This window comes from Bos indicus x Bos taurus, chromosome 28, assembly GCF_003369695.1.
Source record: "Bos indicus x Bos taurus breed Angus x Brahman F1 hybrid chromosome 28, Bos_hybrid_MaternalHap_v2.0, whole genome shotgun sequence".
NCBI classification, from domain to species: Eukaryota; Metazoa; Chordata; class Mammalia; order Artiodactyla; family Bovidae; genus Bos; species Bos indicus x Bos taurus.
Window position 1 is genome coordinate 44,567,755 of NC_040103.1, and position 140,659 is coordinate 44,708,413.

General features: G+C 49.8%; 4 protein-coding genes and 1 long non-coding RNA gene across 10 annotated transcripts; 2 read left to right on the forward strand and 3 right to left on the reverse strand.

The window, feature by feature from the left end:
* Window positions 1–11,466: 11,466 nt before the first annotated feature.
* ZNF22 (zinc finger protein 22) lies at window positions 11,467–16,963 on the reverse strand. 2 transcript variants are annotated; one of them, XM_027530963.1, is made up of 2 exons: window positions 16,859–16,963; window positions 11,467–14,456 (listed from the first exon to the last, which is right to left on the reverse strand). In XM_027530963.1, exon 2 carries the CDS (start codon window positions 14,365–14,367, stop codon window positions 13,690–13,692), a length of 678 nt encoding a protein of 225 aa, XP_027386764.1. In that variant the 5' UTR covers window positions 14,368–14,456; window positions 16,859–16,963; the 3' UTR covers window positions 11,467–13,689. The 2 variants fall into 2 exon arrangements, with proteins under 2 accessions (XP_027386764.1, XP_027386765.1); XM_027530964.1 differs by lacking the exon at window positions 16,859–16,963 and adding an exon at window positions 15,584–16,682.
* Window positions 16,964–21,654: 4,691 nt separating this feature from the next.
* LOC113885547 lies at window positions 21,655–25,143 on the forward strand. Its single transcript, XR_003509247.1, has 4 exons — window positions 21,655–22,231; window positions 23,029–23,118; window positions 23,569–23,600; window positions 24,408–25,143. It is a non-coding gene; the product is annotated as an uncharacterized LOC113885547 (long non-coding RNA).
* RASSF4 (Ras association domain family member 4) lies at window positions 24,743–58,621 on the reverse strand. Of its 4 annotated transcripts, none has more exons than XM_027530965.1 (11): window positions 58,514–58,621; window positions 47,990–48,083; window positions 45,588–45,663; window positions 36,221–36,354; window positions 34,771–34,862; window positions 33,723–33,880; window positions 29,454–29,555; window positions 29,134–29,185; window positions 28,428–28,549; window positions 27,507–27,604; window positions 24,743–26,275 (listed from the first exon to the last, which is right to left on the reverse strand). In XM_027530965.1, exons 2-11 carry the CDS (start codon window positions 48,049–48,051, stop codon window positions 26,215–26,217), a joined length of 957 nt encoding a protein of 318 aa, XP_027386766.1. In that variant the 5' UTR covers window positions 48,052–48,083; window positions 58,514–58,621; the 3' UTR covers window positions 24,743–26,214. The 4 variants fall into 4 exon arrangements, with proteins under 4 accessions (XP_027386766.1, XP_027386767.1, XP_027386769.1 ...); XM_027530966.1 differs by having other exon boundaries at window positions 47,990–48,080; window positions 58,514–58,618; XM_027530968.1 differs by lacking the exon at window positions 27,507–27,604.
* DEPP1 (DEPP1, autophagy regulator) lies at window positions 37,226–40,402 on the forward strand. Its single transcript, XM_027530970.1, has 2 exons — window positions 37,226–39,173; window positions 39,717–40,402. Exon 2 carries the CDS (start codon window positions 39,744–39,746, stop codon window positions 40,368–40,370), a length of 627 nt encoding a protein of 208 aa, XP_027386771.1. The 5' UTR covers window positions 37,226–39,173; window positions 39,717–39,743; the 3' UTR covers window positions 40,371–40,402.
* Window positions 58,622–73,030: 14,409 nt separating the features above from the next.
* Window positions 73,031–97,480, reverse strand: TMEM72 (transmembrane protein 72). 2 transcript variants are annotated; one of them, XM_027530753.1, is made up of 5 exons: window positions 97,086–97,480; window positions 82,249–82,315; window positions 80,480–80,551; window positions 78,825–78,964; window positions 73,031–77,483 (listed from the first exon to the last, which is right to left on the reverse strand). In XM_027530753.1, exons 1-5 carry the CDS (start codon window positions 97,153–97,155, stop codon window positions 77,053–77,055), a joined length of 780 nt encoding a protein of 259 aa, XP_027386554.1. In that variant the 5' UTR covers window positions 97,156–97,480; the 3' UTR covers window positions 73,031–77,052. The 2 variants fall into 2 exon arrangements, with proteins under 2 accessions (XP_027386554.1, XP_027386555.1); XM_027530754.1 differs by lacking the exon at window positions 97,086–97,480 and having other exon boundaries at window positions 75,916–77,483; window positions 82,245–82,309.
* Window positions 97,481–140,659: the final 43,179 nt, after the last annotated feature.

Sequence of the window (140,659 nt, forward strand, 5' to 3'; positions counted from 1 at the left end):
TGACTGAACTGAACTGATTGTTTACAAATAAAATTATCATAATTTAATAGAAAAGTAGCCTTCAAACAAACTATAAATATTTAATAAATTAATATGTAGCAAATATAGCTTCACAAGTAAGTGTTGGTGTTTATTTATAAAAATAGGTACTTACTTCACAATGTAACATTAAATCAATTCTATTTGAATTAAAGAGTTAAACATGGAAAATGAAGCCATGGAAAGGTATGCTGTCTATTTAACTAATCTCTTAATGGCAAATGGGCTTCCCTGGTAGCTCAGATGGTACAGAATCTGCCTGCAATTGGGAGACCTGGGTTCAATCCCTGGGTTGGGAAGATTCCCTGGGGAAAGGAATGGCTACCCACTCCAGTACTCTGGCCTGGAGAATTCCATGGACAGAGGGACCTGTTGCAAAGAGTCAGACACAACTGAGTGACTTTCAGGTCACTTCACTTAATGGCAAATAAGCACAAAACTGAAGAAAGGGAAGGAAAATTAGTGAGATAATAGATTTAACTATGTAAAAATTTAAACCTCTGTATTGAAAACTACTGGGACTATATGAGAGACAGAATTAATATTATTAGCATGTAAAAAAGGTCATCCAAGTCAGTAAGTAAAATATAAACACTCTAAAAGATGTGTTAATGCACATCTGGGCCTTTGCCATTGTATAGGCAATATCTGGATCTTGCTCTTTTAAATGATGTACAATGAGATGACTTTTTCACTTGTGTGTTATCACTTGAGTTTCTTTTGTCATTATCTTCTGCTCCTATCCTTTGACCACATTTCCTTTAGAGTGTTTATATTTTATTTACTGGCTTGGATGATCGTTTTTACATATTAATAATATCAATTCTTTCTCTCATATAGCCCCAATAGTTTTCAATATAGAGGGGTTTAAATTTTTACATAGTTAAATCTACTATCTCACTGACTTTCCTTCTCCTTCTTCAGTACCCGTGACAGTGCAGACAAAGGGGGCCTGTGACCCCACATAGGGGAACTGCCCCGGGGAAATAAGGACTGTGGGGCAGCGCGCTTCTAAGAGGAAAGGGAAAGAAAAGGACTGGGACATGCCTGCTCAGTGTTTCCTTCAAAATTCACGAATAACAGGTCACTCCCAACCCATGCCTCTGTGGGAGAAGAGAGAATGAGATTGGAAGAAAGCAAATGTGTTACAATTGCAGGAGCTTTGCATGGATAGAAGCATCCGGGACTGAGAGGAAATTCCTCCTTTCAACAACTAGCAAAGCCTGTTTTTTTCAATTAATTACTCATGTTAATTTTCTATTGCTGAGTAACAAATTATCACAAAGTTAAAAACTTAAAGCAACACACAGTAATTATCTTAAAGTTTTTTTTTTTTTGGTGGGTCAGGAGTCTGGGTATAGCTTAGCCAGATCCTCTGTAAGACTCCAGTCGACGTGTTGCCCGGATTTGGTTCTCATCCAGAAACTCGACTGGTCATGTATCCACTCCCAGACTCAGTCAGGTTGTTGGCAGAATTCACTTCCTTGTCACTGTTAAGACTGAGGCCTGGCTTCTTGCTGGCTTTTAGCTAGAGGCCACTCTGAGCTCCTAAAGGTTATTTGACCAGATAATCACCATGGTGTGATCACTCAGCTAGAGCCAGACATCCTGGAATGTGAAGTCAAGTGGGCCTTAGAAAGCATCACTACAAACAAAGCTAGTGGAGATGATGGAATTCCGGTTGAGCTATTTCAAATCCTGAAAGATGATGCTGTGAAAGTGCTGCACTCAATATGCCAGCAAATTTGGAAAACTCAGCAGTGGCCACAGGACTGGAAAAGGTCAGTTTTCATTCCAATCCCCAAAAAAGGCAATGCCAAAGAATGCTCAAACTACCACACAATTGCACTCATCTCACACTCTAGTAAAGTAATGCTCAAAATTCTCCAAGCCAGGCTTCAGCAATACGTGAACCATGAACTTCCACATGTTCACGCTGGTTTTAGAAAAGGCAGAGGAACCAGAGATCAAATTGCCAACATCCACTGGATCATGGAAAAAGCAAGAGAGTTCCAGAAAAACATCTATTTCTGCTTTATTGACCATGCCAAAGCCTTTGACTGTGTGGATCACAATTGTGGAAAATTCTGAAAGAGATGGGAATACCAGACCACCTGACCTACCTCTTGAGAAACCTATATGCAGGTCAGGAAGCAACAGTTAGAACTGAACATGGACCAAAAGACTGGTTCCAAATAGGAAAAGGAGTACGTCAAGGCTGTATATTGTCACCCTGCTTATTTAACTTCTATGCAGAGTACATCATGAGAAACGCTGGGCTGGAAGAAGCACAAGCTGGAATTAAGATTGCCGGGAGAAATATCAGTAACCTCAGATATGCAGATGACACCATCCTTATGGCAGAAAGTGAAGAGGAACTAAAAAGCCTCTTGATGAAAGTGAAAGAGGAGAGTGAAAAAATTGGCTTAAAGCTCAACATTCAGAAAACAAAGATCATCTGGTCCCATCATTTCATGGAATATAGATGGGGAAACTGTGGAAACAGTGTCAGACTTTATTTTTTGGGGCTCCAAAATCACTGCAGATGGTGACTGCAGCCATGAAATTAAAAGATGCTTACTCCTTGGAAGGAAAGTTATGACCAACCTGGATAGCATATTCAAAAGCAGAGACATTACTTTGCCAACAAAGGTCCATCTAGTCAAGGCTATGGTTTTTCCAGTGGCCATGTATGGATGTGAGAGTTGGACTGTGTAGAAAGCTGAGTGCCGAAGAATTGATGCTTTTGAACTGTGGTGTTGGAGAAGACTCTTAAGAGTCCCTTGGACTGCAAGGAGATCCAACCAGTCCATCCTAAAGGAGATCAGTCCTGGGTGTTCATTGAAAGGACTAATGTTGAAGCTGAAACTCCAGTACTTTGGCCACCTCATGCGAAGAGTTGACTCATTGGAAAAGACCCTGATTCTGGGAGGGATTGGGGGCAGGAGAAGAAGGGGATGACAGAGGATGAGATGGCTGGATGGCATCACCAACTCAATGGACATGAGTTGAGTAAACTCCAGGAGTTGGTGATGGACAGGGAGGCCTGGCGTGCTGCGATTCATGGGGTCACAGAGTTGGACACGACTGAGCGACTGAACTGAACTGAACTCTGAGCTCCTAAAGATTGTTTGCAGTTCTTTGACAGGTGGCTCTCTCTGTAGGTCCTCTCACAATGTGGCAGTTTGCTTCTTAGAAGCCAGTATGAAAAAGGAAGAAGTACTAGTAAGATAAAGCCTTGTACAATGTAATGTAATCACAAGAGTGATAACCATCATCTTTGCCATATTCTGTTGGTCACAAGCAAGTCAGAAGGGTCATCTGCACTCAAAGTTAGATCACGCAGGGCCTGAACACCAGGAGGTGAGGGTCATGTTGGCCATCTTGGAGTATACCCAGCACACTCCTGGAAAACAGGTGCTTCTTTGGAAGACAGTCTGACTAGACACTCTTACCATGTAATCCAGCAATTGTACTTCTGAGTATTTACCCAAAGAGGTTGAAAATGTATGTCTACACAAAAACACAGACATATATTTTCAACTTCGTCGGGAAGATCCCCTGGAGGAGGGCATGGCAATACACTCCAGTATTCTTGCCTGGAGAATCCCCAAGGACAGAGGAGCCTAGCAGGCTACAGTCCATAGGTCACAAAGAGTCAGACATAACTGAAGTGACTTAGCACGCACCCACAGTAGAACTTACATGCAGATATCCGAAGCAGCTTTATTCATAATTGCCCAAACCTGGAAGCAACAAAGATGTCATTTAATAGGTGAATGGAAAATAAATTGTATTATATCCAGGGGAATATTATTCAGCACTAAAAAGGAATGAGCTACCAAGCCACGGAGGAATTTTAAATGCGTATTACTAAGTGAAAAGAAACCAATCTGAATAATAGATTGATAACAGAATCTATTACATGTTGATATGAGCAATCTCAGTACCTTCCCCCTAGTTTTGCTCTGTGAACCCACAGTTGTTCTAAAGTCATAGTCTTAATTTTAAAAATGTAAATAGAAAAACTTAACAAAGCCAAAGTTAACTTTTTTGATAGATGAATAAAACTGACACATTTCTAGGAACACTGATAGATTACTAGAAAGGAAAACAGATGTAAAAATAGATTGCGAAGAAAGACTGATATCAGACTACGGCTCACTGGCAGGCATTCGTTGTTGTTTCCCAGTCTTTAAGTTCTGTCCGGCTCTGCTGCCTCACGGACTGCAGCACGCCAGGCTCCTCTGTTTTTCACTGTCTCCTGGAGTTGGCTCAAATTCATGTCCATTGTGTCTATGATGTCATCCAACCATCTCCTCCTCTGTTGTCCCTGTCTCCCCCTGCCCTCAATCTTTCCCAGCATCTTTCCCAATGAATTGGCTCTTTGAAATCAGGTGGCCAAAGTATTGGAGCTTCAGCTTCAGCATCAGTCCTTGCAATGAATATTCAGGGTTGGTTTCCTTTAGAATTGACTGGTTGGATCTCCTTGCGGTCCAAGACACTCTCAAGAGTCTTCTCCAGCTCCACAGTTTAAAAGCATCAGTTCTTCGGTGTTCAACCTTCTTCATGGTCCAAATCTCACATCCATACATGACCACTAGAAAAACCACAGCTTTGACTGGACTGATTTTGTTTGCAAAGTGTGTCTCTGCTTCTTAATACGCTGCTAGGTTGGTCATAGCTTTCCTTCCAAGGAGCAAATGTCTTTTAATTTCATGGCTGCAGTCACCATCTGCAGTGATTTTCCAGCCCAAGAAAATAAAGTCTCTCACTGTTTCCATTGTTTCCCCACCTATTTGCCTGAAGTGATGGGACCAGATGCCATGATCTTCATTTTTTGAATGTTGAGTGTTAAGCCAGCTTTTTCACTCTCCTCTTTCACCTTCATCAAGAGGCTCTTTAGTTCCTCTTTGCTTTCTGGCATAAGGGTGGTGTCATCTACATATCCGAGATTATTGATATTTCTCCCCGCAATCTTGATTTCAGCTTGAGATTCATCCAGCCTGGCATTTTGCATGATGTACTCTGCATACAAGTTAAATAAGCAGGATGACAATATACAGCCTTGATGTACTCCTTTTCCTCTTTGAAACCAGTCTGTTTTTCCATGTCCAGTTCTGACTGTTGCTTCTTGACCTGCATACAGATTTCTCAGGAAGCAGGTAAGGTGGTCTGGAATTCCCATCTTTTTAAGAATTTTCCACAGTTTGTCGTGATCCACACAGTCAAAGGCTTTAGCACAGTCAATGAAGCAGATGTTTTTTCTGGAATTCCCTTGTTTTTTCTGTGATACAACAGATGCTGGCAACTTGATCTCTGGTCCCTCTGCCTTTTTAAAATCCAGCTTTACATATGGAAGTTCTTGGTTCGTGCACTGTTGAAGCCTAGCTTGAAGGATTTTGAGCGTTACCTTGCTAGCATGTGAAATGTGTGCTGTTGTGCGGTAGTTTGAACATTTTTTGGCATTGCCCTTTTTTGGGATTGGAAGGAAAATGGACATTTTCCAGTCCTGTGGCCACTGCTGGGTTTTCCAAATTTGCTGGCATATTGAGGGCAGAACTTTAACAGCATCATTTTTTAGGATTTGAAATAGTTCGGCTGGAATTTCATCACCTCCACTAGCAGACTGGTTCCAAACAGGAAAAGGAGTTCGTCAAGGCTGTATATTGTCACCCTGTTTATTTAACTTATATGCAGAGTACATCATGAGAAATGCTGGGCTGGAAGAAACACAAACTGGAATCAAGATTGCCGGGAGAAATATCAATAACCTCAGATATGCAGATGACACCACCTTATGGCAGAAAGTGAAGAGGAACTAAAAAGTCTCTTGATGAAAGTGAAAGTGGAAAGTGAAAAAGTTGGCTTAAAGCTCAACATTCAGAAAACGAAGATCATGGCTTCTGGTCCCACCACTCCATGGGAAATAGATGGGGAAACAGTGGAAACAGTGTCAGACTTTATTTTTCTGGGCTCCAAAATCACTGCAGACGGTGACTGCAACCATGAAATTAAAAGACACTCACTCCTTGGAAGGAAAGTTATGATCAACCTAGATAGCATATTCAAAAGCAGAGACATTACTTTGCCAACAAAGGTCCATCTAGTCAAGGCTATGGTTTTTCCTGTGGTCATGTATGGATGTGAGAGTTGGACTGTGAAGAAGGCTGAGCACCGAAGAATTGAAGCTTTTGAACTGTGGTGTTGGAGAAGACTCTTAAGAGTCCCTTGGACTGCAAGGAGATACAACCAGTCCATTCTGAAGGAGATCAGCCCTGGGTGTTCTTTGGAAGGAATGATGCTGAAGCTGAAACTCCAGTACTTTGGCCACCTCATGTGAAGAGTTGACTCATTGGAAAGGACTCTGATGCTGGGAGGGATTGGGGGCAGGAGGAGAAGGGGACGACAGAGGATGAGATGGCTGGATGGCATCACTGACTCGATGGACGTGAGTCTGAGTGAACTCCAGGAGTTGGTGATGGACAGGGAGGCCTGGTGTGCTGCGATTCATGGGGTCGCAAAGAGTTGGACATGAGTGAGCGACTGATCTGATATGATCTGATCTGACTAGCTTTGTTTGTAGTAATGCTCCCGAAGGCCAACTTGACTTCACTGGATTTTTCTTTAGTTGGCTAAAATCAGTTTCAGCAACTTAGAAACATAGACTCATAAATGAAACAACTGGTTTAACTGTCAAACTCATCTTTATTTGATAGATGAGCAGATTTAGGACCAGAGAGGAAAAATGAATTGCCCAAGGGCACATGGGTTTTCCACAGAAATGGATCTAGAACTCAGAACTAATCATTCCAATGCAGAGGTATTTCTCTCTATTACACTGCCTCACTGCCTCTTATATTTAATAGCCCCTTTCTCCCTGCCCCACCCCAGATGTACACCACCTCTGAATAAAAAGTTTCCCACATGTAGGCTCTGTGATATAACTCAGCCTTTTAGAAGTGGGGGGAAATAAAAGTACCAGGAAAAGGATGCGAGGAACAAGTTCTAGATGAGGTGGCAAGGTTATGCAGTGCAGTGCTACTTAGGACTTCGTGATACAGCGCGGGGCACCGCTCTGGGGCCGCACCGCCTATTTCCCAGCCGTTCCCCATCTCCATCTTGCTATGCAATGTAATTGGCTTCACAGTTACACGTAAACAGTAAGTATAATGCATTCACGAGGTAAAAGGTTCAAATAGTTGTGCTGAAACAAAGGTTCACACTGTGGAGAGCAACTGTTCCGCCAACTCTAAAACGTTCCCTAACCTTAGTCCTTCAGCTGCATTCTACCCTGCACGGGTTCCAGCCTTACCTTTGAGCCTTCCTCTTGGTGGCCTCGAGCCACTGTGCTGAATGAATTTTCAGAGAATCCTTGGAAACAGTTTTTCTGAGCAGAGAAGTGTTGAAAGCCTGATGGATTTTAACAAGGAATGGGCTAAGGAAAGAATCCCAGGTGTGTAAAGGGGGAAACATAAACGAACCAAGGAGAAGGCTGTAGAGGAGCGCAAAGAAAGAGGGGAGCACAGAAAATAGCCACGATTTTCTTAAAAGACACTTTACATGGTTTACCTTCCCCAAATAAGAACGGGACTTGCGTATATCCCTGTGCTTTGCATATATTTAATGTCTAAGTTACGGTGGAAACAGAAATGACATCCAGGTAATTTGCCTAAAATATGCTCAATTTAAAAATTAAGTTTGTATCCTCAAAGACATTTTACTAAATCCTAGCTTATTGTAAAGAGTGGCCTCAAATTTGCTGGCATTTTGAGTATGGTATTTTCAAGGGAAAATACAAGTTCAAAGTAGAGGCTCGTTTCCATTTTATTTCCTTTGCTGCCCTCTAGTGACCACTCCAGGTAATGTAAATAAATGAAGGCGTCCCGCGTCCCAGAAGGCGGCTTCAGGAACGCAGTGCATCCCGTGTCCTTTGCCCAGGCAGCGCCCTCATTGCCTGGAGTGTTTCTGATTGAGCCTCGGAATCTGATCTGCTGATTTGCACCAGTGTTGACACTTAACTCCTCAAGAGCACGCACTGAACGTGTTTCTGGGCCCACTATAAAGGCAAGCAGACCCCTGAAAATGACAAGTGGAATTCAACTAAGCGCAAGCAAATAGCTATGAGGCCATCACGAAGAACAAACCCACCGCTGAACGGACGCACATCTGATTACACTGAAGCTAAACGTTCCCCGTGAGAAACGAGCCTCTTCTATAAGAGTTTGCTGCCGTGTATGTACATTGCAGCTCTTGTTACTGTATCTTTGGGACCAGTTCCTCCAAAGCCTAATTTCTAGGTCAAACAGTAAACCCATATATAAATCTGCTAGATATCGCCCAAATCCCCTCTGTAGAGGTTCCAATATTTTGTATCCTCACCAACAAAATATGAGTTTGGCTGGTTCTCCTTAGCTTGGCCAGCAGAGCAGCATTCACACTTTTTGATAACACCAATCTGGTGGATAGAAAATGATAGATTCTTGTACTTTTGGTTTGCTTCTGTTTTGACTATTGTTTCAATCAAAGTCTAGTGAGGAAAACAAAACTACACCAAATATTTTAATATAGAAAACTAAATGCAGGTAAAACGTTAAACAAAAATTGGACTAAAAAGGCAAAAAGAAAGCACGAGGAAATAGAGAAAGACTGCAAACTAAATCAGCTATATTAAAACTCTTCATATTTGGAATATATAGAGTGACTTTGGCCTTCAACTGAACCTTGACTTCTCTCCGTGACTCTTGCCCCCAGATCATCATGCTGACCTCTCTCTGACTTACCTGGTCAAACTCTGACACTTAGCCTTTTAATCTCACTGAATTTAGAGGGGTTTCTTATGTGCCACAAGATTGCCTTGAACATAAAGATATGGCTGGGAGGGTTCTCTGAGATCCGAGAAAGATCCTCATCTCAGAAGCTTTGTTTAAGTCAACAAGCCCACCCCCAATCTCTGAATTTTTAAAAATCTGTGCCTGAGAGGTCTCTTGAAAGACTAGAAGGCAGAATGGCACATTAAACAAGCCACTTCAATCCTGGCCCAGTTTCTCAAAAACTATGACGTGGAGTCATCAATAGCAATGTATTTTACAACAAAGATAAGACGTAAGAAAAACACTTACAACAAAGTTAATTCATGTATGCTGATGCAAAAACTCTGAATAAAACACTATCAGATTATAACGTTAATAATAAAACAGCACTAGTAACAAAATCCTATTACTTAGTAGGTATACTTTCTGGAATTTATTCAATACATTACCAAGTAAATGGGTCAAAGGAGAAAAATATCAATCACTACCTCATAAAATAATCACAAAAGATTTAATCTTGCTTATATTTAAATTTTGGAGAAGGCAACGGCACCCCACTCCAGTCCTCTTGCCTGGAAAATCCCATGGACGGAGGAGCCTGGTAGGCTGCAGACCATGGGGTCTCGAAGAGTTGGACACGACCGAGCAACTTCACTTTCACTTTTCCCTTTCATGCATTGGAGAAGGAAATGGCAACCCACTCCAGTGTTCTTGCCTGGAGAATCCCAGGGATGGGGGAGCCTGGTGGGCTGACATCTATGGGGTTGCACAGAGTTGGACATGACTGAAGCGACTTAGCAGCAGCAGCAGCATATTTAAATTTTAGACAACACTGCTATGCGTACTTGGTTTTTCTCCAAGGAACACGACCAAGAACTGTATCTCTAGTTTACATCTTTTCTCATCTTTCAGTAGCAAAATTTATGTTTCAAACGGGAGTGGATTATTTTGCACTTATAATGAAAAATGAAGCAAAACTGATTATTTTACCAGATAGGCCCCTGTACTTTGTCTAAAACTGACAGAAAGAATTTCTGGGTTATGAGTTTTACTGTAGAACTCTGAATTTAAGAAACAGCTCAATACATTTTTAGCTGAAAAAAAAAAAAAAAAGGAAAGGAAATGGATAGCCCCTTTCATCTCTAGGGTGGTGAAAAATCCAGGCCCAATCCTGTTTTGTAGTCCCCTCAGCACCTCGAGTTGCATCACAACCCAGGGCCTTATGTGGCACCTGGACTTCAGAGGCGCGTCCTCTAGCCTTCACCACGGCTGTGGGCGGGGTGTTCCCTGTCCAGGATGACTCATCTCTTTGGCATCAGGTGAGGTGGCAGGTCCATCCCCCGTGCAATACGGGGTCTTGCTCTTACAGGTGGGTCCTCCGGGTGCCTGTGCACCATGCTGTCACTGGTCGTCACACACACTCTGCATGAAAGAGGGATGCACACCCCTTTCTCCCGTGTCTGAAGAAAGTGTATAGGTCTCAGGACCATTTTCTAATTCCAGGGGTGATGTCAGCAACCCTGGATTTTCGGATCGCTGTGGTGACTGTGGGGATTTAGGACCATCCTCCCTGGATGAGTGTGCTGTCTGGAGGAACAGGGTAAGAAGGGATGCCTCTGGATCACCGCTGCACCAGGCCTGGCCTGTCTCTTCCTGCATGAGTGTGCTGTCTGGAGGAACGGGGTAAGAAGGGATGCCTCTGGATCACTGCTGCACCAGGCCTGGCCTGTCTCTTACTGGCCCAGGGCCCTGTGCGTACAGACACTCGGTCATGTCCGACTCTTTGCGACCCCATGGACTGTAGCCCACCAGGCTCCCCTGTCCATGAGATTTCCCAGGCAAGAATACTGGAGTGGGGTACCGTTTCTTTCTCTGGGGGGGATCTTCCTGACCCAGGGATCGAACCCATGTCTCTTGCGTCTCCTGCATTGGCAGATTCTTTACCACTAGCAAGGTCCAGAGCCCCACCAGCCAAAAGATTCATATCTGCACCCCTGCCCCCACCCCCTCCAAAGCGTGGCTCAGGGACAGAGCACTGCATCACACTGTCCTGACTCTCAGGGACACCAAATGTCAATAAGGCAGTCACTTGCTGTTCTCTGGGCAGATTCTTCTGTGCTGTGCAGCTTCCACTCCGTCGTGTACCCCTACCTCTCACCATGCCAGGCTCTCCACCTCCACCACAGCCAGCCACACACGAGCCTTGAAAAGATGGCTCAGCTGTGGTAAACGGCTAAGTACTGTGAATTTTAAAATCTGGATTTCTGGTTTCTCTTGAAAATATCAAGATGTGGCGTACCTGGGCCTGATTCTCTGCATGGCAACAACTGACTAAGACTGCATCAGGTTATCCTTTCAGACAGGCATGCGCACTTGAGGTTACAGCGCTCTCCTCACCTCACTTGCTTACACTAGCCACCTGACCTCCACAGACTTCTAGGGTTTCTATTCCTTGAGTGTACATGCCATCCAAGAGCCCTTCCTTCTTCCCTGTACCTGATGAAAATCCTCCCAATTTGAATGGCAATCAGATGGTATATTCATTACCTGTTTTTTACTTTCACTTAAAAAATTTTTACCTTTTCTACCAGTTTTTGGTAGAAATACACATGGCCAGTACTCAACAAGTATTTTATTTTCTCAGCAGAACGACAGCACCTTCCTTCCGTCATGGGGCCTAAATACCGTTTGTAGCATGCATCTTTGTTTTGAAGACATACTCCCACTGCTGGTGAAAAGTTCAAACAAATACTTCCGTCTCCCTTAGGAACTTACTAAATGGTTCTTGTCCTTTATAGCTGTACCTTTCTTTCAAGAGTACTGACTCAGTCAAAATAAAATTGAACTCACCTTTAAATCCGTGGGAGTAATACTTTTGCTGCTGACAATTTTAGATCTAATTCAATAGCTTTTCTGCGTCTGAAGACCTGATAAGTCAATCAGTAAAGTCTAAACATGTCTTTCGTAAAAGATAACTGTGATCACTTTTAAGGCATACTTTATTATGCTTTATTGCTTTAAAAAAAAAAATGAAGGCTTGCGGCAGCCCTGCACCGAGCGCTTCTCAGTGCCCTTTCCCGACAGAAGGCGTTCAGTGTTTCTGGGTCATAGTTCGGCAATCCTCGCAACATTTCAAACTTTTCCATTATATCTGTTACATGACAGGTGATGTTTCATGTTACTGCTATGATTCACCAAAAGCTCAGATGATGGTTAGCATTTTCAGCAATAAAGTATTTTTAATTACAGTATTCCATTGTTTTTTAGACATAATGCTATTGCAGTTAATAGACTACAATATAGTGTAAACACAACTTCACTACCCACTGGGAAACCAGATGTCCTGTGGCTCACTTTCCTGTGGTATTTGCTTTACTGTGGTGCTCTAAAGGCATGCCTGCACTCACACGACACTGTGAATGTCCTATCGGATCAAACTGCTGTTGACAAGGCCATCTTCCACGACTTGGCGCTCAAATACAAGGCCGTGAGGGAGGCAAAGTTCAAGTCTGAGGCAATCAAAGACAGGTAAAACAAGCGATTCTTCCCGGGCCATCTTAGATGCTGCCTCCTCATCCAAGCAACATCCCAGGGGAAAACAAACAGAAGGCAGTGATATGCAAAATACTCTTTAAAAATTTTTATGGATAACTGTCATTAATACAGCAGGATCAGATATGATTATGAAAGATACAAAAAAAATCAGAAGAATGTTAGCATTTAATAGAAATTAAAACCTGAGCTGAAGGCTGATCAAAATGTTTGATACTTGGCACTGTTCTCATGAAAGATAAGAAACTTGTTTGGTCTTATAAATAAGACAGGTAACTCAGAAAAAGTTAAACTTAAGATTTCAAAAAAGCTACAATGCAGTAACACTTGGCTTTTTAAAAACTTCACTATGCTACTGGCAAACATTTACGATAACCAGGGTTATATGAAGCTCTTGAAGGGGGAGGCAGGGAAGCATATAAATTGTAGATTTTTAATTTGCAAGTTGAGATTATTTTGAAGAAATAATTTTGGTTTATTCATTCATTTAGCTCTAAAAGGCTGGCTCAGCTTGTCAGAGCACGAGAGAGAGCTGGAAGAAGTCAAAGACGTGAGTATGGACGAACATAAAGCCATCCCAACCTCTAAAGACAGGTGACACAGGGTCACACCATCACAAACGATGCATTCGCAGGGACAGGAGACCTGTGACTGACTCACTGCTCTTTGGCTTCCAGAGTATCACTTACTAAGAATTTGATGAAAAACAGGGAAATTCTCCTCTAATTACTAACTACCTATAAACAGGAGAAACGAACAAAAAAAGCTAACACAAAGTGATGTACTTCACTGACTAAAAATCTGTGAACGTGAATTCATTTTAGTATGCTGAATCTTGAGACATACTTACAAACCAATGGTTAATATACTACAAAACTTTAAAAACATAAAATCTCATCTACGACAGAACTCTAAAACTGATGGAATTAATTTCTCCCTTTTAATTATTCTTTCCAAGGAAAGTCCTGACACTGAGCAGTCACTGGAATTTCTACACTTTTACACGTCATCAAAACATGATTTTTTTTTTTTTGGTCAAAATGATGCAGGAAGCAATTTTGAATGAGATCAAGGAGCTTATGTTCTCTAGAAACACATTTTCTGGTTTTTGTACTGCAGGTTACATAAAAAATAAGGAAGGGTGGACTCATAATTTCTCTGATCCCATTGTCATTAAACTCCCAATGTCCTCATGCTGGGAAAGGATACAGTATTTAAGTACACTATTAAATTTAAAAAATATCTCCAGTTCTAAAAGAAACACTTTTTATGTTTTGCCCTTTCCTCAGCGGAGCCCAGCCGCTGACCTCCTCCCTTTTCCAGCTTTCCAAGACGACAGCGAGTGCGTTTTTGCCCTAAGGCTTCTGCCTCTGGTTTTCCGGGGCTTCTCCTCTTCGTGCACCTTCGTGTGCTGCCTGAGGTGTGAGCTCTGGCTGAAGCACTTGCCGCATTCACTACACTGGTAGGGCTTCTCCCCAGTGTGGGTTCTCTGATGCTGAATGAGGTGGGAACTCTGGCTGAAGCACCGGCCACACTCATCGCACTGATAGGGTTTCTCTCCAGTGTGAATCCTCTGGTGCTGAATGAGGTTCGAGCTCTGTTTAAACCTCTCTCCACACTCATCGCATCTATAGGGCTTCTCCCCAGTGTGGACGCGGCGATGCTGAATGAGGTTAGAACTCTGAAAGAAGCTTTTCCCACAGTCCGCACACTTGTGGGACTTCTTTCCAGTATGGATCTTCTGGTGTTGGAAAAGAGTCGAGCTCTGACTGAAGCTCTTTTCACATTCAACACATTTATAAGGTTTTTCATCCAAGCCTCTTCTCAGTCTCCTCAAGCTTGAGTCAAATCGGACAGTCATCCCCCATCTCTGCCGCTGCCGGCCGGTTTTGCGCTGGTTCTCATAGACTTTTCCTTGGCTTGAGCTCCGAGATATACCTCCTTTAGGTTTTCCTAACCGCATGGTGAAGAGCCAAATGTATTCTTAAGACAGTCTATGTCCTTCTTCTGAACGAGTGTTCCACTTCCTAGAGCTACACAGCTCAGAATTTTCTGTATAAAAGAAAAAAAAATTATAGATGATTTGTTAATCATTCAACTTTAACACCTCTTCAGCCCACCAAAATTCATGTTTTTAAATTATGAATGTATTCAATATATATATGAAACAAAGATAATTCTATGGAAAATAATGTGCAAAATAATTCTAATAATTGCAGTGAAAGTCGCTCAGTCCTGTCCAACTCTTTGCGACCTCATGGACTATACAGTCCACAGAATTCTCCAGGCCAAAATACTGGAGTGGATAGCTGTTCCCTTCTCCAGGGGATCTTCCCAACTCAGGGATTGAACCCAGGTCTCCCACATTGCAGGCAGATTCTTTACCAGCTGAGCCAGAAGGGAAGCACAATAATTTCAGAGTCTAAACTTAATAAATACAACCAAATTTACCTTTGGAGTTCTTGTCTGTTGGGACAGGACACAAAAAAGTGATAATATATAATACAAAATTTTGTTGGGCAACAACAAATGAGTATGTAATTCTGAAAGATTAAAAAGGAGAGGCAACATAATATTTTAATGGGAATAAAAAATAGCTCCAAAAGACAATCAAAATTTGGGTAACAGATCATCATTATGTTTTAATATTTGCTCCCATATTAAGCTGATTGTCATTTATGGGTGGCTAATTAGGGTGCCCAAATTAGAAATGACGAATCATACTACTTTATTAAATATTTGTTTAGCCTTATTTGCTTAGCCATTCTACTTTCACAGCTGTGGAGGACAATTTAGTTCTAACTTTGTAGCATAAATTGTTTTGAATGTTAAGAACTATTCTATAAGGAGTGGAAAGTTTCTGTGAATCTATTCAACAAATACTGGATGAGGAGAATGTCAACAAAGAAATGTTTCATTATTGTTTCTTCTAGATTCCAATGATCCAAGAAAGGACAATTGTTTGAAAGCTTGATACAAGAGGATTTTTTTCTGGGAGGGAAAAATTTCCAAAGAACTTTATTTGACAGTGTAATGAGACAGAATAAAAGGTGGTGGTAAAACACAAGAAGAAGACAAGAAAGTAAGTTTACACGTAAAAATAGTGAGGAATTTTAAAAATAACTAAATGCTGCAAGAATCCAAATTTTCAAATAAATTAATTTCATTTAATTACTTACAAGGTTATTTAAAATTGTGGCCACAAACAAGCACAAACTCCAAATAGGTGACAAATGCGGGAGAACCTAAGACTGCAAAGGTAATACTATTATTGGAACTAATTTCCACCTCCTGTGTCAGCAAGTAGACTTTAAAATGGCAATAATCACCTTGGTCTCTGCATACAAGCTTACAAAGGATATAACTGAAAACAAAAATTATTTCACGGTTACTGCTTTTCCTTCATTATATTGTATAACTGAGACTCCAGCCCTGATAGTGCTGAGATTTTAACTGTGTATTTAACAGTTACATCTGCTGTAATTAAGGTAAGTGCCAGAAAGAGAAAACTGCCCACAACTCAAAATTAGAGAGCACTGCTCATTTCTTAACTTGGTAAATATTTGTGGAACATCTATTTCAAGGAGACATCTGTTAGGTACATGATGTTGGTGTTCAAAAATAGCTATAATGGTAATTATATACTGAAAGAAAAACCCATATTTATTTTTCAATACTATAGAAGGCAGTTCTAGTAAGAAACTCTAATTCAGCTGGAACACTACAGACGAGGAAATCATACAGGTAGCCTGTATGGGTCACTGTGGTATCTATTTCATTCTCAGAGCAGGTTTATGGGATTATCTCCATTCTACTTCCATTTCTAAGGAAAGGGTAGGCATACTTTGGCCAGGTTCCCAGCCCCTAGAAGCCTGACCCCAGAACCTGTACTCGCAGGGGCAGAACTGACTGCAACCCCAACTTGCAATACCAAGTCCAGCGCTCCGACCGATGCTCTGCCAAACTCCATGGCAGTCGCGGGCATTAAGCTAAATTTGAGTGAATGGAACTGTTAGCCACGCGAACCAGCCTGGCTGGAATGTGCTTGCTTTCTCGCCAGTACAAACTGGGACGACAATAAAGCCGCCAGATCATCAGGGGTTAGAAATTTACATGAGTCAACGTCTGTAAATTGCTCAGAACAGCCCTGCGCCACCCAGGCGTTTATTCAATCTGTTTAATCCGGCCACGCGCCTGATGGACGGCGAAAGGAATGCGGCTCAGAAGCCTGGGCCGGTCCTCCTCTGGCCTCAATTCGCCGGGACTCCGGTTAAGGCCTCCGCCCTGCCGAGGCCTCCGACTGCCGGGCCCACCCACCCGCTTCGCCCCCGGCCGCGGGGAGCCCTCGGGGCCTCCCGGGAGCGGAGGCCCGAAGCCGCGCCCCCCACGCCGTTCCCGGGCCGGCGCCGCCCAGCCGCGGCCAGCTCGCGCCCCTGCGGGCTCGGCCCACTCACCGCCGCCGCCCTCGCTCGCTTGCCCCGAGCCCTTCGCGCTGCCGGAAGTGCAGGCCGCGCGGTTAGTCTGCGCCACGCGGTCGCTCTAGGATCTTGGCGGAGTGGCCCTCTATGGTCCCGAGCCCACCGGAAAAAACCGCTCTTCGTTCCTTCCTGTCCTTTTGTTTTCGTCTCGTATCCCTCGAAAGGCGTCGTGTGGCCTCCCAGGAGCGCAAGACCTGTGGCTGTCTCCCTTTGTGGTGGAGGAGCCACCAACAGGCCGGGAGCTGCAGCCAGAGTTTCAGGGCTTTTGGACTCAACACCAGCCCGTTCGACCCCGAGACTTCCTTGTACAAATAGTAATTACTGATTATATGGAGGTACTTCTGGAGAGCCTAAACTATTCCTGATACTTTTGAGTCACCTTATTTAATTATTCCAAAAACCCCCTACAAAATGGGAACGATCATACTCTTTTTAAATTTTTTTTCCTTAAATGTTTTTATTGGAGTATGCTGCTGCTAAGTCGCTTCAGTCATGTCCGACTCTGTGCGACCCCACAGACGGCAGCCCACCAGGCTCCCCCGTCCCTGGGATTCTCCAGGCAAGAACACTGGAGTGGTGTGCCATTGCCTTCTCCAATGCATGAAAGTGAAATCAGTCGTGTCCGGCTCTTAAGAGACCCCTGGACTGCAGCCTACAAGGCTCCTCCCTCCATGGGATTTTCCAGGCAAGAGTACTGGAGTGGGGTGCCATTGTCTTCTCCTTATTGGAGTATAGTTGCTTTTTTGGAGGCTTCCCCGATGGTTCAGCGGGTAAAGAATCCGCCTGCAAAGCAGGAGACATAAGAGATGCGGGTTCAATCCCTGGGTCGGGAAGATCCCCCTGGATGAGAAAATGGCAACCCACTTAAGTATTCTTGCCTGGAAAATCCCATGGACAGAGGAGCCTGGCGGACTACAGTCCCTGGGGAAATGCAGAGTCAGACACGACTGAGGGACTAAGCACACACACGTAGCTGCTTTACAGTGTCGTGTTAATTGATCACTCATTTTACAGTTAAGGAAACTAGGGCTTAGATTAGCAGTTTGCTCAAGTTGAGACAGCATGTAAGTGGATGGCCACATATTGCAATGTGTCTTTTTGGCTCCAAGTCTGGTGATTTTCAACACACCACGTGTTTTTCTTTAGTAATGACCTCTCCTGGTTTTCATCTCTTGCAGCCAATCGCCTTCTTGTCCCACCTAGCCTGTGCTGGGTCACCTGATCCCTCCTCTTCTTCCTGGGCCCTCCTTTGCCTACAGAACACCTCCAATCTAATGGCTTCAGATACTATCTGTATGTGCTGAAGACTCTTGAACTTGTAACTCCAGTCTGAAGTTGGGATGCAGGTATTACTGAGCTCCAGACTTGTATAAAGTTATTCAATGCCCATCTGCATGTGTGGTATACCCCCAGATGAACTTACTGTATTCACCGAACATGTTACTTCAGCAGTCTTCATCCTGACAGTTGATGGCAACTCCAACTTTCCAGTTTCTCGGGTCAAAAATCTTGATGTCACTGTTGTCTTTTTTTTTTTACCCCAAACCCAATTCCAAGCCATCTATAATTCTGTTGGCTCGATCTTCAAACTATATCCCGAATTGAACCACTTTCAACACCTCCACTGCTGTTAATGCCACCAGGCTGCTATTACCTCCTATCTGGATTATTGCATTGGCTTCCTCTCTGGTCTTCCTACATCTAGTCACAGCCCCAGAGTGGTCCCCTGAAAAACAACTCAGATTATGTCATTCATTTTGTTCAAAATCCTCCAAAGGCTTCCTAAATTCTCAAAAGACTGCTCTTATTAGAGCAAAAGCTCCCCATGTTTCCAGAACAAGAGCTCATAACTTCACAGGGGCACCAAAGCTGTCATGATCTATCTCCTGTTCTTTGTCATATCTGTAGTGCTCAGAACAGTGCTCAGAAGGTAGCAGGCACTCAGCAAATATTTGCTGAATGAATGAATTTATAAGATTTCTCATTGCTCACAAAGTGCTTTTACATCTGTTCTCTGGTCATTCATCTTTATGTTTCTTAAAGTTTCTTATAGTCTCATGAAGCGGGATCCTAGTATCTGTCTTAAAGAGCAATAAAATAAGGCTGAGAGGGAAACTTGCCTGGAATACGTAGTGGGTTGATGGCCGAAGCAAGACTAGATCAAAGGTTCAGATGGAGCCTTCTGCTCTGCAGATGGCAAAGCATGAAACTGTCCTGGACAGGGACTATCAACTCAGTAATCTAGATGACAGCCAGACTGTTAAGATTAAATAAGATAATGTAAGGCACTCAGCACAATGCCTAACACATAGGAAATATGAGGCATGGTTTGTTGTTGCTGAGTTGCAAAGTTTGTGACCCCATGGACTGGAGCATGCCAGGCATTGTTATTTTACTGTTAAATTATCACTACAAGTGGTTCTAGTGGCTGGATGGGAGTAGGGTATGGGACAGTGGACAAAGATAGTTTACGTAAAGTTTCAAGAACAAAAGTGACCTGCTAGGACTGTTTGCTTTATGTGCATTAAAATAGTAAAAATTTATTCAAAAAATTTTACTAGTAAGAGAAGCGTTACTCGCTCAGTTGTATCCGACTCTTCTGCGACTCCATGGACTGTATCCTGCCAGGCTGCTCTGTCCATGGAATTCCCCAGGAAAGAATACTAGAGTGAGTTGCCATGTCCTTCTCCAGGGATCTTCTCAACCCAGGGATCGAACCCAGGCCTCCTGCATTGCAGACAGATTCTTTACCGTTTGAGCTACCTGGGAAGCCCAGTTAAAACTACACTTCCCACGTAAAGGTGGATTATCCCTTTTGCCTGTACCTAAAAACAACTGGGCCAGCTACAGAAGGCCCAGAGATGTGTCAATGAGAGGAGTAGAAAAGTGGATGAAGAAAGATGAATCTTAAAAAGGGGAGAACAGAAGTCAGGAAATAAAGGGCTGTGGGTAGCCAAGAGTGAACAGAGTAGGAGGTGAGGATGGAGAGAGGCAAGAGATAGAAAAGGTTATGGGTTGGAGAGGAGGGGGCGGAGTAAAGAAGAAAAGGAAGAAGAGAGAGAAAGCAGGCAAGGTTTTATGCTCTCGATTTGTCAGTATGATAATAGCCAACACCTACTGAGTGCTTACTAGGTTCCAGGTGCTGTTGGAAGCACTGGCAGTACCTCATTCTGTATCCCTGTGGTGTGATTGTTCCTGAGCATTTGCTCCACCCTTCTTGAGTTTTACATCCCTGCTTAAAGCGGTGTGACTTTCATTGTCTCCTAGTGAATGACTGTCCATTCCACTGATACTAACTTTATATGAGTAGCACTGGCCAGCTGCACGTGTGTGGATGCAACGTAGAGCCCGTTCCAGAAGGAGCTTGGGTCACTGTGTCTCTGCCACCACTCTTTTTTCCCTCTGCCTCAAGAATAACATGTCCCAAGTAGTGGCTGCTCCAGGATGAGAAGGCGTGTGGAGCGGAGCCACGCGAGCACACTTGGCAGCCACGTGCAGTCACGTGAACAGGCCAGAGAAATAAACGTTCTTGTTGTAACCACAGTGTTTGTTGTTACTTGTTACTACAGCAAAGCTCATACACCTTCCACAACCTTAAGGGATAAGAGTTGTTATAGCCCTGTAACAGTGGGAAAAGGGGGCGTGTAGCCTGCCTACGGCCACATGTTCACGAGTGCAGACACTTTGGCCTCAGAGCCTATGCTCTTCGCCCCTACCTAGCAGTATCTGTCAAATAGAATTCCAGGTCACTTTTAAACAGAATAAATGATTAAAATTGATCACACTGGATATTACAGATCCAGTGTAAATATTTACAGATCTAGGGGATCTTCCCAACCCAGGGATTGAACCCAGGTCTCCTGCACTGCAGGCAGATTCTTTACCAGCTAAGCCACAAGGAAAGCCCGGATATTTACAAAGCAGAAAGGAAAAAGGCGGGGAAGGGAGAGGGAAGACCGTACAGTCAGGGCCGCAGAGATGGGCTGTGTTCTCCTAACAGCACATCTTTCTGAGAAAACTGGGTCAAGACAGGCCAGCTCTCTGAATGGTTAGGGCTTCTGTGCGAAACTGCTCACAGCAGGGGCCAGAGTGTCCCTGGGCCCAGTTGTATCTGAAGGGCTCATTCCAGGAAGAAGAGGCTTCTGGGCTGAGAACAGTCTTGTTTTTTAGTATAATTGCTATACAGTGTTGTGTCACAGACAGAACCGTCTTGGCAAGGCAGCTTCTTTTTACTCTAGTTCTGTCCCTTGCAGACAGAGACACACCCCAGAAAGCACGGCCTCAACAGGGAGCGCTACTGCCTGGGGTCTGCCTTGGCAACAATGCAAAGGAGGCCGGTCACACGTGTGGCCCAGGGACCAAGTGTGGGAACAGGGGCCGTCTCTCTCCCACGAAGGGCCCCTGAACAATGGTTCTGCCCTCCAAGCCTGAGACTTTGCTTTCTGTTTCCTTTGGGTTCTCTGGGAAAGGAAACTCTGGGAATTCCCATTCCTGAGTTTGCAGAAAACATCTCTGTTAAAAGCCCAGCCAGGAGGGAGCAGAGTCCAAGGGCTGATCAGCAGCTGGCTTTCTCCCAGATAATCACAGCTCCTGGGGCCTGAAGACAGCGTGTGCACTTGCTGTTTTTACATTTGGAAAGGCTAGCGTCTGACCGCCTTTCCTGGGAGGGAGGAGCAGGGCGCCTGACAAACATACCCCACTGCTGCCTGCGGCTCTGGGCACCCGCTGCCCTGCAGCTGTGGGCACCTAATGCCTGTGGCTCTGGGCACCCACTGCCCTGCAGCTCTGGGCACCTGGATCCTGCCCACATGGCACGTTGCGTATTGCGAGCTTCTCCACAATCACCTGATCTGACAGGCTAAGCCTCGTGCTTCGTTTCCCTAGGACTAAGGGGCCAGGTGTGTCCTTGGTGAACCAATGGCTTTGTTTTAACAGTGGGAAGGTCTTTAATCCATCTTCTGGTAAACATTCTAAGCTGGTAGCAAATGGTTATCACCACAGGAAAAACAAGGCTTTTTTTTTTTAATTCCCTCTGCTCATTTGCTCTGGGCAAATTACTCTGTTTTTCCTGAGTTCAGATCTTTTGCAATCATGTTGATTTTATCTTGTGTTTATTATTTTCCCTGGTTCCTGGGGTCTGACCTGGGAAGACCGTCCTGATCTAGGAGAGGACGCTCATCACCGCAATCTTCACCTTACCTTTGGATACATTTTGTACCTGAGATACTAGTGAGTGAAGCAGGGTGTGACAAACTCTCTGAAAGCTCTAGGAGAGAGCACATGGAACTCCCACACAAGCCAGCAGGAAACTGCAGAGCCTAGGAGAAAATCTGGAATTGTGGTGTCCTGGTGAGCTGAATTAGCATCTTTTCAAATTGCCTCTGAAAAGCAAGTATCGTTGATATAAAGCTTTGTAATCCTCAGATGGTCGTAGAAGTATGTATAGGCATACTTCGTTTTATTGTTCTTTGCAGACACTGCATTTTTTTTAAATTGAAGGTTTGTGGCAACCTTGCATTGAATAAGTCTATTGTGCCATTTTTCCAATAGCCTTTGCTCAATTCCCTGGTGGCTCAGACGGTGAAGTGTCTGCCTATAACGCGGGAGACCTGGGTTTGATCCCTGGGTCAGGAAGATGCCCTGGAGAAGGAAATGGCAATCCACTCCAGTACTATTGCCTGGAAAATCCCATGGACAGAGGAGCCTGGTAGGACCCAGTCCATGGGGTCCCAAAGAGACGGACGCGACTGAGCGACTTCACTTTCCTCACTTCATATCTCTGTGTCACATTCTCAGAGTGTGTAATTCTCACTGCGTGGTAATGTGTGGTAATTCTCACTGCGGACAAAAAAATGTTGCATGTTGCCAGCCATTTCTGTAAACAAGAAATGTTGCCAGCTATCAAGCCATCAGTCACTGCAGCTGCTCCAAGGGTGTACCCCAAGGGGAATTCAGGATAGAGAAAAACAGGATACTGGCCCTCCATAGTTCAGATGCGTATCTAAGGAGTAATTTTAACGAAACCAGACTCTTGTATCTTCCATGCACAAAGGGCAGTAAAATCATTAACTTGAGATGTCTGTTTTTTTGTGATTAGCGTTAATCTTTTGATGTCTGATTACATGTTTTTTTGTTCTGTTTTTAAGCAAAAACTTCATATCTTGTTTCCTCCCTTAACTCTTTGGAACAGTCCTTCAGAGCCGTCTAACAGGCTCTCCCATGGGGTTTGGTCCTCGGTAAGTTCCCCAAATAAAACATAACTCAGGAAGGGGGTTCAAGAGAGAGGGGACATATGTAAATCAATGCCAATTCCTGTTGATGTGTGGCAGAAATCATCACAGTATTGTAAAGTAATTATCCTCTAATTTAAAAAGAACTCGCAAATTTTAGCCTTTTTTTTTTTCAGTTGACATCGCAATTTTCAAGCCTGTCATTATTGTGTTTATAACAGTGATCTATGATCAATAATCTTTGATATCACTGTTGCAAAAGATTATGCCAAAGGCTCTGAGAATGGTTAGCAGTTCTTAGCAATAAAGTATTTTAAAATTAAGGTATGTGCATTGTTTTTTAGACACAATGCTATTGTACACTTCATAGGTGATAGTGGGGCTTAAACTCAACTTTGATATGCAGGGAAACCAAGTTGTGTGACTCACTTTATTGTGATCTTTGCTTTATTGCAGTGCTCTGGAACCAAATCTGCAATATCTCTGAGGTATGTCTGTACATTTTCCCCTTGTTAGAGATGTCTTAGCTATGTTATTCAGAAGTTAGCTTTGCTAACTTTTCTATTTCACAAGTGGCCCTTATCAAGACAGGCCTTAAATGAAGTAATATTGTAACAGCTGAAAAGAAAAAACAAAACCAACCAACCAACCAAATCCTCAAAACTGGGGAATGTTTACAGAAGGTTTCTTCATCTGACCGCTTTTCATGTGTCAGGCCCTGTCTGCTCTAAGGTTAGCGGGCGTCTTCAGGCTGGAATGTCTCCCACTCTGTCTTAGGCCAGTTGGGCTCAGCCTTGGGCTCCTTCCAGGGAGCGTCACCATCTCTGCTCTGCAGATCCCCTGGCCCTCCAGGGTGTGTGGCCTGGTCTCCCGGGTAGGAGGCCTCTGAATGCAGGCTACAGCAAGACTGTCTTTGTCCCTTTGGAGCTGAGCTGGTCTGGCACCAGGCAGTGGCCCCTCGATTGCTGCTGAACGATGGTCAGCCGTTGTCCTTGACCTGAGCTTATAATATGGTCTGGGAGGCTGGTGGTGGCTTTATTCACCGTGTCTGACTCTTGTGACCCATGGACTGCAGCCTGCCAGGCTCCTCCGTCCATGGGATTTTCTAGGCAAGAGTACCAGCGTGGGTTGCCATTTCCTTCTCCAGGGGATCTTCCCAACCCAAGGACTGAACCCAGGTCTCCTGCACTGCAGGCAGATTCTTTATCGTCTGAGCCACCAGGGAAGCCCTCTGGGTAGCTATTTCACTATTTTACTGGGAAACCCTGTTTGACCAGCTCTCTACCATCTCCTAGACCCTGTTGCCTCTCCCTGAGCCCCAGAAGATTCCTGAGGTGCTCCTGATGCTGAAACTCTGCAATTCGGGGCGACCCTAATGCTTACTGTCCAGGCTGCCCAGACCTCCTCCTCTGAGCCCTACGGCTGTCACTGTCCTCAGGCTCCACACCAATCCCAAGGATGTGCCTGGAAAAGAAGGAGTCATGTCAGCGTCAAGAGCGGTGGGCTGCGTTCAGCGTTAGCTCCTCTACCAAACTTGGCGACGCGTTCTGTAGGACAAGAGTTTCAGAGGTCAAAGCAGAGGGTCAGGGTGGGCACACGCAAGCGAAAAAAAGAGCTTGGACCTAACTCCTTTGGTTCCACATGGCAACACCTTTATTGAGTACCTCGGAAACTCTGCTGACAAAGGAGACGGGAAACTGCGGCAGACCTCCCCTGGGCACCTCTGCACCTGCCTCTGTGAGCTCGGCGCCAGGTCAGGACAGTCCTGGTGTGGGGCTCACCCTGAACAGTGGGCTCAGCGGCATAGCTGCTCCCACGCTCTGCTCTTCATGGGTGCCGGTGAGGAGCTGCTGACTGAGGCAGAGCTGGAATCTCACTCAGGCTGACTTTCTGGCTTTGGGAGACTTTATAGTTTTCCCCTTTAAATCCACACTCCATGGGCCCCACGGGGAGAATCTGGTCTCGTTTGCTCTGTTTTGGACAAACACCTCACACGACTGCTGTAAACTGTTGCATAATTTTTGCAAAGGCCTTCTTGTTCATTCTAGAATTTTTCCATCAACTGGCAGGCCCAAATTGTTCTGGATTTGGCCCCAGGGGATTCAAAGCCCTTTCTCCTCAAACCGTTTTTCCCGGTGGTGGCCCTTTGATGGGAAGTATTGACGCACACCCAGAGAGGGCGGGAGGCATTCAAGTGTCCGAGGAGAGTGACGGGCGAAGCGCGGCATCCCCAGGCCGCTGCCGGCAGTCCCTAGACAGCTCCTGGCCTCTCACGCGCCCTGGAAGCATCCTTTCAAGGTCATGTGGGTCACCTCCTCAATGTGATACGATTGGCATGTTTCTTTCAGCGAGCTCCCTATAAGAGTCACTTCAGGTGTTGCTGGGAAGTGCAGGGTGAGTGCCGCCGAGAGAAGAGGCGCCGCTGGTGCGCTTATTCTTGGTCTGACCTCTGCCGGCAGGGCACTGAGCTGTGCGAGGCTCATGGAGCAACATGAGAGGCTTGAGGACATCAGAGGCTTTACCTGGCACGCCACGGCACAGTGACAGCTGGGAGGACTGCACATCCCATTCCCGATGGCAGTTCTTGCTCTTCCCAGCAGTTTCTGAGCAGCGGCATGAGGCGAGGGTGGACAGGGTCCAGTGGTCCACGTGTTTCATGAGGATAATGGCTGGTGGTTCTGCAGTAACTCTGGGCCAGGCACTGGGAAAGCAGATGGAGCCCACACCCTAGAAGCAAGACCATGTTCTGCTCCCCTGATTTGGAGAGGTGTGGCATGAACAGGACTGGCCATGCCATCTAGCTCCTTAACTTGGCTCATGTCACAGCTTCAGGGCTGCTCACAGCCCAGGCCCACCTCACATGCAGACCCCACCCAGCAAGTTCCTGGGTCCTCAGGCTTAGGACTGGGCCCCTGAGTGCTCAGCTTGGAGCCAAGGGCCAGGGCCATGGGACTCATGCTAGCTAGGCAGGGGGACAGGCAGAAGCGCAGATGCTAGATTCCTCGGCTGTGTGACCAATCTGGGTGACCCGTCAGGGCCTGGTCACTGGCTCTCAGTGGGCACTGGCTGCTGGGGGCTTCGGAAGGGGCAGGTGCTGGTGGGCTACTTGGCTTCCACCAGCTGCTCCAGGCGCTGTAACATTGTCAGACGCAGGGCTTGGAACCTGGAGGGAGACACAGCCGAGAGGATTCACTGGTACCAGAGGGGACAGGGAGCGAGGAGCACAGCAAAGGAGCCCAGAGATGCTGGGCCTGGAGACCCATGGCTCCTGACCGGCTGATTAGTGGCCAAGAAGGAAGAGCCAGGACCCACATCCTGCGAGGCCACTGGCTTTGGGGAGTAGTCAAACAGGGCTGCAGACTCTGTCAAGCTTCACAGGAGAATGCTCCTTCTATTCCAAAGAGTCTCCAGTACGGACAGGAGTGTGCTGGATTAGACGGGGCGGCAGAGCGGGGTCAGGAAGCCTGCGTCGGAGCCTGGCTCCACAATCACGTGGTGAGACTCCTTCCTCATCCCGGGCTGCTCTGCCCTCTCTGTGCACCGAGCAGACCTAGACCAGGTGACCCCCAGGTCCCTTCTTGCTACAGTGACACGGTTCCCCCCGATGAGGTCTCCGCTTGCTGCCTGAGTGGGGCCTGACTGTACACACAGAAGCCTTTTAAAGAGACATTCAGCCAAAAGCCAGGATTTACACAGTCCCCCGACCGCAGACTCTCACGGTGAGCGGCCTCCCTCCTTCCCTTCCTAAGAGGGACTCTGGGACCGAGTTTCCCTTGCAGAGGGAGACACAGACCATCGGGGTTTGCGACCTGACCTCACACAGCCAGGCCCTGCCAGAGCATCCCCCAGGAGCAGCAGGTGACACCCACTCACCTGCCCATTGAACTGGTCCCCTGTACTTGCCACCATCAGTGGGTACAGGCAGTCCTAACAACCGCTGATTTGGGGCAGGCTCAGCGCTCCTGCTAGCGTGAACGGGCACTTTTCAGACCAGGCTGAATGTGCACAGGCAGGCCCCCTTGGCGGCACTTTCAGGGCAGGGTTGCCAGCAGAACACACAGCCCTGGGCCAGGGCCGGCCCGTGCTGCTGCCCGAGTCTCCTGCCCAGTTTCAGCAGCTCGTGTCCATCCCGTGATGGTGGGGCTGCCGAGGCTCGATGGGCGGCCTGGGCTGCAGGCCCCCATTTTGGCAGGCGGTCACCCCGGTCTGGTGGTACTATGGAGCAAGGGGCCGGGGGAGGTGCTGGGGAGCCAGGGTTAGCAGGCATCCCTGAACTGCGTGAGGACGCCTGGCACAGCTGCAGGGAGAGCTCTCCCAGCCACGGGCCTGGTGCTCTGACCGCAGACTTGCCCTCATGTTCCAGACCCACGACTGGCTACTTAAGTGCTGCTTACTTCATGGTCAGTTTGATTATTTCTCTTTCCTCCTCTTCTTTTAATTTTTCAACAAAACTGTCCAGCACCGGCATTTCAAACTTAATGTACTGAGCGACCTAGAAAATCCAAGAACATTTTAATGTGCTTTAAATTAGAGGCCAAAAATGTTTTCTTTTCCTTGTGGCCGATTCAGCAGGGTTTTGTCTCCAAGGAAGAGGCTGCCCGTCTTCCTCCCACCCCCCGACACAGCTCTGTGTGTACCAGGGAGGATGGAGCCCATTCTGACCCCAAAGGCAACTGTGATCCCTGGGAGGAAAGATTAAACTGAGTTTTAGGAAGACCATTCAATAGTGAGCAGAGTCACTCTGGGAGTTCTCTGGGGTTGGGGTGGAGATGGTGGGAATGCCATTGTTTCTAACAATAGAATGAAACTCACTAGTCTGCAAATGGCCCGAGGGACACAGGGTCACAGGCCTTCTTCTTGAGGTCCACACCCTAAGGCCTATTCTGTGTAGCGGAGTTTGAAAATGTGCTCTTCGCCCAGTCAGGACTCAAGATGTCCTGAGACACTTGGTCCTTTCCATAAGGTGCAGTTAGACCCTAGGTACGGAGCTTTTGTTGTTGTTTTTTTAATGTAAATAACAACAAAACACACTCCAATGAAGGAAAAGACTCTACCTGTCTGGAAAGAATGGAAAAGGCCAGGCCATGGTTTTCTAAGACCCAACTTCTTTTTCCCCTGAGCCAGCTGATGGATCTGGTGGTGGCTGATAGCAACAAGACAGGATGAAACCATCAAGACGGGATGGACTTTGTGATGGCCATGGGGGCCCTGGAAGCATTGCCCAAGGGGGCTCTGCCCAAGGTCACAGGAGTCCGCCACGCTGTCCCCCAGCCCCTCCCTCAGGAGAGGCCTTGAGATGCCGCAGCCCCACTCACATCGTGGGGGACCTCCTCGCCCAAGTCAGCTTCCATCAGGAATATCCTGGCGATCTTCTCACAGGGCCCATGCAGGATTCTGGCAATCAGTGGGTACTCACAGTCTTTTAATTTTGTACGCTCTGAAAGAGAATGTGGTAGACAAAATTCGTGGGGTGGTAGGACTGTGTCTCTTTGTTCTAGGATGGAAATGGGATGGAAGACAGATGTCCAGGGGCCCTGGCACTGCTGCCAGATGTTGTGTGATGGACACTGCCTTGATGTGGGTCGTGTCCTTCAGCGAAGGCCCAGCTCAGAGAGGAACAGTGGCTGGAGGAGCACGGCACGGGAAGTGGACTTGGGGAGGCCAGGCCATGCAGCGCTGGACACAGGGCTGTGTGGTACAAGCTCTGCAACAGCAGGTCCCAGTGGGTGAGGGGCTTCTCATCCATCCTGAAAACCCAGACGCACAGTCCTCCCCACCTCTCACTGAACCTACTGGAGAGAGCGGCTCACCATGTGGTTCTGGTGGGATTCCGAAAGGGATGACAAGTGTGCCTGGATATAAGCCTGGGAGGGGTGCCCGTGGTGGGGGCACAGCGTGTCCCAAGGCCAGGAGGGCACCTGCCCTGTGCCCACTGCACAAGCCAGCTCAGCCCTCAGAGAAGGAGCTCAGTTGGCGAGCTTGCCAAATGGATGGGGACTTGAGTCAAAGGCAGACACTTACCCCCAGACTCATGAACGACGTAGAGTGCAAACTCACTGGGGCCATTTTCCACCTGCACAGGTAGTGACAGGAAGTCAGACCATGGCTTTTCAATGCAGGAGAGAGAGAAAAGGACCCCTGGCAGTAACCACATCCCCAGTGCCACACACACACAAATCCCCAGGACCACCCCCTTAAATTCCCAGAACATTTCTCCTGCTAGCTCAGCAGAGGAAACCTCGTTCAGCCTTCTACCAGGAGCCATGGCTTTCACCAGCCCCCTCCCCAGCAAAACTGCAAACCACCAGCATCTGGGCGAGGCTGCCTAGGGCCAGACTTACTCGGAACTTGTTCAGCAGCAGAGTGAGCACCTGCAGGGTCGTCATGGTGCTGTTGACTCGCACGTTGGTCATGGACCCATAGGCGGGAGTGAACACGGAGGTCTGCACAGGAAGGGGGAGGCGGTTCAGGGGGAGGCCAGAGGAGACACAGGGCTGACGCCAGGCAGGGTATGGGCATCCTGTCAGCCCACTGGCACTGAGCAGCCTGGGACAGCAGGTGAGCCTGGGCTCTGCAATCACCTGTGTCTGTCCATCCACACAGATCCACACACAAGCTGCGCCCAGATCCAGGCATGAGCAGAGAAGCTTTGACAGCTCACATCATACAGAGGCCTCTAAGAAAGATGCCTGCAGATCTATAAGAGCCAGATTCTTTTTTCTAGGAACCAGGACCATAGGAAGCTTGGTGTGCTGCAGTGCATGGGGTCGCAAAGAATTGTGCACAACTGAGCTACTGAGCATTAACCAGGGCCATGAGAGCCATTCACGAGGGGCTGGGGAACGAGTCTCTCTACTCTGTCTAGAACCAAATCACCAGTGTCTGCTGATTCTAAGGCTAAAGCTTCTCAAATCTGTCCACCTTGCTGTATTCTCCCAGCCTGCCTGCGGTGAGGCCCTGTTTATACTGCATCAGCTTCCCAACTTTTCCCCTCTAGTCTCAGCCCTTTCGACCCATTTTCCACCCTATTGCACAAAGGAACAACCTTTCAAACACTTTGCAACTCGAAGTGTGTTCTGGGCCATCTGTGTCGCGTACAGTCTCAGCTGCCTGGTGCAGACTCCTGGATTGGCACCTGCACTTGAGGAGGATGTCCCGGGGTGCAATTGTAGGGTAAACCTCGAGCAGTACTGTATCACAGCGTGCGCCGCAGCCTAGACAGTGGCGTCCGCCGCTCCTCCCACACGCCCCCTCCCAAGCATCCCATGCTCCAGCCACACGGCTTCTGCACAGTTTCAGGGGCCCGTGATATTCTCGCAGGTATCCTGCCTTTGTTCATGAGACACCATACATGAAGTCAACCAGGGAATTTCCAGGGAATAAAGTTAAAGCTTATTAAGTCCTTAATGATCACCAATCAGGTAATAACCCTGCTAAATACTTTATATAGATTCTTTGATTTAATCCTCACAACAGTCCTTAGAAGTACATGGAGCTTGGAGAGGTTAGTAGCTCATTGGAGTCACCCATCTAGAAAGGGCGGAGCTGCCCCAAGCCTCATGCTTCACCAGCGTGGCACAGGGTCCTCCCTTCGTGTCTGACTTCCCTGTGGGCAAGCTCCTTGCTTTCTGAAACTGATTCCAGTTCACACATTCCTCCTGTATGGTCCTAGCTCTGCTTTCCCCAGGACGTACTCGGGCTCAGGGTACACGAGGGCTTCGTTCAGTGTCCCCAGCTGATGTCCAAGTACTGGAGCCAGCCTCAAACCCAGACCTGCTTTCTCCACAGTTGAGATGTAGAATGACTCTGGGTGGTACAGAAAGTCCAACTAGACTTTCGGTTTCTAAGAAATATGAAACAGAGGAGTCAGGCTATCTCTAGGAGAAGAAAGGTCATGTCAACAAGACATCGTGTTTCTTCCGCCTGAACTCTTTTCTCAAGAAGACACCAAGCAGCTCCAAGTAGGAACAAGGGTCCCGTGGCTCCTTTCCTGTCTCTATCCACAGTGGTTTCTCCCGCCCAGGACACGCTTGAGTCCGACAGGCCAAGCACTGAAGACAGTACCAAGTTCACCCACGCTGGAAATCACGCATCACTGCTGTGAGAACTGTTGTAGAAAATAATTAAGTGGAGCAACAGTGTACAGTTCTAAGAAATAAACCCTGGAATAACAACTCCAGGAAGTTAATTCTAGGAATTTATTATTGTTATTTTCAATCGTTGCCTGCGACTCAAGCACTTTGTTACCTGATTTCTAAGGACACATTCTGAATGGATGTGGAGCGAGGAGCAAAAAAGGGAGCCCCTCGCTCCTTCAGCAGATGTGAATCAACTGTCCAACATGGCTAAGACACCAGTTCAAGTCCCAGAAGGTACCCAGTTTGCCTGGAAGGATGGATCCACATGTGGCAGGTAAGTCTGTGGCTGGGGAACAGCCACCCTGACTAGCGTGTCGAGTGTAGGTCTGGCTGGCTAAGAAGGGCAGGATGGCACCAAGGGACGAGAAAGGCTGTGATGAAAGCCGCGACTCTTCACTTCGGTTCATTTCAAAGGCTACAGGCTGTTCAGACTTCTCCATGTCCCCGTGATATTTGCAATGACTAATGTAAGGTTTAAAGTGCCCAACACACCTCTTAGAGGAGAGGTGAATGTACTGAAGATAAAGCCCACGATTCAGTACCTTGAGTCATAAAAACCTTTTTTTTTTTTTTTTAGGAATGTATAGAATGAGTCTACATCCATGCAAAGAATCTTTCTAAATTTTCAAATAGTCCCTTAAAGTAGCATATCAATATTTATTCAAATATTAGCAAATGGTGCTTAATTAACACTTCGCAGACTAAACCCCTTTGGAACAGTATTTAAAGAATACCCAAGTCAGGGACTTTCCTGGCAGTCCAGTGGTTAAGACTTTGCCTTCCAATGCAGGGGGCTGGGTTTGACCCCTGGGCAGGGAGCTAAGATCCCACGTACCTTGTGGCCAAAAAACATCAAACATAAAACAGAAGCAATATGGCAACAAATTCAATAAAGACTAAAAATGGTCTACATTAAAAAAAAAAAAGAATACCCAAGTTAGACGGCCGGTCCTTTGGGTAATCCAGACATTCTTAATCTCTGTTTAACTTCAGCCCTGCCTTCCCCTTCCCCTGTGAGGAAACTACTCTCAAATACTCTGGTTTCCTAGATTTGGGCTTCCCTGGTGGCTCAGATGGTAAAGAACCTGCCTGCAGTGCAGGAGACCCGGGTTCAATCCCTGGACCAGGAAGATCTCTTGGAGAAGGGAATGGCTACCCACTCCAGTATTTTTGCCTGGAAAGTCGCATGGACAGAGAAGCCTGGCAGAGTATAGTCCATGGGGTCACAGAGTTGGACATGACTGAGTGACCGACACACTCAGCCTCCTAGATTTAGTGAAGATAACCTATTGTTCCTCAGTAACACTCCCTGCAAAGCTAGTGTGGAGTGGAGGGAGGTCCTGATGATGGAGCGGGGGCCCTTCAGCCTGCCTTGTTGAATTCTTCATCCCCAAGTGCAGGGTACCGCAAGAGTAGTTTGAATGGCTCCGAGCAGACCTCACCTGTGTGACTGTGCTTCAGATCTGACCCAAGACCTCCCTTCGCCCAGCTCCCCATCCCATGAGTCACCCACCACCTATCAGGAAGGGCAGCTGCTGAGCCTGGAAGCCCTGGCTTCCAGCTTCCCAGCGCTGCAGGATGTGTTCTATGGCAGGACGCCCCATTCCGGGCCTCACCCACACTGCCATGGGTGCCATTTATAGTAACAACCCACTTCTCCTTCTTACAGTTGGATTTGTTTATGGAATGATGTCATCAGGGGAAGGAGATCTCTTTTTCCTGAGGTCAGTACAATACATACTTGGACAAAAGGCTAGGACAAAAGGGTAAGTGCTGGGAATCAGGAGCTGTGCGAGTTCTCTGGGACCCATCACACATGCTCCGGGGCACACCCCGACCCAGGTGGCTTAATCTACCAAGCGACAGTGACAGCAGGGTACATGACACTCCCGTGAAACAACAAACCGACCTTGGGGAGAAACCGTACAGAAAAGTGGCTTGTTGAAGACAAATGTAGCATCATTCTCCAAACATTCATGCAATCTGTGAGAATGAATTGACAGTGAGCGTGTGATGGGAAAAATACAGGCTTTGTGGTCAGGAAGTGAAATGTTATTTGGGGCAAGACAATTGTCCTCCTCAGCCTGTTTCTCCATCAGGACACAGGCACAGCCTCACCTGTATACCAGGGCTGTGCATGCTAAGTCGCTTCAGTTGGGTCTGACCCTTTGCGACCCCTTGGACTGTAGCCCCCCCAGGCTTCTCTGTCCATGGGATTTCCCAGGCAAGAATATTGGGGTGGGCTGCCACACCCTCCTCCAGGGATGCAGGCTGTGTCTCATGTCTTCTGCATCGGCAGGTGGATTCTTCACCACTAGCACCGCCTGGGAAGCCTACCGGGTTTTGCTGAGGGTGAGTTCAGGCGTGACCACCGAGGGCCCCACTACGGAAGGTGCGATGCGTGCATGGCGCTTGGGGCTGGTTCCCCAAGCCTGGCTTTGGGGCCCAGGGAGAGGCCGGGCGGGCCATCACCTTGTGGTTGTAAAAGTGCCCGTTGATGGAGAAGCGGTGCCTCCGGGTCCTCTGGGCCTCGCCGGGCGCCCGGCTCCTGGGCCGCCTCTGGATCACACAGGCCGCATCGCTCTTGGTGCGCAGCAGCTGTGGGGTCTCCTCGTCCTCCTCCACTGGCTCTGTGGCAAGAAATGGGCAAGGGGTCAGGCTCAGGACAGGGGCTGTGACAGAAGAGCCTCTGTGGCGGTGCTGCGTGAAGTGTGGCTCCCCGGCGCCCTGGGCTGCGGGAGACGGCAGTGTGAGCACTGTCCCTGTGATGGAGGCTGGGGTCCAGCCAGTGTGATACCCACTTTGCAGACAGAAAAGGTGACCCCCAGACAAGATAACCTGTGTCCCCATGCCACACGGCCATAGCCTCTGGACCTCCAACTCCAGGGACCCAGAGCAGGACTTTGACAGCCCCAGCCCTGTCCTCTGGGACAAGCCCTTCACTGAGTCAAGAGGAGGTGCAGAGAGGACAGACCCAGGCACGGATCCTGGCAGGTGGGGGAGAGATCCCAGAGGCCTGCAGGGCCAGGTGAGAGCCGTGTTCTCTGCAGATGTTCTCCTTTTCAGAAGGCAGCACGTTGCAGGGATTCAGACAACCATATCACCTCTGGAAGCCTCCGCTTCCCTGTCCTTGGGTGAGGAGTCAATAAGAATACCTTGGGCTGAAGAGAGATTTAGCAGGGGCTGGGCTTCCCTGGTGGCTCATTGGTAAAGAATCTGCCTGCAGTGCAGGAATTGCAGGAGATGTGGGTTTCAGCCCTGGGTCAGGAAGATCCCCTGGAGAAGGGAATGGCAACCCACTCCAGTATTCTTGCTTGGAGAATTCTATGGACAGAGGAGCCCGGTGGGGTCGCAAAGAGTTGAACACGGCCAAAACAGCTCAGCGCACACACTCGTGAAGGCAAACAAGGCCACTCTTTGCTACTCCACAAAGCTCATCTCCAGAGATGGCGGTCATGAGCCAGCACCCCCACCCCAGATGAGTGGGACTGGGTCGCGGGCTTCTTGAGGCCCCACCAACCTGATCTGTCTCTGGAACTCTCCTCCTGGGGCCCAGCCTGAGAACTGGGTTCCTGGGCAGTGACTCTGCCATCTTGAACAGGTGGCTCCTTCCTGAAAAGAGACAGTCATGGTGCTGAGAGGGCTGCTGGCAGAGAAGGGTAGTTCAGATCAAAGAAAAGGAAGCTGGCTGCCTCTGTGGGCCAGACACAGGCCAGAAGCAGGACAGGCCGAGTTGAGGCCAGGATTTCACACATTGTCAACGTAAAAGATAAAAACAAGAGCAAAAGGTTGCCAGTGTCTGCTGGAAGGAGAGGGAGTCTGCCCTGCAGACCTGCGTGGCCTGTTCTAAGCCCTGGGGTACGGACAGAGGGACACACACAGACCCATGCTGGGCACCAGGCCGAGGCGGTTGGCTTCTGTGGCTGTGTGCCAAGTGGGCTCTCTGGGCTGCCTTCTGGCCCGGGGGAGGAGGGCAGCAGCACCCTCGAGGGGGCTAACCTCCAGGCCCCTGCGAAAGGTGGACTCCAAGCCAGGGCAGCCAGCGCTGGACTGGAGGAGGGATGGGTGTAATGGGAAGTAGCCATACCGGGAAAGGAGCCTGGGAGGAGGAGACAGAGGAGCCAGGCCGGCACCGAGGGGCCTCCGAGGGGCCTTGTCTGAGGCGGCTCGTGTGACCACTTTTACCCTCCTTTCTAAGGAGCCCGTCCAAACTCGAAGCTCTAAGGCCCAAATCCAGTATGAGTGACTAGGGACAGCTGGAGATGAGCCAGGGGCATCGGCGTGCAGAGGGCCACGAGAGCAGCAACTTTACTTGCATTTTTGAAGGGGAAAACGTTTTGAATTTCCGACTCTTAGAAGGATTTATTATGTGTGAAAGCAAGCAAAACTCAGCAGCTTGCTGCCCGTCTTTTGGTGTGAAGTGGAAACAGGCAAACGTCTGTTAAGACAGGTAGAAAACCATTTTATCCCTATCAAAACATTCTTAATATATTCAAATAAATCTGATATAAATAAATTCTGATAAACTTGTAAAAATAAATTCTGATATTGAAATAAAAGCAGAACCGTTGGAGGCTAAACCTGTGTGTTTCAGGACAGAACAGACTGAGAGGCTTGGCTTGCAGACAGAGGCCTCTTTCTCTTACAGACGAGGAACGTCTGAGAAGCACAAGTGGAGGTGAGGGCAGCCTGGATCGCTCTCCAGGAGGGGGTCGGGGGTGACTTGGTTGTCATGGAGAAGAACCACTTGGGGGTGAGGCTTCAGGTTGGCAGCTGAGGTCCTGGGCTGAGGCAGTCAAGGGGTGACTGACCAGGTTGAGGGTGGGTTACCCTCCCACCTCCTGCCCCAAACAGAAATGGGGCTTTCACTCAGAGACAGAGATCAACCTCCTGGCCCCGCACACTCCAAGCAGTAGCTTTAGGTTGTCGTGGAGACCACTGGGCCCTGCCCCACCCAGCGGGACACTCACGAATGGCAGCTGGACTGTCCGGGTGTCCAGGAGAGGTGCACGCGCTCCCTGTCATCCTGTATCTGGAGCCGGATGGGCCGCTTCAGTCCCCAGGAAATGTTGAGGAGCCCCTCGATGATCAGAGCCCCTTCTTCCTGTGGGGACCCACACGCTCAGCCTCTCCTCTCAGAGCAGCCGCACTCAGGGGTCACTGACCACCCTCACACCCACCTCAGAAGTCAGCCCCCGCCCACGGGACCCCCCTGTGCACTCAGGCCCCCAGGTGCAGCCTCTCATCCCTAGGGTCCCGTCTTCCTCCAGGGGAAGGCCCACGAATTTCTCTGTGCTCTAAGGCACGAGGCCCGGGCTGGAGAGGAAGCCTGAGGCGTGCCCTTCCACCACTCGGGAGCAGGGGCTGGGGCAGGGCGCTGAGTCAGGTGTCCCACAGGAACGCAGCTGCCGTCCGGCAGGCACGTCCACACAGTGGCAAGGAAACACGTTCCAGGGAAGCACAGCTGTGCAGACACCGGTGCGACACGGGACAGCTCTCCGTGCGGCGCTGCGCCTGCTCAGGGGGCCCATAGTCACCTGCTCCTACTGGGAATGTGCCAAGGGCACTGGATCCCATGCCCACTAGGGCTGAGCAGGACCAGCATGGTCCCCACCCCCAATTTCCAAGCTGGCCTCTTTCCTGAAGGCCAGTCTTGCCTTCCTCACCACCTGGGGTATGGCCAGTCCTGTGCCCCACTACTGGCACACACACTCAGAGTATCTGCAACAGCTCCCAGCCGGCGATCCTGACCAGCCCTAATTCTCCAAGGTCTGCAGATGGCATGGCCACTCATCTGCTGCCAAACCCTGAGGTCCTAATCAACAGAGTCCTCCAGAAGCACTCTCAGCCAGCTCCCACTTGCTCCCCGTGGGTCCTTGATTCTGTTTCTTGACCTATTTCAGGCTTCTGTCTGCACACAACCACCTCCAACTTCCCTGTGCCAAGCTAATCAAGCCCACACGTGCTCCTGGCCAGGCTGCTTTGTCTGTACCCTCAGAGCACCTGCCAGGAACCTTCTCAGCCTCACCCTTCAGCCGAGTCAGGTCTCCCCAGCTACATGCTCCTAGTCTGCTCTGATACTGGTCTTTTGGCAATGAACTTAAAACATCATTCTCCCAGTGCTCTCTCAAGCACCATTCTATTATAGATTCATCAACACCATTTCTTTCTCCTTGTTGGCACTGAAAACTGTAAGAACAGAGACCCTGTGGGAGTCTCACATCCCTGGCAACACTTATAGGGCTGTCCTGCAGTACTGATCTCATGGTAGTTAGTAACATTTTAAAAACACCCTGCCATCCACAAAGAAAATAGTTCTCTTCTGTTCAAGGTTATCAAAAATACACATAACTTTCTGGAACGGCCTTGCACCATTTGCTAAAAACAAGTGACAGCAACAGAAACAGCCAGAGCCGCTGATAACCACTGACGCTGCACAGAGAGGCGACTCGTGTCCCTGGAAGCAAAGACTATGGATTCAGGGAGTTAGAGGTCCCGTGAGGACAGTGAGAAAACCCAAAGTGGGAGGTGAAGGAGGTCCCCTCCTCTGCTGTGGGTTTCCTCTGATAAGATCAGAGAAAGCTGCAGGCCAGGAGGGTGTTCCCTCCATCCAGGGAAGGGGAGCTCAGGCTGGGGGCACCCCTGCTGTCTGCGCAGGGACATCAGACATGAGCCACACGAGGCAGCTGGTCCCCAGCACGGCTCAGCCCTGACCTCAGAGGCAGCAGCTCTCCCCAGCCCCTCGCTTCCCCAGACTAAGCCCCTGCATCTTTCTTCACAGTGGGGTCCCCAGAACTGTCTTTGAAGGCCTGGCCTCAGCATGTCCAGCTTCACAGACTCCACCCCAGCCTTGCCCCAGAGCATCAGCTGGTCTGTGGCTATGGTTTTTTCCATGTTCCTCCACCCAGAGTCCGCCGTGGGGCGGGTATCTATGGATAAACATGTCTGCAGGTGGACATGAGCTGTTCCTGGTGAGCGGAGGCTCTCTCCAGCAATGTGTCAACATCTGACAGTGGTGTCTGAAGCTGAGTCTGAAAGCCAAGACCTGAACCGCATTTTGGGTGAAGGACATAATGCCTCGCTCATTGCCACGTTCTCTACCTAGAATAGCCACTGCTGCAGAGGTGTGCTGGTTAGATAGCCAGGAACAAATACACAAGCCCGTTCTCATCCGACAGCTCCTCATCTGTGAAGCAGCAAGACCAGGACCCCGCAGGCTGCCCCCGGTCCCAGAGGAAGGTGGGCATAGCCCAAGGCTCAGCAAGCCCAGGGAAGCCCGGCCTCGGCCATCTCCAGGCTGAGTTCCACATTGCTGTGTCTGACGGGGTCCCTGTGGGTGCAGGCCTGGAGCTCAGCCAGAGCCAGCAGTGGGCCAGAGTGACGTGGGGTGTCGGGGTGCTGGTGTAAGGTGTACCAAAGAACGCTTCCAGGTGGAGATGGCGGAGACTGGGGCCGCTGTGGAGGTCCAGTGGAGGCCCTGGCCCTCCCAGTGCCCTGAGATGGCCAGGAGCTGAGGCTACCCCACCCCTGCCCTGTGGAGTAAACATTCCCAGAACCTCCCACGGGCGCAAACACTTGCTCCGAGCTGGCAGCTGGGCCAGACCCCGCCCGCCAAGCTGTTTTCCTCTGAGAGCCTTCCTGAGCGCTGCTATTTTTGGCCCCGTGTGACAGTAATTGATTGCCGGTGGAAAGGTTTATAAAAGCAGCGGCCAGGCCCCAGGCTTGCCAGACAGCTCAGGGAGGCTTTCGCTCTGGACAGAGGCCCGGAGCGTCGTCCTCCTTGTCCCTCTCGCAGAATCTGGCTCCGGACACCGGCTCCAACTCCTCGACCCTGGGCCCTTGGCCCTGAGTTTCCTGGGCGCTTCCTGAGGACTTCCCTGCTCATCCATCTCCCCTGCTACCCCCAGACTTCCTCAGCTACAGGTAAGGGAGGGCTACTGCTCTCTGGCTTGAGGTAAAACAAAAACGCGTTGGGTATGTCTGAGGGCAGTTCTCAGCCTGGGACGTGCCCTGCTCACTGCGGGCTAGCGACCAGGGTGCGGCTAACAGCGGAGGCGACAGCTGCGGAGGCTTTATATTCAGAGGCGTTTCCCCGAGGGGAACGTGCCATATGTTTTCCCAGCACCCTGGAGAGGTGTATTTATAACCCTATTTTACGGAGAAGTGGAGGCTTGGAGAGGTGACTTTGCCAAAGAACCCTGGGTCGGGAACGGCTGTCTGGTTTTGAACCCAGGTTTCCTCGGACTCCAGTCCCACGAGGCTGGGCTCTTGACCCACAGTAATGATAGGGCCTTAAGGGATGTTAGCAGAAAGAGCCCAGGAGTTCAAGCCTGGTCTTGGATCTGCAGACTTTAAACTGCTCTCAGGCTTCTGATTCAGCCAGGCGACCTCAGACAGGGGAGGGGACAGGGGAGGGGTGTCAGGATGGCCAGCAGTCTCTCACCCAAGCCCTCTGTCAACCAACAGGCTGCTGCCTCCCTGTCACCGGCAGCCATGAGGTCCCGGCTTTTGCTTTCTGTGGCCCTCCTGCCCACAATTCGGGAGACCTCGGAGGAGATGCTACCCGGAGGGGCTGGAGAGGAACCGCCCACCTCCCCCAGCCTGGATGACTACGTGAGGTCCATTTGTCAGTTGGCACAGCCCACCTCAGTGCTGGATGAGGCCGCAGCCAGGGTGCGAACCAGCAGACCCCACCGGCTAGCCCGTTCCTGTGCAAAGAGCTGCCCCACTGGGTCTCTACAGGACATGACCACTCGCTTCACTGGCCAGCAGCCCTCCCTGCCCAGGACTGGCACTGTGGACCCCCTGGACTGGCTCTTTGGGGAGTCTCAGGAGAAGCAGCCAAGTACAAGGGATGTGCCAAGGAGGACTGGACCCTCCGCTGATCCCTGGGCTTCTTGCAGACAGACGGACAGTGGCAAGGCGCCAGGGACCCCCAGAGGGAGGCTGAGTGATGCCGAGGCTCCAGGACACTCTCTGCAGAGAACGTCAAGGGACTGGCACCAGTGCTCCCAGGCTTCTGGGCAACCTGGACAGGATGTGGGCTCCCCCACAAGCCCTCGCCACAGCAGTATCCTCAGAACTCTCTCTCTGCACCTCCCGGTGATCCATGAACTCTGACGCCTCCCCAATAAAGCCCTCTGTAAATAGCACACAGGTCTGCATTTCCTCCACACCTCCTCTTCCTATCCAACCGCCCCACTCCCGCCCGCAACCCAGCTGGGCACTGCCCCTGGCAGGTCTCTGGGAGGGAACCACCTCTCTGCAGGGGCTCTCTGCTTTGGCAAGTCGTAGTGAGGCCCCTAGGAGAAGGCGATGGCGCCCCACTCCAGTCCTCTTGCCTGGAGAATCCCATGGACAGAGGAGCCTGGAAGGCTGCAGTCCGTGGGGTCTCGAAGAGTCGGACACGACGGAGCGACTTCACTTTCACTTTTCACTTTCATGCATTGGAGAAGGAAATGGCAACCCACTCCAGTGTTCTTGCCTGGAGAATCCCAGGGACAGGGGAGCCTGGTGGGCTGCTGTCTATGGGGTCGCACAGAGTCGGACACGACTGAAGCGACTTAGCAGCAGCAGCAGCAGCAGTGAGACCCCTTCTTTGAAAAACAGCCTATCCCACTTGTGGCTCTCCTAACTGGCTTATCACCTTCGGCAAGTTATTTAACATGTCTGTTCCTCAGTTTTCTCCTGGGTAAGCTGTGATTAATGAGACCTGCCTCCTAGGTTGTGCTAAAACCCGCACGCATTCAGGGGCGCAGGTTACGAGCCCACACGTGGAGCAGCTGCTGCCTCTCTGGTGGTCTCACAGGTGGGGAAACAAAGAAGGTTGGGGGAGAGGAGAAATCAAAGTCTTGGCCCTCAATGGTTTCACAGCCTAGCCCTGGACACTCCCAAGTCCCCCCACAGGGACCATGAGCAAACAGAGGGGCTCAACCAACGCAGCTGCTGTGCTTCAGGGGTCTGTCCCTGGGGCTTCCCAGGGAACCTCAGGGGTCCCTCCGTGCAAGTCCTGCTGTGGCCCCAGGAGCATTCCCCCACGCTGATGGCCAAGACAGAAGCTGCCCCGGCCAGCCTGCAGGGCACCGCACGCCAGACCACACGGTTCTGTCCCCACTCGTTCCCACCCCCCACCGCCTCACCCAGGGCCTCTCATCCGTGGGGTGAACGGCAGGGTCCAGGGACCACAGCCTCATTCCACATGTCCATGGGTGCCCCCCCCAGCCCTGGGTCCCCACAGCCTGGCAAACCTCAGTTCCCAGAGGCGTCTGGCAAGCAAGGGGGTGAGCATGAGGAACAGGGAGGGGGCAGACTGCCTTCCTCGGGGAGGAGGTCGGGCATCAGAGCAATCAGAAGACTCAGGCCCGAGGCCTGCTGCTGGGTTCTCCTGGGCCAGGCCAGGGCTGGCTGCCCTCGTCAGGGTGGGAAGGACGGACAGGCAAATGACAGAGCTGGGGCCACGGGCGGGCTGGAGGCCCGCTTCAGTTCCCCTACCTCCTTGCTCTGCGGACGAGCAAATTACTCTCCCTCCCTGCCTCTCTTTCGCCCTTTCTTTCCTTCAACTTTAAAATATTTACAGAAATCGCTTTGGACGTTTACGGCGCTCATCAGTCCTCTTTATTGTATGTTCTCTGAGGAGGCAGAATGTAAACCATACATTAAGAAAAAATTATTAGAATGATAATTTAAAATTTTAAAAGAAAACGTTTCAGACAAGTGGTTAGTTTCCTGATCTGTAAAGTGGGGACAGCAAGGCCCATCCTTCACATTCTACAGTGACTGGGAAACAGTACGAGTGAACTCAGAGATGGAATTATGAACACTATATACGAATTCCCAGCGGTCACGACCTGCCGTGCTTCTGGCTGGCTCACACCTCTGGGTCCCTGACCTTCTGCAGCAAATATGTGTGGAAGAGGCATTGGTTGGAACTTCCTTAGGAGGTGATGAGTAGGGCTGACCTACTGGGGGGGTGTGTGACTGGTGATGGGATGTGCTGGGCTCACTGGGCCAGCCTTACAGCGAAGCGGCAGAAATGAGGATGACGCTGCTAATCCCACCAGCTCAGAAATCACACTGCTGCATTTCGGGAGATCACACAGGGCCCCGGAGAGCCCTGGGCTCTGGACTTCTCTATTTCCTGGATGTAAAAGAAGCTAACGGCACCTTCAGGAGGTACCCCCTAAAAAGAAAACAGAAAAGTTCTGGGGGAAGTGGTCTCCAGCAGCGTCCCAAGCTCCTGAGGACAGGAGCTCCAAGCCTAACAGAAAGTGCTCCTGGTGAGGCCCTAGTGAGCAGTCTCATTCTTCTCCCACCCAGCACTGAAGCCAGGGAAGGTACCCGAGTGCCCCTCCCACCTGGAGAGGCAGCCTGGAGCACTCAGAAACTCCCAGGGAACACGGGCCTAGTACTCACCAGGGGCCGGTGGTCTGTCAACCCCTGTCATTCCGGCCTTCAGGCCGTAGAGGAAGGGGGATCATTGTAAGGGGGAAGGGGATCCCTGGTGGAGGAAGGTCCTTCCCTTAAGCAGAATGCAGTGGCTCAGGGGCTGAGGTCCCACACTGGGTGTGATATGTGCTCAGGCCACCAGGGGGAGCTCTGCGTCCATTTAGAGCTGAGCGCTGGGCAAGGTGGGAGGCTGGCTTTGGAAGTTGGCTGCACACCACACCCAGTGACCCCAGGGACCTAAGGCCTCTAGCTCATAATGTCAGCAGTGATGTAGCTGCCCACTGGCATTTCCTGATGGTCCATTATTCTCTACAGGAACCAACCAGCCTGGTTAAAATGCTTTGCTATTTTTCCAAAAGGCTCAGATTGCTCCTGGTTATTCCCACTTTTCATTGTAAAACAAGCAGAATTATCCTATCCTAAAGGCAAGGTTTTCAAAGAAGGAAGCTAGTGCTTCAGCCTACTGCACTGGGAATCCTTTGCTCCTAGCCCTTTAGAAGCTGGGGGAAAGTTCATGGGGAAACGCTTGTTCCAGGTGCAGCCCCTGCCCATTGACAACTTTCATCTCTCTAAGTTCAAGGGACTGCGGGTGAGACAGTGGAAGAGAAGGTGCCCCAACTGCAGCAGCCAGGCTGAGGTTGCTGCATGGCAGGCCTGGTGACCATAGGGGTGGGGAGGTACCTGATGCTGAGCACCCTGTGCTTAGCTTGGGGGTCGAGCCTGGGGATCACAGGTAATGAACAACCCTCTGAGTCTCTAAGCTCTGGTGAGCCATCCCCAACAGAGACCTCCAAAGGTCTCCAGAGCTTAATGCTGACCCTGCTCTCACTGTATCATACACTTCTCTGCTCAGGTCTTGGAGCCACACCAGCATCTCTGACTTACTTCAATGTCATCATGGACCAGAGACTCATTTAAGAGTCTCGGTTTCTTTGTTGGAAAATGCCCCTCCTCCCTCATCAAGTTCTAGGACTACAATGAACAGAGTTGAGGCCAAGCTCCTCCTGTCTGTCCTGCCCTTGGGGCCTGCAGGGCCAGGAGAGGCCAATCTCAGGTGGCCCTGTAGCAAGTTATGAGGACAGCGAGTCCCTGAGGCCCAGAAGGTCCCAGGTGAGCGATCTGGGGAACTGCAGAGGCCCCGACACTGGGTGTGGGTGAGTCACTCTGAGACGTGGTGCTCCAGGAACCAGTCATGCATTTCAGTATTAGAACTCCCTGCCTCCCAAGCCAGTGACCTGTCTCGATGGTGGCGGTCACCTCCAAAGACATACACTCCCTCAGGCTGGCATACCTGGATGGTTAAAGCTTCAGAAGTTTCAGGAAAAGTACTTTCCAGCTCCAAGGAGATCAAGGCAGACCCCCCCACCTGCTTTAGGGTTAGAAAAATGAAAATCCCTGCCTGTGGGATGTTAACTTCCTGCCTCTGGGAACCCCAGGGGCTTCTCTTCCTGATGCAAGGTCCTCTACTCCTCCACGGGGACTGTCCCATCACACAAACAGGGCTGGGGCTTCCCAGTCCCTCTTCCCACTCAGCTGTTCCTAAAGAGGGGAGTGTCCTGGGGAATCCCAAGTGCCAAGATCAAGCTCTTAAATTAGCTGTTTTCAAACTTGGCCATCACCAGAATTCCCTGGAGGAGTTGTCAAAACAGCTGGGAGGGTGAAAGAGTTTCTGATTCAGCAGGCCTGAGAAAAGGAGGGTGGGAAGCGTCTGCTGGCCCTTCTCAGACACTGATGGGCTGCAGAAAGTCCAAGAGCCAACACGATCTCAACCCTGTATTCAGTCTGTCTGTCATGTCCAGCTCTTTGTGACTGTATGGACTTCCACCCGCCATGTAGCTCCTCTGTCCATGGCATTTTTCAGGCATGAATACTGGAATGGGTTGCCATTTCCTTGTCTAGAGGATCTCAGCCGTGGTAACCCCCAAAATAAAGCTTAACCATGATCACGATAAGACTTCCCATTTGGCTTTTTCAAATGTCCCACTATCCCGACCAGGGCTCCCCTGTGAAAGATCTGGAAGTTCTGGATGGTGGTTAAGACCACCTCTACTTAATCTGCCTGGTGAGCGGCTCCCTGAGCCTTGGGATGCTGGTCACTCCCTGGAGTTCAGCTGGTGCCCATGGGCTATGTTCGGCTTACAGACGTGCTTCGTTTAGCTCACATAGTGTTTTGAGGTTTGGAAATTCCACATGAAATTCCGGATATCTAGCTTCTTTTGAAAAATCAGGAAGAGTTTGGGTGTCCCAATCCCAGAACTCCACGCGGCTACCCTGGGCTGGATCTGACAGGCAGCGGGGCCTGCCAGTGGGCTGATGATGTCCTCTGTCACCACGCCCACCCTGCTCTGCACGTTTGGACCTGCCTGGCCCTGTGAGCATCGTTTGGGGAGCCCTCCTCTGCTGCAAGGCTCTCCTCTTGGTTGAAAAGCAGAGAGGCTCTGCCTTTACTCCTGGATTGCTGTGAACTTGGGCAAAGCAGGGCCCTGTGATGAAGGACGGGCAGAGGAAGGACTGGGCTGGGTGAAATCTCAAAGATTTCAAACCCCAGAATCCTGACCTTCACTGAGACAAAAGTCCCAGGAGGAAGGAGAAGACCCACATTTTGAAACCCATCGGCTCTGCATTCTCTTGGGGATGGCCCGACCCTCAGGACCCCTTGCAGGGACCTCAAAGGAGATAATTTTGTCCCCAACTCAGAGAATGGGAGACCTGACAGTTCATTATCCTTACTGGACACTTAAAGTGAAGGAAACATCCCTTCACTTGGTTAACAGGTATAAAGAATGGCCCTTGGTTAACAGGTATATGGCAGTTCCAAAAAAGACTGGCCGAAGTCTTTTTGGCCAGCCAGGATGAATGGTGACCTGTGGAAAAGGAGAGAAGCGGCCTCACCTCCCTGCGCCTCAGCTGGGAGCTCTTGCCCTCGTGGTAGCAGTTGTAGGTTTTCAGCAGGCTTAAGAGCTCTGACCTGAAAAGGAAAAGACACACATGTGATCTTGGGATGTGGCCGGGCCTTAGATAAAGCATTTGGCTTTGGTGGCCTCAGTTTCCTCATTTATAAAATGGGGAACATGCTTTGCCAACAATATATATTCCATTGAGAGGCTAGACTTTGCCATCAGACACATGTCTTTTAATCTTCTAGGGAATTTCACATGCCAGCACTCCTGGAAAGCCTGAGGTGGGGCCGAGAAGGAAGCAAAACTCACAGAGGGGCCCAGGTCACACTGCTGTACTTTGAGGGTGTTTGCACAATTTCACTGTTATAGATAAGAGTTCCTGACAATCTCTCTACACTTTACTTCTGAGTCACCTCCTCAGAATAAATCACTTGGGCTTGGATAATTGGCTTTTTAAAAGCTCGCTTTTTCCCCCCATATGACTTCCTGTAAGGGTCTGGGGTGGCTGCTGTGGGAGTACCAGCACAGATGTCTGTCTCTTCTTCCTCCTGACTTTCTGGACGTGGTCAAGGGATGAGAGTGACAGCTGCGAGGGTCAGATCCTGAAGGCCCCAGGAAGGCTACTGTATCCAAACGCTTTCTCCCCAGAATAAAGGGAAAGCCACGGCTTGTGCCTTGGCCGAGGTGTGGCAGAGAGAAAGTGACTCCAGTTTGCGGCCCCCAAGCTGGGCTCTGCAGGCAGTGCGGTCCCATAGACAAGACATGAAGGCCACACACATGATTTTAAATGGCCCAGTAGCCCAGTATCGGGCTTCCCTGGTGGTCAGGTGGTAAAGAATCTGCCTGCCTGCCTGCACGCAGGAGATGCGCAGGAGACCCGGGTTCAATTCCTGGCTGGGGGAGACCCGTTAGAGAAGGAAATGGCACCCCACTCCAATATTCTTGCCTGGGAAATCCCATGGACAGAGGAGTCTGGTGGGCTACAGTCCATGGGGTTGCAAAAGAGCTGGACATGACTCAGGGACTAAATCACCACAGAAGTCATGTTACCAAGGAAAATAAAATAGGGGAAATTATTATCAAAAATATTATCATGTAATCTATTAAATAACGAGACTTTGTTCATTGTTTTATTTTGTAAGAAATGTTTGCCACTTGGAGCTCCTTGTATATTCAGTACACCCTTTCAGCCACAGGCTACGTGCTTAGCAGCCACTGTGGCTGGTGGCTCCCTGCTGGAAAGAGAGGCTCTAGAACCTCTCGGGCTGTGCTTTCACGCAAGCAATCTAGGGCCTGGATGAGCAAAACACGCTCTGCTGCTCTGGTGTGCAGCCCTGTGTGACCTGGGATGATGGGAACTGGCGAGGTTTTACAACGTAATGGTATTAACAATGCAGGATTCAATACTGCATGCCCAGTGTGCTTCTAAGTGTGTGAACACGGAATACAATTTTGTTAGAATATATTTATAGCACATAATTAATAGGATATATGTGTATATATATGCATTACACATAATAGGGCTTCCCAGGTGGCGTGAGTGGTGAAGAACCCGCCTGTCAATGCAGGAGACGTAAGAGATGGGGGTTTGATCTCTAACTGAAGCGACTTAGAATTCATCACATTAGGGTTACTATTATGACTTTTTCAAAATATTTAGTATTGTTCATTGTTCTTATTATCAAATATAAATCAGGAAACGATCTTGTAGGCAGCACTGCTTTTTTCAGGGTCTCCGGAAGGAGGATCCTAGGAGCCAGGTCCTCAGTAAAAGCTAATGCATTTTAAGGAGACTTGGTTTGCCTTCAGGACAACAGACAGGAGCTGACTAAATTTAGAAAATATTTGGACTCAGGACTCGAAATAAGAAATAAGATAAAATGAAAAGAAAAAAAAAAGATTTTTTCTTTAGTTCAGCAGTGAACTTGGGAAAGTTTCCCAGTTTTTCTTTTTTTTATCATGAGACAGACGGGGAGTAAATAAAATAAAAAGAAGCAGAATTAAATCATAATGTCAATAAAATATACTTTTTCAATAAAAACTCAACACCAGTTTTGAGGGTTCTTTCCATGAACTGTTTAACACAATATGAGTTTAGGGTTGCTCTAGTTTTTAAATAAATTAAATGCCATCTCTGCAGAATCACAGTAGGCAGCCACACTTTCCTGCCTTCCTGGGCCCTAGGGAGGTGGGGGTCAAATGCATACCTTGATCCTTGATCTCCAAAGAGAAAGACTTCAGGAAGAAGCACCCCCATCAGTGTCCCTGGGGCAGGCCCACCATCATACTTATTAAAAGTGCCCAGAATCCTTTCCCACCAAGGCCGCCCCCGGCAGGGGCGTGGCCGTGGGGAGGGCGGGCATGGAGGCCCCTCTCTGCACACAAGTGACTTACTTCAGAATGGACTTGCTGTCGCTGATGGGCACGTGAGAGCTGGGGGGGCAATCTTCCTTCATCTTCTCTTGTCTGCAGACTTGGAAGTTACCTGCTAGGTAGACAAGGAAGGGCCCACAGACGGGTAAGCCAGGAGGAGCAACAGCCAGTGTGGGGCCAGAGCTTTGGTGTAGAGGCCTGAGACCACTTACTCCTACTGCACCGCATCCCGCACGCCCAGGCACGGAGTGGCTGAAGTGTCAGACCCCGAGGACTTAATGGGACTCTGCGCCCACATGCGCCAGCCCGGGCAGGGCAAGGTCGGAACTACCGCTCAGCCCCTGTCCCAAACCTCTTCACAACCCCTAGGAATCAGATCGCTCTCCTAAGTGTTTCAGGCTACATCCTCTTCCTTTTAAGGGCACCTTGGATGATGTCTTCCACCTCCGCTGCTCCCTCAGACCTCTAAGTCGCCCTGAGCCTTTCTTGTCCATGCCCAAGGGTCCCGGGGTTCTAAGTCGCCCTGAGCCTTTCTTGCCCAAGGGTCCCGGGGTGGTTGCCCCATTGCTGCCTTTGGGGTCAGCACCCCTGGGCCAGCCCTCTTAGTGACAGGCTAATTGGTACCGTGGTCACTACATGCCGGAGGCCGTTGAGAGTATTCTATGAATTATTTATTCCTGACAGTACTATTACGAGGTAAGGACCGTCGAATACTCATTTCACGGATGGGGAAACAGGGACAGAAGTTACGTGCTTCACCTAAGATTCCCAGCGAGTCGACGGCAAAGTCACTGATCACAAGCATCTAGCCCTCGACTCTGGTCTTTCAGCCCTTCTCTATACTGATCTTGACAGTGACTAAAACCCTCAGACCCTTCATTTTCTCTTTGGCGCGTGAAGTAACATCTGCCCTACAGGGCTGTTCATAGACTCATCCATGAAACTGTCTCTTCTCATTCACAACCTGGAAATGTTTGTGGAGCTTCCCAAACCCTCTGGGGTTCCTTTCATGGAGGGTAAATCTAGAGCTTTCTCTATCCTGTTGGCATCCTGTGCATAGATTCCCACTCTTTTCTGTCTCTGCATTATTCTGGCCAAGTGCTCTGTTATCAACGGCCCCTGCGCTTTGGGCTCTAAGCCAGCATCTCTCTCTCTCTCACACACACACACACACACACACACTCTCACCTCGATCCTGCTTCTGCCCCCCTTCTCCCAAGGTGCAGCTAGGAATGAGGAGTTTAGCGACCCTGGGAGGTGGCACAGACCTGGGAGGGCACACAGCATGTCTTTCACATCATGGAGTGCCTTTGGCTTCTTCTCAAAAAAAAAACCAGAACACTCCACATCTGTTCACACAAACCTGGTTCAGCCACATCTTCCTGATCTGTGTGCGTGCCAGTGCTACTGTGGGGCTCAGGGCCTGCTCCACTGCTGTTGCGTGGAGGACCTCGCCGCACTGTGCCCCGGGTGTTGATCCCAACTAGCCCAGCACACTGTCTCCCTGCTGGCTTGATCCTCCCACACACAGGAAGAGCCAGCCTTCTTGCGGCCACATCAGCCCTGAGCGCCGATGCTGGCGGCAGGGGACACACGGTGGGCATGGAGAAGGGGAATGATCTGGGGGTGGTGAGTTTCCCAGTGACATCAGAGTCATCCCCGAAACGCCTCCCCTCTGCCTTGGTCTGCAGTGTGGCAAACTGGCCCGCAGATGGGGCAGACTCCCAGCTGCGGCCGCAGCCGCCCCGCCTCCATAGGGCATGGGGCATTCGCACCGTGGGGCCCTGGAGCTGGGGGCCTTCAGCAGCCTTCTCCTTGGCCTATTTCAAAATAGGGTTTCAGTTCCTCAGCACTTCAGCTCTCCTGTGGAAAAACTGACCTGCCAGCTTCTCTTTCCGGGTACTTCCGTAAATGCTACGAACACAGAAGCTGGCTTCAGCCCGGGGCAAGGCTGAGTCTCTCAGCCAACACTGTTCCTGTTCCTATTGGGTCAGTGACCGACTGTCTTGTTTTAAGCAAGCTAATAATGGGAAGGGCTGGATTTACCCAGAAATAACCCGAGGGGCTTTTTTTCCCTCATGCCTTGCTCTGCAGCCAGCTTCTCTCTCACTCCTCCCCACTTCCTGCTCTGGAGCACAGCTGCCTGAGCTGCTCTCAGGTCCCCTAGTGGGTTTGAGGCTTTGTCCTCCCTTTGGGCTTTTATGGCCATTCTCTCTCAGAATCCAGCATCGTCCTCATCCCAGACTCTGCCCTTAGCTGTCCAGGAAGCCCTTCCCAGATCAGGCCCCTCCTCCAGCCATCAGCTCCTCTCTGGGCCAGCACCTGTGCCCCGCTCTCCGTCACAGAACCTGCCTCTCGCTTTGATTCTCCCAGAAGAGCAGGAGCCTAGCATGGCAGAGATGTTATGTTTATGCCTCACCGCTTGTTTCCAGCACAGATCACAAGACTGCATGCTGCAGGAGATTCATAAATGGCTGTTAAATTATTGAATGAGTACAGAAAGCCTCATGAAGTCCAACAAAGTCAACTTTCCCAGAGTTGTGTATACACAGCCGGAATAAATCATGGAAAAGTCTGTAGGGGCCAGGGACGTGACTTGGCTGAGGGACACTGGTCAGTGGAGTCTATGGGGCTTGGGGACACATTCTTCTTCCGGCGGGGCAGCTTTTCTGGTGTTTCATGAGAAGCCAGAAATCTGGATTTTTACAGGGTATAGTTCATTTTAAAGTTGGGTGACTGTGGTGGACACAATCACTGCCCCTGGACTGACCGTGTGATAGTTCCCTTGCAGCTCCTTGCAGCCACAGGGCCATGTGACTAGCTCTGCAAATGGAAGTGCTGAGTGTCACTCCCAGGCCAGCGCATCTGGGCCAGCGTGTGGCCCCGCAGCTCTCCTGTTTCCCGCCATGGTGACCTGGAAAGCCATATAACCCAGTTAGTATAGCTTCTTGATGGTCAGCCTGGGTCCTAGAGTATCTCTGGGGACCAGAGGCCTCTGCCAATCCACAACAGATGTGGATGGGGGAAGAGAAATAAACCTCTCTGTTTCAGGGATTTGTTACTGCAGGATAATCTAGTTTATTCTAACACAATAAATAATTCAATTAAAATGAATATACATGTCAATGTATGGCAAAAACCACTACAATATTGTAAAGTAATTAGCCTCCAATTAAAATAAATTAATTAATTAAAAAATGAATGTGTATATATATTTTTAACTTCCCAGGTCGTGTTAGTGGTAAAGAACCAGGCTGCCGATGCAGGAGACACAAGAGATGCCCAGTTTGATCCCTGGGTTTGGAAGACCCCCTGGAGGAGGGCACGGCAACCCACTCCAGTACTCTTGCCTGGAGAATCCCATGGACAGAGGAGCCTGGTGGGCTACAGTCCATAGGGTTGCAAAGACTTGGACATGACTGAGCGACTTAGCACTCATGCATATGCATATATATGTAAAGCTTGCAGATACATGACAGTTTATAACACTTCATGCTTTCACTCTCCACAGCCTGCGAGGAATATGCCCATTTTGCTCTATTTAGTAGGGACACTTCTAAGTGGAATTCTCTTCTAAGAGAATTCTCTTCTAAACAGTGATTAGTTATTAATAGAAGATGCTTCTTAAAGTGTTCTGGGCTGGGAGCTGCTAAAAACCCATATAGCTTAAGTTGCATGCTTTTTCCTCTCTGGGTCTTGATTTTTCCATCTGTACAATGAGAATATTGATTTCCATTGAGTTAGAAATTTTCTTAGCTGTGGAACTCTTCATTCAAATGGAATATTTATGCAGATTAGATTAAAGGGGGTGTTCTGGCTGAAGGTGAGGTGGGTGGCGGGGAGGCCCCATCCATGGCTTTGTCCACGTGTGTGCTCATTGCTAAGTCATGTCCGACTCTTCGGGACCTTCACGGACTGTAGTCCACAGGGCTCCTCTGTCCATGAGATTCTCCAGGCATGAATACTGGAGTGGGTTGCCTTGCCCTCCTCCAGGGGATCTTCCATCTCTGGATAATATTGTGCTGCATGACAGAGGAGATGTTCTCCGCACTGGGCTTCTGGAATACACTTTACCCTAGACAGCCTGCTTATTTAAAGGACACGATTAACAAGCTGAGGGACACCAGCTGGGGTTGGCAGCTCAGAGGGAATCAGGAGCAAAGTGCAGAAGGATCCTAGATGACACAGAACGAAGTGAAAGGAGAAGGTGGCTTGTTGAGTAAACAGCTTCTGTGTCAGGGAAAGAGAATGGAGGACACCATCCCAAGTAAGGGAAGGAGGGATGTAAGGAAGGCTGGCGGAAGCAACAAAGCTGCTTCCAAATTGCCGGGCGAGGCCTGAGCCTTACAGGGCTGGAGCCTCCACGCCAGGGAAAAACCATCTTCTCTTCTTTGAGAGAACCATAAACTGCTGTGTCCTCTGACATCCATCATGCGTATGGCCTGAAGCCACTCTCATGGTCTCTGATTCTTACATGTCTCATCCCGTGACTCCCAAGTTGGCCACTCCGTCATCTCCTTGCATTCCAGACCTGAGCACTGGGGTCACTTTAGAATTCCACTCCAAATGTCGATACTGTGTTTGTGCCTCATTTACCCGACTGGAGGTTGAGACAGTTTTCATTCCCAGGGTCTTGTCCAGTTCTCAAGTGAGCTGCACGGGTACCTACGAGGCACCCTATAGATAACTTAAATGAGAGCTTGAGAGAGAGCGGGGACACAGGCCCAGGAAGAAAGCCAATGGAGATGTCTCTCTGTTTGGAACATGTTCCTGAAACCTCCCCTTAAACACTCGCTGTCCTCATGCATTGGGCAGGACTTAATGAATCTCCAATAGAATGTTTTTCTACCTTTTATAAAAAGCATGATCTTATCTTTCAATAAAACCCCAGGAGAAGCCTAATGCACAAACGGGCCGCTCTGGTCGAGGGTGGGGTCAGGGAGAGGGTGGGCTGGCCCGCCGCCCTGGCGCAGTCTGCAAAGTACAGAGTGAGATGCAGCTGGGCAGGCCAAGCCCTGTGGCTCTGCGGAGCCCAGCTTTCTTTGTCCTGGCTGGCTCCCCTCCCCCAGGCCCCAGGGCACACAGATCAGGCTCCACTCTTGCTTCCCTGGCTGGAGGAGACTCTGTCCCCAATCCAAGGACTCAGGCTGCAGCCCAGGTTCCCTGTCCCCAGAGGAGGGGCCCCAGGGCAGCAAGCCAGCCATGGTTACCTGTCCCAGTGAACAGGCAGGGAATTGTTTTCGCTTTCCACTTCAGTAGCTGCTCTGCCAGCCGTGAGGAGGGGCCGTGAGGACAGTGGGCCGGCTGCCTGCCCTCCCCATTGTCCCTGGTCTTTCGTTTGGAACAAAGGCCACTGGAGGTTTTCAGCTGCCTGGTTTGGACCATCTTTCCTCTTTGGGGTTGTGGAGCCGGTTATCATGGGAGAAGGCAGATGGCTCTTCAGGCCATCACTATAGCCCACTTCCTATGGGCCAAGGTCTGAAGCAGAAAAAGAAGGCTAATGCAGTGGTGTTTTCCTGAGGCTAAATCCACTGCATCGGAAAGCCTTTGATTTCAAGATGATGTGCTTCCCACAATGCCCCCTCTTTCATAAACTTGTGGCAACAATAGATGGTCATTGTCCTCACTTGGCAGAAGGAAAATGTTATCAGTGTGCAAATTAAAATGTGCTGAGGATGTGTGTGAAATCTGAATGCTTGGTAACCTCTGCTCTTACGTCTTATAAAATCACTACTCTGATGTTCCTCCTTGCGTGGGTGCTCAGCTGTGACTGACTCTTTGCGACCCCACGGACTGTAGCCTACCAGGTTTCTCTGTCCATGGAGTTTTCCAGCCAAGAATACAGGAGCGGGCAAGCAGGATGAAATTTAAATATGTTAAGGAGCATGACACGATGAGCCAAAGAAAAGGGACAGGGCGTGAGGGGCACGGCTGGGAGCCTCTGAGCCCAGGCTACTCAGACCAGAAGGAGGAAGGCGGTTCTCAAGAAAAGAGCAGGTGCTGGGACACTGCCATGCATTCCTGGGAAGCCCAAGGCCCCTGTTCTGCAGCCCAAGGCTACAACTTTCGATCACCAGCCAGGGCCAGCAGGAAGGTGGCAGGGAAAACAATGAACCTTTAAAAGGGCCCTCGAGAGCACCTGTTAGCCAGCAAATGGCAGGAAGTTGGCCAAGGAAGAAATTGTAGTGCCTGCTGGTACCAGCTGCCCCTGATAGGGGGTCTGGCCAGACACAGGCCACTCCCAAGCAACAGATTTTTTCCAAGAGAGCCAGCTGTTGGGATGCGGGTGGTGAGCAGGAACACAGCAGCTGCAGCTCCCGTCCCCTTCCACACTTCTATCTTGGCTCTTCCTCTCTCCTCCATCTTCACCCCACCCTGGACTTGACCACACCCTCCCCGCCCCAGCCCTGGTGGCCGGGAAGCCCACGGGGACATTGTGCAGTCCAGCTGGAGTCGGGCAGAGCAGGAGAGGCCACTGCAGAGCCACTGGCACCTCTGCTCACCACCCTCTCCTGGGTCCATCCTCTGACCCTGGCTCACCTTTACTGTATCCTCTCCTCCCCCAAGTCTTGGCCTTCCACCAGCTCTCTCGCTCAGACCATCCCAACACCCAGTCCTCCATGACACCATTGACCTTCCTCTGAAGAGCCGAGCCCTCTGCACTTAGGCAGCCTGGTCCTTCTCGTAAGCTTTCTGACAGCTCCCACTTAGAGGTGGTGCTACACCCAGACTCCTGCAGCCAGATCTCCGGTTTCTGTCCTTGATTTCAAAACATGGCAACCTGGGGCAAGAAAGCACTTCCAATCCTCCTGCTCCCTCTCACATATACGTACTCCCTGGCCAAAGTCCTTACATACACCTCTTCCTCCTCAAACTGGACCCGCCCCTTGCCTATGGAAGAAGAAATCTAAGGAAACAGGAGGGCTTCCCAGTGGCATTAGTGGTTAAGAACCTGCCTGCCAATGCAGGAGACATGAGAATTCAATCCTAGGTAGGGAAGATCCCCTGAAGGAAGAAGCAGGAAATGGCAGCCCACTCTAGTATTCTAGCCTGGAGAATCCCATGGACAGAGGAGCCTGGTGGGCTACAGTCCATATCATCACAAAGGGTCAGACACGACTGAGCACACACTCATAGAAACAGGAATCCTTGCAGCCGTGCTTTTTGGGCCAAATAGCTACTCAGAATGATCACTGACCAATATCCCTCTGACCTGGGGTTAGAGGGGCAGGCCCTCCTATTATTAAGTGCCAAGTGCTGTGGGGCAGCACTGACGCTCTCTATTGCTGCCCCCACCCCCTGCTCCCTGACGCGCCCTCCCGCCCCAGCCAGCGCTACCCACTGCACCACACCTGCGTACCGCATGCAGCTGCTGAAGGCGGCTTCCTGCAAGACTCGGTTCAGCTCAGAACCATGGGTCATGGATCCCTTTGGAGTCTCTTGAAAGCTTAACACACTCTCTCCAGAAAAATGCCTGTGTGCGCGTGAGTGTGCACACATGCACACATGAGATCTGCATACCATTGCAGGGGATCGGTAAACCCTTATCCATGTGCCCCGGGATCCCTAGGTCCCAGGTTAAGAACTTCTGCTGAATGCGTCGCAATAAGAAAGAGGAGGCAAGGGGGCGTCCCAGAGAGAAGGCAGGTGTGAGCTTTGCTCGGGCATTGGCTGATGATTTCAGCATGCTGCTGCATCTCTTGGGCCTCAGCTTAGCCAGGATTGTAGCCAGGCAGCTGGACAAGAGTGTCTTTAGGTCTCTTTCCAGCTCTGCAGCTATGGGGCTGTATGACACCTTCACTTCTACCCTCCAAGGTCAGGCAAGGCTGTTGTTGTTCTTGTTGGGTCACTAAATTTGTGTTCAACTCTTTTGTGAACTCATAGATTATAGCCCACCATGCTCCTCTGTCCATGGGATTTCCCAGGCAAGAACACTGGACTGGGTTGCCATTTCCTCCTCCAGGGATTTTCCCAACCTAGGGATCGAACCTGCGTCTCTAACACCACAGGCATATTCTTTACCACTGAGCCACCTGGGAAGCCCAAGGAAAGGGGAAGGGGCTCCAAATCTCTTTCAGCAGTGCATCCTGGGGAAGGAGGTCAGAAGCCAAAAACAGGAGGGAGCCGAATGCAAGTTCCCCTTTAACAGGAGTGAGAAATCTGCCGAAGCTTCGGAAAGTGCAGCCGCTTCCCATTTGATTTTGATTTACTTTAAAACAACTTGAAAATGTTTTCTTCAGTGTACTCTGTGGCAGGGTAACCACCAGCCTTTGCAAGAATCTGGATTTAGAGCTCTGCTCTGGGATTCTGATGCTGAAGCTGAAACTCCAATACTTTGGCCACCTGATGCGAAGAACTGACTCATTTGAAAAGACCCTGATGCTGGGAATGACTGAAGGCGGGAGGAGAAGGGGACGACAGAGGATGAGATGGTTGGATGTCATCACTGACTCAATGGACATGAGTTTGAGTAAGCTCTGGGAGTTGGTGATGGACAGGGAGGCCTGGCATGCTGCGGTCCATGGGGTCACAAAGAGTCGAACATGACTGAATGACTGAACTGAACTGAACTGGGATTCTGTAGCTGTGTGACCTTAGGCAAATCCCTTTCCTTCTCTGACCTTCAGATTCCTCAGTTGAATCACTGACTGCTGTGAAGGTGAATGAGGGAACAGGTAAGATGGGCTTCACCCATGATAAACAAAAGTTCCCAGCAGAAGTCTGAATGGAGTCCAGGGCTCCAGAGGGACAGTGAGGCTCTGATACAGGAATATGGTACTCAGAGAGGATGACGGTCCTCAGCAGGAGCGTCTATGAGCCATGGTATTTGGCTGAACTCACTCGCAAAACCAGGGCCCAGTCCAGAGTGTGTTCTGTAGCTCCCATAGTCAGAGCCTCCCCTTTGAGCCTCTGCATTTATAGAACCTGAACTATAACACATGCCTGAGTTCTGTTCATATTCTGTTGTTACGGGTCATTGTCCAGCTGACCCTGACCCAGGGGGACTCTGGACCTTTGCTCCATTCTCCAGGCCACCTGCTGGAGTCTCCTGGTGGAAATACGGCTCCACCCATCTTACTCCCTAATCCCCCACCCCCTCCCCTCCCCTCATCCCCCCCCACCCCCACCCTTGTTTTCACACTGACACTTTAATCTGTGGTCTCAATCTCACTTTCCCTGCAAAGTCTTGAACCACCAGCACTACGCACAGAGGGGATAATGACAAAAACTAATGAAAATGTACTGACAGCAGTGAAACACGACCCGTAACAGCTTCCAGCCAGCAATTTTTTGACCTAGGGCTAAGGCATTCATATTCTCTTTCTTCCTTCCCCTTCCTCCCCTCTCCCTCCCATCCGTCACCCCCTCCTTAGCACCTCCCACCCTGCTGGCAGCAGCTCAGGAATTACTCCAGGGAGTTGGAGGCAGGCAGATCGATCGGCATTTTAGTTGTTGTTATTGTTTACTCATGGCTTCTGCCAACAAATCTTGATTGTGCCGTGAGCAGTTAAAGAACAGAGAAGCCTGTGAGGGTCCTTCTTGCAAGTGTAAGTGCACGGCTTTGGAGTCCAACTTGCTGTTCAGTCACTAAGTCATGTCCCACTCTGCAGCCCATGGACTGCAGCGTGCCAGGCTGCCCTGTCCTTCCCCATTTCTGGGCACAAATTCCAGACTCCCAGCCCTCACCTGTTATGACCGTACTTAATTCCTCTGTGAAGTGGGTTATTAAAGCTTTTTCAGTGTTTTAAGCAAACACTGTCACTGGCCTAGGACTAACCCTGGTGCGAGAGGTCACACACAGCCCTCCCCCAGGGCTGCGACAGATTAATAAAAAAAAGGCATCTGTCCAGAGTGGGAAGTGCAGGACAGTCAGGAGCACGGTGCAAACAGGGTGCTGAAGTCATTGGGGGAAATGAAAGAAATCTGGCATAATAAGCCCTGGCTAAAAATTCTGACCCTATCCCTGACTCATCCGGGTAAAACCAGACAACTCTGTAACTTTTCAAGCTTCAGTTTTCTCATCTGAAGATGAGGACACTGAAAGTATCAAGGCTGTGGGAAGTGTGAGAGACATATTGTGCTAAAACTCTTAGCACAGGTCTGACAACAAGGCAAATCCTCTGTAAATAGCGATTGTGAGGCCCTACTGCTGCTATTATCTCGGTGTTCGTGGTCTTCCATTCATGAAATCTGAGGGTTGTGGCTGAGGCACTTCCAGCCTCTCCCCCCGGTTCTAAGATCAATGCTGCCAGGATATTGGCCAAGATGAAACAAGGTGGGCAAAGGTGTAGCCGGCGGCCGCGCGCACCTGCTTCGCTCAGGTTCTTGCTCCTTAAGTGTCCTCTCATTGGAGCAGGTGCCTGGCGCAGTGCCCACTCTCAGCGTTGGGCCCGAGGCCCAGAAAGTGCCAGGCTGGCAGAGGGAGGGGACTTAGCACGAAGCAGCCACAAGTGCCTAGACTCCAGAGCCCCTGGCTGGGGAAGGTCCTGGGCTCGCGCGGTGGAGGGAGGTCGGAGCTCCGCGGACGCCCCATGCATCACTCACCGACCACTCATCGCGTAGTGCAGAACCCGCTGCCGGTGCCTTGCCCTCGCAGTCACCCGAGATGCCTCCGCAGCGCCTACTGCCCGTCTTCCAGGACTTGGAGCGTCAGGCCCGCCCCTCCCCGCCCCTCGCCTCGCTCCGGCCAATGGCACAGCCCCGTTACTCCCTTTCCGCCCCGCCCCCAGGCTCTTCCCGCCCCTCCCCGCCTCTCGCCCAGCTCTGGCCAATGGCATCACGTCACCTTGACGGACCCGCCTAGCCTCTGGCACACCCGGGAAGGTAGGGGAGGTGCCGAGGGGACTCGGGGAAGGTTTGGGCATCGGCTGTGTGGGCTGTCCCGGGACCACCCCGAGGGCGCCTTAGGGAGACTCAAGAAGGAAGCAGCCCCGACTGGGTCGGCAGGATCAAGCATGCGGGCCAAGCTCAGGAACCCTGCTGGAATAGACACTCGGGTTTCCAACAAAGGTCGCTGTGCAAGCCCCGCAATTCCTAGTGTGCCTGTCATGAGAGAGGAGGTTATCAGTAGAACCCGAACGATGTTAGCTTTTGCTCAAGGGCCACCCGTCTGTAGTTCGGCTGCAGGGTTGGCGTTGCCTCTCAGAGCTTCACCGCCTTTAAGAAATCAGATCCTCAGATGATGAAGAGGAGACAACTTCCCTGCCAGTTACCCCGCCTGCTGCAGGAGAATTTATCTGCGCGGGGGCAGAGTGACCACGGCCTTTTGGGCAACTCGAATAGTTCAGTAATTCTGGGGTGTGGGGGTGGAAGGGATGGAGAAGGGGTTGACAAAAACAATTCCGATTTCTGTTTCATACCTCCATCCCAACCCTGACCTTGGGACTTCCCCTTCCCTCCCCCCAGCATGAATCATTTTACTTTCTTCTCAATCTGTGGTTCCTAATATTTTTAGAGTCATATGGCCAGTTTAGAATGTGATATGGACCTTTTAGAAAAATGCAGGTTCCCACATAGGCAAAAATCAGCCTGGGATTTGAGTCTATGAGCCTCTGGACCCCATTTGAGGGAGGCTGTACTAATCCTTGTTGTTAGGGCTGCTGGATATGGGGTAAAGAGATTGGGCTCTACCATCGACTTCCTGCATAACCTCGCCCTGTTGCAATGGCTCTGGGCTTCAGTTCCCCCATCTGTAAAAATCAGGGAGCTAAAGATGACCAGGCCAAGGATCTTTCAGCTCTGTCTTTGCACGATTTCATGAAGAGTAGCCCATCCTCTGCCAATTCAGGACACCCCTGTGGTCAGGGACCTCTGTTCCTGCAGAGCCCAAAGGTCTGATCACCAAAGCTGAGGACAATAATTGGGCGCTTCAGAAGTAGTTTTTTTTTTAAAAAAATCTTTTCAAACAGTAAGTAAAATTCAACGTAGCCCTCAACCTCTGAGCATTCATTCATGCCCAATAGGATAAGTGGACAGAGCACCTAGGTAAAATACAATTTCCCTGGGGCTTTCCAGCACTCGCGAGTGCTGATCAAGCTGACGCTATCTTCAGGGCCAGGACTGGAGTGATGACTGGTTTTAAGGAACAGCTTGATGTGTCCTTCACTCCCACTGTGTGCCAGGCACTCTCTAGGGGCCTTACCGTGGGGATCCCACCCAACTCCTGCAACCTCCCTGGGAGTGGTTGTTGCTAACCACGTTTTACATAGAACACAAGGGTCCATCCTCAAGGAGCTTCAGAAGGACAGTCACCTTTTCCCTCAGTGCTCACCAGTGCCGTCTGTATCTGGCCCCCAGATCACTCATGGTGGGTGTTGTGTAGACTCTTAGGTGCCAACCCAGTACCCACTCTCTGCTTTGGAAAAAAGAAAGAGGAGAAGAAAGGAAAAGAAAGGAAAATTCATGCAGCCACTATGGAGAACGGTAAGGAGGTTTGTCAAAAAACTAAAAATAGAGTTGCCATATGATCCAGCAATCCCACTCCTTGGCATATCAAAAAGATACACGGACCCCAGTGTTCATAGCAGCACCATTTACAATAGCCAAGACTTGGAAACAGCCTAAACATCATTGACGGATGGATAGACAAAGAAGATGTGGTAAATACATACAATGGAATATTGGTCATAAAAAAGAATGAAATAATGCCATTTGCAGTTACATGGGTGGACCTAGAGATTATCATACTAAGAGATATAAATCAGAAAGAGAAAGGCAGATGTCCTATGATATCACTTATATGTAGAATCCAAACGGTGACGCAAATGAACTTATCTGCTAAACAGAAACAGACCCACAGACGTAGAGAACAGGCTTGTGCTTGCCAAAGGGGAAGGGGGACAGGGGAGGGATAAACTGGGAGTCTGGGATTAGCAGCTACACAACTACTCTATCCTGCATAACATCAAGGTCCTGCTGTGGAGCACAGAGAACTACATCCAATATCCGGTGACAAGCCCTAGTGGAGAAGGACAAGAAAAAGGAATATGACCGAATCACGTTGCTGTAAGCCAGAAACTAACATCGTGAATCAACAGTGCTTCAAAAAGAGTCGAGAGGTAGACAGAGCGAGAGGGGAGAGAGCAGGAGTGAGCGACGTGTTTGGGGCAGCAGAGTCCCGCTCCCTAGTATTGGGTCATGACCATTTGTGTTTTTCATGCTGTACTTACAGCTGAACAGTGTGCCATGAAATTAAGTTAGTACGCGATTTGACTAGTGTTTAAAAATAGAAAGTATCAATGCATAGCACACAGTCAATGAAAGCTGTGTCTTACAAAGTTTGTTCACCTTGTGATTCATTTCGGTGTATTAGGCTGTTCTATAAAATACATTTCTCACTGTGGGCCTCAGTAAAAAAGGTTGAAAGTTACTAAGTCAGTCTCGACAACCTTTTACGTAGTTTCCTCAGCTCCCTTTGAAGCTATAAGTGGTCATGTGACCCACTTTTGGGCTAAGAGATAGGGAAAACTGCTGGAGGGTGAAGACAACTTTTGCTTCCGTGACAGAAGGAGCAGATAGATTCCTCTTTTCCCTGCCCTTCTGTCTCAAATGTGGATAATGTGTAATGTCTGGAACATTAGCAACCATTTTGAGGTTATGATACAACATGCCCACATACTAAAGCTGGAGCAGCACAAAGAGAAAAGGAGTCTGGGCCTTTAGCAACATTACGGAGTTGCTGTGCAATGCCTTCACTGCTGCCTCTAGACTTCCAGGAGGATTCTTTTCTTTCTGAGCCACCAGGAAAGGCCCCCAGATAAACTACTATTTGTTTAAGCCCCAGGTTGGCAAGTCTTTTCTGTAAAGGGCCAGATATTCAATATTTTAGGCTTTGTGGGCTAAGTGATCTCTGTCACAACTACTTAATTCTGCTGTCGTGGTTTGGAAGTATCCATAGATAGCAGGCAAATCCAAGGACATTGGTGAAGTTCCAGTAAAACTGTTAACAAAACAGAAGGCAGGCCACATGTGGCCCCTGGGCTGTGGTTTGCTCGCTTTCCCTGGATGACCGTGCCCTTTTTATTGCCTCTCTGACCTCATCTCCTCCCACTTCCCCTCCCTGTCTCTGTTCTCCTTCCCACATACCAGGCCCACTCCCACCTCGTGGAGTTGCCCTTGCTGTTCCCGCAGCCTGGCAGGCTCTTCTCCCACGTATCTGCAGGACTCGCTCCTTCGCCTCCTTCAGGTTTTACACACAGCTGCTCCTCTCTGCAGCCTTCCCTTGCCCACTGTCCAGAAGGCCAGTCCCTGGCCTGCACACACTACTCTCTGGCATGCTGTGCATTTCATGTCTTTATCAGGAGATCCTTGAGAGGGAGATCTTATCTGTTTCCTTAGATGCTAACTCTGCCTGTAATGTGAAGGTGTTTAATCAACATTTGGTATAGGATTGATTTTTTTTTTCCTGACTGTCAAATTCAGGTAAGAAAACACACATAAGGAGGCTCATTACCCCATCCAAGGGGACAGAGTGAGTAAAGTCGTAGAATCTGAGTCTGCCTCCTAATTGCCCTGATGGTCGTATTTGTGCCCCCAGAGAACGAGAGTAGAACAATATCTGCCTCTGTAGGGGGCTTCCCTGATGACTCAGTGGGTGAAGAAACTGAGCGAATAAGCATGTACCTCTATTGGAAGATTGGGCTCAGGGAAGCAGGGGCCACAGAATTTTCTGGAAGACTTCTTCCCCCAGGGAATTGTCCCAATAAAGGGGGCCTTTGGGAGTCAATAAGGAAATAGGGCATTATCCTGTTATCTTGGGCAGTCTCATTTTTTATAGCATTCCTGCTTCAGAAAATCGTTAGGGAAAAAAATCTTTATTTTGTGAACAGTCCAGACTGACTTGTAAGATCCATAAAGTGTTGGAGGGAAGCACTCACAACCCAACATTTTTAGCCAAGAAGGAGCCACAGAGAATAAACTTACGTTTGACTTGTAAGTGTGGAAACATAAAGGAGCCCAAGTCTGATCAAACACATGTGATTTCTTGCATCAGATAAGGCTGCTCCTGGGGCAGTGCACTCTGCTTGGCTTTCCTTGAAGCTTCTTGGCACCATTCCAAGAAGGTGGAGCAATTACCTTCTTCCCTCTGGTGTTTTTAGAGGCAAGTCATGAAAATGCCTGGGTATAATCACATGCTGTTAAGATTCAGTTTAGATTTCTTTGAGTCTTGAAAGAAAATAGACTTTATTTTGGCATATCAAAAAAGAAAATATTTAACATAAATATTAACAATGAAGATGATTGTCAAGGCCATTCTTTTAAAACAGTAAAGTGGAGTTTGAATTAAAATTACTGGGTAATTTCCTAAGGCTTTTTGTGGGTGACTTTGTATGATTTTTCCCTTTTACGTTCTCTGACAGAAGATTCTGGACAAGTGAGTTTTTAAAGCAAGTTTTCAAAAATTCTGCAGATTTTGAATGCATATCTTTGGAAAACAACTGGATGATTGTACTTGATTGAGATCAGTAATATCTAGTTTCAGGTAGATTTTCTTTACTTTAGTGGGTTCTGTTTCATTGAACCCATTAGCAGGATGATTCCACTTACTGGATACTTCTTGTACTATTCCGTTGGTCGAATCCTTGAGTAGCAACGTCATCCCATTAATGTGCAGCAGGATTTGCCAGTTTTCAGACAATGTCTCAGATAATTTGTATACCATCTACATTTCTTTCCTATATGAAATAGTTTTCATTAACTCCATTTGTTAGCATATGAGTAATAACTTCAGGTTAATATATGGAACTCTGCAACCCATTCCAGAGGCAGGCTGAGAATGAGAATTTATTCTACAGATGGACAGGAATTTCAATGATTTTGCCATGTGAGAGCCTTCTTTCTCCTTAAATGGGCACACACACTTAACATATTATTTGTCCTTTAAGTTAGGCTTTGGAAAAACATCCCATGCTACAGATCTAGTAAGTGTTAGACACTGGGTTTCTTAGAAGGATGAGAGTTTGCTTTAAAAGGTGATATATTAATTGCTCAAGATTGCTGCTGAAATTTCCTTTGGGGAAAAATAACTGCTTAGCTCAAGCCCTTTCTCCACTTGGCCCCAAGAAGAGGATGTAAATGTACCCAGAACCGCTCGAAAACATATGTGAGGACAAGGATGGCATGAACATCTCTAGGCAGAGAGCATACTCAGGTCTGGTTGGCTGATCAGTTACGACCTTTCTCTTCACACTCTCCTCCCTCTCTTCCTGACACTGGACATGCAGACTTTTTTTTTTTTTGGTTCATCCAACAGTACAAATCAGAAAGTTAGGGAAGGGACATCTCTCCACGTGTCCTTGGATTCTCCCTGCCTCCCCATGCCTCCCCCAGACCTGTGTCACCTCCCCACTCACCCACATCTCATACGTTCTTCCACCGTCTACGTGCCTCTGGAGGATGCTGACAATATGGGGTTGCTAGAAAGCTGATTATTATGAATGGATATTGTAATGATCAGGAGTTAATAAGATCTTAACAATAGGATGAAAATAACTTGCAAAGCAAAACTCCTAGACAAACTGCATTTTCATTGTAACTATAATTTTAATAATAGAAAATGACTTGAAGTTGTTTAATATTTTGATTCATTTAACAAAAAGCAAGACTGTTTACTGAACACAATGGCTGGACATGACAGAGTATAAGGGCAGGAGGATTTACCAGACAATGCGTTTCAAAGGAGAACGTCTTAATTAAGGATTTCCCTCCACAGAGAGTCTGTGTTGCTTGGGAGCCAGCATCTCTATGAATAACAAAATACTGACTGATACTCAAGGCTGAGAACTAAGGAGTGTCAGGACCTTCCGTCAAGCCAGGATATTAAGCAGCCAAAGGAAGCCGAGATCTTCCAGATGAAAAATAGAGCATTTGACAAACAAGGGCCGTTTGTCCAGCTCCTGGGCTGTGAATTTCAAAGTGATCCTCCTCAGGCACTTTGGGGAGACTCCCCGGCAGAGAGAATGTGGCTGCTTCTGTGTCTGGAGGGAAGAGTGGCCTCGACTACCTTGTCTTCTAAGCACGCAGCTTCCTGAGGAATGGAAAACATCCCCAGCGGGGAAGGGGCAAGTTGGCCAGACTTGACCTGTTAACCCTGGGTTTAAAAAGATGTTTCAGCTGAATTGACCTTACCTCTGAACCTGCTATCAAAGCCACCTCTGTTTCGCCTCTGGTGTGACAGAGCTGCCCATTCCCAAGCTTCCTTCTCAAACTTTGTAAACTAAGGAGCTGACTGTTTAAGAAAGGATGTGTGTGTGTGTTAGTTGCTCACTCGTGTCGACTCTTTGCGACCCTATGGACGGTAGCCCCCAGATACTAGAGTGGATTGCCATTCCCTTCTCCAGAGGATCTTCCCGACCCAGGGATTGAACCCATGTCTCCGGCACTGCAAGCAGATTCTTTACCATCTGAGCCACCAGGGAAGCCCTTAAGAAAAGACAGCACTGCATAATTACTAAACTTCTTAAATTGTGTGTCCATTGGAAATTGTTTCTTTTTTTTTTTTTCACTTTGAAAACGCTCCCTCATTGTAATAATTAAGATGTCAACCTTACACCTGGGACAGAATTAGAATGATTGTGTAATAGAGTTCTCAGGAGAAACACAGATAGGAAATTATCTTATCTTATCTTATCTTATATTATATTATGTATCCTATTGTGATAGGTGGATAGAGATTTATTTATTATTGAAATTAGCTCATCTGACAGTTCCAATAAGTAATTCCTGGGGGCTGACAGGTCCAAAATCTTTTGTGCAGGCCAACTGGCTAGAGATTCATGTAAGAGTTGATGTAGCAGTCTCGAGTCTAAAATCTGCAACCAGTAGTCTGGAAACTCAGGATTTTCGTGCTACAGTCGAAGCAGAATCGTCTCTTCCTCAGGAAACTTCAGTCATTGCTCTTAAGGCATCCTTAAGGCCTTAAGATTGGCTGTGTGTGCTTGTGTGTGAGTGTGTGTTGCTCAGTCGTGTCCGACTCTTTGCAACCCCATGGACTGTAGCCCTCCAAGCTCCTCTGTCCATGGAATTCTCTAGGTCAGAATACTGGAGTGGGTAGCCATTCCCTTCTCCAGGGGATCTTCCTGACCCAGGGATGGAACCCTAGTCTCCTGCATTGCAGGCAGATTCTTTATCGCCTGAGCTACCAGGGAAGCCTCAAGATTGAATGAGACCCTACTCAGAGTCTACTGATGTAAATGTTAATCACATCTTAAAAAAAATACCTTCACAGCAGCATCTAGACTGGTGTTTGATCAGACAGCTGGCACCATGGCTTAGCCAAGTGGACACAGAAAATGAATCATGCCCCTCTCAGAACAGGCTCCGTGGCCAGGTGCGGCCTGGTGCTCGGAATTTCAAGACACTCTGAAATATGGCAGTGCCTCTTTTCCCAGCGATTCCCCGTTTTACTGTGCCTCTATAATCTGGGGCAATTTTTGAAGAACTTCTGCCTCTCCATTGGCCTACGAAGTCTAACTGAGGGGTTGGCTGCTACTGCTAAGTCACTTCAGTCGTGTCTGACTCTGTGTGACCCCATAGACGGCAGCCCACCAGGCTTCCCCGTCCCTGGGATTCTCCAGGCAAGAACACTGCAGAGGGTTACCATTTCCCTCTCCAATGCATGAAAGTGAAAAGTGAATGTGAAGTCGTTCAGTTGTGTCCGACTCTTCTCGACCCCATGGACTGCAGCCCACCAGGCTCCTCCGTCCATGGGAGGAGTTGGCTAGATAGTAAGTATTTTCTCATTTGTGGCCTGTGCCCTCTCTCTTGCCACTTCTCAAGCAGAAGCAGTCACAGATGACCTGTAAATGGATGGTATGGCTGTGTTCTGATAAAACTTTATTTACCAAAACAGGACGAGGGCCCAGTTTGGTCCGTGAGTAAAGAGAGAGGTGGGGTTGAGATAGGACACTCTCCTTATGCAAAACCTAGCAAAGGGTGTGGGCAAGTTACACTCTAGCATGGGAAGCTTTCATCTGTAAGGAACAAAAACCCTAAACAAAGAGGATTTCATCATCTTACACCGGAAAAAGCCCCAGGGATGGGGGTTGCACTGTTGTTTAAGTCGGGGTCTCAGAGACCTTTTCAAGGACCCGGGTTCTTTCCATCTCTGCACCCACCCTCACACTTTTTGTTCCCCCTTACACTCGGAAACGGTTCTTATATTTCTCAGCAGTCATGACCACATTGAATGGAAGGAGAGGAAAGGAGTGATCGCTTGAGGCTCATGAGAGTAGCAAGGAAACCTTTCTGAGAAGGTATTGGGACACCCCTGCCACCTCTCACCTCTCGTTGTCCAGGAGTGGGATATGGGCGCCCTGCAGAGGACGGATCCAGGTGACGGGACCCAAGTGACCCAGCATGTGACTGGCAGAGGGGAGGAGGGTAGATCAGCTATGAAAACTCAGGCTCTACCAGCAAGCGAGGGATCAACAGTGCCCCTGGAAAGAAGTCCGTCCATGCCTGCGGTGACTGCAGAGTCACGGCAGACAAGGAGAGCCCATTGTGGGGGCAAAGTCACTGCACTGGGGTGAGTGAACTGGGTCTGAAGCGAGAAGGGAGGACAACAGCTGGAGAGAAGTTGAGGAGAGCAGGGTCCACTGTGGAGCACCCGGGAGGTGGGGAGGAAGCTCTCATAATGGGGAAAGGACCCCGGCTAGAGAAAAGTGGCCTGGCTGTGAGCACAGGCAGCTGCCCAAACCTGAGAAATGGGAAGAGCGGCCCTGGGGTCCTGAGGCTTCAAAGACTCCCACCAGCAACTGGGGGTCTTTGGCCATGGGCTCAGGGCTCAAGGGAATAAAGAGGCCTTTGGGAGGCGGTGCTGGTTGGCCTCGCTCTGCTACCTGTTTTTATAAACCCTAGAGACTGGAACACAGCAAGTTCAGGTCAGTCACTCAGTCATGTCTGACCCTCTGCAACCCCGTGGACTGAAGCACGCCAGGCCTCCCTGTCCATCACCAACTCTTGGAGCTTACTCAAGCTCATGTCCATAGAGTCAGTGATGCCATCCAACCATTTCATCCTCTGTCGTCCCCTTCTCCTCCCGGCTTCAATCTTTTCCATCATCAAGGTCTTTTCCAATGAGTCAGTTCTTCACATCAGGTGGCCAAAGTATTGGAGCTTCAGCTTCAGTCCTTCCAATGAATATTGAGGACTGATTTCCTTTAGGATGGACTGGTTGGATCTCCTTGCAGTCCAAGGGACTCTTAAGAGTCTTCTCCAACACTACAGTTCAAAGCATCAATTCTTTGGTGCTCAGCTTTCTTTATAGTCCAACTCTCACATCCATACATGACTACTGGAAAAACTATAGCTTTGACTAGATGGAACTTTGTTGGCAAAGTAATGTCTCTGCTTTTTAATATGCTGTCTAGGTTGGTCATAACTTTCCTTCCAAGGAGCAATTGTCTTTTAATTTCATGGCTGCAGTCACCATCTGCAGTGATTTTGGAGCCCAAGAAAATAAAATCTCTCACTATTTCCATTGTTTCCCCATCTATTTGCCATGAAGTGATGGGACCAGATGCCATGATCTTCGTTTTCTGAATGTTGAGTTTTAAGCCAACTTTTTCACTCTCCTCTTTCACTTTCATCAAGAGGCTCTTTAGTTCTTCTTCACTTTCTGCCATAAGGGTGGTGTCATCTGTGTATCTGAGGTTATTGATATTTCTCCTGGCAATCTTGATTCCAGCTTGTGCTTCATCCAGCCCAGCATTTCTCATGATGTACTCTGCTGCTGCTAAGTCATGTCAGTCATGTCCGACTCTGTGTGACCCCATAGACGGCAGTCCACCAGGCTCTCGTCCCTTGGATTTTCCAGTCAAGAATACTCTAGTGGGTTGCCATTTCCTTCGTCAGTGCATTAAAGTGAAAAGTGAAAGTGAAGTTGCTCAGTCGTGTCCGACTCTTTGCGACCCCATGGACTGTAGCCTACCAGGCTCCTCTGTCCATGGGATTTCGAAGTCAAGAATACTGGAGTGGGTTGCCATTGCCTTCTCTGAATGTACTCTGCATATAAGTTAAATAAGCAGGGTGGTAATGTACAGCCTTGATGTACTCTTTTTCAAGTTTGGAACCAGTCTGTTGTTCCATGTCCAGTTCTAACTGTTGCTTCTTGACCTGCATACAGATTTCTCAGGAGGCAGGTCAGGTGGTCTGTTATTCCCATCTCTTTAAGAATTTTCCACAGTTTGTTGTGATCCACACAAAGGCTTTGACATAGTCAATAAAACAGAAGTAGATGTTTTTCTGGAACTCTCTTGCTTTTTGGGTGATCCAGTGGATGTTGGCAATTTGATCTCTGGTTCCTCTACCTTTTCTAAATCCAGCTTGAACATCTGGAAGTTCATGGTTCACGTACTGTTGAAGCCTGGCTTAGAGAATTTTGAGCATTACTTTGCTAGCGTGCGAGATGAGTGCAATTGTGTGGTAGTTTGAGCATCCTTTGGGAACACAGCAAGCAGGAGCAGAAGGAGACCTGAGCCTCTGGAAGGAAACCAGAGCGTAGCCTGGGGATTGATGAATCTCTCTAAGTGTCAGAGAGCTGTTTACTTAGCTACTGCTTACTTACTTACCTACTGCATGGAGCGGGGAAGACCCTGCTGAGGCTGCGATTCTGTCCTGAGCTTGAAGGCAGGCCATGTGGGAGGGCTTGGCACAGCTCCAGGCTCTGCTCAGGCCAATCAGCCACCAGGGAAAATCTCAAACGTGCCAGGCCTCTGGCAGGGTGAGTAACTCAGCACTGCTTGTGCCTCGAGCAGGAGTCAGGCTTTGCTCAGGCTGTGCGTTGAGGTGGGAGGGTTTAGTGCTCGGTATAGAAACTGTTCCCGGGCATGCAAACACAGGTGGAAAATGCTGTAAACACAGGCAAGGCCTCAGTGGGGAGCTGGTCTTCTGCCTCTCCCCACCCAAACTCCCTAAACTGCCCTTATCCCTCCCTGTTCCTTTCCTCCTCTCAATCCACCCCTCAGAAAAATGAGTCTCAGAGGACTTAGATGGAAAGGACCTTAGAGTTTTCTGGATAACACCCTTCTCATTCAAACCACGGGAGAGACAGGTCCAGAGGATGGGCCAAGGTCAAGGTCATGGGCTGACGAGGTCTGTGGCCAGTCTAAGACTTTGTTCTCCTGAGGCTTGAAGAACCTCAGCTCTGGAGCCTACGATGAATACTGGCTCGACTGCTTTTTAGCTGTGAGCCAGTGTTTGTGTTCAGTCACTCAGTTGTGCCTGACTCTTTGTGACCGTATGGACTGAAGCACACCAGGCTTCCCTGTCCTTCAGCACCTCCTGAGCCAGTGTGCAAGTTACTAAATTCTCCGTGCTATGATTTCCCATTTGTAATGTGTAATTGTAAAGATCCTGCCTCATAGGCTTCAAGAATTAGAGAAGACGGACTTGCAGAACGTTGACTGCCCCGCACACACTCAGGCCTCACTTCTACCCATTGTTGTTGCCTTGAGCTCCTTCTACTGCACAAGAACCTTCTTTGTTGTGTATGGAGAACGTATCTTCTGGCTTCCGATTCTGATGGACTTTGCCCTGCTTCTCCTGTCCCAGAAGAGACAATGATGTACCTGGTAATACCCTGGTAATATGCTTCTGAAGCTCAACATGAATCTCCCTTCCTAGGTCTCCCTCTGAGTTCATCTCATGGAATATTGTCTGCAGTTTCATTATAATGCTTATATCCGCCTCATGTCAGCCACATATCCACCTATGGGATGAGACAGTAAGCCGGACTCATCCCTTTAGCCCAGCACTTCGCATGGTGGAGCTTAATGGATATTTGTTCCTTAAATGGCCTCTTATCCCTAGCAACCTGATCTCTAAGTTTATACTGGTGCTGCTGGCCAAAAAGAAAGATGTAGTTCACATTGAGAAGGGGAACCCGAGACCTGGGACCTGTTAACGTCTCACTGGGTCTCCTGGAAACTGAAGCGATCGTGGGCTTGTGGCAGCCTCAGCCCCACTCTGGACGGCATGCAGCCTCAGTCAGAGGCAGTTGTTTAGGGACAAATGAATCATCACAGGCATTGCCTATTTACTTTACTTGTCATCTTCTCTTTAAAGGGGAATTTGATTTGAGACTCACAAAGGCTTTCAATATCCATTAGTTAGTAAGCATTTCATTGGATGGGCTCTTGCACCTGCCTCAGTACATGTCAGAGCATGTCCACACTTCTGACACTCCCACTGCCCCAGATCTCCATTCTCTATCTTCAGAGACTCTACGAATTTCCCAGAAGATCCAGCTTTTTAAAAAAACAAACAAACCACACAGCCTATCTTTAAACTCAGTATTGGATTTTCCCTGGACTCACTTTGAAGTCTGGGCAAATCCTCCCTGTTAATGTGCCCAGCTGGGCATTGCTGAAGCTTGGAGCTGGGAGAAACTTTACAGATGACCTCATTTCTCAGCAGAGCCCAGTGGGACCATACTCCTGGCTTCCTGGAAGCTTCCTTTTATAAAGGCTGTTTTCACTTTTGTCATAATATGAAACTCACAGCATAATGTTCCCCTTAAATGAAACTTGGCTTCTCAGAAATCCACTTCCCTCTTGTGCAAAGGTCTTTACTAATCAATTCTTTCTTCTTCTCCAGACAATGAGAAAATAACCAGCCAGACAAATCCCACAGGAGCAGCCCTCATCCAGCCAATGGGGACACTACTTCTTTGTCTCCCAGGAATGTTAGTTTTTCCTCCCCTCTCCACGTGGCCAAACAGCTGGGTCTCCATTGACAGGGCAGCAGCTCAAATCTCCAGCTGACCCCAGGGCTTTGAGGGGAAGAGGCAGGCTGGATGACTGGCCAGTTTCAGAGAGAGGCTGACGTTCTGTGCAGGTGGTGGATGGCGCGACGTGCTCTCCCATTTGAACACACCAAATAGCACATTTCCTTTGAGAGAGCAGTAAGGTGTGGATGGGGTAGGCCTCCAGAAAAAGAGGTTCAAGCCTATTCCTGGGACATACATGTTGTTGGCAGGGTTTGGACTGCACGCTGAGCTGAAAGGGGCAGGTGGGGCTTTGAGACAGTAACACGACGCCTGCAGAAAGACAGCTACATTTCAGCGAAGCTGACCGGGGAGCCAGCAAAAGGTTCCAGAATGGTCATAGGCACTCATGGCCTAAAAGAGGAGCGTTCAGAGGCTGGAGGTCCCTGCCAGCAACCAGGCGCTTTACCTCATTTAAATCCTTATATTAACTCTCAAGCAGTTCTTAGAGGTAGGTACTCTTATTATTTCCTTTTTCCAAATGGGGAAATGGAGGTTCAGAGGGACTCCATGAACTCTGCCCACATGGCGGGCGAGGAGCGGAGGTAGGGCTCCAGACTACACCTCGTGCGCCCGATGGCCAGCGTCCTCCGCACACACGCCATGTCTTCATGGCTGTGCCACAAGCAGTTAGGAACAGGACTCAGGGACTGGCAGCATAAGGATCTCGGGGGACACTCTCCCTGCAAACCAACTATTTAGCTGGGGGAAATTAAAAGTATCCATTATTTAAGATCTCTGGAAATTGTCCTAAGGGCATATAGCAAATGGAGACATGTTCACTCAAGAAAATCTATTAAATCCTGGTGAGAACAGAGAGGGTGTGTGGCATTTGAGTCATGACCCACTGGCTCACTCCCTCTCAGCTCTCTGTCTTGGATATTACTCCAGGTACCTGTAGTCCACTCTGGGCAAGGATGGCTAAATGGCTGATAACACAGGGGGGCCCTCTCCCTCCAATTCTCACTTTACATTACAGTTTTCCCTCAAGCATTTGATAAATCCACTAACCTTTCATGATAAAATCATTCAACAACTTGGAAATAGAAAGAAACTTCTTCAACCTTGTAAAGACATCTACAAAAAACTGAATTAACATCATACTTGATGGTGAAAGATTGCTTTCTCTACAACTCAGGAACAAGATAAAGATGTCTGCTTTTACTCTAGTCAATGTTGTACTGGTGGTGGTAGCTAGGAAAATCAGGCAAGAAAGAGAAAAGGCTTCAAAAGACACTTCAAGAAAGAGAAAAGGCAATCCACAGAGTAGGAGAAAATATTTGACATTTCATACCTGATAAAATTCTAGTATCCATAATATATTAAAAGTTCGTTTCTTACAATCAAAATAAAAAGACAAATAGTCCAGTTAAAAAACGGGCAAACCATTTGGGTGGGTGTTTCTCAAAGAAGGTACAGAAATGGTCAATAATTACATGGAAACTTGCCCCAAGCCACTAGGAATTAAGTAAATGCATATCAAAACCATAATTAATGAATGACTATAATAAAAGAAATCAGACAATAACAAGTGTAGGTGAGAATATGGAGGAATCAGAACCCTCACACACTGTTGATGGGAGGGTAAAGTGATGCAGCCCCTTTGCAAGAGAGTTTGGCAGTTTCTCAAGATGTTAAACATAGATTTACCACTTAACCAAGCAATTCCACAGCTGGGTATGTATCAGGGAAATGAAAATACATGCTCACCCTAAAACTTGTACCTGAGGATGTTCACAGCAGCATTATTCATAACAGGCACAAAATGGAAACAATGAAAAGCCCATCAGGAGATGAGTGCAAGCTGAACCTCCATATAAGAGCGTTCAGCCACGGAAGGAATAGAGTGAAACACGTGGTACGACATGGACGAACCTTGCGAACACTATGCTAAGTGACTAAAGCTAGTCACAAAAGACCACATAGCATATGATTCCGTTTGCATGGAATGTCCAAAATAGGAAAACCTAAAAAGACAGAAAGTAGATTGTGGTTGCTTAGGGTAGGAGTGGAGTAGGGTGGGGAATAATTGCTAACGAGTAACAGACGTTTTGTAGGGGTGATGAATATGCATTATCTTAGTTTGTAGTAAACCCGATTATGAATATAACAAAGAACATTCAATTATACACTTTGGTGAATTGTGTGGTACTTGAACTATATCTCAATAAACATATTTTAAAAATTAAAAAATAATCCTTTAGTACTGATGGGAGAGAGACTAGAATACTAGGTCACCCCCACCCCCACCGACCCCAGAGCATGACTCCTCATTACTGGGGGTCTGCTTTGACTCTCTGCTGAAGCTGGAGTGTGGTGTCTGCACCCTCTCCAGGCTCAAGCCCTGGAATCTGCAGCTGCGACCTGCATTGGCCTTGCCCTGGAGACAAGCCTTGTTGATGTTCTCTCACTGCGAGGCCCCACAGCAACAAGCACTCACACTGACTTGGGTGATATGTAATCTGAAAAAGCACTTTCCCCATCTTTCTTGGAAGACTCTGCACCTATTCTGAGAGAAGTGCTGTTATTCCTACTTAATAGGGGAACCTGGAACCAGAGAGGTGAAGAGCTTGGCGGAAGTCAGTCAATGTGTTAAGGGCAGATTTAAGAACCACCCCCATCCCACTCCCCACCTCAGCCCAGTGCTCCACTTCCAACAGTTCCTAGACATCTACGCTACATCTGCTCTGCCTTCTGCTGAGAAAGTGGGGCAGGCTGCTGCAAGGTCAGCCCTTCTCGTCTTTGTCTCTCAGTGAGATGGAAGTCAGGACATCTTTGTAAGGACGGCAGTAGATAAGGATGCGGGTTAGTGTTTTGGACTGAGAATCAAATGGGGACGTGGTGATTGCCTGCTTTTGAGGAAGGTGCTGCTTTCTTGCCTGGTCTGTGGACAGAGATGAGGGCTCTGGGCTATTGAATGACCTCACCAAGCCTGTTTTGGAGGGGGGGTGGGGTCAGCAAGAAGAGTGTTGAAGAACTTTGCCTTATTAACCTGGGTGAGCTCATGGTCACCTGAGCCCCCAATGCTCCATTCCCAGCAGATTCCCTTTCTGACTGCAGGCACCAGGAAGCCTTAGTGTGCTAGTGTTTAGTCGCTCAGTCATGTCTGACTCTTTGCAACCCCATGGACTGTAGCCTGCTAGGCTCCTCTGTTCGTGGAATTCTCCAGGCAAGAATACTGGAGTGGGTAGCCATTCCCTTCTCCAGGGGATCTTCCTGACCCAGAGATCAAATCCAGGTGTCCTGCATTGCACACAGATTCTTTACTGTCTGAATCACCAGGGAACCCCACCAGGAGACCTAGAGGTTTCAGAATATCACCCGGACCCCCCAGTGCCCACCTCGCGGACAGTGCCATAGCAGACATCTCTTATTAAACATCTTATTAAACATCTTATTAAACATCTCTTAATAAACTGAGGGGTCTGAAGGCTCTGAGATGTGCTTCCCAGCTGCTTACTGAGACCGAGTCATGGATCTAGCTCAGCTGACTTGGGCTGGGAATGGGGCAGGAGCGTTGTGTTCCCTAGAGGCCTGTGCAGTGAGGGTGTCTCTGCCTATCACCTCTGCCCCAGCCCCCCAAGACAGGTGGGGACCTTAACTCCTTCCCACTTGGGCACCCTGGGTGCACAGCAGGCCAGCCTGAGAACCCTGGCCCATTACAAATCCAGCACAATCCCTGCCTACACATCCCCACGATCCATATTACTCATTCTCCCCAGACAGTGACTCCTGAAGTTCCTCCTTAGTGGCGGCTAAAGAAACAACTCTGCAGCCTCCACCTTTGAGGGCTCATGAGAGTATCCTTTCTCACTTGGTTTTACAGAAGAACTATTCCCCTCCCCGCCCCGGAAGGAGTCTACTTGTTTGGGACACTTGCTGCGTTTAGGCACCACACTGATGCCAGCTTCTGGTTGGCTATTTCCGTACATTTGTGAAATAACCTGTAGGAAATGTGGAAAAGTGTACAAGAATAAGCACATGTTTCTTACCTAAACCTCAAAGCAGGTGCTCTAAGGTTTATTCTGCAGAAGCCTAGTGTTTGCTCACACACACGAATGGGGAAGCATTATAAGGTAACTGCTCATTAATTAAGATTGCTTATGAAGAATAACACGTCTGTTCTGCCTTGCAACCACCCGAAGGAGCAGAACACTTTTTAGAAATATATATTGCAGTTTCCTTAACTGAATATTTGATTCAACTTTATTTGTGCATTCTGGGTTGACTGTCATTTCCGTGGCCCTGAGGTGCAGAGCTGGGCTGTTGCCTGCCCACTCCCCTATCCTCCCTCTTTCTCCTGCTCTTCCTTCCTTCTCTCCCATTTTGAACAAGCATACATTTCTCACCTCTTCTGCTACCAGTCAGCAAGCAGGCCAGAGCCGTGTCTCCAAGCTGTGTGAGTCTGCAAGACACCACCTGTGTGGCCCCTGCACACAGCAGGCTTTTTGTCCTGTATGTTGGCATTCATGACTGAAGACTGTCGGCTCACAGTCTCTTTTAGTTTACATCATCTGCTTGGAATCTTGAGAACCCATGTGGTGGGGATACGGGGAGCCCTCAGTGATGCTTCTGGAATGAGCATCGCTCTCCCAGCCCAGCTCTCCCTGCAGTGAGCACAGAGCTGCATTGTCTCCCTGAGTGGCTCTGTGACTTCTGCTGCCGGGCGCCAGCACTGGAGCACGCAGAGAATGCGGCCTACTGCTCGGTGCTGCTCCCACCCTGGGGGTTTGCCAGCTTGCCTTCCTTCCCCGCTTCCCGTCCTGAATACTCTCAGTTGGAGTTTGGGACCACAGAAGTCGTCAGCACCTGCCTTTGAGATGTATGAGCTGCCAGAGCACTGCTGGGCCTGCAGAGCTGAGGTGTGCCATCAGAGAGGAGCTGGGCCATGCCAGTGTAGAGTGTAGGATCCGGTGTCAGGAGCCAAAGAAGCCCCAGGACGTCTGGGCTGATGCCTTGTGTGAGGTGGGAGTGATACTGTCCTTCAGGGAAGCACCAGGACTTCTCCGGCTTGGGTCCAGGAGGGAGGAACCCGTGAGGGCTCGAGGCAGCGTGAGCATCATCTGTGCTGCCCCCACGGTCTCCACAGGACCTGTCCTGCTGCCCAGTGGCCCCAGAGGCCCAGCCACCATGAGGATGTCTGGTAACCCCTGAAGAGCTGACCGGTGAAGACTCTGAGCTCCCCCGAGGGGCCCTGGACACCAGGAAATTCCTGGAAGGACCATCTATCTATGCAGACTCCTTGCTGAGCATCCCCTAGCCTGGAAAAAGCAGCTCAGAAGAGGCCGGGGCTCGCAAGGGCAGAGAGGAAGAGTGGGGTCTAGGGGGGCGGGATGATGGGGGTGGTGTCAGAGGTGGTCTCCTCCGGCTCGCTGTCCCCATCATCCGGGCCTTCTGCCAGGGCCGGGCTGATTCTCACCACGCTGTCCTCAAACTGCACCTGCTTCTTGGCCAGCGAGCCAGCTGGCTCCAGAGGCAGCTCCGTCGGTGTGTCTGGGTGCTGGAGCGCACTGGGCTTCCTCGTCCCCTTCAGGATGCTCTTCATGTGGATGAAGAGGGAGCCAGGTCCCTCCTTGAGGGCTCCGTGGAAGGTGTAGGTCTGCTCGGTGTCCCCAGAACCGGTGGTGCTCACCACGCTGCTGGAGGGGTCTGTGTACTGCTCAGGAGGGGCCAGCACTTCTGCTGCAGGTTTGCTCTTTTTCCGCTTGCTCAGCAGGAAGTAGGCCAGACCGGTGATGATGAGCATAGAGCCTGGAAGAGATCTGGGAGGTCAGGATGCTGGACACATCCTCGAGAAAAGCCAGATGCCCACCGTCCCTGCGCAGGTGGCCTGCGCAGCCACACTTAGGCCCCCAGAGCTCCAGCCCACACACCTAACTTGTCCTCACACACCCACATCAGACCCTGTGGCAGGCTGCTGCCTGGCCAGCGGGGGATGTCAGCGGGGCCAGCCTGTGCTGGGGTCTTCACCGTGACCATTAGCCAGGAGGCCCTGTGCCTGAGGCCCTCTTGGTGCAGGAAGTGGATCCTTGTGCTGTTCCTGCCTGTCCTCCCTGCACTGTGCTCGGCCTCCCTCTCAGGGATGGCTTGCTGTGTCTGGACCTGCAATGCCTTCAGCAACCTGGACTCTAGGTTGGATCAGAGCTGCCTTCTATTCCTGGGAGTGGGGACAACCTCCTTTACTACCACCTGCCTCCAGTAAACACAGGGAGTTGCAAAGCCCTTTGGGTGCAGCCGCCACAGTGTTCCCTGGCCCCTCACGCAGCCTCCAGGCCAGAGGCCCCCTGTCTCCTGCTGGGAGCCCCTCTATGTCCAGAGGAAGGCGTGAAGGTGGCTCTCCTGCCTGCCAGGGCCGGAGCCGCCTGTGTATCTCACCCTCTGTAAAGGTAGGAGGTTGTGGCTCACTCTGACCGTGGCAGTGCTGAGTCTGACTCTACTGAAGGCTGCCTGGAGTGGCCCTGAGAGGAGGCTCTGCCTTTGAACCTCGTTTCCAAAGGGGTTCAAATGCCAGGAATTTTAGATGGCATTTTAGATGGGTATTGAGGAGGGGTGCAATTTTCACAGCTAGGGAGGAGAGAGAAGTGTCCCAGCAGAAAAAGTCATCACTGAAACCCAGGAGGTAGAAGCATCCATTTCTGGCTTCTGAGGTCAGAAAACTGGGCTGGCTAGCAGGGTGAGTAGAGGGATAAGAAGAGGGGTTTGAGGGCCTTTGGGGGTCCCATTTAGTGTGCCTTTCAAACCAGGCTGAGGAGTTTGGACCTGAATGGGTAGGGGCTAAGGAGACACAAGGGTTTGGATGGAGAAGTGATCATCTCGCTCCCTCTGAAAGCTCAGATCACACACAGGAATTGGAGAAAAGGTCAGTTCGCTTTTGTGGGTATAACCTCTGGACATTTGCAGGAAAAATGCGTTTCCTGGGATGTTCCTGCCTCTTGATCAATTCCTGATCCTTGCGATCTATGCCAGAAAGAGGCCAGTGGGGGCCTAGAGCCGGCATCACTGGAGGCCCATGAGAGGGGGTTCAGACCCTCCTGCTCAGAGCCTCCCCTCGGCCGGAGTCTGCCTGCCTCCACTACCTCCTGGAGCTCCTACCTGGGATGGTCACATGCCAGACCAGGACAGGGTGGAGGAAGCAGGCCACCGAGAGCAGCATGTAGGCCAGGAACCTCTGGAAGCAGCCCAGCCAGCGGGCCTTCTCTCTTGCTCTGTAGGCCAGGGACCCTGGTTGGCACCTGCGGGGAGGAAGTCCAGGATTGGCAGGAAGTAGGGAGGCGCCCGGAAAAGTCCCCGCAGTGTAAAAAGCCCTGAGTCTGGGGTTGGGTTCCGTTATGGCAGTGTTCTCTGCAGCGGCCCCTGGTTGAGTTCCTCCCAGGACGTGAACTCCTCACTGTGGGTTTCAGTTAGGGGACCTTGCCTGAGCCTCCAGAGGGTCTCCAACAGTTTTTCTGAAAGGCCGTGCAGCCACAGCTGTCTGGTCTAGCGGGAGGAAGCTAATGCTCTCAGGAGGCTGCAAAGGCGGTGGGAAGAGAGGAGGAGTCTCAGGGGCTCCCTGAAGTCCCCAGTGTGGTGGGGACGGCGTGCAGCCCAGCGGACCCCTGGCTGGGACGGTTGGAGGGCTGTGCGCTGTCCTCGACACATGGGCGACCGGGCTGGAATCCAGCTGCTCCCCGCTCAAAGGGCCTTGCCTAGACCTGAGGTGGCATCGGCCTGGAGGGGCTTCTCTGTTAACCGGCAGCAGGGACCCCACGGGCCTGGCGGTCTGATGCTGCGCAGGTTTCCTTGAGGATGCTCCCGCCAAGTTGCAGAGGAAGTCAGTGTTTGCGTTTAGCTCCACCTCCTTCACCTCTGACGCGGCCTGAAGCCGGCGTCGCACACAGCCCAGGCTTGCACGGGGTGGCGGGTTACGTGGGACCAGAGCCTTCTGCCGTGGTCCATTGGCGCCCCCTGGTGGTCATCATTTTGCTACAAACCCAGGGTGGGGATGGAGGAAGTCCAGAGAGGGTAACGCGCCCCTTAGGGTGAGGGCAGCACCCTCCCCTGCCCCCAGAAGCTGCAAGGGTCCCTTAGCAGTGGTGTTCCGCAGGAATGGGGGAAGGCTTCTGCCTCAGGGCTAGTGCCCCTGGGGGCAGCCAGTGGCCTTGCAAGATGCCAGGACAGCTGGATTGAAGCCTGGCTCCTCACGCTGACCACCTAGGGAGCCAGCCCTGTAGGTCCTGGGGACGCGACCCAGCACTGCTCCTCGGCCACACTGGCGACGGCCTCCGTGAGCTGAGCGCAGGTGCGGCCGGCGGCCTCCCCGCCCCTGCCAGCTCGGCCGTCCTCCCCACAAGTGGGCCTGGAGGCCAAGGCCTGGCCTCGTCCCTGCGTCCTGGCAGGAGGCAGAGTCAGTTCTCAAACCCAGCTCTGCGTGCTCCAAGCTGGCCTTCTGTGGGGTTCTGCCCCCTGGTTGCTGGCAGGTATGGTGACCGGCTGTTTCCGGAGGATGAGGATGACTCTGCAAGGGGACTCTGGGTGGGGTCAGCCCGTGATGGGTGTGTCAGTCCACTCCCTGGCTGGGGGAAGGGTAAAGGGGGCCACTGAGCCCCATGAGCCTGAGCCCAAGTCTGGGCTGGGGCTCACTGCAGGGTCGGCAGGGAACCATCCCCCGCTGCTCCAGGAGCGGAACACTTCGCAGATGTGTGCTCGCAGGTGGAGGCCTCTGGGGTGTTTGGGAAGGAGGTGTTGGGGGAGCTCCAGCGGCTACTTACTGGAAGCAGACAGACAGCAGCTGAGCCACAAAGTAGGCCCCTTCGCTCACGGAGACGGCGGCTCCTGTAAAGCTGTGTGGAGACAGGTGAGGGAGGCCAGACACGCTCTTCACATTCCTTGGGAGCGTCCTCACAGCGCCCTGGCCTCCTGGGCTTCTGTGCATAGCTGAACAACTGACCGGGAGTTTCTTGACTGAATCCTGCCATCCAGCCAACAGCCACTAGGAGCTGCCTGGATGCCAGGCCCTGTGCTGGGCTGCGCTGGGCCTTAGCTGTGGGCGTGGGGTGGAGGCCGGGGCCCAGAGGGCGGTGAGGGACCCACAGGCCGGCGGGACCACCTTGACCCCACACTGCTGCTGGGACGCTGGCAGGCACATCCATCCACCCAGGGTCACCAGGACTGTGGGTGAGCGAGGCAGCCATGTGGACAGGAGGAAGGCCTGCTCTGCTTCTGGGCTCCGGGAGGACTGTGCACAGTGGCTGGGGACAGGCTCAGTGAGCCAGGGAGGGCCTTCGGAGCCAGGGAAAGCCACTCTGTCTGGTGGGGGCTCCAGGCTCGGGAGGCATGCAGGGAAAAATGCCATGCTCTGGGAATGCTGGAGTGACTGGGAAGGTGCTCTTGTGCTCTACAGAATGGAGTAACGGCTTAGAGGGGTGGTGACATGGGTGAGTTTGAGAAAGACTCAGAAGTTCCTGGGGTATAAACTGAGGGATAAGAAATAAGGAAGAGGCCAGAGGATGACAAAGGAGTGTGGGCTGGAGGCTGTGGGATCCACTGAAGATTGTCAGAGGGACCTAGTCTTAAGTGGCTGGAGTGGTAGAGTGGAGACGGACCGGAAGGGTAGGATGGGATTGGGAGCTGATGGGTGTGATCCATGTATTAACTGCAAACCAAGGAGGGTGCCCTGAGGAGCAGCCCTGGGGAGGGCTCCTTAGGACACAGACCAGGGCACAGTGATGCGGGCAGGTGTGGCTGCGAGCAGGTGGGGCGGGGGATGCAGCCTGGTGATGCTGCAGGCAGATGGTGGTCCCTCAAGGTGGCCTGCTGAGAAGCTGGGCTGTCAGGACCGGCGGGGAAGGGACCCCAGGCTCTCCTCACCCCGCACAGGTTTTTTTTTCCCACTAGGGGGCGTTTGCAGAGGCATCTGGCAGAAGAGAAAGGCTGAGGTTGAGAAACTAAGGGGCCCCGGGTGGATCAATCTGGGCCCTGCTGGTCTTGGGCTTGGTGATGTGGGCTGAGCTGCTTACTCCTCTGAATTCTTTTAATTTGCAAAGCAGACTGTATAATGTGCACTTCCTCTATAACTCTGTCAAAGGTAAAGGACATAACATAAATAAAACATTTAACTGTGCCTGGCATATAGAGGAGCTCAAATGGAGAGTCCTTTGAACTGATTCCCATCTCTCTAAAAAAAGAGCTTGCTTAATGTTTGCTGAATAAGGAAATGATTGATGAGATGGACAGATGGATGTATGGATGAGTAGGTGGAGGAGTGGGTGGGTGGAGAGATGGACGGGTAGGTGGAAGGGTGGGTGGATGGGGGGGTGGATGGATGGAATGCTGACTGGTTGGTTTATGGGATGATCTGTCTAAAGTCCTTTCCAAACACGAGGATATTCCAGAAGCCCCTGATACTCCTCTCGCCTTTGGTACAGAGTGGAGCTCGTGTGGGATGCGGGGAGGTGCTGCAGGTGAATCTCTGCAGAAGGATTGGGGTAAGCTGGACTAGAACATACTGGCAGGGAGGGGCCCATGCACACATACTCACAGCAGGTAGAAAGCCAGGCTCTTGAACTCTCCCCGGAGGAAGGTCTCAGTGCCCACGCCGATCAGCACTAAGGGAGGAGGAAGAGGAGGGAAGTGTGGGCCTGGGGGCTCCAGCCATGGCACTGCCTTGCGGAGGCTCCTTGGCCATGGAGTGAGCCATCTCCTGGGCACAGGGAGTCAGGGGATCTCTTCTCCATGTGGCACAGGGAGCTATGGCTGGGAAGGAGGGCAAGGAAACTTCCGGATTGGTCTCTGGGAATGGGAGGGCATTTATGCATAAGCCCAGAGGCTTTTTAATCCAGCCTCCCCAGAGAAGATGCCCGTCCTCTTCCACACTGGTCACGCTGCCACCCCGAGTGCCCCCTGAAACAGCCCACAGACAGGCCCCGAGCCCCAGGCTCCTCAGCTGCCCTCCATGTGGAGTGGCTTCAAGGGCCTTCACCATCCTGTAGACCCATGGGTGCTGTGTGTCTGGGCCTCGGCGCTTGGCCGTGGGACCCGCCCCCACCTCGTTCCCTTGCCCAGATCACTGTTCTTGCTGTGTTCATGGCCTCGTTCTCACTTGCTGGCTTGGCCGCTGTATTGAACGCTCTTGGCTCATCGTTTTGGACCCAGTGCTGATGAAGTCCCTGGAGTTTTGCTCAGACACAAGATGCGGCTCAGCCTCGTCTCGCCTCCTCCCTTTTCTTGGCAGTTGGTGTTTGTGCTCAAATACTTGAACTCCCATTTGTCCGGGATGAATCCATCTCAGACCCAGCTCTGTGGACTTGCTGGGTCCTGGCTGTCTCCTCACTCTCATGGCTTCACTCAACCAGCCGTGGCGCCAACCCATTTGCCCGAGGAAGGACACACGCCACAGACAGCATACAGGTTGTCTGGAGACGTTCTTCCCACCGTAGTGACCCATGGATCAGATCTCTTTCTGGCCCTACCTGAGTACAGTCCATGCACCCTATTACAGTCCCTGCATCCCATGTTACAGCCCATGCACCCTACATTTCTCTCTGTAGGCTCTGATGACCCACACTGGTATTTGCAAAGTTGTGGCTTCACCTCGCTGCCCCCCAGAGAGTGAGGGCCGGGCTGCTGCTCTTAGCTGCTGGCGTGTGGCCCTTTGTCTCTGCTGCACTGGGGGCGGCTTCCCTGGGCACTGGTGCGTCTTCCCTCCGCTGGTGGATTCCCTGTGTAAGCTCCCATGCTTGGGCCACCTGAGCTCTCGATCCACTGCAGGAATTCTGACTTTTGACACGCAGGGTTCAGTCTCTCAGCCGCTAGCCCTCCACCCCTCACTTCGCGGTGGGATGCAGAAGTACTTTAGGGAGAAGGGGACAGAGCTCGTCCATCTAGGAAGGGGATACCAGTGTATCCTTAGGGATTGGGTTCTGGTGCGCCCTGTGCTTGAGGGCCAGGGCGGTGGAGAACACCACACCTGTGTCCTCGTCAAGTGTAACTGACTTCTGGCTTGTCCCAGGTTAAGGGTCAGGGATGCCCTGAAGCGTCATGACCCTCTGCAGTGTCAACATGACCTGTGGAGCACTCAGTGGATTACTTACAATGCGTGTACACGCTCTGCTTCCCCCCAGGGCCCCATGACTCAGGGAGCTCCACGTGCCCCCTTCTACAGAGGTGGAGATGAGGCTCAGTGACCTGTGTGGTTCTCCCAAGGACGCATCTAGAAAGTGAAGGACCTACAAACCAAAACTGAGAATTCTAGCTCCAGGCAATGGACCATTTCCTGGTTTCCACTGCGGACCTGTGTGTGTGTGTGTGTGTGAGGCAGTGTGTGTGTGTGTGTGTGTGTGAGGCAGTGTGTGTGTGTGATGCAACAAATATTCATGTATTTAGTTTTCACTATGTTTTCTGTCCTGTTTCCAGCATTTGCATTTATTAACTTATTTAAGGGGCTTCCCAAGTGCCTCTAGGTCAGGAAGATCCCCTGGAGAAGAGAATGGCAAACCCACTCCAGGATTCTTGCCTGGAGAATCCCATGGACGGAGGAGCCTGGTGGAGTACAGTCCATCGGGTCACAGAGAGTCGGACACGACTGAAGCGACTTAGCGTACCACACAACTTATTTAGTCCTCACAACAGTTTTATGTGAGAGTACTCTGTTACCCTCATTTCATGTAAGAGGTGATGGAGGTGTAGAGAGTGTAAGTAAAGCCAACCAATCAGCCAGCCAGTCATGGATGTCTAAGTCAGATCCCGCATTTCAGTTTCACACTTGCCAGCTAATAGTTCTGCTGATCTCTCTGAGGACTCAGTGAGTTAATTAAAGCCAAGCACATCACAGGTGCTCAATTTCTGGCACAAGAACACAGCCCAGCCCAGGTAAGGATCTTCCCACCCAGGGCCTGGGGGAAGGGACCGTCTGCCCAGGGCGATTCTTACGGTTGTTCACCTCTGGGGTGAGGCAGGGCCTTCATTCACCTCTGTGGTCTTTGTACGTTTGCACGGGGTCCTGGTGGATGACCAGCAGATGGCAGGAGAAGGTCTTGGGAACTCAGCCCCTTTCCCTAACTTGCACCCCTTTGGCACATGGAGAGCTATTTTGATGTCTTTAAACAGAGCATCAGTAGTCAAAGGGGCATTTCAGGAACACTCTAGAGGCAGTGCTTGTTTGTAGCTTGAAAAATGAGAGTAACAGGGACTTCCCTCACGCCCTAGTGGTTAAGATTCTGCACTTCCAGTGCAGGGGGTGTGGGTTTGAGAACTGGTTGGAGAACTAAGGTCTGCCATGCTGCACGGTGAGGCCAAAAAAGAAAAAGAAAATTTAAAAAATGAGAATAACAATAGGAAAAAGAGTTGGGTTGGGTTCCTGGTTCTGAGTGGGTAATTGTGGATAGTTAACCCACGGGGCTTCCCAGGTGGCGCTAGCGATAAAGAACCCACCTGCTAATGCAGGAGACATAAGAGAGGCAGGTTCCATCCCTGGGTCAGGAAGATCCCCTGGAGGAGGCACGGCAACCCACTCCAGTATTCTTGCCTGGAGAATCCCATGGACAGAGGAGCCTGGTGGGCTAGATCCATAGGGCCACAGAGAGTCAGACATGACTGAAGAGATTTAGTGCACAGGCCCTCCCTAGCCCATCTGGTCTGGGTTTGCCGTGTGTGGAATGTGTAGAATTAGTTATATCTCCCAGAGTCGTTGCTTGGATTGGGGAAAATAATGCGTTTTGTGCTGAGAGACGTCAGGTGGTCCAGACACATGAGTTCCTTCCTCCTCTGACTCTGGCCTGTTCAGCTCTCCCAGCCTTCAGGTAGCCCATTTTGGAGCAAGGGAAGTGAGGTCACCCTTCTAAGAGCTCTCAACCAAGAATAAACATGCTAGCTTTGCAAGCCCAGGGACCGAGGAATGGCCTTTGGTTGGAGGAGGAGAGCGGGGGCCGGCGTTGGGAGCATGACCCCTCAGGCCAAGAGATCCACAGGGGATTCTCACGGGAGGCCTATAAGGCCCTTCGACACTGGGGCCAAGGTTCCCCCGCTTGGTCCTCCTAGTTTTGGGGCTCATGCTCTCAGAGGCTGACCACTGACACTGCGGCAGTACTGACACATGCGAAGTCTTTCCCCCGCTTGGTCCTCCTAGTTTTGGGGCTCCTGCTCTCAGAGGCAGACCACTGACATGGCGGCAGTACTGACACATGCGAAGTCTTTCCCCCGCTTGGTCCTCCTAGTTTTGGGGCTCCTGCTCTCAGAGGCAGACCACTGACACTGCGGCAATACTGACACATGGAAGTCTTTCCTTTTCTCTGTGCCCATCTGTCTGCTTGTGGCCTTGACCCTGCTTCTGCCTGGCTGCTGCCTGCCCAGGCTGCATGGTGTCTCCCAGCAGCTATTCCTAGACTGTGCTTCCATCTCATCTTCTGTGGTTTTGCAGGGCTCTGAGTAAATGGGCCAACCTACGTCAGCCACTCAGCCCAACAAATGACGCTGCGGCTCTCGCCATGAGCTGGGGATGGGGACAGAAGAGCTGAGGATGCAGATGGGGGACGAGTGCCATCATGCCTCCCGAATCAAGGCTTCATTACGACGACGTCTCCATAAGAAGACTTGCCCCAGGCCAGACTTGGTCCTGAGTTGCATCGTTCTTCGTGCTGCAGGTGGTAGGGGTACTGGGTGGAGTGGTATGTGGGCTTTCACGTTCCCACTGAGGGGCCTTAGACTCCTTCCGTCCCTCCTGGTCACCCATCCTGTAGGGTCCTCTTGCCCTGGTCCCAGCCCAACAGAACCACTTTCCAAGCCCACCCCAACACAGCCCGTCCCACCGCTCCATCTCACGTTCCCTCACAGTCCCTGGGGAGGCATCTTTCCTGGAGTCTTGTTATAATCAGCATCTGTGGACAAGCCTGGCCTCTTCATCTCATCCCCTGGCCTCTGATTTCTCTCCGTCTTGTCTGGTCTGTGTCCAACCTCAGTACAGTATTTTCTTCTCCCAGAGGCCAGGGCTTTCTTCTGAGTTGCCATCCTGAGCTGTTTGTTCTAATTAGCCTTAGCAGGGATCAGAGATTCTACACCTGTGGTGCAGGCCTGGGCCAGGCACACAGCAGAGCGTATTTCCAGGCATCTCAAAGCTCTGGTCCCAGAATGTGGTTGGACAGAAGTGTGGGTGGATGTGCTGGGCTGCGGCAAAGAGAATGGGAGGCTTGATCAGAAAAGCAGCATCCGGTTCCTCACACAAATGGTAACTCCCTTGTCTGCTTCCTATTCCAGAAAATGGGGATCATAAAACATGATAACTGGCTATGAGCCTCAGTAAATTATAGAGTGTTGTGCAAATGTAGTTGATGGTTAATAGCATTATTAGGAGAGGTGGGGCATTCCTATCTGTAGCCATGAGGGAAGGGGAGGGTTTATTCTTATCCTTTCCTTCCATTAATACATGTTTTTATTGTGGCTCAAGAGCTCTTCTCAGTATACAAATGTTGCTCATTGATTTTCCTGTCTTGCAGATCCCTTCTGCAGTCTCACCTGATATAAATGGTCCAAAGCCCCATCTACCTTTACATCTCGCGTGTAAGCCTCTCTGTGCATCCTGCTAAGTGCCATGTGCTCCTGAGGCTGGGGCCTGTCTGGGTTGGGTTAAGGTTAACGGCCAAGAGGCTGTCTCCACAAATTCTGACCTCTGCTTCCTTTGCTTCAGGGCCAGCGTCATGGCTGGTTGGAGCTTATCTGTTTGGACTCGGCCACTGGGTTGGGTTTTGACGCCTGTCTCACATTCAGTGCAGGCTTCCCTGGAGGCTCGGACAGTAAAGGATCTGCCTGCAATGAGGAGACTTGGGTTTGATCCCTGGGTTGGGAAGATCCTCTGGAGAAGGGAGAGGCAACCCACTCCAGTAATCTTGCCTGGAGAATCCCGTGGACAGAGGAGCCTGGTGAGCTACAGTCTGTGGGGTCACAAAGATTTGGACACGACTGAGTGACTTCACTGCACTCAGTGCAGTGTCCTGGCGAGAACGCAGGACACTCCTCAGAGGTCACTAGAGGCTGTGCTAACTGACTTTCCACGCCAGGCCTTGGCCCTGGATGCCTGGGGAGTTGGGGGAGAAGGTCGTACTCACTGCTGCTGAAGGTGCCTCTTAACACCCCGCGTTGTGTTTATTGATTTTCTTCGTCCACAGCAATGGCATATCTCCTACTGGTCTTAATGTCTGTAGGGACATCTCTGTAGGGAAACACTGGTCTGACGGCAACGGCTGGGGATGGTTCAGAAGGGGTCGCAGCTGACTGTAGACCTGAAAGCTATATCTGCACCATTTCTAAGAACCCAGAGATGCAGGAACTAGCTGCTAAGAATCCAATGAGACAATAAGGGAGTAGTTGCAAGCTTCTTAACTCAGAAGGAATTGTGGCAGATTCTAAGTATGGCGGGGAAGTTTGCTCGGGTGTTGAGAGACATTCAACGGACACCTAGGAACCAGGGTTCAGAGACCTATGAGAAGAGGCCAAGATTTTATAGAAGAACATTTTAGATATTCAGTAGAAGAGATTAGAGTGCAGGGTGGTCCTTCGTGCCCTCCATCACACTCACATGCCTGCTTAGGCAGAATGTCCTGAAGGCAACAGGATCCTCTTTCTCTACCAGATTCTCTGTCTTAGACTACAGTGGACCACCCAAGAAGCCATTTTGTCTGGCCTTGTAGGTTGGCCAAAGCACCTTGGCAGGTTGCAGTGATGCCTCCCCAGTCTTCATCCCCTTGGGATCCACACCCTTTGTTATATGCCAATGCAGTCCCTTGCACTAAAGAGAAGTCTGTTTCCTCACCCCTTGATTCTGGGCTCAGCACTGTGTCTTGCTTTGGACAGCAGGATTGTCAGGTAACAGGGAAGCACAGATGTGAAACGGACTTGGGAACCGGACCTACCCTCTCGTGCCCCTGCCGTTATCATAGGCTGTCTCTGCCAGCCTGCTGGAGCATGAGCGGCCTTATCAACCCAGCCAAGGTGAGTGTAGATGGACCAACAGCTGTCTGATCCTCACAGAGGTGAGCACACTCAGTCTGCATGAGCAGAGCCTCCTAGCCTCCTCGCCCAGATGTGCAAACAATAAAAGCTTATTTCTGGGGACTTCTCTTGCCATCCAGTGGTCAAGACTGCTTCCACTTGGGGATGTGGGTTTGATCCTGGGTCCAAGGACCAAGATTCCGCATGCCTTGCAGACACACACAGCTTATGGCTGCATGTCTAAGGTTTACAGCATTATTGTGGCAATAGATAGCTGACACATCTACTAAAAACAGCTTTATCATGGCATAGTTAACATGCAGTGAACCGCATGTGCTTAAATGTGCAACTTGCTAAGTATTATTATATGTATACACCAGGGAGACCATCACTCCACTCAAGATAATGAGCGTGTGTATCACCCAGAGGCTTCCTCGTGTCTTGTAACCCTACCCTCCCACTTTTGTATCCACTCCCTTGCGTACGTTCTTGCCAAGTCACTTCAGTTGTGTCTGACTCTTAGGGACCCTGTGGAACGTAGCCTACCCCTGTCTCCTCTGTCCATGGCATTTTCCAGGCAAGAATACTGGAGTGGGTTCTGTGCCCTCCTTCAGGGGATCTTCCAAGCCCAGGGATCAAACTTGCGTCTCTTAAGTCTCCTGCGTTGGCAAGTGGGTTTTTAATCTCTAGTGCCACTTGGGCACCCTCGCATCCACTCCCAGGGAGACACTCATCTGTTTTCTGTCACTCGCGATTAGTTTGCATTTTACGGAAGTTTATACAAATGGGATCGTACAAGATGTACTCCTTTTTTGCTATCTACTTTCATTCATCATAATTATTCTGAGATTTATTCATATTATAGTATCAGTTGCTCATGCCTTTCTATGGCTGAGTACTGTGGATATATACTTTGGTTTAAAACTTATCTGTTGATTGTCACTTGGGTTGTTTCTAGTTTGGGCTATTACAAATAAAGATACTATGAGCCTTTATGTACAATCTTTGTATGAACATAGACTTTCTTTTCTCTTGGATAAATACCTGGAAGCAGAACGCCTGGATCACGCAGTAGGTGTATGTTTAATTTTTAAAGAAACTGCCAAACCATTTCCATAGTGAGTGTACCATCTTAAATTCCCATCAGTGGTGCATGAGAGTTCCACATCCTTGCCAACACTTCAGCATGTGGTATAGTGAGTCTTTTTAATTTTAGCCTTGCCGATAGGTATGTGGTAGTATCTCACTGTGGTTTTGATTTGCGTTTTCCTAATGACTACTGATGTGGAATATTTTTTCATGTACTTATTTATCATCATGTCTATGTTGATTTATTTTTCATTCTTTTAACATTATATTTTCAAGAGTGCTGTTTTTAAGTTTGAAGTTATGCAGTTTATCAATTTGTTCTTCTATGAATTGGACTTTTGATATTGTACCTAAAAACATCTCTGCCTAACACATCACTAAGGCTTTATCCTATTGTCTAGAAGTTTTATAGTCTTGGGTTTTACATTTAAGTCTAACCTTTTTGAATCATTTTCTTTGTGTGTATCCTTAAAAAAATTTTTTTTTTTTTGGCTACACCATGTGGCATGTGCCCAGTCAGGGACTGAACACGTGCCCCCTGCCCTGGAAGTAGCGTCTTAACCACTGGGTCACCAGTGGTCTTGTGATTTCTTTATCTAGTTTTGACAACACAATAATGCCAGTTCATAGAATAGCTTGCGAACCATCTTCCCCTTTTCAAATTTCTGGAAGGGCTGTGTAGCAGAGTATTAACTCTTCCTTCAGGGCTATAAGAGTCAAGGTTAAGACACCACCTGGGACAATATACTGCCTTTTGCCGGTGACATCGTTTACACGGAGGGACATACGGACTTTCACTGACACTGCTGACGATATTAACCTGGATGCAGAATGACATCCTTCTTGTAGAAACCCACAAAAGAAATTTCTTCTAGGTTTTGATTTCAAATCAAAGTGTTTGGCTCAAGTATTTGATTCTTATGCTTTCTTGTATTCCAAGAGAATGTATCTGCTCACTCACCTTCCATATGGCAGCTTTCCTGGCATTAGGAAACAATGACCATGCCTCCAATTATTCTCTGTTCTTGCTGCATATACCATGTTTTGTTTTTTTTTTTAATCGGATCTTTACCAAGGCCTGTGGCAAGCTAGAAAGGCTTGGGGACAGCCCCAGTGTCAGCTGTTAGTTTCTGGCTACCTTCCTTCTTGATGACAATTCTCTTCAGTTGGTTGCACAGACTAAAGAATAATCTTAAAAGAACGGTTAGTCCTTGAAAAGTATAATGAGACTACCATCTTTCCTCTGGTTTCATCACTACACATCGTGTAGGAATAACCAGCGTCCTGTGGGGTGACCTCAATGGCCCAAGCTCAAAATGTGAAGAAAAATATGACTCAGGGTGAGAGCTTTCACAGTATAGCCCCCTTTTCCTTTCTAGCCTCAAGGATCATATGTTAGCTTATTCCTTTCCTCTATCTTTCTTTTCCATCCTGCAAGGAGATCCCACAGCTCACACTGTGCAGTCCATACATCCTATACATCCCTCTAAAATTAGACGGTGCTGAGTGAGACTCTACATGCCGTGAAGGTTGCTGCTCTAGTCATTGTTTCTTTGGATGCTCATGACCCCAGAAGGCAGATGAACTTGTTATCCTTATTTCATAGATGAGAAAACTGACATTTAAAATGACTAGGTGACATGGCTAAGGTCATATGTCTAGTAAGTGGTAGAGAGGGACACAGATTCACCCTCCCAAATACTATGCTTCGGAGTTAGGCACTGGGATATGTATTTACTAGCTTGTCCCCCTGGTCAGATCACACACGTCTCTAGGTTAGAGGTCACACCATTCTCATCTGTGTGTCCACACTGTGCAAAGCGGGAACTCAGCCAATGGTTTCCAGATAAATGAGTCTTAGGTGGACTTCTGGATTTTTTGTTCTAACTCCAAGGAGGAGGAAAGTGAAGTGAAAGTGTCTGTGGCTCAGTTGTGTCTGATTCTTTGTGACCCCATGGACTGTAGCTCACCAGGCTCCTCTCTGTCCATGGAATTCTCCAGGCAAGAATACTGCAGTGGGTAACCATTCCCCTCTCCAGGGAACCTTCCCAACTCAGGGATCGAGCCTGGGTCTCCCGCTTTGCAGGAGGATTCTTTACTGTCTGAGCCACCAGGGAAGCCCCTAATAAGGAGGTCATAGGCATAAAGAAGTAAAGAGAGAAATGCTTGGACCAAATTTATTATCTCCCAATGGTAGGAGCATCTTCCCTGGTGGCTCAGACGGTAAAGCGTCTGCCTCCAATGCAGGAGACCTGGGTTCAATCCTTGGGTCAGGAAGATCTCCTGGAGAAGGAAATGGCAACTACTCCAGTATTCTTGCCTGGAAAATCCCATGGATGGAGGAGCCTGGAGACACCACTGAGCTACTTCACTTTCACTTAATGGTAGGAGGGTGGAGCAAAGATGGGGATATTTCATTTGCTCATTGGGACGATCAGAGTGGAAAACAGTCTATATCCACCTATAAGATCTGAAAACAGTAAGGTCTTGCTTGGGTAATAAATCCACCTGCAGACTGTTGGAGTGCGTGAAGCTTCCCGAGGTGGCAGAAGGAAGGCCACAGGGACATCCATTTAAGAAGGGTGGACATTAGAATGAAGGGCCCAAGATGATTGTCTCAGAAGCATCAGTTGTTTTTCTTCCAAAGGCTTTAAATAGGACTAAAGTCAGACTATGCATTTGCTGTACTCTTTAAAAAATAATGAGAACATCTAGGTTTAAATGCTTCCTTTATCCTCTATATTAATAAGCCAAGTCTCCATTTGAATGGGCTGTGCAAGGCATGGGGCTGTCAGGAATGCAGCTCCGTAGCTTATGTAGAGAAGAGGTTAACGGGTCAAGAACCTGGAACAGAACAAAATTCCCAAGCGACCCCAGGTTGATCCCACATTGATTTGTGATCAGCAGGATTTGCTTAAAATGGCTTTGTCTCAAGCCAGCTCATTTTCTTGTTGGCCGTGTGGTGTCTTTTTGGGAGATGTGTGCGGACAGCCCCCAGACACACTTCTCCAGGCTAGAGGTCATGCCATCTTAATCCACGTGCCTACCTTGCACAAAGTGGGGACTCAGTCAACGTTTGCCAGTTGAATGAACCCTAGGTGGACTCCGGACTTCTTGTCCTGCTGCATCACTGCGGGGTGATGGGCAGACTGGGGCTCCAACACCAGACCCGCTCTGTGCAAGTGTGCTCAGTCGTGAAGTCATGTCCGACTCTTTGCAACCCTGTGGACTGCAGCCCGCCAGGCTCCTCTGTTCATAGGATTTTCCTGGCAAGAATACTGGAGTGGCTTGTCATGCCCTCCTCCAGGGGATCTTCCTGAGCCAGGGATCAAACCCATGTTTCCTGAATTACAGGCGGATTCTTTACCACTGCGCCACCCGGAAGACCAGACCTGCTGTTCACTGGCTGTTTAACCTCTCCCAAATTACCTGAACATTCTAATCCTTCACTTCCTCATTTGTCAAATGAGATTTAGCTCAGCGCTGGGTCCTCATGGACACTGGTAGGTCTGCGACAGTGACTTTAATTAATAATTGACTTTTGAGTCTGTTGTCAGTCAGGTATCTTTGCACACATACATGGAAGTTCCTACTGTGATAATTCCCTCTGGAAAGGTGTGCAGATTTGTCTGTCCCCAGATGAGGTCCAGGAGGGAGTTTGGCTGGAGATAGTCATGGTGGTGCTGGTCAAACATGCTTGGTAATCATTCAAAGACAGAGCGTGAGTAGCTGGATTCCATATCAGTGACTTTACAAACATAGAGAACGAATGGATGGCCACCAGGGGGGAGACAGAAGGGCGATAGGGGAGTAGGCAAAAGAAACACAAAGGGTTACTGTGGAATTGTACGAAATCATGTGTGTGAAACTTTTGAAAGTTGTAAAGTGCTATAGAATTTAACAAATCTTTCATTCCATAAAATCGATCATGTAATATTGCAGAGAAAAAGAAGGCCAGTCTTTAGAGTTAGGAAGTGTTTGGTCGACCTCCCTTTGTTCAGTGTAACTCTATCCACTCTCACCGTGACCGCACCTGCCTGAGGCTGTGCCTAGTCAGGATGGACCGGTGGTGGGGGCACTAGGCTGGTAGGGTGGCCTCAACCAGTCACATGTGCTGAGTGCCTGGTGCCACATCTCAGCAAAGGAGGGACTCCCCGTGCCTCCCATGGCCAGGGAAGGGGCACCGATGAATGATGCTAGCCAAGCGCATGGTAAACGGGGAGAAGTGGGTCTGCGATGATCTGGGAAACTTACGACTGATCCACAGGCAAGAACAGTCTCATTTTCTGATTTTAAAAGTGCTTCTGTCTGGGGTGAAATCTGCGAAGCCTGGGTGCCCTCGTTTGGCAGTGGCAATACTCTGTGCACTCGTGGGGCTGGCCGGGGGTGGGGCAGCAGTGGCCTGTGGGACCCCTGGACAGCCTAGTGGAGCTTCATTTAGAGGGGCTGAGTGGGGAATAAGAGGCGAGCTTAGCCAAGAAGCCCTGCACAAGACATGCGTTGGCCACAGCTGCTGGGCTTGCCACCCTGGTGTGTGTCCCCAGGGCCGGGGACCTTCCGAGCTGCTGACAGCCTCAGATCCTTCTGCAGAGGGAAAGGGAAACCCAGGAGGGGCTGCTGGATCAGGAGCTGCCTGGGCCCTGCAGGTGACACTCCGGGTGACCTGGGTCACACGCTTTTCCTAGTTTCCAGGAAACTCAGGCTCCTCGCACAGGGGGCCCAGGGCTACTTAGGTTTCCCAGGGTTTCTGCAAAGTGACAGCCTCTGTCTCAAGTCTGATCTCCCCTCTGGCAGCAATGGTCCTATTCACAAGGCCTGGACCTCTCAGCAGAGGATTTCAAGAAAAAAAAAAAGGCTTAAGGGAATAAGGAATTTGCAGATCTTACACATTGGAAATAGGTCAGCAGTTCAGGCATGCTGAAAGAAACTTGAGATTTTCCTAAGATAACTAACATCCCTCTTTCTAGCTTCCCACCTGCTCCTAGCACTCTAGAAAGCCCCAAAACACCATTTCTGGAAAGCCTGGACATTAGAAAGCAATATGGTGGCCTATATTTAACCTGGACCCTATATCAAAACCAAGCGGGAGGCCCATCCTCTGCATTAACAGTGGCTTTCTGCAAGAGATAAGGGTTGTGGTTCAGAGGTGCAGTTTGTGTGTGTGTGTGGGGGTGTATGTGTGTGTGTGTTGGTGTGTGTGTGTGGTGTGTGTGTGTGTGTGTGTGTGCTATATGTGTGTAGCTGCAGACCCTTCCACTGGCTGAGATAAATCAGACTTTTAAACTGTCTGCAGCTAATCCATTAGAAGTTAATAAACCTCTTAAAACAGCTTCCCAACAGGAGCCAGGCCTCCCCTCCAGGCAAAGACAGGGAGAAGTGTCACTGTGATTTCTGACAGATGAAAGGGGTGCATTTCACATATTTGGAAACCCAGGCTTAGAGGACAGCAGGGTCTCCACCAGACCAGCAGTGGTAGAGGGTCGAGCCCCAGACACAGAAACCCTTCAGGTTAACCTCCCTCCCCGAGGCTGGGTGGGAAGGCGGCCTGGGGCTCTTTCCTCCAGGTCCAGGCCATCCCTCCCCCAGGCTGGGTGGGAAGGTGGCCTGGGGCTCTTTCCTCCAGGTCCAGGCCATCCCTCCCCCAGGCTGGGTGGGAAGGTGGCCTGGGGCTCCTTCCTCCAGGTCCAGGCCTCATGGCGGTTCCAGCCTCCCTCCCCTAGGCTGGGTGGGAAGGTGGCCTGGGGCTCTTTCCTCCAGGTCCAGGCCATCCCTCCCCCAGGCTGGGTGGGACGGTGGCCTGGGGCTCTTTCCTCCAGGTCCAGGCCTCATGATGGTTCCAGCAGAGGTTGGAGCTGAGGCCTCCGTTTGTGCATTTACCCAGAACCCTCAGCAGAGCAATTCTGGACCCTCTAGTGCCCCTGGGGCACAGGGCTTCTTACCCTGGGAAGAAGGAGCTCTTTGGCCAGAGTCCTGGCCTTTTAAAAAGTCGAGGCATCAGGGTTCCAGGTCTGCTGTCCCCCTGGCTTATAGCATGACCTTGAGCAAGGTCACTACCCCTATTTGAACTTTAGTGCTCTGTTTTGTAACAGGATGGGTGGGATTAGACCATTGACGACAGCCCTCCCTGTGCTAACTCAGGGTTACATGCGAGAAAAGTCTGTTTGCTAGCATATTACCTTGGGAATGACACAGATCCCCTTGGAGCTCTGAAGTATGTCCTAGGGCTTCTCTCAAGAGGCTTATATCCTCAGTTCCACTTAGCTATGCTCAGTTCATGCATCCTTGCTCTTCCAAAACACCTGGCCAGCAGGTCCAGTTATCTTTATCATAAAGACCAGAAAGCACGACCCAGAGCACCCAGGTGGCTTTCCCCAGGTCATGCATCGGTGAATGACAGGGACTAGCGCTGTTTGAGCTCAGCTGGGGGCCGCTTCCCATTTGCCAAGATGCATGCATAAGACTGTGAGTCGTAGTGGGAAGGCAAGGACTTGATCAGCAGTGAGATTGTGAGCAGCAGTGGGAAAACAAGGACTTGATCAGCAGTGGGTGTCTCTTCCTGGTCTTTAAAGTTCAGTGGGGCGCAGAGCTAGGGGTTCAGAGTGCTGCTTGCTCACTTTCCCAGCAAAGGTCCTGACCATGCAGGGGGCACCGGGTTCAGGACCAGGTTTGAGTTGGGGAAGTGAGCAGGCAGAGCTCAGAGTCACAGCTACTTAGGTTCTTCTGTAACCATCTGTCCTCCCAGCAAGCCAAGCAGCCCCCAGATCGGGTTGGGTGGGGAACAGCAGCCCTGCAAGGGGAACTGTTTCTTCCCCAAACCCATGGTGCTTTAAGGGAAGCCTGGGATCTCCGAGTGTAGCTTCCCTCTGTGAAGTGGGTTGTGGTTAGAATAAAACAAGGTGCACTCCGTTGACCATTTCCATGCCCATACAGTGAGGAGTCCGGTTCTTACCTTTGCCTGGCCCTTTACACTTTCACCTTCAGGTCTCCCCCATCCACCTCGCAACAGCCCCCAGGAAGGGGGGGCGGCCCTCAACTCATTTCACAGATGACAATGCTGAGGGTTCCCAAAGTCACATGGATGGCGGGTGGCCAAGCCGAGACTCTGTACCATGCCCCCTGGACCCCAGCCCCAGGCTCACCCCACTGCATCTGCCACTGCCCTGAAGAGCCGTTTCTGGGGTTTGGGGGAAGAAGGTGAAGATGTGGCCAGGTGTTTCTGCCCACCCCCCATGGCCGGCGCCCGCCCCTTGGGCAGCCCTGTGTGCTGTGCCCCATGCGCGGGGGCCGGAGGGGGAGGCAGGGTCTTACCTGCAGCGGTGGTGATGCCCAGGAGCCGGCAGGTGTACTCCAGCCCCGTCCAGAACACCTGCTGCTTCATGGTGCCCGGGCGAGGCAGGGTCCCAGCAGGGCGGGTGGTGGAAGCTCCGGCCCGAGAGGCTGCAGGTTGCCCGTGACCAGCGGGAGGCTGTGGCTGCCAGCTCTGGGCTTGTGCACCCTGGGCCTGCCTTCCCAAACCAGTCCAGGCCACCTCAGCCTGGCCGAGGTGTGAATAGCGCTCACCTTCCCAGCTTGCCAGGTGCTCGGCTTAATCATTACCTTGGAAGAATGCCCTCACCACTCAGCACAGCCAGGGCCTGGTCTGGAGCTGCCGCGGCCCCAGCGTGGCCGCTGGAGATCAGGCCGATTAGGGCTGGGCTGGAGGCAGCCTGAAGCTGGCAATTAGCTGTTTCTGGCTGGGAGGAGGGAGTCAGCGGAGGAGCCAGCCCAGGCTGTTCCTTACTGGGCAGCAGAAAGGCCCAGAGAGAGTCACACCTGGGCCTCAAGCCTGAGGGTCTGAGAGTCAGTGTCTGGTGGGGACGATGTGCAGGCAGCTTCGTGTTTGTGTGTGTGTATGGGAGAGAGGCATGTGTCTTTAAATCCCAGAAACAACTTTTGAAAGGAGTCCCAAGCTTCTGTTCTTCTGTGCATAGGTGGATTAGAAAGCTTTCAAGTCTGTGGCACGTTCGGACTCTGACCAGACATGCTTAGCTCAGGCCCATGCCACACACAGAATTTTCTTCATCCCTGATACGTACCCCTGACAGGTGATGTGGGAAATTACTATGATTCTTTGGGAGGTGAGTTTCTATGTCAATAATTAACTGAGTGACCTTGGGGAAGCCCAGAGATATGCGTGTGCCTTGGTAACTTTTGCAGGAAACAAATGAGAGTGTTTGCTGGATTGATGGTCCTCAAAACATGTTCAGAGGGAGGCTTGGAGGAGACTGTCTTCTAAAACTGGACAATGGTGGGCTTTTACTAATTTTTAATTTACTAACTGACATAGATCAATTCTATCAAGTCTTCATCTTCCTTCCAGACATTTTCCTGAAATATTTTATGCCTCTGCCCCTGTGGGATAGACAACAAAAACAACCACTAAATTAGGAGGAAAAAACCCCTCAAACCAGTGGTCTGTGGTGACCTAAATTGGAAGGAAATCAAAAAAAAAAAAAAAAGGAGATATATGTGTTTGTAGAGCTGACTCACTTTACTGTACAGCAGAAACTAACACAACATTATAAAGCAACTATACGCCAAAAAACAACAACAAAAAGCCAAAACCCAGACCAAATTCTAGTAACAATAGAAAATCAGGCTTAGTCTGCTTTGCTTTTCTCTTTGTTGAAAATGTATGTACCCTCATATAAGGAATATTCTTTCTATTAAATTATTTTAATTTAATTAACTTGACTAAGATTTCATAAAGAACTTGTATTTTTCACACTCTTTTCCCACTTTGAATGAGTTTAAGAAGCTCTGTGTTCATGTGATCTTTAAGACTGAGGTTAAAAAAAAGTATGATTTAACATATATATCAATTTTTTTGTTGCTTGACTGTGTTTTACTAGCAGACAACTCCAAACTTCCCAATTTAAAGAGGCCTTGGCACTTGCATGGCTCTCTGCTGCCATACCTGGATCTCTGTGGCACGTGCTGAATTGCACAGGTGGGGCTGCTGGGGGCTGGGGTCAGCGCTCTGTGCCTCGTGTCCTTGAGGAACCTGTTTTCCCTGAGCATCTTGGGAAGCTCTGGCTGGCCCCACAGCACATCTTGCTTCTTCTTTGATAATAGCAGTGATGGTGTAAAGCTGGTGCCTCCATGCTCAGAAGACATGGAGTCCTTCCAGGCCTTGGTGGGGTCTGTTCAGCCCAGTGGTCCCGGTTACAGCTTCCTCTTCATAGAGGCCGAGGAACGAATATGGAAGCCACGTCTGGTCAAATAGCCTGGAAGGGGCATGTACTGAGGAGCTGCTGGGAAAGTGCCCCTCACTGTAACCCAGGGCTGGATGGGCTTCATTCTCTCCCTTTGGATATGCCTGTGTTGGCTGGGCAGCTAGCTGGTGATGAGGGGATGAGGCAAAGGGCAGACCCAGCAGAACAGGGCGTCGAACGTCCTTATGGAGCTGCTGAATTTACCTGTCCCTTGTTGGTAGCCGGTTGATTTAGGTTTCATGGCTCTCCAAGCCTTTTTTTGGGGAAGCTCTTTGTTTGTGAGCTGGGCTTAGATTGGGAGAGACTGGAAATTAATGGCACTGAGCATTAGGAATGTTCTTCCATCCCTGAAGGTTCCCTTCTTCACTGGGTCTTGCCCCTTTAGAGGGATGGAGGAGAGGGTTATGGTTTAGGGAGAAATCTGGTTGGGCCAGATTAGAATTCTGAATTTAGAGAAAAGATTGCCAGGAGCCAGGGGTCAGAGGCGCTAAAATAGAAGTTGGCTGAGAAGGCAGAGACATCTGAGTCTGACCTGGTAGTCACAAATGGACCCGGAGGACAAGGAGAAGGGGCAGTTCCTGGGGAAATAGTGGGACCGCCCAGGGAGCCTGTGAAAAGCCAAGAAGGGCGGGACAGAAACCAGGACTGCTGAGGAACTAGCATAGAGAGTGTGGAAAAGTACTGGGAGCAAGAAAAAGGGAGTCTCAGATTACAGAGGCCTGAGGAGCATCGTGCTGGGGCCCCCACTGCTCCTGACGATGGTGTGACCCGGACCTCGCACCGCTGCTCCTGACGATGGTGTGACCCGGATCTCGCACCGCTGCTCCTGACGATGGTGTGACCCGGATCTCGCACCGCTGCTCCATCGTGCTGGGGACCCCGCTGCTCCTGACAATGGTGTGACCCGGATCTCGCACACAGAAAGCATTGTTTTGCCCGTTATTGCATCCTGGAGAGTCCAAGCTCGCACTAGCAGATGGAAATTACGTGGGGAAGCTTTTAGCTCCAAGTAGGGGAAGGTGTTCTCACTATCCTTCCCCCATTGGTAGGATGAATCGCTGCAGGAGATAATGGGCTCCTTGGAGCCACGTGACTACTTGGTGGGGGGAGGTGACATACTGGGAAGTTCTCAAGCACTGACTGGAGGATTCAGACCCAGGGGCTGATGGCTGTGATGCCTGAAAGAATCAAGACAGGGACTGTCAGAAGTGACTGGGACATCACCTAGGATTCAAAGGAAGAGAGCTGGGGTTTCCTGCCTCGCCTAGTTCCTCTTCTGCCCACCTACCTGTGGGCTCTGAATGCCTGGCCAGGGAAGAGCATCAGTGTGGGGACTAGCCAGTATAGTTTCCAAACTCTTTTCTGCCCTTAATAGCTGTGTGGCCTGGAACATTCCTTACTCTCTTGACTTCCTTATCTGTAAAATGGGTCTTACTAGGGGATCAGAAGTGCCGTGTCAGAAGGGCCTGTCCAGAGCAGATGCCAGGAAATGGAGGCTAATGCATAAGTGAACAAAGTGACTGCAGCAGGGCCCACCCCGTGTAGGCTCATTAACATGGGGTCCTACCCACTGAACCAACGATACCCCAGACTGGGGCACAGCCTGGCCCTGCCATCATGGAGAACCAGGGTGAAAGGAGAGGCTGCTGTCTGAGACGACAGGGCTTAGCCAGGGCTTTGCTTACCATATTGTTTCATTTCATGCTGCACCAACCAGAGCCCCTGTATGTTGCAGCCGTAGGAAGGCTAGTTTACTCCAGAAAGTTACCGTGGGGTTTCCCTGGGGGTCTGGGGGTTAAGACTGTGTGCAGTTTTGATCCCTGTTTGGGGAATTAAGATCCCACGTGCCATATGGCATGGCCAAAAAAAAAAAAAAGGAATTTACCATAATCCAAGTCCTGACTCCAGGGCTGTGAAAACCAGTGATGATGTCATTGATGATTATTATAATGAGCATTTGCTTAGTATTAACAGTATTTCAGGGACTGTGCTAAATGCTATATCCCTGCTGTCACTTTAGTCATGTCCGACTCTGTGCGACACCATAGACAGCAGCCCACCAGGCTCCCCCATCCCTGGGATTTTCCAGGCAAGAACACTGGAGTGGGTTGCCATCTCTTTCTCCAATGCATGAAAGTGAAAAGTGAAAGGGAAGTCGTTCAGTCATGTCCGACTCTTTGCGACCCCATGGGCTGCAGCCCACCAGGCTCCTCCGTCCATGGGATTTTCCAGGCAAGAGTATTGGAGTGGGGTGCCATCGCCTTCTCCAAAATGCTATATACACAATCTTATTATTATTATTCACATTTTGCAGACAAGGAAGCGGAGTCATGTTGGGTTAAGTGCATTTGCTCAAGCCTACAGAGAACAGAAGTGAGGGGAATTTGAGTCCACTTGTCTCAGCTTGGACCCCTTCTGTCGCCCTGGCGGTTTTACAGTTGCCGCCGATGAGAGGAGACCATCCCAGTACCCTCGGGCAGAGCATTCAGGAGGGCTTCGGGTGGAAGCTGGGTGTTAATTTCCTCGCTGCTCCTGGATCCCAGGCAGCAGTGGTGGGTGTGGTGAAGCTGTCCACACTGTCCTCCCAGTGGCATGCACACTGTCCTCCCAGTGGCATGCATGGGAATGAACGTCTCTGGTGCTGGACTGCAGCTCACCCTGGGTCTCGTCAAGAGCTTCTGTGTGTTGCTATAAATGGATGCTTCTCAGGACTCCCCATCGTGCAGGGTAGCCATAAATTGTGCACCATTAATAGCAGCACACAAATTCCAGATGCTCGGGATGGCCCTGGGGAGCATGAGAAGTCAGGGAAAGATGAAATGCGGGTGTACACGGATCTTCATCTGTCAAGACTGCAGAAGCCTCAGCAAAGCACTAGGAGGCTCAGGGCATAACTCACGAGAGCGCCTGGCCCTGGAGACAACTCTCTGGAGCTGATCTAAGCCTTTGACCTCGTCAGTTGCCCTGTCACCTCGCCCCTCATTTCAGCGTCTGCAGAAGAAAACAGGCCCTCAGACTTGCACCGCGAAGCCTTGCATTCCTCTTAACGGCATCCTCCCCCTCACCTGTTCTTTCCTTCCAGTGGAGGCACAGGGTTAGTCCTCACACCTGTGCTGTCACTCACGAGTCCCCTGGGACCTCGGGCCTGCGTTTCCTCTTTGCCTCCACCTTTCCCACCTACTCGTCTACAGCCAAGAACAAAGCTATCCTGTGAGGCACGATTTCCCCCTGCAAACCACATGCAGTCCTTCCTCCCTGCACCACCTAGGCTTTTGAGAGTGGCCTCAAATGACCACTCCCTCTCACTGCTTCTTTGCATTTTGTTTCCTTGTCTACCTACTAAAATGTGGCTCCCGGCTGGGTGCATGTCACTGCCACGGTGCCGGCCTGGCAGCGGGCCACCAGATCCAGCGGCCTAATGGCTGTGTTCTATCAGCTCCACCTCTTGGATTTTTTCAGCTTTTGAAGCTATTAACATCCTTCCTACTGGAAATGCTCCCTGTGACGTCAGCCTTTGGCAATCCTCCTTCCTGCATTAGGGCTTGTGCACTTTCTTTTTCTTATGTGTCCTTGGCTGAGTCCTCTTTTCTATTTCCCTGGGGTGATCTGTGGTTGGTAGCCTCCGAACGGTTCCAGCGATCTCCCCTCCCGGTAGTCATGCCTTGGAGTGTGTCCTTCTGCATCGGGAGGGTCGGTCTGTGTGACTGGATACGGCAGAAGTGGCAGTACGTCAGCCTGAGGTTAGGTGATAAGGGACACTACCTTGGCCACTTTCTCTATCTCAGGGAAGACAGTTGCTGTGTCTTGAGGAGATCCACTGAGAGGCCACATGTTGGGGAACTGGCACCTTTTCCACAGCAGCCACATGAGTGAGCCTAGAAGCAAATCCCCTGCCCCAGCTGAACCTTCAGATGGATGACTGCGGCCCCAGCTGGCAGCTTGACCATAATCTTAAGAGGTTCCAGCTAGACTCACCCAGCTGAGTGTGTTGTTTCAAGTTGCTAAGTTTTAGGGTAATCTTCTACTCACCAAGAATTAACTAATACATTCTTTGGAACCCCCTTGTCTCTCACTCACTCTCCATTCTCTCTAATTTCATAGCTTGAGTGTTACCAGTATGAGATTAATCCCGGGGTGGGCCTCTGGCCCAAGCCTCCTTTCCTTAGGTAAACTTCCGCCTGTATATTGGTCACCTGTGTGTCAAACTTGCTATGTCCCAAGTTGAACTTAGTATTTCCACCCCATTATTTTCCTGTGCCTTGATTTTTACATCCTGGCTACTAGCCTCATTATCACGCTAGTCACCAAAGCTAGCACATCTGTTTTGAGAACCCCCCTCCCTCTGTCTCCAGTTCTTCCAGTTTTACACCACGATTGCTTCTCATCTCATCCTCGTGTCTGCTGCTCCCAGCCCTGTTTGAGCTCAGCTTTCACTCTTTCTTGCTCAGATAATTGTCACTGTCTGGTCTTCCAGCCTCCATCCTGCGCCTGAGTTTTTGGTGGAGATTGCAGATCTTACAAGCTATGACTTTGCTTAATACCCTCAAAGATTTTCTACTGCTTAATGAATAAAGTCTAAACTCCTCAGGCCAGCATTTCGGGCCTTCTGTAAGCTGCCTCATGCCATCTCTCGAGCCTTTGGCCCCTTCCTTCTTTTCTTTCTCCGGACAGTCTGGGCTCTTAGCCTCAGCCCCACCAGACACACACTTCCACGTTGCCTTTCCTTGTGCTGTTCTCTCTGTATGTTTGCTTTTGCAACAGTCTCTCCTCCTCATCACCATCATACTCATCCTTGAAAGTCCATGTGACTAGAGCCTGGCTGATGAATGAATTATTTTTGATCTCTGCAGCCCCTGCTCCCATCAAAGTACAGTGTGAGAATTTCAGAAGTGTTCATTCTGGGATTTCCCTGGTGGTTAAGTGGCTAAGACTCTATGCTCCCAATGCAGCGGACCCAGATTCCATCCCTGGTCAGGGAACTAGATCCCATTAGCCACAACTAAAACATCCTTCAAGGCTCAGCCAAATAAATAAATGTTTAAAAAAAGGTGTTCACTCCAAGAACACAAGTTAAGAGAAGAGAAGGGGATTCAAGTGAAGGATGGAGGCATGGTGGCTGATTTTTCGAACATGGAAAGGTTCGAGCTACTTGCCTGCAGTGGGTTTTTCCTGTCAACAGTGTATCTTTCATCCTTCAAATCCCTGAGGGGCTCAACATGCAGAGACACCAAGAACCAAAGAACAGGCCTCAGGAGTGGGCCTAAAGATGGGTGGGTAGTTGAAATTCTGTAAACTGAGCAGTTGGACTCGTGGGTCCTTCCCCTATCATCTGGGGACCCCCTTCCCTCCATTCTGCCCTGCCTGTCTCCTGTTTCTCCGTCCAACAAAAACCAGAGGCCTCTTCTCCAGATGAACTGGATGGTGGCGATGGAAGGCTCTGGAAGGCTAGGCAAAGCCGAGGACAGAAGACAGGGATTAGTCAGACTTGTGCTGAGCTGCGGGCTCTTCAGCCCTTTTCTCCTCCCTGACTCTAGAACAGCAGCAGGCAGACCTATACCCCGAGACAGGCAGCTGGAGGGCTCCTTCTGGAGAGTACAAACAGCCTCAGAGAAGGCCTGGGCACTAACTTTCAGGGGACCAAAAATCTAATGGTCTGCTGGTGGAACCCGCAAGCCCCTGAAATCTCCACAGAAAACTCCCAGTCAGGGTTGCAGGACCTTGTCCCAGATATAAGGACGACACAGGGCCATGGGTTATTTGGGGAAGGCTCCAATGTGACAGAGAGGGAAGGCGCAGAGAGTGCAGGAGGCCGAAACCAATAAGCCCGATGATTACCGTCTTAAAAGATGTGTGGGAAGGCGACACATCCGTGAAACAAGGACAGAGCACAGTGGAAAATGGCCAGAGCACAGAATTCTGAAAAGAAAAGAAAACAGAATCAAATGAAATAACGGAACGAAATGATAGAACAGTTGGAATCTAAAATCAATAGAACAAAAGAGAGAGACAGAGAAATAAAGGAGAAAGGCTAAGGTTTATCTACTTCTCTATAGAAGTTCCAGAAATACAGACCAAGGGGAAAGAGTACTGAAGAAACAGCACAGGAGAATTTCTCAGAAATGAATAAAACAAGTGTCCAGAATGATCATATTTTAGGAAGCTGGGAGGAGAGGCAGTGATGAGGATGTCAGAAGTTCATGTCTACAGCTGACTAATGAGAAGCTGCAACAAGAATATTCCTCAAAATTCAAAAGCGGCTATCAGAAGAATTTTCTAGAAGAGTTGACAGCATTTGTCTCTGGGCAGTGGAATCGGGGAGAGGAATCAGAGAAACAAATCGCTGTTTGTTGCTATCGCTTTTATCTGCAGCTCTAAGGCTCTGATCATTTCGTGCCCTTTCTAAGCTGGGTGCTTTACAGCATTGGGCTTTACTTTCATCACCAGTCACATCCACAGCCGGGAGCTGTTTCCACTTTGGCTCTGTCTTTTCATCTTTATGGAGCTATTTCTACACTCTTCTCTGATGGCACACTGGGCACCTACCAGCCTGGGGAGTTCATGTTTCAGTGTCGTACCTTAGGCCTTTTCATACTGTTCATGAGGTTCTCAAGGCAAGAACACTGAAGGGCTTTGCCATTGCCCTTTGCAGTGGGCCACGTTCCGTCAGAACTTTCTATGACCCATCCGTCTTGAGTGGCCCTACCCGGCACGGTTCATACTTTCTATGACCCGTCCGTCTTGAGTGGCCCTACCCGGCACGGTTCATACTTTCTATGACCCGTCCGTCTTGAGTGGCCCTACCCGGCACGGTTCATACTTTCTATGACCCGTCCGTCTTGAGTGGCCCTACCCGGCACGGTTCATACTTTCTATGACCCGTCCGTCTTGAGTGGCCCTACCCGGCACGGTTCATACTTTCTATGACCCGTCCGTCTTGAGTGGCCCTACCCGGCACGGTTCATACTTTCTATGACCCGTCCGTCTTGAGTGGCCCTACCCGGCACGGTTCATACTTTCTATGACCCGTCCGTCTTGAGTGGCCCTACCCGGCACGGTTCATACTTTCTATGACCCGTCCGTCTTGAGTGGCCCTACCCGGCACGGTTCATACTTTCTATGACCCGTCCGTCTTGAGTGGCCCTACCCGGCACGGTTCATACTTTCTATGACCCGTCCGTCTTGAGTGGCCCTACCCGGCACGGTTCATACTTTCTATGACCCGTCCGTCTTGAGTGGCCCTACCCGGCACGGTTCATACTTTCTATGACCCGTCCGTCTTGAGTGGCCCTACCCGGCACGGTTCATACTTTCTATGACCCGTCCGTCTTGAGTGGCCCTACCCGGCACGGTTCATACTTTCTATGACCCGTCCGTCTTGAGTGGCCCTACCCGGCACGGTTCATACTTTCTATGACCCGTCCGTCTTGAGTGGCCCTACCCGGCACGGTTCATACTTTCTATGACCCGTCCGTCTTGAGTGGCCCTACCCGGCACGGTTCATACTTTCTATGACCCGTCCGTCTTGAGTGGCCCTACCCGGCATGGTTCATAGTTTCATTGTATTAGACAAGGCTGTGGTCCATGTGATCAGTTTGATTAGTTTTCTGTGATTGTGGTTTTCATTCTGTCTGTCCTCTGATGGGTAAGGATAAGAGGCTTATGGAAGCTTCCTGATGGGGAGAGACTGACTTGGGGGGAAACTGGGTCTTGTTCTGATAGGCAGGGCTGTGCTCAGTAAATCTTTTTTAAAATTGGTGCTTTCAAACTGTGTATTGGAGAAGACTCTTGAGAGTTCCTTGGACTGCAAGGAGATCCGACCAGTCCATCCTAAAGGAAATCACTCCTGAATATTCATTGGAAAGACTGATGCTGAAGTTGAAACTCCAGTCCTCTGGCCACCTGATGCAAAGAACTGACTCATTGGAAAAGACCCTGGTACTGGGAAAGATAGAAGGCAGGAGGAGAAGGGGACGACAGAGGATGAGATGGTTGGATGGCATCACCAACTCGATGGACGTGAGTCTGAGCAAGTTCCAGGAGTTGGTGATGGACAGGGAAGCCTGGTGTGCTGCAATCCATGGGGTCACAAAGAATCAGACATGACTGAACAACTGAACTGAACTGAATTGAATTAAGCCTGGTTACTTTTTTTTTACTTGGACAAAAATGAAAATGCATTTTGAAAAAAGAAATAGGGATAAAAATTAAGAAAGTACCTCCTTCCAGATTGTTTAATCTAACATACTAGAGTAAATCCTTCAAGTTATATAGTTAAGCATGTACAGAAAAACATTTTTTCACCACAGTATGCATGTTGCTAAATAATTGATTCTGTAACCTAAAAGTATACTGGAATTATGTACCAGTCAATATAATATATAGAAAGCCTATATATGGAAGGCCCACTGCCAGGTGGTACAGAAGAGAATGAAGTTGTATACAGTTAACGATTAGAAGAGCTGCATGATCTGAGTGCCCTGGGAGAGAAATGAGAGGGCTGGTCTTATCCAGGGAGACTCCTTAGGAGAAGTGGTTTCCAGGAAGCACTTGAAGTTACAGATGTGCAGGCCTTGGTGAGAGGGGACACTGCCCTGAACGGGCCCAGCCCCACATCATCCACAGCCACTGATGTGCGTGTCTGAGACTTGCTGGGCCATGTCAGCCATGGTTGGCCAGGGGACAGGAAACTCCTTGCTGGCTTCGGGGGGCTCTGTCCCTGGCTGGGAAGGAGGCTGGGTGGGGCCAGACCCCTTCCTCCTCTTGATGATGACATTCACCACATGCCTCAGCACTCTAGATCCTCAAGCCTCTTTCCAGGCTGGCTTAATAAGCCCTGCGGGTGGCTCTGCTGAGACCTGGGCTCTGGCTCAGCCGTCCTCCCAGCCTTGCTGTGCACCTGGGCTGGACTCTCCCTGCCTTGTGCATGATGACCAGTGAGGGCTTCTTAGGATGCCAGTGCTTCTCAGTCACTCTGGGGACTCCTTGGAGGACTGCGCTTCATTTCCTCAGCAGTCAGGCTGCTGATGCCTTGAATAAGTAACACAACCCAGAAAATTGGCTAGGAGGAACTGAAAAGCCTTTGGCAGGGTCTCTGGGATGCCATCTGGGCTCACAACACGGGGATGTGGGAACTGAGATGCAGGGGAAGAGCCTCAGACGGGGCTCCGGGCAAGGACACAGGCTGGCTGAAGCTCTGCAGTGCTGGCTGCAGGGTTCTCTGTGTGAAAGGGTGTCTGAGGAACAGGTGAAACCAGAGACTTTGATCCTGGAGAATAGGGTTAAGCACCCAGATAATGGGATCCTTGGACTTTTTGAGAAACCCAGACTCTTTTCCCCTAAGTATCACCTAAGACATTGGATCTTATACTTGACTGCACAGAGGAATCATCCTGAGGAGCTGTTACACATCCTGATGCCCAGGTCACCTCATGTCAATTCAAGCAGATCATAGGGAGGTTGGGGGTGGGAGGGACTCAGGCTCAGCACCTTTTTTTTTAAGCTTCTTGGGTAACGTTAATGTGCAGGCAATATCGAGAACTGCTGGTCTGACAGTGGCTGTCTATCTTAACGCTAGAGTGTTAGCTGCTGAGGCATGTCTGACTCTTTGCAACCCCGTAGACTGTAGAATTCTCCAGGCAAGAATACTGGAGTGGGTAGCCATTCCCTTCTCTAGGGGATCTCCCCGACTCAAGGATCAAACCTTGGTCTCTCGCATTGCAGGCAGGTTCTTTACCATCTGAGCCACCAGGAAAGCCCAATCCTGACTGCACATTAGAATCAATTGGGAAAGAAAAGAACAACAGCAACAACAAAATGAGCAGCCTGCCTCAGTGCCCTAAAGCCCAGGAGATCAGCCTGGGCTTTTTGGCATTAGAAACCAGCCAGGGTTGGAGGCCGGGTCTAATGGGCACAGAGCTGTTTCTGCCCGCTGTGTGTGGTCTCAAGATTCAGCTCCAACCTCCATCTGTAGGGAGGGAGGCCCTCACCTTTTAATTTCGAGACATGAAGCCCCCAGCCCAGCCCTGGCATGGAGCAGTACTTGGCGAATATTTATTTGTCCTCTGTTAAACTGGCTGTTATTCTTGTCCAAACCAAGGAAACCTGTAGCAGAAGAAAGGCTCTGGGACACCCCAGTATGAGAGTTGGGAGGGAACCCTGAGCACAGGTCACTCAGGAGCAGAGGAGCAGCTGCCACTCAGGACAGCTGTGGGTCTCCCCATGGACTGGCTCCGTCTCTCTGGTCCCGGAGCTTTTGGGTGTGTGTGTACCTCTAGGGAGCTGGCTTTCCTTATTCCGAGAAAGTTTCTCCTATCTCACAGTGGGAGTTTCAATTTCCAGTTGCTTTATGATCAGCATTTGGCTTTTCTCCTTTGGGACCCGCCATGCCGTGATGATGTATTCCATGCTTCCAGTGAAGCGGTCTCATGTTCGAGCCCACCCCTTGGCATGTCAGTGTTTTTCTCTTGATAAAAGAATCAGCTGGGTCTCAAATGTCAGTTTGAAAGAAAAACAAAACAGATTTGTCAACAATGATCTCAGAATTGCCCATTTGAGCAAGGAGGGGTGCTGCCCTTAAGAGATGTTGGAGGATGTATTGAAGCCGAGAGGCTGGCCTGTGAGCGACAGGCTTGGGGCTGCTTACCTCATAGAAAGCTGGGCCTCAATGATCTCATCCGTGTGATGAGGTGAGAGGGTCTGAGGGTCGTCAGCGTCCCCCAGCTTTGTTACCCTGAGACTGTGAGATGAGATGGAAACCTGCTGAATGTGAAGACGATCTGTAGCCAAGGGCATGGACATTTCCCCCCAGTCACTGCCTAGTTCTCGACAAAGCCCCTGGAAGCGCTCCTCCCTGGGAGTTCAAGACCTGGCCGTGTGTGCTCTTACCCAGGAAAGCACCTTCTTGCTCATTGTATTTTTTCAGACCATGGAATGTCAGCTTATGAATGAGTTGGGATTTATATCTGTAGGCTTGGCTGCTGTTTGGAACTTGCTTGGATTTTGAGATATAAATTACACTTGTGTGTTCTGCTCCAGGACACATGTTATTTATTGTTTGAGCTTGAGGATCACGGAGGATCAGATCTGGGGGACCTGGAGAGTCTGTCTGTTTCAAGGCTCTATATTTGGCCTGTTCCTTACCCTCTCACATCAGTTCCAGTTGTTTTGAAATAGAGCGCCATAAATACGAGTGTGAAGCCTGGGTGAACTGCCCTTGTCCTTGCCTTCCTCCCGGGCACTGGGTTTACTGTGCGCAGGAGTGGTGGGGCGAGGGCGGAGGAGAGAGCTGGAACTGGCTCTTACACACCCTCGGCCTGACAGTGACACAATAGCAGGCTTCCTACACGGGCTGCCAGTCTTCTGTTACCTCTTTTTCAGTGGAAGGAAACGTAGAGACAGTTATGCATTTGGGATTGCCTTTGGCAATGCCTTAAATTAGCCGTAGGGTGCAGAGTGTAGAGACTGGTGCACACAGCCCTGGACAAACTATAAATGACGCACAGAGCAGGCATGCCGCGAGCATGTGTGCAGGGAACATTCTGACAGTATTCATTGTGATAATGTAACAGAGAGCAAAAGACCACTTCACGCCCACTTGAATGGCTATTACTGAAAAAAAAAAAAAAAAAAAACAAAGGAAAATAATAGGCATAGGCTGTATGTAGAGAAACTGGAACTCTTGTGCACTGATGATAGGAATGGAAAACGGTGCTGTCACTTTGGAAAAGAGAGAGCTCCTTCCAAAAGCCAAACACAGAATTACTGTATGATCCAACGATTCCTCTTCTAGGTGAAGCTAAGGGAAATGTTAGACATGAAAGGGCAAACTTTCATGTGAGTGATTCCACTCTCATGAGGTCCTAAAACAAACAAATTCATAGAGACAGTAAAACAGAGATTGCCAGGGGCTGGGTGCAGGAGGAGTGTGGAGTCATTTAATGGTTTCGGTTTCTGTGGGATGATGAAAAAACTGGGGGTGGATGGTGCTGATGTGTGTACAACACTGTGAATGTACCTGATGCCACGTGAAAGTGCTTACAGTGGTGAGTTTTGTGCATACTGATCACAACAAAAAGCCAGAGCAACAGGGGTTGAATCGCCTCACTTGACCCGCCTCCCTCGGGGGGCGTGGACCCCAGCACACCCCACCTGTGTTCCATCATGGCCCTATCGGGGAGACGTCAGTCCCACTTCACAGGTGAGTGAACAGAGCGCAGGGAATCCGCCAGGTCTGTTATTCTCCTCTTGTTTCTTCCTAACACAGACATACGTCTTCTCATTTGTATGCCTGCTTACCGTCTCGCCTCCACTGGGATATGCATTCTCTCAGGGCAGGGACTTTGTGGGGTCACTCGCCCCGGTATTCCCTGTGCCTGCAGTGATGCCTAGCACCCATGGACGCTGAGACCAAGTGAAGATACAAGCAACAGTCGTCTGAGAGGGCAGGGAGCGGACACAGAACAAGTGCCTCTCATCCTTCTGATTCTGCTCCCTGTGGTCTGTCTGGGCGGGCGAGTAGGGACGTGCTGAATGTGAAATCTTTCATGCTCCAAACCAGGATAAGCTTCCTCTGGAGAGCTGCCCTCTGAGCAACAGTGCCCTCCTGATGGCTGCAGGGCCTCCCTCTTGGAGTTGCTCACTTCCAGAGCTGGAATTCTTCCTAGCCTCCTGCTTCTCCTCTCCTAACCCTGCCCCAGGTCCTCTCGATACCTACACAGGTGAGCCTTCTTCTTTTGCTTTGCTCCTGCTGGCTTCAGGCTCTTCTGCCTCCCAGTTCTGGGCCAGAGTGGAAGCTCTCCCTGTCCTTCTCAGGGTGGCTGAGAGTCAGGGCCTGGGATTCTCTGGGCAGGAGGTGAAAGCTGGCTCCGCCTTCAGCCCCTGCCCTGGCTTTCTTCTCCCTTCTGCGCTTCTTCTCATCCTTGTAGCTCCCTGGGGCTGAGGTTTTATCTTTACTTTCACTCCTGTCTCCAACACAGGGGTCTGTCCTGTCAAAGTTGATGGCAAATCACATTGTCCCCTGCTGAAGAGGAAAAGGCTGCGCCTCACAGACCCCATCCAACCCCCGGTTTTGGGGTGTTTTGGGGTGGTAGGGCTGGCCTGGGAGGGACAGGTTTGGGATCTGCTTACCTCCTAATGATCTCATCTGTTCAATGAGGTGAGAGGGTCTGAGGGTCACAAGCATTCTTCCAGCTCTGACACTCAGGTCGTAAAACAAGGTGAAAACATGCTGAGCAAGGGGAAATGATCTGTTAGCAAAGGACTCGAGCACCTTTCCTCCAAGCTCTACTTGGCGGACACCCAGGTTCAGGGTCATGGGTGCCACCTGTTTCTGTTGCTGCTGCTCTTTAGTTTCTTAGCCGTGTCCGACTCTTCGCGACTCCATAGATTGTGGTCTGCCAGGCTCCCCTGTCCATGGGATTCTCCAGGCAAGAATACCAGAGTGAGTTGTCATTAGTTCTGTTTTAAAACAGCTCAAAGGTGATTTTGGATGCACGCAGTAGTAAGCAGGAAGTTTACAGCGAGAAGCAGCAAGCAGAAGCCGGAAGCAAGACCTTAGTCTTCTGATGCGGGAGTTCTATCTCCTGGGCCATTAGTCTTCTGATGCGGGAGTTCTATCTCCTGGGCCATTAGTCTTCTGATGCGGGGGTTCTATCTCCTGGGCCACATTGCCAAGGCCAGCCAACAGTTAGTGTCTGAGTTCCTAGTCCTTGCCTGCTGAGTCAAGAATGAATTCAGGCGAGGAGGCAGAAGGTGAGGAGGCAGAAGGTGAAGGGTAAAGCAAAAGTTTATTGAAAAGCACATGTGGAAAGGGCCTTGGGTGAACTCAGAGCCGTGGCTTTGTGAGCTCCAGTCCTTTATAAGGGCTCAGCTCTCCTGGCCTTTGTCTTCCCTCAGGCTAATCACCTTGCTCTGTAACCGCCTGCTATTTGTCGCAGTGCCCTCCCCTGAGGTGGCTCACACCCCACAGCCAAAACAGATCTCGAAGTGAAGGCTTCCGGGAGGAGCAAGACTCATCAGGGCCTGGCTTTATCCCCTGACTTTTGACCCCAAGGAGTTTTTCTGCACATGTGTCTTCCTTGTCCCAAAAGTGTGTGTGGGGGGGGGGGGGTGGGGGGGGGTGGGGAGACTTAATGCTTTACTCAAACAGGGTTTTGCCCGTCTTTGTCCTTGCCATGACTATTATCCTAAGATGTTTACAAGACACGAAGACTAGCTATTTACCCTGTTTCTGCTGTTACTTCCATTTTGGAGACTGTAAATGCCTGGACTGGAGCCCACCTATCTCTTGTCTCAGGAAGTGCAAACAGGAGGCCAGTTGTAAATGTCTAACCTGGAGCCCATCCATCTCCTACCTCAAAGGGACTCCTCTTTTCTCAGTCCTGGTCCCCAGTTTAATCTCCTTCTACGACAACAGTTCATCAAAACCTTGGAGCGGACGGGGCTCTAGTTTCCCTTCAGTCCTTCCTGGGTCAGCATGAGCCCTGCTGTGCCCGCTTCCCAGCACTGCCCTCATCTGCCCACTTCCCACCACCCCCGTGGCTGCGGCTGACCCCGGGGCTGCCTTATTGCCCTCTGATGCGTGCCACTGACTGCCAGCCGAACGCCCTGCCTCAGGTACCTCTTCCTGACACTGCAGATGTTGCACTACAGCCACAGGGCCGCTCAGAGACACAGAAGGGACCACACCACTCTGCAACATAAAGATCAACAGTTCCTGCAGGGACACAGGGCTCTGGGGCCATGGTGTGGCCAGCAGGTAAATGATTAAAAACAGCTTTTCAGTAGGACTGCACTTATTTGTAAGCATTTGCCAATTTCTGTAGTGTAAATACTCCCACAGCGGATGATTTCAATCTACCGACAAGACGTTACTGACTGCAGTGCTAGGAAGAGACGCGCAACAGCCACTATTATCTGTGCACTAAATGATTTCAAGAGCAGAGGCGAGAGTAAGATGTAGTATGTTAATTAGGCTATGAGAAGCTTTGAATATTTATTACATTTGACTATATAATTTATTTCCTTGATGGTTTTGTTTAATGACGAGCTCTTAAACTACCTGAAAATTGAATAACCGGCTCTCACAAGACTACATGCATTGATTCCAGCACATAACGGGAAACTGTATTAAAAGTAAAAATGAAAACTAGCCAAAGAAAAGAAGCCTGAGCACAGCAAGGTGATTGATGTACACGCTGGGTACACTGTTTCCTGGGAGTGCAGGGTGTTAGAAGAGGCCAGGGAGACTGATGAGCAGAAGAAGAGGAAGAGAGAGGGAGTGGCCTGTCCCTCTGCCACCCATCTTCTTCTGAAGTCTATCCAGGGTTGCTGTGCTGTTCACACAGTCAGAACAGGCTGGTGACCTTCATACCCACTCAGAGAGCTCAAGCAAGATTGTTGTTCAGTTGTCACGTCATGTCCGACTGTTTGTGGACACGGACATGGAGTTTGTGCAAGCTCATGTCCGTTGACTCAGTGGTGCTTTCCAACCGTCTCATCCTCTGTCGCCCCTTCTCCTCTTGCCTTCCATCTTTCCCAGCATCAGGCTCTTTTCCAGTGAGTAAGCTCTTCGAATCAGGTAAGCAAGCATTGGAGCTCCAGCTTCAGCATCAGTCCTTACAATGAATATTCAGAGTTCATTTCCTTTAGGATTGACTGGTTTGATCTCTTCACTGTCCAAGGGAAAAGAGTCTTCTCTAGTACCAAAATTCTTCAGTGCTCAGCCTCCGTTATGGTCCAACTCACATCCATACATGACTACTAGAAAAACCATAGCTTTGACTAGACCGACCTTTTTGGCAAAGTGATGTTTCTGCTTTTTAATATGCTGTCTAGGTTTACCATAGCTTTCCTTCCAAGGAGCAAGCGTCTTTTAATTTTCTGGCTGCAGTCACCACCTGCAGTGATTTTGGAGCCCAAGGAAACAAAATCTCTGAATGGAAACCACTTCCTTATCTCACAAGGAGGGGCTTGTGCACACTTGGTAGAGCTGTACTGGATTTGGATGCAGATGGAGGTAAGCGCTGGAGGCACCAGAGGTGTCCTATCCAGAGCCTGCATGGGAACACACCCTTAGCAAGTCTCTGGCAAAGAATTCACCTCTGGGACTGAGGCTGGAGATACAGGGTTAGACATGGGCCCGCCTTGTAGTTTACAGCCCAGCCCCCCTTCCTAGGCTTCCCAGGTGGCGCTACTGGTAAAGAGCCCGCTTGCCAGTGCGGGAGGTCAAGAGATGGGACTTTGATCCCTGGGTTGGGATGATCCCCTGGAGAAGGAAATGGTACCCCACTCTAGTATTCTTGTCTGGAGAATCCCCATGGACAGAGGAGCCTGGTGGGCTCTAGTCCTTGAGGCCACAAAGAGTCAGACATGACTTATTGATTAAGCACACCCTCTTCCCACCCAGAGAAAGAACTCCATTCAGTTCCTAGGTCCATGATCCTCATAGACAGAGCTGTAAAAGACTTCTTTAAATTGAGGCACAGCCAATATACAGTAAAATGGAAGATTTTAAGCTTTCAGTTTGGAGAATTTTGATCGTCAAATGTATTTATGTAACCATCACCTAAGACAAAGGATAGAACATTTTCAGTTCTCAGCAGAGCTCCCTTCACCTCCTCCACTCAACCACCCACCACTGTGTTTGTAGAGATTGTCCCTAGAGATCAGCTTGCCTGTAGAGATCAGTTTTGATTTTTCTGGACTCATAAGGTATGTATCTTTTTGTGTCTGACTTCTTAAAAATTTAAGATTCATCTATTTGGATTTTTATATCCATTTTTATTATACCAGAACTCATTTATTCAACTACCTGTTACTTTCAGATTTTTTTTTTCTATTAGGAAGAAAACTACAGTTCAGTTCAGTCGCTCAGTTGTGTCTGACTCTTTGCGACCCCATGAATCACAGCACACCAGGCCTCCCTGTCCATCACCAACTCCCAGAGTTCACTCAGACTCACATCCATCGAGTCGGTGATGCCATCCAGCCATCTCACCCTCTGTTGTCCCCTTCTCCTCTTGCCCCCAATCCCTCCCAGCATCAGAGTCTTTTCCAATGAGTCAACTCTTCGCATGAGGTGGCCAAAGTACTGGAGTTTCAGCTTTAGCATCATTCCTTCCAAAGAAATCCCAGTGCTGATCTCCTTCAGAATGCACTGGTTGGATCTCCTTGCAGTCCAAGGGACTCTCAATTGTCTTCTCCAACACCACAGTTCAAAAGCATCAATTCTTTGGTGCTCAGCTTTCTTCACAGTCCAACTCTCACATCCATACATGACCACTGGAAAAACCATAGCCTTGACTAGATGGACCTTTGTTGGCAAAGTAATGTCTCTGCTTTTCAATATGCTATCTAGGTTGGTCATAACTTTTCTTCCAAGGAGTAAGTGTCTTTTAATTTCATGGCTGAAATCACCATCTGCAGTGATTTTGGAGCCCAGAAAAATAAAGTCTGACACTGTTTCCACTGTTTCCCCATCTCTTTGCCATGAAGTGATGGGACCAGATGCCATGATCTTCATTTTCTGAATGTTGAGTTTTAAGCCAACTTTTTCACTCTCCTCTTTCACCTTCATCAAGAGGCTTTTTAGTTCCTCTTCACTTTCTGCCATAAGGGTGGTGTCATCTGCATATCTGAGGTTATTGATATTTCTCCTGGCAATCTTGATTCCAGCTTGTGCTTCTTCCAGTCCAGGGTTTCTCATGATGTACTCTGCATATAAGTTAAATAAACAGGGTGACAATATACAGCCTTGACGTACTCCTTTTCCTGTTTGGAACCAGTCTGTTGTTCCATGTCCAGTTCTAACTGTTGCTTCCTGACCTGCATGCAGGTTTCTCAAGAGGCAGGTCAGGTGGTCTGGTATTTCCATCTCTTTCAGAATTTTCCACAGTTTATTGTGATCCACACAGTCAAAGGCTTTGTCATAGTCAATAAAGCAGAAATAGATGTTTTTCTGGAACTCTCATTGTAGAAAGCTACAATGAACATTTAAGTACAGTTCTCTTTGGAAGATAACAGGTATTTATTTCTTGTGGTAAATACCTGTGAATGGAATTGCTGAGTCATGGGGTAGATGTATCTTTAACTTTACAGAAACTAACAAACAATTCTTTTTAGTGGGTGTGGTAATCTACACTTACAGCTTTGGAGGAGAAATCTGGATGGGTCCGATTTTAGTCACATGATGGGGAGTGGGGTTCCCTGGTGGCTCAGACAGTAAAGAATCTGCCTGCAATGTGGGAGACCTGGGTTTGATCCCTGGGTTGGGAGAAGGGCATGGCGACCCACTCCCGTATTCTTGCCTGGAGAATCTCCATGGATACAGGAGTCTGGAGGACTGCAAACAGTTGGTCATGACTGAGTGACTAAGCACAGCACATCGCAGCACGGGGTGTGAAACAGAATGCCATCGTGGAGAGTTTGAACTTGTACTTGTTGGGCATTTTCACATTTTCTTCCTGAAGCTCACGACCTACCCTGCCTTTCAGTTTGAGTGTCTTGGGGTGTTTGGGCTTCTGTGGGCTCAGATGGTCAAGTGTCTGCAAAGCAATAGGCCCGGGTTTGGCGTCTGATCAGGAAGACACTGTGGAGAAGGGAATGGCTGCCCGCTCAAGTACTCTTGCCTGGGGAATTCCATGGACGGAGGACCTTGGCGGGCTACAGTCCATGGGGTCGGAGCTATTCACATCTGAGTGACTAACACTTTTCTTCTTTTTGGGAGTGTTTACAGACCAGGAACCCGATGGTCATAGAGAGTACTTTGCTCAGGTGGTACCTGACTGTAGGTATTCAAGCCCGGCTCTGACTGTGTTTACAATAAAAAATAGACTTGATCTTTGTCCCTGGTTCCTGGCACAGGGCTCCTAAAACCTTAGAAATTTCCTTAGTGGTAGGAGTGCTTAGTCACTCTGTTGTGTCCAAGTCTTTGCAACCTCATGGACTGTAGCCCGCCAGGCTCCTCTGTCCATGGGGATTCTCCAGGCCAGAATACTGGAGTGGGTTGCCATGCCCTCCTCCAGGGGATATTCCCAACCCAGGGATTGAACCCAGGTCTCCCACATCGCAGGCAGATTCTTTACCATCTAAGCTACCAGGGAAGCCCCTTAGTGGTAGGAGTATCTTATTATTCATAACAAGCCCCTTTTGGCCACCCCTGAGTTTATGCTAATTAATTGATTCTTGGCTCCAGAGAGCTTCAGGATGGTGACTGGTTGCCAGAGGAATCAACCACGTGATTACACGAGTAAATTCCTAACCTCACTTTCTGACCTTAGAGTAGGGGAGAGGGTCTGGGGGTTAATTTCAATCAGCGATGACAACAATTTAATCAATCATACCCACATTAAAAAAATAAGTTGGATTAAAAACTCTGAAGAAATGAGGTTGCAAGAGCTTCTGGGTTGGTGAACACATCCAGGCACAGGGAAGGCAGCACACCCAGAGAAGGTGCGGGAGCTCAGCACAGCCTCCACCCCACACCTTGCCTATGCCTCTCTTCTGATCAGCTATCCATTTGTATCTTTTAAAATAAAATTGTATTTGAGGGTGTCAGGGGGACCCCGATCTGTAGTTAGCCAGGTAGAAGGGTGGGTCTGTGGACGTCATTTGCAGCTGGCGTCTAACGCGGGGAGTCTTGGGGGGTGTCCCTCGACGTCCCTTCATGTGGGATCAGCATCAGTTTGGGGGTTCGTGTCAGAACTGAACTGGGTTGTTGGACCCCCAGTTGGTGTCAGCCAATCAGAGACCTGGTGCTGGAAGGATGTACGTGACGTCAGGAAAAACCCCATGCAGGCTGACTCTTGTCTGCCCTGCCGCTGCCGCTCCAGTTTTGGTGGCATGTTGCACTAGATTGCCCTGTAAACGGTGGGACCTGCTGGTATTAGAGCCGAAGAGTCACGAGACTGCCCTCCTCTGAGCCATGTGAATGCGCTGCTGCTTGTGTTAAAACAGCAGAATCGTGACATCTCTGGGGATTCGCCAGACGCTATTTATCAGGCTTCTCAGGACAGACTCTAACCAAGACTGAATTCCAGAATGTGTCACGGAGCTCAGAGGGGAGGCAGACAGCATGAATTGTCAGCTTAGGGAGCTCAGAGCGGGGCAGACAGCAGGAATTGTCAGCTGTGAGTTGAGGGGGATGACATGGAGAAGTCTTGGAAGAGTACTTTAATGGAGACAGAAACATCAGTGAACAAGACTCATGGCAATGGAGTCATGATTAGGGACATTTTATGAATTTTATTATGTTTTGTACATTTAAAAATACTAAGAACAGGAAAAGAGGGATACAATTTTTGTCTCTCATTGTTAGTTGTACATAATAAAAATATCCATTGATGTTGTCGGGACTCTCTGCTAGCTTCATCTTCATCAGAAGTGATGTTTTCCCCAAATGTCTAAGACTTTTTCTTCCATACTGTGTGGTCGAACCTGGAGTGCATTGCAGTTTGGGCTCTGCAGCTAACTTTATCACGAGGATATCTGGGTAATAACACTCACCTGTGAAGACAGTCCTTGCCATTGTTCATGAAAACCTCTGGGGAGCTCCTGAGGCCTTGAGACCACCCGGCTGCGTGAGCACAGACTGTGTGGAGCCAAGCGGCAGAGAACGCTCAGTTCCGTGTGGTTTTATAAGAAGTGGCCCCACACAGCCTCTCTTTTCACCACAAGTTAGGTGAGGGGCTCAGTCCTGCAGAGGCGCAACAGCTGCATGAGTCCAGCTGGCCACAGGCAGGAGGATAATGCCACCTCCTTGGACTTTTGCTACTGTGTGTGGGGAGGCATGTTGCGGGGCAGTGCCTCACTTCTGGAGAAGAAGGAAAGAGAGAGAGAGAGAGAGATGGGAAACAGAAGCTCCAATCCCCGAGCCTTGACCATTCGTCAGTGTTCTGTTAATATTTTGTGCATCCACAGCCCGAAGGAGAGAAGGCGGAGCCTGCGAAAGCTGAAGCAAGCGCCCCGATGTCAAAGGTCAGGCGAGTGGGCATCTGCCATGTGATCTGACTGTACAGAAAGCCAGTGTTGCAAACGCAGCCCTCCTCTTGGTTCAGAGTCTCGCTTAGCCCCATTGTTCAGATGGTGATGTGATTTGGGGTCTTCTTGGTCTCGGTATCACAGAATCCATTGGCAGTTCACTTTTAGGCTGATCCCTCATCACCCAGGTGGTACTAGTGGTAAAGAACCCACCCGCCAATGCAGGAGAGGTAAGCTGCCGGGAGCCGGCGAGAGACATTCCACTCGTGACAAAGGTCATGAGGAAGGAGGCTCGGCATATGCAAAGGCGGGATCGAGCCTCGGGAGTCTCCCCGGATATTCTCGAGCATCTTCCCCCCAAAAAACCAGAGTCTGCCTACTTTATTGCTTTGTGCTCTCACCTCTGATTTTACTGGGGGCTGTCCCCCACCACCATCTCGCTCTCTCTGTCAAAGAGTTAACTTACAGCTCCAATTAATAAAGTTCCTGGGCAATTAGGAGTGTTTAAATCCAAACCCCTCAGATGGCTCTCTAACTCACCTGACAAATGTACCCGGACTCCTACAGCTATGCATACGATTGTTTACAGTCCCAGCCTCGAGAGGCACGGGAAGCTTAAGATATTCAAATAGCTTAGAGCCTCTCAGAGAGTTAGAAACTGTCAGAATAAGACTAGTAAAGGATTTCATTGATGAGTTGATGCTTGTTGCCAAGTTTTCACATCCCCTGAATTGTATCCTTGAATGTGTATTAATTAATATAATTGGTATGTAGAAAAAATAAGTAGTGGCCTTGGTGTTAGTAACTTTAGACCCTTAAGGTAATAAATTCTTTCTTTGTTGTAAACCCATTACACATCCGCCCTATAGGAATGCAATTTTATCTTCGGAAGATGGCGCCAAACCTTAAAATAATTACTCTTAGGGAAAATGAGTCTTTGTTGGTAAGTCCTTGTCAAGAGTCATAAAATGTTAATAGGCCTTCTGGCCAGAAGATGATGTAAATCACCTAAACCATTTGTATACGATAAATTTGCAGGAAAGAAACCCTGGTTTTTGATAAGGATCAAAGACTGCTGACTTTGCATCCCCTATTATCCTCTATGTGTAACTTAGGGTATATAAGCCCCTGTTAAAAATAAAGCTACGGGCCTTGCTCACCAACGCTTGGTCTCCCCATGTCATTCTTTCCTTTAACTTCTGTCTGAAGTCTCCATCTGGAGCGCGGAACCCACCATGCTTACTAATTATGCCTGGGCTTCTAAGACCCACTTGAGAAGGTGTCTAGGGTGAGGCACCTTCCGCTATTCGAGAGGGCGCCTGCGGCCTACGTAAGTGGTGCAAACTTCTTGTCTTGAAGTTTTATTGGTCTCCCGCGTAAACCAAGCTACTCAGCCTCTTTTCTCCACTGAATTTTCCTACTGAGCTATCCTCATTCTATTATTCTTTATATCTCTAATTAGCATATAAATAGTCGCCTAGGCCATCTCTCCTTCGAATACCCTGGATCAGCCAGGGCTGGACCCCGGCAGTAAGCAATGTAGGTTCAGTCGATTCCTGGGTGAGGACGATGCCCTGGAGGAGGAAATTGCAATCTACTCCAGTATTCTTGCCTGGAGAATCCCATGGACAGAGGAGCCTGGCGGGCTATGGTTCATACGGCTGGACATGACTGAAGTGACTTAGCACTGGTTACCCAAAGACCACTTCCCAGCTGTCTTTGTGGGGGATGCCCAGGCTCACCCTGAGTCACATGCCTCCATTTTCTTTGGTCTTCACTGTAGCTCTGAAGAGGGGGTGTACACACAGTCATTACTAGGGTGACCTTGTCTAATCCCACCTGTTAAGCACCTCCAGTGTCAGCAGCTTCCCCTTGGTCTGGTCAATGGCTGTTTTCCAGTGGCTGAAGAAATAGGTGGTGTCTGCTTTATCACGTGTTCTGTGTCTTCCCAGATTCCCTGTGCCACTCGTGGGCTTGGGAACTCTGTAGTTCCCCAGACCCAGAGAAGTCTTCCAGCTTCAGGCAGACAGCAAGGAAGAAAACATCCTTGGACCATCAGTGAGCCTTTCTGGCTCCTGGACCCTGGCATCAGAGCAAACCTGCATTTAACAAGACTTTCCTCATGTTGGCCTTAAATCTGCAAATCTAGGGAGAGAAACTGTGGATCTACACGGACTTGGAGGCCAGAGCGAGCAAGTAGTAGCTGAAGTTTTCACATTTCACACTTGCTTCCTTTGCTCAACTTCTGTCTAAAGCCCTGACCAGGAGCCTGGTGGTGGGCTCATCTACCACATCCAGTTCCTTCCTGGTTGCCTTCTTTATTTTTTCACTTTTAATTGGATTTGTAAAAGACTGTTTGGTTATTTATTTATTTATTTTTTGTTGAGCCACACAGCGCATGGGATGTTATTTTCCCAACCAGGGATCGAGCCCAAATTCCCTTTATTGGAAGTGGCCTTAACCACGGTACCATCAGGGAAGTCCATTTCCGGGCCTTCTTAATAGCCTTTGGTCCAGCCCCTTCTCAGCACAGTCAGCTGCTCCTGCTTCAGCTCAGGCAGTCATCAGTTCTCACTGGGACACCTGGAACAGCCCCAGACAGGGTGCCCTGTGGCCCGTGGCCTGTGCTCCTTGTTGTCCTAGGTGTCTTGCCCTCTCTCACTCATGTGGTGAGAGTTCTGTGGTTGGAAGCAACAGAGACCCATTCTGGTAACTTAAACAGAAGAAGATGCATAGGAGGGGTGTGGGCGTGCCCACGGCGTGGAAGGGAGGGCTCGCGGAGCAGGCCTGGGGCAGGCAGATGTCCAGAGTCTCACTGGAGAGAACAGACCACCTCTCCCCCCTTTATGTTTGCAAGTCAAAGATCCACCACAGTCGTCACCTTTCAGATCGTGTCTGGGGAGGGAGGGAGGGGAGCACGGCTGAAGGCACCCAGGCCCCGAGTGAAGGATTGGGAAGCAAAGAATGAGGTGATGAGTGTGTCTTTGGGAGTAAAATAAAATCAAAGCTCAGAGGGCCAGGCAAATCAGTCATCACTGCGAACAAGAAGAAGACGGTGAAGGGAGGCAGGGAGGAAGAGGGAGGGAGGGAGGGAGGGAGACAGGGAAGAGAGAGAGGAGACAAAGAAGGCAATAAGATAAATGCAAAAGAAAGGGAAAAGGGGGAGGAGAGTGGGAAGAGAGGATCTCCGAGACTTGAGACTGTGGTCAGAACCCAGGAAACCAGCCAGGTGTCAGAGGTTTGAGGCTGGGAGGTGGCTCCTGGGGAAACTCCTTGAGCTGCAGAAAGGGGCCTCTGGAGCTCTGGGTGGGGGATGTGGGGCCTCGGGTGGTTAGGAAGAGATTGTCTAAGGATGCTTGCTGGGGGCCACGCTGGGCATAAGTAGGGCAGGAGGAGTGAGTCATTGCCCTGTCTTCAGTGCCCGCAGGGAAGCAGGGCCCCGAGATCAGCCGAGAGAGCAACCAGGGGCCGGAGAGGGTACAGACAGCTAAGTCTTGAAGCGCGAGGCTGTCGTCAGTCCTCTGCAAGGTGCGTATCCCCTGACCACCTCATAGAGGAGGTCAGTTAGACTTAGAGCTCAAGAGCCGCCCTCAGCACCACACAGCTAGACGTGGCGCTGCTGGGATCCGGGATCTGGACGCTGGGTGTCTGCTCCCACAGCCCGTGTGCTCTCCTCTGCATCTCACCGCAGCCTCTCTGAACGTGATCCCCTATCTCAGGCCCAGGGAGGCGAACGGCGCGGCTGCTCGGGTCAGGGTGTTTGTGCTGGGCAGGAGAGCACTGTCGAAGGCAGCTGTCCCCACCCGACTCAGATGTGCCCGGGCTCCTCCCAGATGTCCCTTCTCTTCAGTTAAGTGCGCAACATGGAAAATGGTGGGGGCATCCCTAACTCCTCCAAGCTGGCCTTTCAATGTCACCAGGCTGCTCCCTCCCAAGTTTCAGTACATTTTCCAGCTGTTGATTGCTCCAGGGCTTGCAGGAGTGGGTCCTGTGACTTGGCTGTTTTCTCAACCCAGCGGGATCACAAGGGCCTGTTTTGTTTTTCTGCTGCTGCTAGGAACTCAAACCTTGCTGTGGGGCACCTCATTTGGCTTCCAAGCACCCTTGTTTTCTGCCATCCCCAGGCCAGCGTCCACTGTCATCCCTCTCAACATGCCATCCGGAAATCCTTGAGCCATTCCCAAAGACAAGGGACAGCGTTCCTGGAATTCGCTGCTTGTTTCCTAAGTAGGAGTCAGTGGATCGAATATAAACGAGCCATTAGATCCATTAGAAACGCCACGTTCAGATGGTTGTGAGTTTCATTTAGATATTTTCTGCTTCTTGGCCCAGCCCAAACAAACACTCCAGCGTTCCCCAGTTTCTTTGTTTCTCATGGTCAGACAGATGACGTCTCTCCTAAAACTCATAAGTCAGGCCTCACTGGGGTTTCAGGGAGTTCTTTGACTATTGCTCCGATTAATCAGGGAATTGTATGCTTTTCTTTCTTTTGGAATGATCCTTTCTAAGGACCAACTTTTCGTATGTCCTTGAATACAAAAATGAACCTAGATTTGAAGACACAGGGCATCAGCATTCCCACAGCTGGGCAGGGTCTCCTTTCCATGCAGGAGAGCTGCAGCTCTGGGGACTGGAGCCGGGAGCAGCGACCCTGGTGGCCATGCCCTCACTGGGGGTGGCAATTCGAGCAAAGCCTTTCCACCTGGAAGATGACCAGGAACTGCAGTGGGCAGAGCACCACCAGCAGCAGCAGCAGCAGCAGCAAACAGCAGAAGCACCCACAGGTCCTTGCAGTTACTGGACCAAGCGCTCCCTTAACGTCAGTAGACATAAAAAACAAGAGCAAGATGATCGACCGGCAGAACTCACTGCACACGCTGGGTGGGCAAAATGTGGGTGAGAGTAGGGAACAAGCGATGAGCTCTGTGCCCCTGGAGGTGCTGCCACAGTGGTGGGGCACACAGCCCCTCTGGGTCAGGGGTGACCCCCCAGCCTGCAGGGCCTCTCTGTGTCTCCCACCCGACACAATTCAGGATCCTTTCTTTCCCCATTCACTCGGCCACTGAAAGTGAGATAGAGGAACGGTTATGAACACTTTATGCCATATTTTTACCTTTGTGACATATTACCCCCCATGCTAGCTGGGTCTGAAGATTTCTTTGGATCACATGCCCCATGCGTATTGAACGGAGTGAGAAGTTCCATCTTGATAATGCCTTGCAAAGCCCCCTGTGGGGCACACAGAGACAGGAATGTCAGTCCTGTTTCCTGATGAAGAAATAAAGGTTCAAATGGGTGATTTGACCTCTCCAAATCACAGATTCCTCCAAGAGCAGAGCCTGTTTTTAAACTCGGATCTTCTGCCTCCAAGTTTAAGGAAATGTTCATTCATTAATAATAAGAAAGAGAGTGTGAATCCTAGAGTTGGTTTTTGAGTCTTTGATCGCTGGATACAATGGGAATCATAGCTTCATGGGGAAGACACGTAGTTCTGTTTTGCGCATAAGCTGGCCATGTTTCCACTAGTAACATCGGCCGAGGGACAAGTGGGGGCCGGGCTGAGAGTGGGGGTGGGGAGTGCCTTTGAGACTTGCCAGTGACCCTTATTTTACTCATGCTGCATGAGCCCAGCCTAAAGAACACTACCTTCCAGCCACCCTAGTCAGACCCCACTAAGACTGGGGGCTTCCTTGGTGGCTCAGTCAGTAAAGAATCTGCCTGCAATGCAGGAGGCCCAGGTTTGATCCCTGGGTGAGGAAGATCCCCTGGCGAAGGAAATGGCTACCCACGCTAGTATGCCTGCTTGGGAAATCCCATGGACAGAGGAACCTGGTGGGCTCCAGTCCACGGGCTCAAAAGAGTTGCACACAACGTAGCCCCCTGGCAAAGGAAATGGCTACTCACGCTAGTATGCCTGCTTGGGAAATCCCATGGACAGAGGAACCTGGTGGGCTACAGTCCACGGGCTCAAAAGAGTTGCACACAACGTAGCAACTAAACGACCAGCCACCAAGACTGCTGGTTCCCTAGCACCCAAAGCAGCTTTTCTTGATGGAATGCAAGCAGTTCCCTGCCAAGGCCTGGCAGAATCAAATGTGACATTCAGTTCCAGATTACACAAGTTGGGACAGTTTTGCTGAAGCTGTAGATTTTTATTTGTGTGTTTGTTTATTCACTTACTTACTGAGCCCTTACTTTAAGGACCTGGTTTTGGATTTCTGCCTGAAAGATGCATAAACACGATGAGTATTATTTTTATAATGGATATTCATAATGATTATACTAACAATGGCACCTGCTATTTCTTTAAAGTTTGTTTCTTCCTTTTAAGCTTCATCGCAGGAATTTGGGATGGAATTCAGGGTTTCGTAGAACTTCACAGGGTGAAGGGAGTGTCTAGCTGCTCCCTGAATCCTCTCTATGAAAGTCCTACCAAAAGTCCTGCGGCTTGGACTCCCCCAACTCATGGGGAATTTCCTACTTTATGGAGCAGCCCATCTCCCCCTCCAGCAGCGCTGTCTGAACGTCTGTCTTGAACAGATTCAAGAGATGTAAAAGTGTGGAAGAGTTGTTAGGTCTGTGTTTTCACAAGCCCGCCAAGTGACTCCCAAGCAGGCTAAAGTTTGAGACCCACCGCTCTGGACACGGTCTTTCTGATAATAACTGCGATAGTTACTTTTATGTGGCAGCTTGGCTGAGCCACGGTGCTTAGTTGTTTGGTTAAAAATGAATCTAGGTTTTGCTGTGAAAGTTATTTCAATCAGTAGACTTTGGGTAGATAAGACTGTTGTTCAGTCGCTAAGTCGAGTCTGACTCTTTGTGGCCCTGTGGACTGTAGAACGCCAGGTTTCTTGTCCTCCACTATCTCCCAGAGCTTGCTCAGATTAACATCCATTGAGTCAGTGATGCCATCTAACCCTCTCATCCTCTGCCACCCCTTCTCCTCCTGCCTTCAATCTTTCCCAGTATTGGTCTTTTCTAGTGAGTTGGCTCTTCCCATCAGGTGGCCAAAGTGTTGGAGTGTTGGCTTCAGGATCAGCCCTCCCAGTGCATACTCAGGGTTGATTTCCTTTAGGATGGACTGGTTGGCCCTCCTTGCAGTCCAAGGGACTCTCAAGAGTCTTCCCCAGCACCACAGTTTGAAAGCATCAGTTCTTTGGCTCTTTGCCTTCTTTATGGTCCAACTCTCACATCTGTACTTGACTACTGGAAAAGCTTTGACTATATGGACCTTTGTTGGCAAAGTGACGTCTCTGCTTTTAATACACTGTTTGGGTTTGTCATAACTTTTCTTCCAAGGAGCAAGCGTCTTTGACTTTCACGGCTGCAGTCACCGTCTGCAGCGATTTTGGAGCCCAAGGAAATCTCACTGCTTTCACCTTATTCCTCTCTACTTGCCGTGAAGTGATGGGACCGGAGGCCATGGTCTTAGTTTCCTGAATGCTGAATTTCAAGCCAGCCTTTTCAGTCTCCTCTTTCACCTTCACCCAGAGGCTCCTTAGCCCCTCTTCACTCTGCACTCTTCGTAATGTGTGTGCGTCTCATCCAATCACTAGAAGGGCTTACAGCCCCCAGGCTGCCCAAGTGGTGCCAGTGGTAAAGAACCCTCCTGCCAATGCAGGAGGCTCGAGAGATGTGGGTTCAGTCCCTGGGTTGGGAAGATCCCCTGGAGAAGGGCATGGCAACCCATTCCAGTATTCATGCCTGGAGAATCCCATGGACAGAGGATCCTGGCGGGCTACAGTCCATGGGTTTGCAAAGAGTCGGACACGACTGAAGAGACTTGGCACACAACGCGCGTGTCCCCTGGGTAGGAAGGAGTTCCGCCTCTGGAGCGAACTGCAGCGTGAACTCCTGCCAGAATTTCTCCTCTGCCAGCCTGCCTTGTGAATTTCGAACTTGACAGCACCCACAATCACGTGAACTAATTTCTTAAAAATCTCTTCTCTCCTTCCCTCCTCTGCCCCTTTCCCTTCCCTTCTCTTCCTCTCTCTCATTTTCTCTATCTTTCCAGCCTATCGGTTCTATTTCTCTGGAGAATCCCAACCAACACAGACTGCCTTAGGATCCAGTGTGCAGTCTTTCTCTCTTAGCCCAAACTCGGTGGCAGACTTCCTCACTGTAAGAGTCCAGACAGCCATTTTATTAGGCAGGAGTTACTACAGGCATGAAATTTAATAGTGATCCAGGATTTAAAATATTAACTAGGAGCTTAAACTTTTGTGGGTAGATTTGGCAGAAACCATTTGATTTTGGGTCATTCCTTGGAAGCTTCTTTATTGAAAAAAATTCTAGCTTTCAGTGAGGACTTTAAAACCAGATGGATCTAAATCGGAATCCCCACCATTACTATTCACTAAACACCGCAGGCAAGTCACTTAACATATGTGAGTCACATTTTCCTCATCAGTGAAACAAGGTTACTAAGGTTATTTTTTTCCTTTTGTGGCTTTAATGAAGCTTCTAGGTAGCATATCCAAATCGCCAATTTATGTCAAGCTTGTGGTTGGCTTTCAGGGAATGGGAGCTATTACTATTTTAGCTTGTTGCTTCCAACATTGGAGGTAAACTAGAAAGACGTTACAGTCAACTGGGAGTTTAGGTAAATGTTCTCTGGTTAATCCTGGGTTTATTGTAATGTAATTTATTTCTCTTACCTTGTTGCATTTCCTAGAACCTCCAAAGAAATGAGAAGTTATAAGAACGGACATCCTTGTCTTGATCTTGATCTTAGGGGGAAAACATTGAGCCTTCCACCACTAACTGTAATACGAACAGTAGCTTTATCGGAGAGATCCTCTATGGATTGAGGAAGTTCCTTCCATTTATGGTTTTCTTAGAGTTATTATGAGGAATGGAAGTTGGACTTTTGAAAATGATTTTACTACGTCTACTGAGACGCTTATGGTTTTTTGAAATTAAATGTAAAAGTATGGTGAATTATACTGATTGGCTTTTAAAATAATAAACTAACCTTGCATTCCTGAAATATACCTCACTTGGTCAGGACAGATTATATTTTTATGTTGTAAGATTTGATTAGTTAAAGATTTGTTTGACTTAAAATTATTTTTTTTCATTGTATTATTTTTTTCTTTTGTGTTCATAGGGCTATCATTGGTTTGTAGTTTCCTTTTCTTATAATGTCCCTGTCTGCATAATACTGGATTCTTAGAATGGTTTGAGACGTGTTTTCTCCTTCAGTTCAGTTCAGTTCAGTCGCTCAGTCGTGTCCGACTCTTTGCGACCCCATGAATCGCAGCACACCAGGCCTCCCTGTCCGTCACCAACTCCCGGAGTTCACTCAGACTCACGTCCATCGAGTCAGTGATGCCATCCAGCCATCTCATCCTCTGTCGTCCCCTTCTCCTCCTGCCCCCAATCCCTCCCAGCATCAGAGTCTTTTCCAATGAGTCATCTCTTCGCATGAGGTGGCCAAAGTACTGGAGTTTCAGCTTTAGCATCATTCCTTCCAAAGAAATCCCAGGGCTGATCTTCTTCAGAATGGACTGGTTGGATCTCCTTGCAGTCCAAGGGACTCTCAAGAGTCTTCTCCAACACCACAGTTCAAAAGCATCAACTCTTCGGCGCTCAGCTTTCTTCACAGTCCAACTCTCACATCCATACATGACCACTGGAAAAACCATAGCCTTGACTAGCCAGACCTTTGTTGGCAAAGTAATGTCTCTGCTTTTCAATGTGCTATCTAGGTTGGTCATAAGTTTCCTTCCAAGGAGTAAGCGTTTTTTAATTTCATGGCTGCAGTCACCATCTGCAGTGATTTTGGAGCCTTAGAAAATAAAGTCTGACACTGTTTCCACTGTTTCCCCATCTATTTCCCATGAAGTGATGGGACTGGATGCCATGATCTTCGTTTTCTGAATGTTGAGCTTTAAGCCAACTTTTTCACTCTCCTTTTGCACTTTCATCAAGAGGCTTCCTCTTCACTTTCTGCCATAAGGGTGGTGTCATCTGCATATCTGAGGTTATTGATATTTCTCCCGGCAATCCTGATTTCAGCTTGTGCTTCTTCCAGTCCAGCGTTTCTCATGATGTACTCTGCATATAAGTTAAATAAGCAGGGTGACAATATACAGCCTTGACGTACTCCTTTCCCTATTTGGAACCAGTCTGTGGTTCCATGTCCAGTTCTTTTTTTTTTTTCCATGTCCAGTTCTAACTGTTGCTTCCTGACCTGCATAGAGGTTTCTCAAGAGGCAGGTCAGGTGGTCTGGTATTCCTATTTCTTTCAGAATTTTCTACAGTTTATTGTGATCCACACAGTCAAAGGCTTTGGCATAGTCAATAAAGCAGAAATAGATGTTTTTCTGGAACTCCCTTGCTTTTTCCATGATCCAGCGGATGTTGGCAATTTGATCTCTGGTTCCTCTGCCTTTTCTAAAACCAGCTTGAACATCTGGAAGTTCAGTTCCAGGCAGCTCTAGGCTTCTGCGCTCTCAGCAGAGGGTGTGATGTGACTAGTGTCCACTAGAGGGCGGCAGAGGTCCAGTATTGTTTGAGGAAACGTGGCTTTCCCCGCCGTGGCTCCTTTCACTTGCTTGATCTTGTTTTGGCTCCTATTTTGTCGCTGCTTGTGAGTCCACTCCTGGTGATTTCTTAGCCTTAAGCTCTGTTGCCTCACAACCTTGCTTTTTGGATGGTGGGCTGAGAGGAAGCCCCAGAACCGCTGCCCCGAGGACAGCAGTTTACAGAGCCCCTGGGCCGGGGGCTGAGCCGCGACGCAGCGGCCTGAGGCCGACCGGAGGGCGCGGTGTGCAAAAGCCGGACCTCCCGCCCCTGGCAGCCTCACTGGTACAGAATGGTTTGGGGTTTAAAACGTGTTTACAGCTTTCCCGGCTGAAGTCTGGTTCCAGCCTCAAGTGGGCTTGGCCGGTCAGGCTCCGTTTCTTCATGCTCAAGGTGATGACAAGGTGGAACAGTTACTGTGCTTACTAAAAAAAAGTTTGCTTTACTAGACCTTGATGAAATATAGAAAAACGGTTAAGTGCTGTAAACTCATTCTTTATGTAGTCTGTTCAAGAAACTGAGATCGATTGGCTCTTCTTGCTGAAAGTTCTGGAGCTCGCACGAGTCATCTGCTGAGCGCAGCGTCCGTCTTCCTGACGTCTGGGAGTGGGCTCCTTCCTGTCGCTGCCTTTGCTCCAGGCATCAGGACAGACCTAGAGGACACAGGGAGGCAGATGCCGCTAGTCACCTCAGCAGAATGCAGCCTCACAGAGACCAGCGGGCATTCCGCCTCCTGGAGCTGGACTCCTGCTGACTCACCGTTCACCTCCTGGAGCCCACCCAGATCAGAGCCAGTGCCAATGTGCATTCTTGATCAAACAGTGTGTTTGAGAGACACAGATTCTCTTCCTCTCTTTCCCCGTATCCATGACATCATAACCTCAAAGCCTTTCAACATTTATTTATTCATTAATGCAAATGTATTTATAAACCCTGTGATGGTATAATGGTGTGTAAAACAGACATCACCTCTGTGTCTATAGAGCTTGACATCAGGCAGGAGGATGGATGCATGGGAAGTAGGCGGCGTGAAACCTGGAGGCCTACCTGGATGCTGAGGTGAGGAAAGACTCACTGGAGAAATGAGTGAGAAGCCTGCAAGTGGGGAGCACAGGGTGGGCAGCAGGGAGGAGCCTGGGGTGAGCAGACAGCTCCTGCAGAAGGTATGTGGGGAGGAGCATGGATGGCCCGCTGGTGCCTCTGAACTTCTGCTGAGGGACTTTGCTGAGGGAAGCAGAACTGAACCACTTCAGGCTTTTGGAGCAGAGAGAGATTACTATGGGGAGTTGGGGGCTTTTCAAATCATGGGAGAGACTTGGGGAGTGGAGGTCAGTAAGACTGCTTTAGGGCATCCAGGACAGATATCCAGCCCATCATCACCAGTGACCCTGGAGCCTGCATCCCAAAGCCGGTGTGGTCAGGACACCGGGAGACCTGAGAGCTGCCGGCCTGGGGGTGTCACCAACTTGGGGCACCCAAAGGGAGATTTTCAGGAGAAGCTGGAGGAGGCAGACAGAGCGGTGCCCATCAAGGCAGCTATAGGACAAGACACACGCCATGCCTGCACCTCTGCCCCAGAACCCGGCTCCTGTGCTCACCAACCGAGTCTAACCTCTACCCAGTGGCCAGTGAGTCTGTGGCTCCAGGCGTGTCCCTGAAAAGCAGAGAACGGTGCAGCAGAGACAAGGAGACGCTGCTGCCAGCGGATCACCCAGAAAAAGCAGTTTGGGAGGAGGGGCGGCTTGTGCCCTTTGCCACTAGCCAGCTGGGCACGCATCTCCAGGTCTCAGCTTCCTCCTCTGTACAGCGGGTTGGCAACACTACCATATGGCTAATATGCTCATACAACAGCAAACAAGGTGAGATAAATTCTTAGCACAGGGCTGGGCATGTAGGTTTCAATGATTTCTAGTTATTATTATTTTTGTTAGAGATATTTTTGTTATTAAGAATGCTGAAGAATTGATGCTTGCAAACTGGTGTTGGAGAAGACTCTTGAGAGTCCCTTGGAGTGCAAGGAGATCAAACCAGTGAATCCTAAAGGAAATCAACCATGAATATTCATTGGAAGGACTGATGCTGAAGCTGACGCTCCAATACTTCACCTGATGCGAAGAACTGACTCACTGGAAAAGACCCTGATGCTGGGAAAGATAGAAGGCAGGAGGAGAAGGGGACGACAGAGGATGAGATGGTTGGATGGCAGTACCGACTCAATGGACATGACTTTGAGCAAGCTCCAGGAGATGGTGAAGGGAAGCCTGGTGTGCTGCAGTCCATGGGGTCACAAAGAGTTGGACACGATTGAGTGATTGAGCAGCAACAACAGCAAAGACTAATATGTTTTAAAAAGCTGAGGGATCTCCCTGGCAGTCCAGTGGTCAAGACTTCATCTTCCAATGCAGGGGTGTGGATTCTGTTCCTGGTTGGGGAGCTAAGATCCCACCTGGTTTTGGCCCCAATACCAAACAGAAAACAGAAACAATATTGTAACAAATTCAATAACGACTTTTAAAATGGTCCACGTGAAATCTTAAAAACAAAGTTGAAAGCCATTAAAGATTTTAAGAGCAAAATAGAAATAGGCTCATCTTTTAAAAAGTTGCAGAAGTTTTAGGGTGTGAGTGGTATTGACAGTCACCAGTGCCAAGCTGACTAGCCCTGTGGCCAGGACACCAGGGTGAAGCCCAGAGCATATCCTGGGGCGGGGAGGAGGGGGGCGTTCAGGTCCCACAGCCCATCATATACCTGTGAGTCTCCACATGCTCAAATGGGCCACGTGCGTGATGCATATGGGGTGGGTGGGATCATTTCCCCCTTTTGGCACAATGAGAATTTGCCTTTCTCCAGGGGCCACTGTTCCTAAAACTCTGCCCAGTGGAGCTCGAACTGTGTCGTACGGTGAGTCTCTGAGCCGTTTCAGAAGGTTGCTCTGGTTTGCTTCTTTCTGCATCTAGTGGGTGGAGCAAGGCCACAGGAGCCTCGGAGCCGGATTTGTGTGCCTCGTTTGGCAGATGGGGAACTGTCTTGGAGAAGCAGCTGCTGAACCAGGGCGGAGAGGGGTGGACCCCTGAACAGGGCAGATGTGGAGTCAGGGCTGAGCCTCATGGGCAGGGGTTCAAAGGCAAGGTTCATTGGCCCACTGGGGAGCTTTGAGCTGAAAAACTGAAAAGGAACCAGCTCCCGGGGCCCAGATACAAAGAAGTGGAAGACTCAGACACTGAAAGCTCCAGACTCAGTCTGCAGTGTGGCTGCTGCGGGGCTCGTAGGTCCTGGGGTCTGGGCCTGCAGGAGAAAAGTCTGGAGTTCCTGCCTTACGACGGGAAACCTGCTGCTCTAGACCGTGGTCTGTTGGGACCAGTTAACCCCGCACCAACTCTAGGAAAGGGTGTTGTCATTGTCACCAGATACACATGAAGAGACTGAGGTTCAGAGAGGTTAAGGTGCTGTCTCAGGTCACACAGCTGGTGACTTGGATGGCTGGCACCCAGTCCCCTGGCTCTGGAGGATGGGTTGGGCATCATGCTTCCCCGCAGATGCATCCGTGCACTTTCCAATCTGCGTGCTCTAAAGCTCATCCTGAGTGCAGCGCTATCAAAGGCTCAACTGTGGAATCTATGGGCCTTCGAGCCATTCATTAATCATAAAGGATAATCAGCCTGGAGAGAAGGCAAGGTTGTTCTGGAGGAAAGAACGTGCCTAAGACAGGGACACAAATAGCTCAGTACAGATGTGCTGAGTGTGTGCATGAGTGTGAGTGCGTGTGAGCGCACGCGTGTCTGTGAACTCAGGAAAAGGCAAGCACCAACTCTGTCAAAGGCCGGAAGCTAAGGGCGCAAACATACCGGAGGTCTTCCAACAAACCCAGTTTTTTCTGTGCATTCGTTTGTTCTTTATCATTTACTTGAGACTATATCGGCCCTGAGAGAATGAGTTTAGAAATGAAGGCTCCGTGTTCTGTAATTTTACTGGCATTTAGTAAAAGCAGGCAGACGGACACACACACACACACAGAGCATCAGAGATCAAGGCAACTGGAATCACAGAACCTCACCTCAAACTCGCAAAGTACCTGAATGACTTTTCCTCTTAATGAGCTCAAGAGCGTCTTCCTGAATCATCCATATGCTGGGCCGGCTCCGGCTCCAAGCCTTTGCTTCCTTATCTGCTTCTCAGAGATGTGTTGAGGGTCAGTGAAGGAGCAGGTGTGACCATCAGGGGCTTTGGGATCCTTGGCAGGCCATGCCAGCTCACTTTACCCTCTGTGATTCCCCAGCCAGCACCTGGCAGTGCGTGTGTGTGTGTGTGTGAGAGAGAGAGAGAGAGACTTTTCCAGGACACCGTGAGAAGCCCGAATGCCCTATAATATGGGGCGCAGTCTCTCAGTCGAGTCCGTTTCTTTGCAACCCCATAGACTATAGCCCGCCAGGCTCCTCTGTCCAAGGGATTCTCCAGGCAAGAATACTGGAGTGGGTGGCCATGCCCTCCTCCAGGGGATCTTCCAGACCCAGGGATCGAACTCACATCTCTTGCATCTTCTGCATTGGGAGGCAGATTCTTTACCACTGGTGCCACCTGGGGAGCCGCATGTGTGTACAGGCGCCTTGCTAGTTATCTCCAAGTTAAGAGTGGTTCACACATTCTGCTATCGTTTCTCCTCAGGACTCCTATTCTGAGGAAAGATCTATTCAGCCTGCATTTATAACCATATTTCAGAATGCTGCCAAGGGCATCTGAGATGATGTAAACAGAAAGCGCACAGGGCAGCCTCTTCCCGCCTCTTCCTCCCAGCCACCAGGAAGGGAGAGCTCAGAGACAGACTGGCAAGCCCTTGCTACTCTGATCTCTTTGCCTCTGTTGCCACAAGTCTAGCCCGTCCTGGGACTGCGACTTTAGTTCCTGTGGTCTGAATGGGTCCCTCAGTCCCTAGAAAGACAGTGGGCAGGACAAGTCTTTTTGGAGTGTCTATGCAGCAGGTGTCTATGCAGTGGCATAGCCTGAACATGTCAAACTGAACATAACATAATCTGACCACTGAATTTCATTTTATAGACGAGCAGGCTTGGACCTAGCCATCACGACTTCCACTCTGGAGTGGGTAAAATGTTACCATAAAGCGGCAGGGATGAGGGTCACTGCAGTCCAGTCTCACCATGTTCAAGAGCTGGGGCTTCCCATTGTGCCCATCTCTGCCCTCTGGGCATCAGGGATGTAGACTTTGTCTCAAGGAACTGGTGAGAGTGGGGAGAGATGCGTGTGGCTGGGACAGTCTGGTGGGGAGGAGCGGCAAAGCCCCCGTGGGTGGTGGTATCAAGTCTGCGTGCAGCATGGGCCCTGCTGCCCCTGGGTGGACCTCACATGTCAGCAGTGAAGGCAACAGCTGGCTTAGCTTTTCAACCCAGGTGGTGTCCAATCCGTGGCTCCCTGGTGCTGGGGGAGGTTCAGTAATGACCCTTTGGGACCTTCTCCCGGAGCCCCCTCCTCCCTCCTTCCAGTCCAAGCGCTGATGCTCATCTATTCTCCCTGGACCTAGGCCAGCCTCTTTCTTCTCTCTAATCTGTTGTTATGGGAAGAAAGTTATCCCCACTTCCCCGAGGGTGGGGAGTCTTCTTTAGAGGCCTGAATTGTCTTACCAGGACTGGACTCTTGTAAATCAGCTTTTGTCTGTTATGTGAGTTTTGAGACAGTTTAGGAGGGCAACAAGCTGAATGTTGACTATCTGATTTTCTTGTGTTCCTGCTACACTGGTCCTGATTCTCCTTCCAGCAAGGCAGACTGGAGCAAGGGCAGCGTACAAAAAAATGATGGGAAATAGATACACAAAAGTAACATTTCTATCTAGCATCTTACTTCTCCTTTTAGACAGAAGAGGCCTGTGCCTGTTAGCTGGCTGAGCAGCCCCTTTGGGAAGTGGGTTTGCAGCCATCTCCCTGCAGACAGTGCTGTGAGCTCAGTGTAATGAACTCTACCCCACAATTCATCTGGTACTCCCTGCTGATTCCAGGGATGTGTTAATAAACTAGCATAGGCCGATGATAGCTCTGTGAAAACCTCTGGAAGAATCCCCACAATCTACGCATAACCTCTGATCCACAGATAGTCAAGTCCCCAGAAGGCAAAGTGGTGGAGTGGGGATGGTGCCCGCCCGGGGAGCTGCCAGCCTGTCTCGATGCCTCCCTGCCCAGACTCCGGAGCCATGCAGACTGCAGGCAGTGTTTAAGCTTCAGTGTCTTCATATGTAATACTGTGTAATGACCTATTGGGAAAAGAATCTAGAAGAGAGGACATATGTGTAACTGGCTCACTTTGCTGTAGCACAGAAACTAACACAATCTGGCAAATCAAGTCCACTTCAATAAAAATTAATTAAAAAATACGTTTACTACAGAAGTAAAGCAGAGACACACCCTCTGTGTTGAAGATTGGTGAAGTGAAAGTGTCCGTCTGTCGGTCATATTTGACCCTTTGTGACGCCGTGGACTGTAGCCCTCCAGGCTCCTCTGTTCATGGGATTCTCCAGGCAAGAAAACTGGAGTGGGCTGCCGTTTCCTTCTCCAGGGGATCTTCCTGACCCAGAGATAGAACTCAAGTCTCCTGCTTCGCAGGCAGATTTCTTTGCTGACTGAGCTACCAGGGAAGCCCCCGTATTGAAGATTGATGCAATGCAGAAGTATATACAGTCAAAAGTGAAAAGCATTTTCTTACACTTACACACAGTTACAAATGTCTTGTTTTGCATAAAATACTATTATACGATTGTATTTTCCAGAAACATTGGTTTATAACTAAGTGTCTTAGAGATTTTTATAGGTCTCCTACTTTTTAAAGGCTCTCACGTCTTCCCTAGCGTGTCTGTAGTGCAATGCACTTAATCTCTTCCTTGTCAGTAGACGTTTTGGCTGTTCCGTTTTTCTCGTTCTTGCGCCGGCGCTTAGCCGCCCAGGCGTGCCCGGCTCTCTGTGGCCGCTGCACTGCAGCACACCGGGCTCCATTCTCCCTGTGCGCTGCGTAGGTGCCTGTGACTGTGTATGGAAGTATTTCCTGTGGTGTCCGACTAGAAGTAAAAGTGGTTTAACTGGGAACATTTAAACTGTTTGGTGATGGCAACAAAACGTGTGTAAGAACATCCGATTCTCTGCATTCTTGCCAACACTTAGCTGAACATCAGACAAGCTTTAAATTGCGTTAATCGGGTATGCAGAATGTCTCATTTGAATATGTATTCTTTCCATTTGTAGAATAAACATCACTTTACTTTAGTAAAAAAAAAAATAGCCTTGCTCTGCTGGGTTTACAGGACTGTTTTAAGAATCCAGTCATTGTAGATGGAGGGTTCTTGGTTCGCAGGGCAACACTGGGCCACTTGCTCCTTTACTTCCTGGAGTAGTGCCCCTTCCCTTCCCCGGGCACCCCCCACCCCCCACGTAGCTCTCTCTCATGCCCACAGAGGTCAGTGCCTCCCTTAGATCCATCCCAGGAGCATCCTGTGCCTCAGGCCGGTTCTGGGCTGAGGCTGAGCTCAAAACACTAGTTAATTATCTGAACAATTTGCAGTCTTGCTCAGCAAAGCCACCCTAGGGGAGCGTGGAGTGTGACTCACATTCCAGCTTCTCATAAAGGAGAATGTTTTGAGAGTCATTCTAGCGCTGCAGCCCGGGGTCACATAATCCATACACTTGGCTTCTCTTCCTTCCCTAACATTCCTTGAGACCTTTCTCTTTATCCCCCTCCCCACCCCCATGCACCAATGGGCTTAGGCAAAGTGGCAGATCAAGAGTCCACCAGGATAAAGGCTCCTCTGTGTCCATAAGGGCCCATGTCAGGCTGCCTTGCAGCAAGCGGGCCTGGATGGACCCAGGGTCTTTCTTACAGACCTGTGAACAGCAGCATCCAAAGGGCCCGGCAGAGCCTCTCTCGTCTGATGGCTCTGTTTGTAGGGGGTAGATGGGCCCGTGAGGAAGGGAGCGGATAATAGATGTGTCTTGGTGACCTGTCGAGTGCAAGCCCCGTGTGGGAATCATTTAATTTCCTTAGCAGCCCTGGAGTAGGGAAGCCCTGCACATTGCAGAGAAGAGGGAAGTGGATCTCAGAGGTGAGATATGGTTGCCCGAGACCACGCAGCTTCAAGAAGTGATGGCTCTGTTGGTTCATGAGTTTATTCTTTGGGCAGGTGTTTACCTAGGACCAAGAAGCAACAAAAAAGATGTTAGTGGTTATGAACCCACCTGCCGACGCAGGAGACACAAGAGATGCACATTTGATCCCTGGGTCTGGAAGACCCCCCCTGCAGGTGGGTGGCAATGGTAACCCACTCCAGTATTCTTGCCTAGAGAATCCCAGGGACAGAGGAGCCTGGTTGGCTCTTTCTGTGGAAAGAGCCAGCTTGGCTTCAGAGACCGTCTGTCCCTGTTGGGCTATTGTCAAGGTGGGGGAAGTCATGCTGTCTCCTGTGTGGGATCATGAAGAAGAGAGAAATTTCTATATAGAAGATACCTCCTTCCACAGACAAAGTGCTCAGGAAATGTGTCCACACTTCTCCAGATTTCACCAATTCCTTTTCATTCACAGGCAGGTTCTTCTGATTCTGACTTTGAATCTTCAGCCCCAACCTGTGTCCCCAGCCCAGAGCTGGTGCTGGCAGAGCCCCCATGCCCGTGGCCAACCTGACAAGGTCCTGAACGTTTGGCCACAGGACTGGTTCCAGGGGGCCAGGAAAGATGGGTGGCCGCCTGGTGATGCCTATGGCGCGGGGGGATTCAAGGAAGAAGGTCTCTTGCAGATGCCAACCCTGCAGATGTGGGAGCATCGCTGAGCCCTCCAGGACGTCTGTGCTGCTAACTATCTTCTTGGCTTGACCAACTTCTTTCCCTGAGGAAACTGTGTCCCCTGGTAACATGGTTATCTCAAGGCTGAAAGACAGACAGCTCCAATGTTTCTCTGGGGGCTTCTGGTTCCGTGAAGATCATGGCAGTGACTGGCTGAGCAGAGGCATTGCCAGAGCCCACGCGTCTCAACTGGAGCACAGACTCATCCAGGGTCCACCCCAAGCAAGGTGCTTTTCGCATCACGGCTGCTCAGTAAAAGGGAGCCTGCATGAGTGTCTCTTGAAACAAAGACTCTGTACAGCTGGGAGGGAGCTGGGAGGGATCTAGTCTACTTTTTGATGGAACTTTGCTGTTGTTGTTAGTAGTTCAGTTGGGTCTGACTATTGGGACCCCATGTACTGTGTAGCTCTCCAGGCTCCTCTGTCCATGGGATTTCCCAGGCAAGAATACTGGAGTGGGTTGCCATCTGCTTCTCCAGGGGATATTCCTAATCCAGAGATCGAACCTTCATTTCTTGCATTGGCAGGCAGGTTCTTTACCATTGAGCCACCTGGGAAACCCCGATGGAACTTTAGGCATCAGGCTAACAGGGCATGCCTAGGGCAAAGGGAGCTCTCTCTTTACCTCCCAGAGAGACAATGGCCTCCTTTTAGCTGGTATGCATTCAGCCATTTAACGCTATTGGTAGAACTCAAGATGAAATCACAACCTGGAAATAGTTTAAAGAGCAAAACCAGGCATGGCCCCTGACCTTGAAGAAGGCAATTGGTAATTAGAAGGCTGAGAGGCCATCTTAGACCATATAAGGCCTCCTGGGCCCTGGGAAGGATTTGGGTCTGTAGCTTAAAAATAATGGGGAGTTTAAAAAGGGATTTTTGGTGGGGGTGAGTGATACAATCAGTTTTGCTGTTTTAAAAAATTTAATTAAAAAAATTTTTACTCATTTATTTGGCTTTGCCTGGTCTTCCTTGAGGCACCTGGGGTCTTTTTTGGTTGTGGCATGCAAGCTCTTAGTGGTGGCATGTGGGATCTAGTTCCCTGACCAGGGATCGAACCTGGGACCCCTGCCCCGGCAGCCTGGAATCTTAGCCACTGGACCATCAGGGAAGTCCCAGTGTTTGTTTTTAAGTGAATGGATTGGAGCCGGTCAGGAAGGGAAGCCTGGAGAATATTGCAGTGGTCCCGGCAAGGAGGAAGGCAGCTGGGAATGAGGTGGTAAAAATGGAAAGAGTAGGAAGATGTGAGGGAGGTTTGTTGTTTTCTTAAGTCACCTGGTTGTGTCCAACTCTCTGCAGCCCCA

Excerpts from the sequence above, each read along its gene's own strand:
- ZNF22 (XM_027530963.1), bottom strand. The coding sequence starts at position 14,367 with ATGCGGTTAGGAAAACCTAAAGGAGGTATATCTCGGAGCTCAAGCCAA.
- DEPP1 (XM_027530970.1), top strand. The coding sequence starts at position 39,744 with ATGAGGTCCCGGCTTTTGCTTTCTGTGGCCCTCCTGCCCACAATTCGG.
- RASSF4 (XM_027530965.1), bottom strand. The coding sequence starts at position 48,051 with ATGAAGGAAGATTGCCCCCCCAGCTCTCACGTGCCCATCAGCGACAGC. Across the intron at positions 45,664-47,989 it reads GACAGCAAGTCCATTCTGAA|GTCAGAGCTCTTAAGCCTGC; the intron begins GTAAGTCACTTG and ends TTTCCTTTTCAG. Across the intron at positions 36,355-45,587 it reads CCCAGCTGAGGCGCAGGGAG|GAAGAAGGGGCTCTGATCAT; the intron begins GTGAGGCCGCTT and ends GGGTCCCCACAG.
- TMEM72 (XM_027530753.1), bottom strand. The coding sequence starts at position 97,155 with ATGAAGCAGCAGGTGTTCTGGACGGGGCTGGAGTACACCTGCCGGCTC. Across the intron at positions 82,316-97,085 it reads GGGCATCACCACCGCTGCAG|TGCTGATCGGCGTGGGCACT; the intron begins GTAAGACCCTGC and ends CTCCTCCCTTAG. Across the intron at positions 77,484-78,824 it reads CTGGCATGTGACCATCCCAG|GCTCTATGCTCATCATCACC; the intron begins GTAGGAGCTCCA and ends GATCTCTTCCAG.